At 43.4% G+C, this 125,531-nt stretch overlaps 1 protein-coding gene across 1 annotated transcript; it reads left to right on the top strand.

Moving 5' to 3' along the window:
• The first annotated feature begins 23,847 nt into the window (after positions 1 to 23,847).
• Positions 23,848 to 115,446, top strand: meis1b (Meis homeobox 1 b). The gene is made up of 13 exons (XM_049599984.1): positions 23,848 to 24,559; positions 26,305 to 26,525; positions 27,653 to 27,794; positions 28,070 to 28,120; positions 28,690 to 28,740; positions 30,044 to 30,190; positions 39,401 to 39,512; positions 64,292 to 64,437; positions 86,278 to 86,354; positions 99,722 to 99,780; positions 102,352 to 102,441; positions 103,759 to 103,856; positions 113,492 to 115,446. The coding sequence occupies exons 1-12, from the start codon at positions 24,548 to 24,550 to the stop codon at positions 103,815 to 103,817; spliced, it is 1,167 nt and encodes a 388-aa protein (XP_049455941.1). The 5' UTR covers positions 23,848 to 24,547; the 3' UTR covers positions 103,818 to 103,856; positions 113,492 to 115,446.
• The last annotated feature ends 10,085 nt before the right edge of the window (positions 115,447 to 125,531 follow it).

The following is a 125,531-nucleotide window of genomic DNA, read 5'->3' as shown; positions in this document are numbered from 1 at the left end:
CAGTGCTGGAGAGGCTTCAGAGAAAAGAGAAAGTGTGTGTGTGTGTGTGTGTCAGTGCATGGCCACAGTAGTCTGGCAACCTAACATGCATATGTGCACACAGGGACTTAGTGGTGGGAAAACTCCTCTAACGTGTGCACGCACGCACACACACACACACACACACACACACACAAACGCATGCTCGCACAGTCAGGAGTCAGCTGTCTACCCCTGCTTCTCAGCTCATTAAACCAAATCCCAGGGACTGGACTGAAGAATTTAAATGAGAACCCCCCCCTCCTCCTTTGAAGTTTTGCCCCCTTTCAGCTCACCGTAGCCGTAGTTGCACTTCTAGCCTCTAACAGGTACAACACGCCCACTTTGTCAATGCTCCGTGCCCCTTCATTCAGTACTGCGTGTGGCCTCTGCTGCACCTTTGGGCGTCACACTGGCAGCTTGAGCCGAAACTGGCGACACTGACGGCTCTGCTTTTGCCTGGGCTCCTTCCTCGGGGAGGGGGAACTTAGTTTTAAACCCTGAAATCGTATATATGTGTAAATCCGACAAAAATCCCCCGCCCGACACTTCAACCCAGCCCACGTTTGTCTGTGCCTTGTAGCTCCAGGTCCCCACGGAAACTGGATAACGGCAGTGTTTAGAGGAGCTCGAGACTCATTTGGGATAACAGGGCTTGCCTGACAGGCTGAGGGACCGTCCATGGTCTCTTGCAGCAGTAACCAGAGAGAGAGAGGGGTGAAAGAGAGAGCAGATTAGAGACTTTCAATAGAGGGACTGGAGGTAACTGTTTTGCAAAAGACATTGATCCTCTTGTTTACCTCACTGCCAGTAACCCTAACACTGAAACGCACACAACGGCAATGCTTAATTTTGTGTGTAGAGTGAATTTCATGACCCTCGGGTGACATAAACCTGTTCACACCCCTTTCTGTATCCTAAACTTTTCTCTGGGAACCAATTAGCTTCTCACTTGTTTTATATATGCTATAATGCATGTAGCTTCTGTTAAAAGGAAGATGAGGAAATAGGTCACAAGTGTTTATCTAGGTTTTCATCAATGAAAAAACATCCTTGAAGTTTTTGATGTGCTTACAGTTTTGACAGCTGTAGAAGTCATCGAAGAAAACACAAGTGAGCAGTTGTCGCCAGCAGAAGTATGAAAATCTTCTCTGTCAATGTGATTTTTGGATTTAGTCGTCTTAGCTTGACATTTCTTGTGCTGGCCTTTTACCGAGAACTCTTTTCTTCATCTGCACAACAATACTGTAAAACGTTTCTGGATACATTTGGAGAAGAGTCTCATATGAACCCACGGAAGCAGCTGTCTAAAAATCTGCATCTCTATTTGATTTTTTTTTTTCACCGTCTCATCTTCCTTCGCTGTGAACTTCACAAGACATCCCTTCCTCCTCCCTCACATGTGACCTCCGACCCAACCTTGATTCTTCCTTTTTCACCGTTTGCCAAAATTTTTTTTGGAAGAGGCCATCCCTGGCTGTTTCTCTATGGAACTATCCTGCCCCACCAACCCCCCTCAGCCAGGCATCATCCAGCGGCCCTCGCTCTCTGTATCAGCTTTTTGTCAGGGATTTGCCTCCTCAATCCCACAAATCAACAGAGGATAGATGCCTATTGTGCCTAATCAAAGCACTTCCTCCTGGGGTAATCCCTCAATTTGAGCAGGAAGAAAAGCCCAGTGAAGGGGGGAATGTTCTGGATCAATCCTATGAAGGGCCCATATTATACACTCTCATTTAGATTTCACCAAAGAGACACAGCCAGCCAGCGTTCTTAACCCCCCTCCCTTCCAACCACCTCCGACTGCTCTCCTTTTCTGTTTGTGTTTATCTTTATTTTACTCCCCTTTCTGTCTTTATTAATCTGTTTTTCCCTCCGTGTTATTGTCAGCGAGTGTCCTGGCGTGCTGGCTGGTTAGCACGTGGCAGCTCTTTCAGCGCTGCTTGTTTACCGGGGGAAGGTTGAGGATGATTGACTTGTTGGTGGCGAAAGCTTGTTCGTACAGTGGATGTAGGATGACAGGAGCATCAACCCAGATGTTTCAGTCAGCCTGCACACAAAGGAATAGCCAGCTTTCATCGAGGAGGTGGAGATGTAGAGACATTGGGAACTGAGCGTGTGTCATTTTGGTCATTCATGCTCAGATAAGTAGGAAATATTGCTGGATTGCTTCCGTTTTCGGTGCATGTTTACTCCCTTTCTCAACCTATTAAAGATTGGAGATCACATGAAGGATTTTTCACATTCATTATAAACCTGATATAGGGAAAATGTTGTAGCCTGAAATCCTTCAATCAATAATTCAAAACCTTAGATGATTCTTCTCCCAGTAGCACAATCAACAGGACGCAACAATCTCAAGATGACTCAAAGGATTTGCTGTTAACCAGATCTGTCAATCAAGTCTGGTGCCATCATTGGCATCTAGCAGAAAGCTATGCTGTAATAATTGCTGCGTACATAATACTAGAAACAACAAATCTGAAATAAAAATGAGTGTAGTGTGGATTTATATATCAATCCTGTGATGGTATTAGTAAAAGTGTAACACAATAAACTCTATAAAAGTTGTGTTATTGGGAAGACAAAAGTGGGCATAGCTGTGTTGACTTGCCTCACCATCACAGAGACGGGCTGGGCATGATAATCGTACAAATGGGATAACTGTGGATACTTTCTTACAGTTGGAATTCATAGTGTTGCACTTGGTTGTACTCACAAAAAGTTACAAATATAGTTGTGCAAAGTATGAAAAAGAGGGCTTGAGAAGGAAGTTCAAATCCTGCTTACTTCCTCATCCACGCACATCTGGCCAATCGCTGTTGTCACCAGTTGTTGGATGCAGCCTCCCCAATCCTGACCTCGGAAAGGTGTGTTTGTGTGTATGTGTTCAGGCGCCATTTAACCATCCAGCAGGCCCTTCATTTGAAGCATACTGACCCCTTCAGAGGGGATTCAGACCAAAAACAGCCCTTTGTTAAAACAAAGCAGGGGGTTGCATTATTGGAGCTGTGTTGTTGAAGTCACCGTTGAGACAGGAAGTGTGGAGTGCACTTTAAGCAACAGAATAATTCATTTAAAAGCTTCTCAGATGCCAAAACACTGCACGACTGTTTACAGTGCTCACAGACAGGATTTTACAACTGTGGGAAGTGATCATGGCAGCAACAGTAGAAATACAGCGTTCATGTTACAGAGTTATCCACCAGGAATGTGCTCTTGCATGTATGTGATTAGTTGATGTAGCGCCTTGCCAGGTGACACTGAGTTGTTTTGCCTGAGCCCTCTGTGTTGGCAACCCCGTCACTCTGATGGACAGCCCTGTTCAGATGAATGAAAGGGCAGCTTTTTTTCCAATCTGAGCGAAAGTCAGTCTGAATGTGGCTTTAGTCGTTAGCACTAGTCTTTGTTCCAGCAAACTCTGACTTTTAATTGTGGAGTCACCCCAATTAACCTCAGTTAACTGGAATTGTTGCACAACTGACAAACAAACAGGCAATTTAGGCCGTAAACAACGAACATCAGGGTTGATGAGATTTAGTGTCACGTTTGTGAATGTGTCATTTTGACATGAACTGGTGAAATGAGGCACTACACTTTAAGTGGGGACTTTATACACTGAATAAACTTTTTTTTCTTTATTGGAATGAAGCATTTCATACTGTACCATATTACTGGTTGGAAGTGCTGCCAACACTTCTATAATGAAGCACATAAAAATATGGCTATTTTCATTCTCCGAGTAGGCGTCGCAGCCTTGTCCTACTCTCAGGCGTTTTTTAATAAGTTGCTATGTCTACAGAACAACAGATGTTTCTGTTGTGTCTGTTAGATCTTTAAGTAGTTGTTGTGTTAAGTCTTTAAGGCAGCTGTCGTTTGTTTCTGTGCCATGTCTGTCTTGAGAAAAGATCCCTGCACTCAGTTGGACGAACCAGGAACATTTTTAAGAAGTTATAAAAATATAGTCCTTACACTCCACCTGCTCCTCTTCCTGCTCGGCTTATTAGTGTTTATATAATGACAAATTTCTCTCTATTTTTACGCCTTTGATGTTGAAGTCTCGTCTCAGTGGAGTATCTCTTTCCTCCACTGATTCATTGATGCCGTGTAACCCAAACTCAGGGTTTCGTACATGGGAGCTGCATCAATAGATGTCATTGAACAAAGCTGACAGAACATGACCTTTACCGGAGTTCTGAGGTTACTGTTCTCAAGCAGAGGAAGTCAAAATAGATGAGTGGATTAAGTGAGAGCCGGCGTCCCTGGAGACTCATTAGAATGGGAGAGGAATAAGGAGAAAGAGAGAAAAGGACCGATCCCAGCTGGACCGACTTGCCTTCACATCTGACCTCATCGCCAGAAAAGGCTTCATGGATGCATCTGGTCAGGTACCGAGACTAGACTGCAGAAGAAGCTGTGCTCCGTACATTCGACATTCTTAAATAGCTTGTTTTATGCAACAGCCCCCAAATGTAAAGATATTTAATCTACAATATTATACCAAAGAAAAGCTTCAAATCCTCACATTTGTGAAGCTAGAACCAGCTGCTTCATGAACAATTTAAACAGTTAATTGCTTATCAAAATTGTTGGCAGTTCATATTCTGTTGATTGATATGTTGCTAGTAATTTATTTTGGCAGACTTATTGTATAACCAGGACCCAATCAGAATCTTAACATTGCGGAATTTTTTAAGTCATAGGCTCAACAAACTCAGGCTGTAAGGCAGTTTTTCCTGAAAATTTTATATTATATTTAATTTCAGTTGTTCCTGAATGTGCTTGGTCTTCATACATTTACACATATGAGCTACTGTATACCAGTCTCTCCAGGATTTCACTGGCTTTTTTGGGATTGTTTTTGCCTAAAATGGCTCAAGGCAGTTTTTTTAAAATTGAAATGTGTGTTGTGATTATTTTAGGTTGTTAGTTGCAATTAAATTGCAGGAACAGTGAAAGTGAAAGTGAAAATTGTTGCAATTTTTTCTGTAAAATTTCTAAAAATTCAAAGGCAACTTGTTCTGGTGACAATTAAAGTCCACTGTTTTGAGATTGTGATACCACTAACCACGCATATTTAGTCGAACTCGCCGTGATTCTTTCAGCACTTGTAACAAATCTGGATGGAACACCCTCCGTCATGGTGATTTGTTTTGTCTCTTTTCCGCATTTCAGCTGTTTTCTGGGTTTGTTTTGCAGTAGGAAAGTGTATGTCAATCACTGTCGTTTGTATTCCACCACAGCGTTGCACATGGTGCTGAACAGTTTATGCTTTTGTGCAGAGCATCTGGGATTTATTTGGTAAATGTGAGACGTTTGTGTCAAACTTGCCTGCATCTTCACAACCAGGAACAAGGAAGTGAGTTTGGTGATGTTATGCTGGGAGCTGCTATGGTTGGCAGACTCATGGCAAACTAAGATTATTGGTCAACACTGTTCATGCAGAAATCACGGGGATTGGTTAAATTTGCATTAATTGTTACGATTGCGACATCGCAGCATCCTGGAGAGGCTGGTATACTGTGCAACCTCAGCCGTCTACTATCAGCCATTGCGCAGCTTTATTGTGGGTCTTGCTCAGGGGCACTTCAGCAGTGACTTTTCTGCTCTACATTCAAAGTTTAAGGACAACACTTCTGACAGACTGTAAGTACAGACTTGTATCTGAGGTCCAGTGTAAGATGGCAGCCATGTGTGGCCCAGATTGTGATGATGTGATGGATGATGTGAGTAATTCTCATTAACTGGGAAATGGCACATTAACATTTATTACTTTTGAAAGAGGAATGATTACCTGCGTGTGCACTGCTTGAACACAGCCCTGTGTGCAGGCACTTTAATTCCCAGATTACGCTATCCTCATATATATGCCTTGTGAAACAGAACACACGACTGCTTTATTTTCCCGCTTGCTGGCACTTCCAGTAACTGCTGTAAATTTTTAGTCCAACTCCTCTTCTTACTGCCACTTCCTTCATTTAGCAGTGTATTTTTTTTCCCCTGCATCGGTAACAGAACAAGTTCTGAGCCACCGTCTGCTTCCCCTCTGTCTGCCTCCACACACCATCCTCGCCTTTAGTGAGTACGGCTCTCTCTGCTCTCTGGGGCCCACAAGTGTCCCAATCCCTTCCTCTGGCCTCGGTTTCTAACCTAGATCAAATGTTAGGCTTTAAAAAGCTAAAGTTTGATGTGGATGAGCAACTGCCTATGAAACACTTTAATCCGCAATGCTGTAATGTATTTAATTTCACACCCTCTGATGGTGTTGCCCCTTTTTAGGATTACCCAAGGGAAGAAGGGGGTGGGGAGGGGGCAGAAGGGCATGGCGGGAGAGGAGGGGGGCAGTCACTGAAGCCCTTCGCACGAGAGAACAAGACTTAAGAAAGACAGAGGGAAGGAGGGAGGCAATCTAGAGCTGTACATGGAAAGGTGGGGAGTGAGTGTAAACAACAGGGAAGGATATACAATAAAGTGATGTATGTTTGCAGAGAAAAGAGAGAGTCGGGGGGGAAAGAGTGATAAGTAAGGGGGGGAAAAGCATTTCTTAAAGCAGGGAGAAATCTCGCCATGGAGCTGGCTTCACAGAGCAAAAGAAGAATGCCACTTTACAATTTGGAATGCTTGTATTCAAATAGGAAGTCGGAGCTTTGCAGCCCGAAGAATGCAGCTATATCTGCATTGTCACCCCCCCTCCCCCTCCCCCAGCTTGGATAAGGGGAAAAGACACCCTGGCAAATCCCATTGTAGAGCTTGGGAGCTTCATAAAAGTTAAGGAGCGATGGATATAGTCTTGGCCCCCTTATGAGATGAGGATCTATCTGGCCTGGCTTCGGAAGCCCTAGACGCATACGCAGGGATATTGGAGGCAATAATTCCCCGGGACGGGAGCACACACAGGCTCCTTTATATCGCCCCCTAATATCCAATTTACGGGCTCAGGCCCTCCGCCAGAGCAGCCCCCGAGAACTTAGAATGCACAAACGCCAGCGTGAGATGGAATTAGGGCCAAGTTCTCTTTTCTTCTGTTTGCCAAAAGTTTGAGGCTTACAGAAATATGAAACTGTTTTTCTCTCTCTCTCTCCCCCCTCTCCTTCTCCTCCCTTCCTCCCCCTCATCTGTCCGTTAACCCAATTCATCCATTAAATAGACAAGGAACTGAAAGCAATAAATAGTTTGGGCCTGGGATGGAAAATGACTTGATGTTGTGTGTTTTTGGTTAATATGTGGCGAGCTCTTCCAACACAGTGAGTAGGAAATGTTGTAAACAAGCATCACTGATTGGAATTAAGACACAGTCGTCAAATATGTTTGGTTTTCTTTGAAAATTTGTCAGGCTGAGGGTATTATGGTCATGCCAAAGTCTGTAAATAAGGGAAGTTTGATTATGTAGAGGGGGAAATACAGAAGGGTGAGGGGAGTCTATCATGCTTAGATGAGTGTGGATTTATTTAGGTTTTGGGTAAAAAAGTAAAAGTTAGAAAGTGTATACATGCTTAAGAGGCGTGATATTCCCCCTCTGCTGATCTCCTTATCCTCTCCTTAGCCTCCCTAAGCGGTATGTGGTCTGCACACACACACACACACACACACACAGACGCACACACACTGTGACTTTCCCTCCGCCATTGCTGGATGAATCTCCTGTGAACCTTGCCAGCCTCCCTTGCCTGTGGATGTATTTACTCATAACAAGGGCTTAGGCCAATAAGAATATATGGTGATTTATACTGTGACCAGCAGGGGATTGTGTTGCCCTGATGCTTTAAGTATTTTACACTTTGCTAAACTCTCTGACACCTCCGTGGATAAAATGCCCCCATTTGTACCAGCCCCATCTCCGCCTGATCACAACGCCACACAAAGCAACAACAAAACAAAACTGTGATTGAACCTCAAAGCAACAGGGAGGCAAGAGACAGCTCACAAACTACTTACACTGAACAACAGGATGTAACAAGAGACTGTCCCACCATGAAAAACAGCATTGTCGTGGCTATAGTAATTAAGACTCTTGTCCAATGGGAGGAATTCAGATGCCACTATTTTAAAGCAACAAAGCTTATAGAGGGAGGAGGTCTGGGTGGATGGATAGATCAGCAAAATGTTGGACTTTAGCACAGCAGACCACTGTGTGCTTCTTGTTTCAATGACATCTCATCCCTACTCATCATATTTTGATGCTTTAGCAGAAGCTGCAGGCGTCACAATAATCACACTGGGGGCAGCATTTTGTTTTGTATCTTGATGCAGAGGGGGTTGGTGGTTAGGTTCAGGGTCCTGACACAAAAAGCTGATGGTCAGTCATTGGTTAATGTCCGGCCATGGTTGAGCAACTGCTTCCCTAGTTTTTCTAGTGTGTCTCGCACCGTTGGCCCTTGTCGGCCCTTGTCGGCCCTTGTCGACTTACTTTCGGGTGATTCAGCATGTTGAGTCTGTATCAGAGATGGTGGAGCCCATTGGTGAATGAACCACGCTAATTGGCAGTTTAGCTCAGTGCACAAGGAGAGAAACTGGAGTGAGTAAACACTAAAGTCAAGAGGGCATGAGATCAAAACAGACTTGTTATATCAGGTAAGATTATTTAGACATTGAACTCTGTACTGTTGATTATTGTTCGCTAGTGGACGATAAATTTGCTTTGTCCTTTTAGCATCCCGTTGTGTAGTTAATGTGCTAACTGGCTAACTAGCATCTTGAATCCATCCTGTTGGTCTTCTGGTTTCCCTTTTTTAATGATGAATACAGACTACTGCCACCTGCTGGTATGGATATTATTTCCTCTCATGCAGGCACAGAACAATTGTTCTAGTTAGCAGTTGGCTGTAGTTTTTGTTGTGTGTTCATGTGCAACTTTTTTGCTGAGACACAGGTGACGTGAGGGGCTCCAAAAGTCAGCCATGTTGCCACTAGACTATTTGTCTTTGGTGTGTCTGGGCTAAACTACTTTGTCAGTAAAAGATCATGGTTGACGTTACGTCAGTCTTGACGACAAAACCCAACGCTGACTTTTAGTTTCACATGGGACAACACAGGTCTCCTGGGTCAAAATCCTGTGCCTGTTGGGTGCGTCCACCGCTGCTTCTGCTGCTTGCCCTAAATGGACTTTTGCACTCTTCATACTGTGTCCTTTGCTCTGACCTTCTAATAACATTGGAGTTTATTGAAAGTCCACTTTGTCTCACACAGATGCTAAGGGGTGTCCCTTGCATCATTATAGTGACACCAGTGATGTCATATTTTGACATCGTGGGAGTGAGACTAGGCTGCGTGTTTACTACTGTCAGTCAATGATGGCTCAAGGTCAGGGAATGATCATGATCATGGTTAAAGAAAGCAAGTGTTTATTATTGTAACCATGAAAATAAAGATCCCTTAATGTTAAAGACGACGTAACTTTAACCCAAACTTGTATTTTGGAAATTGTGATGGACTTGAATCAAAAACTAATTTGACAGATTAATGTTTAGAATAATCATGAAATCCCACTAAATATGAATGTATTTCCCTTACATCTTTGCACCTGAACTACAATAAGTTGTGCTTGATCAAATTTAATAATAATGTGGAATTAGATACACAAGCCGATTTTAAAAATATCATACGTATGACATAAATAATTATAACTTTTTTTTGACACTTACTGGTTTGCCAACCAAAGATAAGACTGATTTTCATTTTCTGATGTAATTTATTTTGTAAGACAAAGCTTTAAGCGATCTGTCTCCATGAGGCTGGTTATTAATTTTCTAACAAACTTGTCATATTTGATCTCTGACTTCAAACCGAGAAGTTACTTCAGGCAACCTCTCATTCTCGGCCATTCATCTCCATGGAAATCTGTCTCTGTCTTAATTTACCAGGTCATTCTGGCCAAACTCTCCAAATGGCATCCCATTTGAGAACCCGATGCTGATATCATCCATCTACCTTCCCCGAAAGGTCAAGCAGAGTGTGCCCGAGTCATAAAAATCCCCCATCTCATTATTTGAGCATTTTTCCGGCCGGTGGCAGGGGTGCAGTGCAGTGGAAATGGAATGATGTATCGGCGCTGGTCAATAGTCGATCTATAATGACTGTGTTGTTGGGCTTTCACTTTAGAATAATTTATATCCTCGCTGATCAATAACTAATCTTGGGCATAGTCAGCGCTGAAATAAAGAGGAGAATGATGATGGCAGGGGGAGAGGCTCTGCTGGAATGTGTGGGAAACTGATGCCCCCCACCTCCCATCTCACACACACACACACACACACACACACACACACACACACACACACACACACACACACACACACACATACACACACAGGCACATACACAGGTCTCTGATCCACCCAGGCATAAAGCAGATCATCACAAGGCCTGAAAAGTTTGAGCTGGCAGTGAACTTTGTGGAGTGAAATTATTGATTTTGTGTATGATAACTCAGATTTAATTAGTCTGATGAAAATGTGTGCTTTTGTTTGCAAGCATGTGTGCATGTTAAAGCATCTCTACATTTTCTATGTCTGCACACATGCAAATGCATGAATGTGCAAATCTCACAGCATTTGTGTGTTTACGTGTCTTTTACATTTATACGTGTACCTGTTTGTGTGTGCATGCATGAGTGAGTGTGTGTGTGTGTGTGTGTGTGTGTGTGTGTTGGCCTGTGGAGCTGAGGGGGCTGAACCCTCTGCCCTCAGATTAGCCCCTGGTTGATAGGATTAGGCTCTAATGACTGGGACTTGGAAGACAAAGGGAGTTTCTGCAAAGAGGCTTAGATATGGAAGAATTAGCAGCAACCTTCCATTGCTCTTTCTTTCTCTCTTTCTTGCTTTTCTCCTGCCTCGTTCACTCCTTCCATCCCTCTCCGTCTCTCTTTATGACCTTTCCTCTCATTGTCTCTTGCACACACACATTGTCTCTGGATCTCACTCTAATGCTTTCTTCCAACTGTTTCCCTCTGGTCATCGGAGAAATTTGTGGACTTACACACCTGTCAAAGTGTTAGAAATAGTGATACTCTCAATGTTTGTACATAAGAATAAGTAAGTAAGTAAAGAAAAAGTAAACATTCCCAAAAAGTGAGAAGACCTGGCTGTAAAGGTTCAGACTTTGACTTCATGTTTAAAGTTTAAAAGGAACTGGTAAGGTTTCAGGAGATAGCTGACCCTGCACCGCATCGCTGTGCCTGCTAGCAGTCCAGGTTTTATTGGCTTTTTTTTCAGTATTTTTTGAGTTTGCATAGAGATCTTATGTTAATGTCCAAGTTTATTACATGAAATGACAAAGGGAGGCTATAATGTGGCATTTATTTCTACAGCTGGTTCTATAGTGTTGTCTTCTAAAAATTGATTTGTACCTAACAAAGAGCCAATTTGGCCTCAAAACATTGGACTTCTTTTAATATATAATGGGAGCAGATGAGCGTTGTGAATCCTCAGAGGTAAAATTCCTCACATTCACTCCAGAAGAACTATCCAAATTTTAGCTCTTGCTGGGAGAATTAAACATCTTGAAGCTCTTTGATTCGATTCAGTGCCGTCAAATCACCTCCAATACAGAGCAGCGCTCAGTGCCAATAGGTCTGGGTTTTTACGATAGCCAGCCTTATTAGCCTCTATGCTAAATGGTCTGATGCCCAAAGGCCCTGCTCAGGTTCTAATTGCCCTGGTCTCAGATGCTCTCCGAGAAGGAGCACCAGCCGAGACGCAACACAACAACGGCAAAAGAGAGGGATTTAGGAGATTTTCTGCCAGCTTACGTAAGAAGAGAGGAGAGCAGCTCCTTTCGGTCGGAGCTGAGAGGCTGCGTGTGTGTTTATGTGCGCAAAGATAAAACCATTGGTGGATGAAACCATTAGAAGAGTATTGCTCAATAAGCCTTGGTATTTTAATTTGGAGCAGAGCATGTGTTGTATTTGGAGAGTCTTGTGTGAGTTGCAGTGCGAGGCTCGTGGTAGTGATGCCTGTGAGGAGGAAAAACAGCGAGGGGAGAACGACGCAGGAGCCCAAAATAAAGGAGGGCGGGGTGGACGTCGAGATTTGTTTGGGAAGTCATGTATGGTGGTGTGAGTCCGAGGGCCGAGTGTTGGTTTACTGAGCCCCAGCTGGGCTCTAATCCGTCTGACTTTCATAAACCTGACTGGGCAGAGCAGGCGAAAGCACTGGCATTAGCACGAAGGGAGCAGTGTGAGGTTGTCCACAAGCCAATCTCCTGTCAGTCTTAATCCAGTTATTGAGCTGTTTATTAAGTTTAGTTTCTTGCCAAAGTCATCGTTTTAAATTCATCATTTAGAAAACATAAAGGGCCCTATCTGTATAACTGTCACATCCAAGGATACAAGTGACCTACTATCCTTTAAAAAACATTGGAGGATGTTTAATTTAGCACTTTTAGTTACTCTGTAGTAGCCCCCTTTTTTAAAATCTCATTCTGAAGTAAAACTGTCCCAAATATCCCTGGAAAAGTAATAAAACACACAATAAGTGACTAATTATCTGACTAATTTGGCCTGATGTGTTAATACTTCACTTTGACTCTCAGTAAAAAGTTCAAAGTCGGGATGTGGCGGTGGGATCTGTGAACCAGCCTCGGCGCACATGTCTGCGGCTGCCGCACACAGAAATCCTCAAAGCCAAATCAACTGCGTTTACAGTGTAATAACGGTGACATCATGCAGTTTTCCTAACTATCCCCTGAGTTATGTTGAGTCCAATTTGCCCTAAAATGCTTACACACACACACACACACACACACACACACACACAACAGTCAAGTATATGAACAGACACACACACACACTTCTCCCCTGCGTTGTACACTCGCAGCCCGTTGGCTTTTATCTTGCGCTGGGCACTAGATGAGGACCATATGCAGCCTCAGTGCAATTATAGTGTGGTGAATTGGTAGAACAACAAGAGGGCGTTTTAACAGAGCAGTAAATGCAGGTAAGGGCCTTTATTAAGCTGGATCAGGTTGCAGCGATGTTGTCAGCTGGAGACTGACTCTCAGATGGGCCACGAGTATTCTTTGTAAGTGTGTGTGTTTGCATGCAGGCATACTTCATTTGCATTTCACGATAGATTCGAAGTCGCCGAAAAAATCAGAAGACATTAAGCTGTGTTAGTTTGAGGAGTTTTTGGGTTCACACTGACCGACAATGTGACTTTCAGCCAAAGTCTGTGTCACGCATGCACACAATTTACCTGTCTGGATGTCTGAGGGAAATTACATGTGATGTGTAATAGTTTTGGACATGTCCCCCCACCAGACTCCTTTTTTTAGTGCCTGATAGGTTAAAGGTCAATCTCTAAAATGTTTATGCGCAGCCCTGTGATGTTGACTCCCTCGGGAGACTCCGATTAACCCACACTGCTCCTAAATCACTCGTATGTTGTATTTCCACCAGTGGGAACAGAAAGACATTACGGGCACAGGTCAGAAAATATTTGCAAATAATTCTGGCACTTACTCGAACTAGATTTGTGTCACGGTGGTGAAGAAGTTCTCAGATCCTGTTTAAAAATTGTAAAACCGTTCTGCAAAAATACTAAAGCCCTGCATGCTAAGATTTATCTTAAAGTGAAAGTATTCATTATTCAGAATGGCCCTCCTTCAGAGTGTTTTATGCTTATATATTATATTATTGGATTGTTGTTATTGATGCATTAAAGTGTATGCTGCATTTTAATGTTGTAGCTGGTCAGAGTGGGGCTAATTTTGGCTAATTTATATGCTGTTGGGTGATTTAATCTATAGAGATGCATATTTTATTCATTTGATACATATTTGTGTCTAAAATCTGAAAGTGCAAAGTGACTTTAAAACTGAAGCTGTCAAATAAACGTAGCAGAATAAAAACTACAATATTTCCCAAAAACATGGATGTGTGTAAGTCAAAAGTGACAGTACTTGGTTAAAAGTGTTACATTACTTTGCACCACTGCAGATGGTTGGAGTTAATTGTGTTTAGAAAGTGAGTCTGATTTATTTTTATTTTTATTTTTAATCCCTTACTTTACTAGTAATACTGTACGTGACTAACAGTGTGTGTCGTCCTGATGCAGTAAACCCACTAACCTGATACTTGCCAAGATTTATTTGTCAATACTGGTCATGCACTGTTAACCTGCCAAATTTTATATAACTCTATGAGTCCTATGCTGTGAGATTATGACACTTTATATGTAGAGTAAATGAGATTTTAGGTTATATTCCAGGATTTGGTGAAAATAACAGGAAGTGGGAACTTAAACCCCCGCTGCAGTGGAAGTTCTGGTGGTTTGGTGGTGAGGAGCAAATCCAGGCACAATGTAATCACTGCTAACATGTCAATCCAGGCTGATTAACTCTGTCACTGCTTCTGGATGGAACTCATGTTTTTTCCCATTCGGAAAGCACAAGTGGTCAGCCGCAGCTGCTCTGCTTCTCTCTTTGTTGAATTACGGCGATCTTTAGAGTCTGCTTTCCAGTTCACTTATGTTTACTCAAAAACGACTAATCTAAACTAAATTGATGTTATATAACTTGTGCCGAGTGAAAACCTCAGATCGCCAGAATTTTTTTAGGGACAGAGAAAAACCATCTGCTTTTTTTCTTCCTTATTTGATGACTGCGTTTATGAGTTTACAGTTATTTTTCTTTTTTAATATTTAAAAATGTAGCAGCACCAGTCACATTTCTTTAATGGAGACCCCTTCCATCTCGAGAAGATTTTTTAAAAATTAGATTTTGTTCTTAAAATCAGTATTTATGTAGGTGTTTACTTGATGATGCTGTGTATGTGTGTAGAATTAAGAAAAAGAAATCACTCCACACGGACAAAAGATGCCATGCATTGATCATGCAAGTGTTTGTTTATCTGCCTGTAATGAGGGTGTGAAAGCGCAGGTAACATTTAAGTGTCACATTCTCTGAGTTAACTCCTCCAACTTCAACAGTTTTACCCTCTTAAAATCTTGTAAAAACACATGTCACTTGAGTTTCATTTCTGAATTAATTAAACAGCACATAAAGTAAAGTACACCTACTCCTGCAAATAAATTTTAGAAAACTGAACTATCTGTGGTGAAGCTAAAGCATGACAATGTAATGTCTTTATTTCCCTGCAGAGTTGGTGCAGCATACGGCTCTTTGGAAGAGATTTCTTCAAATTTACAGGTTCTGTCTGCGTTTAGAAATTCAAGGACGAAGCAAAAAAAGTGAGAGGGAAGAATAATTATGCGAGGCAGGTGTGGTATAATGTGTGACAAACAAAGCAGGGAAGAAAGAGCGGCAGAACAAAGGATATAAAGATAGAAGTGTCAAACATTAGTGCGCGCCAAGTCGTCTGTTGTTGTCTTTTGATGGTTATGACACTTGTGATAATTAACAAAAGCTAAGTGGAATAAATTTACAATAAACCACGGCACCTTGATTGTTTGACAGTTTGCGTGTGGGTTTAGAAGAACTTTTCACAGAAAACAAGTTTGTGTCTCATTGTTTAAGAAGCCTTGGTGGATTTATTTATTTATTTTTTTGTTCCGAAGGAGTAGAATAAGTGCTTCCATTTATTGCAGCAAGAACCAGTCTTTACTGTATCTCTGACATTTGTTGTCATGGCAGGAATTTATGCTTTGAAAGCTTCTTTATTGGGATCCTGCGGGGTCGTACAGTATACAAGGGATCTTAGATGAGATGATGTGACCACTGACCCCTTCATGAACTTCAGTAGAGATAACTTTGTTTAGGAGAGATGGCTGTAGGTTCACTAGCAACCGCTGCAGTCAATCAGTATGTTTGGTAATCTGATTCACTGCTGCCAGGATGGACGGGTGCCCCTTCGCTGAACTGGTGTTCAAGCATCTGACCTGATATGTGTGTATATAATGCCAAATATTTGCATTTTATCAATTTCATCTCAACATTTTCTAACTGACTCTAATTTATTTTGAGGTGCACGTTGTAGCTATCACCAGACCAGCCTTTAATCTTTGGCATATTGTCATGGTGTCTTATTTCTCTCGGAGGCAGACGCTGAAAGACAAAACCTAACCGAAGACATGTTTAGATGAACTGCAGATCATTCAAACTGATGGCCGGCAGAAAGGAAGGACTGTTATTGGTTTTCAAGTCAGTAGCAGACTCGTGCCTGAATATATGTCGAAGGGGGTGTCCGTCAGCAGTGGACTCTAAGTTACTTTAAAGGCAGTGTTAATGCATGGTCCTCGCTTCTGTGAGAGTCGACCAAGACACCCCAATCTCATGATATTTTCAAATAAAATCTTTTTATCCTGGCATTTATATAGATTACAGACATTTTTCTCTCTTTTTTAGTTTAGTCAAATCACATGCAAATACACAAATACCAAGTGCAACGAGATTAAGTCTGAGATTGTGGTCCCAAACTATGCACTACCTCTGTATGCATGTTATCTAATGTATTTCATTTCATTTTACCATGATTATTTTGGGTATCGTTGCTGTTATTAAAGTTTACATTACTGCTTAAATCCTATGTCAATTTTTGTGTCATTTCTGTTTTATTAGTTTGATGTTTTTAGCTTTTATATTAGAAAAACCTCTTGCAAAAAAACTGATTTGATACCTTGAATAGAATAATGTACAAAGCCTGTCAGAGTTTAAAATGAAACTGTTCACTTTGTTTAAGAAATTAATTAATTGGCTATTAATTTTTCATCACAGCGGGACTCAATCAGAGAGGCAACTGTAACGCGCTAGTTTTAATCACCTTCATTGACATCCTATTTCAGTACCGCTCAGTGGTTTGTGGTGTGTTACAAGTGCACTTTCATGGTGACCGTGTGTTTACTGCACGCTGGGAGATACAGATCAGCCACAAGCCAAATGCTGGTCGTGGTTGAGGCTTTCATGCTCTACCAGCCGCTCGGGCAAGAAACCCGTCATCATCTGGAAGAATGGTTTCACTCTGAAAATAAAAACAGAGTCAGAGTGGCACAGTTTGGCTGTAGAGCCTGAGAAAAACAGAGATAGTTTTCATTTTAATTAAAAAAACAGCCAAAAAAAAACCAGCACTCAGACAACATGTAGGAAGTTTGTTGGTTGTCAAAATGAAAGTTGTTCTGCTGCCTACAGTAGAGTATATTGAGCATCCATCTTTAGGAACACTTACTGTGTATTTATATTGTGAACAGTGTGTTAAAAATCTACATACATGACACTCAAATTTAAGAAAGAATTACCTCCACATATTATTAATTTTGGACATAATTTTGGCTTAATACGTTAAGGTTTCAATGTCATATGTGTTTTTTATTTGAAATAAATGATAAATAAAATAATCACAATCCTTCCATTACTTTAAAAACCAAAAACTGAGACACTGATTTTACACACAGAGACACACACTATGTGAGGTTGTAACAGCTGTATTATTGAATTATTGATCTATGATCTTCAGTAAACATGCCCCACACAGACTGAATATTACATTTTGAATCAAAGCTCCTTGTATGGTTCCCTTAAAGCTCACGTTGGCTGTGTCTATACCGGGGGTTTGCTGGTTTATTACCACTAGGCTATGCTGTGCTCCCAGGCCACTCTCCACTCCAGCCTAAACTCACACCCATCCAGGAAAAGATGAGTCTTCACACCTCCTCTGCAGCCTTCCCTCACTCCTCCCTTCCTATCGCTCTGTTTTCCCCCCTCCTGGTTTTATAGCTCGGCTCCAACACCCAGCTTTTTCCACTTGTTCTCTCCTCACCGTCATCCTTCATCTCTCTGCTTTGCTGCTCTCCTTTTTTTTCTCACTTTCCCTCCCTCTCTAAGGTGCTGATCAATTCACAGTCTCCCTGGGAGGTGTGAGAACCCCTCCCCATCCTCACCCACCCACCCGCTGCCACCCTTACCCCTCCACCCTGAACGGCACGAGTGGCCGACACATGACACCCCTTACCCTTCCTTCACCCAAATCCTTCACCCCTGGATTTTTTGAGGAAGAGAGGAGTCCATGTGATGATGATGACAATACTTTTTTCTCTGTTCTTACTTTTTTCCTCCTCTTTTCACTCCATCCTCTCTCAGCAAAAGTGTCTGCGACGCCATTAGCACACCTGAAATAATAGCGGTGGTGACAAATGCTGCTGGAAGGGGAGGGCGGGAGACATTGAGAGAGAAGGAGAGGGAGACAGAGAGGTGTGTGTGATAAAGTGATGAGCTCTCTATCTATCTGTGGGGTTAATTCAGACTCAGCAGCCTTTCAGAGGAAAAGTGGAGCTGCTGACCCGGTGGCCAGTGGCACAATGTGAAAATTGACTGGCAGCGTTCAGAAACAGCTATTATTACAGACCTCTGCCGTGTGTGTGTGTGTGTGCGCTTGAATGTATATGACTCGTTTCACACAGTTCTCACCATATAGGAAAGCAGCTGTTCATCACATATGTATCTATAGGTGTGATGCGGTGATATCAGAGTGACTGTCACATCCGAACAGCTCCTGTATCTGTTCAGGTTCAGTCGTTTGCAGTTCTTCATCATGACGCCACGTTCACATTAATGTCACACCTGTGTAGGATGTGTTAAGAGAGAAAGCAGCGGCAGTTTTCGTACTTTAAGGCTCTAAATAAAGCTTTAAATTGCTGTCTTTTTGTTTGTCTTGATTAACATATAGATACCAGTTATAGTTTTGTTACAGTTCTTTAAAAAGCTGGTGAGTGTTGTTTCATTTGTGCAACAAACTTAATCTAAGGTTTGAGTCCTTAAGGCCAGGGTGTCAATCTCATTTTAGTTCATGGGCCACATACAGTCAGATTTGATTGCAGTAAAACCAGTGGATAATATCCTATAAATAACAAACACCTCCTAATTTTCCTTTTTTTTTTAAGTTTAATTAAGTACATTTTAAAAATGCCCATCCATTTACATGACAGATGACAAACAGCCTCATATTTCTTTAAAAAGAATAAATGCAATTTCAACAATGTGTCTCAGAATTTCCACATTGAGGCGACTCCTCACTGTCATCACATGTGCATTTTTCTATACATTTCCACCCTGACATCACTGCACCGAACTAAAGTGAAAGCTATTGAGGAAGCAGGTTAAGTCGTCTCCTGCCTTACAAACCACTTCCAAGTCAAAAGCTTTGGCAGTGTCTCAGTGATAGGGTTCCACCCATATTGTTTTAAGATAGTGGTTTAATACAGATTCTTTTGCAGTATGTTCAGTATCTTTAAAACATGACCACAATAAGTATGCATTGCTTTTTGCATGTCGAAAGTTACTCACTGTGTAACTTGCTTCTAAAACCTGACATCTCTTAGCCTTCACTATTAGGTGTGCATAGTCATCCAGTGGGCCTGACTGGACCCTTCAGTGGGCCGGCTCTGGCCCCCAGACCATATGTTTGGCACCCCTGCCTTAAGGCTTCCATCTTTTAAGTTTATGACTTTATTGGAATTTATATTTGGAGCTCACAAGTCTTACTAAATCTTAATTCTGTCACTGTCACGGTGAACGCAGCGATACAGATCTCATGTTTCATGCAATAACAACAGTTTGAAGTTGATTTTTTTTGACTTTCTGGACGTTTGCAATAACAGTCAACACACCAAAAGACAACCAAGCACCATTATATATTTTATTAGCATGTTAAGATATTTACATGAACAAAGATCATGAGAAATATAACATTTTTTCCATATATATTCAAACAGAATACTCTATATTTAGTGCAGCATGCTGAAGGAGATACTGATGCTCACAGTCTTACACACACACACACACACACACACACACACACACACACAAAGTTTAACAGTGGATTTATTTTGCAAGATTTTTATCTCAATTACCTGAGCTGAGACTCTTCATCTGGCTCTCTGCACGTCGTGTAATTTCCAACAGCTCCGGTAGAAGGCGCAAATGATTAAGCATTAATGTGTGTGAGAGGCGAGAGCAGCTCAGATTAACATTTGGGCCAAACTGCAGGATCCAACAGAGAGGAGAAAACTCCCGGAGGAAAACGTTCCCCTTGATAAAAAATGTAACTGATTTCATGGGTCAAAATAAATACTGCAATAAAAACTAAATTGCCAATGTACCAGAGCTATGGTTTTACACCAGTAAACACAAGCCAGAGTATTTACAAGGATGTTTTTTGACATCATGTAATTACACTCTGGAGATATTAGAACCATTGTTTTAAAAAATCATCAGCTTTCATCAACATCTTTTTACAATAACATGAGACAAACAATAATTTCAATGTTTACTCCACTTAGTGACAGTTTGTAAATGATGATGGAGGATCAGAGTGGAGTATAATACATGTCTTCCTCGTGGATGTTACCTTATAGCTCATAACACTAACTTTTAAAATAAATCTCCAAAGTAAGAGAAATCATTTGCTCCTGCAAAGCCGAGCGTCTTTTTTCTGACTGAATAATTTTACCCCGGAGCTCACAGCGCCTAAATGCACCCTTAATGAATCCGGCTGTATGTTCTGACAGGCGATAATGTACTAGTAGTTTCATATAATTAGATGAGCTGTGAAAACTTTGCAGCAGGTCTCTCTGCCTGCCTGCCTGCCTGCCTGTGTGCTGCAGCAGTGACACAAAGCAGAGGGGCTCGGTGGCCTTTCTTTGCAGATCCCAACACGTTTTTGGGCGCGGAGCTGCGGGGCTGCAAAAAGTTTGACCTCAGTTTGACTCCTCGGGCTGCCAGTTGCTCCTCATGTCTTCAAACAGCCGCAGACGAGTAAAGACACAAAGGCTCGGATACTGAATCTCTCACCTGGAGTTTTAACTTTCCATTTGCTTTACTCAAAACTGCACGTGTTTAAATTTAAATTCCAATTTGCATTATTTATCTCAACTCTGTCTGAGCTAAAAATAACTGGGGGAGATTTTAAACAGTGATCTGCAACATGGAATACACGTCTGAGACTTTCTGCATGATGCGTGTGTTTTATAAACTAACAATAAAGGCTTGTACCTTGTCTTTGTCTCCAAAGAGCGCGCGTCACGGCGCACAGGCCGTCTAACAACACTTATATTTGTTTCGGGCGGTCACACATGCTGTCAATTTCCATTCAGCCGTTTGAAAGTAATACCTGCTGATTTTATTGAAACGACTCGGAGCATTACCGTCATCGCAAAGCGGATTAAACAGAAATGACGGTATTTGCCCCCCTGCTCTCTTTCAGGATGCCAAAACGCGCTGACCCTCACGAAAGAGCGACTCCAGGAGAGAAAGTGGAGCTCCACTTTGCTTTTATAGACGCTAATTGAAGTAGCTTAATTGCTTTATAATACCATTGTAGTTATTTTACAGTGGCCAGGCGCTGATGTGGTCTCCTTTCATGTAATTTAGCTTTGCTTTTTCTCAATGACCCTCTAAAATGCAGTGTGCCTTGTTGTGTAGTGAGCTATATAATCCTGTTTACGTTTCGCTAAACACACACATTTATCTGAAAGTGATTTTAAACAGCAGTTTTCCCCTTTATTTAAAAATAACTTCTCTTTGAGAAAATATCAGCGACAATAATAACCTTTCTAATGATTTAATATGCTGTTAAAATAAAACAGAATGAGAAAAGGAGAGCTTCTACTCACCAATTAATTATTGAATTAACAAACTCGACGCGCACAAGTCAACCCAGTTTATTATTTGATCCGGAATCTCTGTGCGTAAAAGTCCGTGCGTCCTGCGCGGCTTCGTGGATCCTCTGCTGTCCGCGCCCCGGAGCCTCGCTGGCCGGACTGCAGGAGGCTTTAATAGTAAATTTATGCCTGTAAAATTGTCCCATCGGATCCCACCGCTCGGGTTTTACCACAGGAATCACCGCCGAATGTGTGAAGCCGCATTATCATGTTATGACACCATTTCTGGCACCGGGGGCAGATGATCGATGACTGGACGCGCTGCACGGAGGAGAAAAAAAAAACTTCAAACAGGCTGTCACCGACCAGCAACACCTTATGAGCATAATCAGGAGATAATGTGGCTCTTTTACACACTCTCTGTTCACGTGTGATGGGCTGAAAAATAAATGAAAAGTTGGGTAAAGCTCTAGTCGGTGATCATCATGTGAGGAAACAACCACAAAAACACACAAAACTCTGGAAATCCTTCAGCGTCTTTCATTAAAACTCATCCTGTCCATTTAAATTCCCCCTTTTTTATATGACATCATATGCCATGAAATATATCATAAATATTTAATAAAGCTTTTCAGGCAGTTACATTCTCTTCTTAATTAAAAAAAAAACTTTGATAGACTAAATGAAATAAGATTTGTACCCCTTTATTTCCCAGTGACTAATGAAATATAACGAGTTAACCTCGTAAATTCAAACTATTTTGTTAATTTACATCCACACACCACTCAGTGATATCATTACTTTTCTTGAAATTACTCGAGAATCAAAGTTTCCCCCTCCATAAATTAAAGCTCATCAATATTTGACCAAACTTTTACAGCCTCCCTCCACACTGCAAACCGTGAAACTCCAGTGAAAGGTTCATTAGAGAAGAGACAGAAGTTGAGTGAGAGGAGAAAGTTGACAACATCTTCATCTGGGTGTCGAGTCTGTTTGGTTCTGAGAGGTTTAGTCAGAGTGTGAGTGCACGTTTTGAAGAAAGTAATGAAGTTGGAGATGAGAAAAGTGTGCGTGTGTGTGTGTGTGTGTGTGTGTGTGTGTGTGTGTGTGTGTGTGTGTGTGTGTGTCAGTCTCAGAGAGTGTAAGATAAAGAGAGGGATGTCTTGGTCTTTATACATAATATTCAGTGTTTTGGTAAGTGTACAGCCTGCAGAAGTTGTCAGAAAACAGAGTGTGTGTCTTTTCTATTCGCGGGACGATGTTTTGTTTTGCGCCTCCTCGCAAATGTGGCCTAAAACCGATCAATCAGCCCCGGATCGATCATGTGGGGAGCCAATAGGGGGCTCCCATCCCTGAGCCTCTCTGCCATTGGACAGCCCGGGCAGACTGGAGCGACCCATTCAGCGCTGCTGTGGGGGAGAGGGACGGACGACATGTGAACTGTTATTCAGACCTAAGAGATGCTTTGGAGAGCTTCTGCAACATTTTAATATCTTATTTCAAAATTCAGCACGAAGAGGACAGCACATGTTTACAATGTGGACTAATTACACTGATTTTGCACAGAAAAACAACTCTTTAAATTTCAAAATAAACAGTGCTTCCATATAACTTGATGAAAGTTGTGTTTATGGTGCCTTTTATGTGGAGATGACACTTACCCAAGCAGTATATAGGCTTTGCATCCCCATTAATGCAACCGTGAGAGGCAAATATACTGTATAGAAGTTCATAGTGAGCTATAAGAGGTCCAAAACCTGCAGGACTGAGTGTTTGGCTGCAGCCTGCACTGTGGATACCATGCAGACATGATGCTGAGAGCCTCCCAGAAGCTTTAGCTGACTATAAAACTATTAGAATGAGCTTATTTATAATGCATATGAAATCAGTGATATAAAGTTATATCTAGACTAAACTTAACATGCAGTTCAGACTTGATAACATACCTGACATTATCTCACACCAGAGGTGAAAGCTGCCTCAATTAGCCGTTAACAAACTGTTTACAAGCAGAGGAGTGGATGCTGGACGCGTCAGTCCCGACACACAGACGTTTAAACGGCTCCAGGCTGCAGATTAAAGTCAATTTCAGAGAATGAGACATGAAGCCGGAGTCATAGGTGCATATTCGGTGTTTATCCCCGTGTTGTTCCAGCTCGCGGTGCGGCTGGCTGGTCTCGCAGGGTCCTCCCACCCCCCCTCCTCTCCGCACGACTTGCTGCAGCCCGGTGCGTTGTGTAAGACGCGACCTGTTATGGCCACCACTACTTCCGGGTTTCAGCAGTCTGGTCCAGATCCTCCGCTCCTCCTCAGCTCAACACACACATCCATTGTACACAAACGGGCAGGCGGCTCACGCATACACACGCACTCACACACATACAGACACATACACACACATATATACGCACACACGCACAGCATCGATCGTGGCTCCTTTAAGAAAGCCTAAGCCAGAATTATCACCCCACCTCCTCTTGATCTCCTCTAGACGCTTTTGCATAAGAAAATCAAGCCGGGAGCCGAGAGTGATCAAAGAAAACGAGAGGAGAGCTGCTTCATTTTTTAACTGTGATTGTGACCATTAACATTTAGGTGGTGCCGATCCCGTGGAGACGCGCGTCGGACCATCATTCATCCGGTACTTTTGACAAGCCCTCGCGTTTTGACTGACAGGCGGAGTGGCAAAAAGCCATGAGAGTCGCCAGTTTTGTTTGAGGGGCTATTTTATTTTCATCCTGGTTTTGGAAAAGGAGCCTGGCGCCGCTGCCCCGAGGACAGCCGAGGACCTATTCACCGCGCCTGGGCTAAACTTGCGCAGAAAGCGGGGGCTGGCTTCACCGTTCCGTGGAAAAAGAGGCATACGGGATTTTGGCTGAAACATCTTCCCATTTATTTGGATTTTCTTTCTTCATTTCGTCTCCACCCTGGCCTCAGAGGGGATTTATCTAAACTGAAAGGACGACCAGGGAGTCAGGAGGGTTATGGCGCAACGGGTACGTAGGGCAATCCCCCCTAAAAAAGTTTCTCTAAGTCTGCTGTGCTTGAATGCAATCCTGCACTGTAACGTGGCTTAATGACACACATACCCGCACGGACACACACTCGCGGCGAAAGTTTCTGTCGTCTTCCTGACACATGGAGACACGATTTCATTTTTGGCGTCTTCTGGCACAGTATTACGCACGGCCGCACTCGTTTGCTCCACAAACCGGCCCACTGAGGGACATTGGAAGCGTGATCATATCTCACATCGGCTATGTTTTTTAGATTAGTTATGACAGGCCAGTTACTGGAAGCGAAATGGGGGAGGGCATAGAGGCAAAACAAATTTCTCCTCACACTGTTCCGTCAAGATTTCACATCGAGTGGAGCATTTGTGAGCAAAACTAAAAATCCTTATTTCAGAGTCAGTTCTGCTTCATCACTCTTTGCGCCGCAAAATGTGCTAAAACATGCGATATTAGCATAATGCCAGGGAGGCAGTTTTTAGCAATGAGGTGATGACAAACGCTTTGATTCATAACCTCCAGGACTGCCTCGGACACAGCGGCTGGGATCTTCACACGGATAGTAAACAGTGTAAAAGCAGAGATGTTAGGGACACACTGGACACATTTAGCTGCTTAGTTTGGCACTGGAGCTGCACCACGCTGGGGTTTGCACCTCTTTGCCTTTAGGGTCGAAATGCTCAGCTTTAAGTGATAATGCTTTTTACTCTTTCCCCGGCACTTGTTTGTCACTTCTGGAGAGCAACATCAATAATTCAAGCCTCTTTTTTAATCTGCTAAAGAAGCAAACCTCGAATAAAGCTTTTATTTAGTCTACTTTGAGACCTAGATCCACATTTGTGCTTTTAACACACCAGCAGAGTGTTTAATAACCAGCAAACAACAGTGTAAAGACGAGGCTACAGTATTTAACTCAAAACTGAGGCATGAAAAAGTTTGAATATCCACTTCTAGTTTAACATCGACTGGAAAGCACAACACGCGTTTTCTTGCGTTAGTTGCATGCACTAACCCCAGTGTGCTTGATGGGTAATAACAAGTTGCACAGTTATGAGCCTTTAAAATAAGAAAACACTGCAATTAACGCTTTTAAGACATTTGTTGTTGTGAACAGAGAAAACACAGGAAACCAGACTGGTGGTGTTAAAACCAAAGCATTGCCTGGTTAATGATAATTATAATGTTGCTGCAGTTTTACCTTTTTGTGCTCCCACTATTTTTCAACACATTGAATAATTCATATTTGTTTGAGCTACAAGGGTCACTGAGAACAAGTTAAAACTAAAACTAGTTTCACTTCAGAATAACTGCAGCAGTTTCCCCTCTGTAAATCCTTCTTAACAAGTCACTTGGACTTCAAACTTTTCTTAAACGATTAAAAAATAAATCACCGGGGTGGATTTATTTCTCTTGCTTTGCATGTGTCACAAGTGTCAGTAATTTGAAGCAAAGCAGAGAAAGGCAGCTCAGTGCACGGGGTCAGGACACCACTTTGAATTAAGAAAAATGTTGAAACATGTCGATTTGTTTTGGAAATTAAAGAAACTATTGGAAGATTTTTACTTTACTTTTTTGGAAGAAAAACAAGACTTTAAGTGTCTCTTCTCCTGCTTTACATAACTTTTATAATATATCCCTGACCTGTGGTTTTACAGCAAAGTTCTAAGCAGAGTTGGACATATTCCTGTGCATGTGTATTCACTGTGGACCCGCGTGTTTGTTGTGTGCAGTACGAAGACTTGCCCCACTACGGGATGGACGGGGTGGGCATCCCGACCACTATGTACGGAGACCCGCACGGCGCCCGGTCCATGCAGGCGGTGCACCTCAACCACGGGCCCCAGCTGCACTCTCACCAGTACCCGCACACCGCCCACACCAACACCATGCCTCCCAGTATGGGCTCCTCTGTTAACGACGCTCTCAAGAGAGATAAAGACGCTATATACGGGTAGGTGCAAGCCTCCGGTCCGCGGGGAAACTCGCACTCTGGCGGGCAGGCGTGCATCCAGGCCTGGAGGGGGCAGTCGGGGTGGGTTAGCGGGTGCAAAGTCAGTCCCGTAGGAGGAAAAACACCGGCTCCATGCCCGGGACGGCCGTGCGCCTCGGTGAAGTGTTTCAGCAAAACACTGGAGCCCAAACTGCTGCAGAGGCGCTGGGACACAGAGAGGCTGCAGCTTCCCTCCTTTTATTTTCTGTTCATTTCTGAATCTTAGCTTTTAAAGTCAGTCATGTTTATCACGCCTTTCTGCTCATAGAGAATTAAATAAATTCTAGAGGAGAAAAAAATAGTTTACACATGGAGTTTATCTCAAGATTGTCCTGCTATTAAATTCCCTGAAAAAATATTTTAACTCTAAAGAATAATTATAACACAAAGTCCACTTTAATTATAACTTCTATTATTTTTTGTAGAATTTAACTTGCTTATTTTTTTTTAAAGTTTCATCGTTTATCACGAGTAAAATAATTACCTTCTCTCTTGTAGCCATTTTAATTAATTGTGTGTAATGTGCCAGGCTTCAGCAAATTAAAAAATATATCATGTTTAAAGGAAATCCCACATATGCATGTCATTTATTAATTTACAGGAGTTAATTAAAAAATTCTAAGCATGATATCTTCACGGTGGCTAAACACTGCCAGGAACAGCTTCTCCATCTTACGCCACACTGACACAACTTTCACCACATTACCAGCGTGCACATATTTACTCTGGTGACTTTAACAATAAATAATCAACAAACGTGAGCACATTTAGTCGCCTGCAGCTTCAGAGGCTCTCGCCAAACACACACACACACACGCCTGGGATCCAAACGGAGACCTGTGCAAGAAATTGTTTGACTGACTCTAAAGCTTTTATGCTATTAGGCGCGCCTAGATTTAATCACAGAAGTCTGCCCGCTGTTTGCAGCCTTTCTCCGAGCCTCTGCATAATATAATAGCACGGGCTGCAGCAGCAGTCCCCATGGGCGAGTTGTTGAAGAGTAGCATGGCTGGCTAAATCTAGCCTGGAGTAGTCTTGACCCCGGCGCTGTTCTCTCTGGTGACATTTGCTATTGTGTGTGTTCCCAGGCACCCCCTGTTCCCCTTGCTTGCACTGATTTTTGAGAAATGTGAATTAGCGACTTGCACCCCCAGAGAGCCCGGGGTGGCGGGAGGAGACGTCTGTTCATCGGAATCTTTCAATGAAGACATAGCAGTGTTTGCAAAACAGGTCAGGAAAGTTTGACTTTTTTTTAATGTGCATGCTCGGGCTGGTTGAGCTTCTCACCTGCATGCATTAAGTGTGGAGCACAGAGTTAAATCTGCAGAGAGAAAATAAAGTTGTTTGAAAATGTTTTTATTTTATATAGTGTGTTTAATGCTTTGCGTAAAGTAGGAATTAATGCACCGTTATGCCAATACTTGCATGTTATATTTAATCTATATTATATATTATTTATAACTTTATAATATTCATATATTTTGTGAAAATGTTTTTGCTTTTAGATTCGGGCAGAAAAGCCTTTATTTTCATCAAATCCAGAGTTGGATAATCTGGTAAGATGCTTTATGTATATTTTCACATGACATATTACATTTGCTGTATTTGAACACACCAGCTGCTGTTTGCATGTTTATTAGCGGGCTGTATTTACAGTACAGTGTCAGAGAGCCATGTGGTGCTGAGAGGTTAAAGCAGGATTGGAGGTGATGTTCCTCTTTTTGGGGCCGTTTGATATCATGATGGCCCCCGGTTGTATCTGTAGATGAAGGGCCGCTGTTAGACAGCTGACACAAACCTTTGAACTCTGCCTGGAAAGTTATTCTCTGCATGCCTCTCACTTTGTACAGTTTGGTACTTTGAATGTGATGTGAGAGCAACGTTTTTCCTCACGACTAGTTGGTGGCTAATAGATCTCTGACTCTGAGGCTTATTGCAGCGCCAGGCTGTACTGTGTGCCTGCTCTCCATATTGCAATAACGTCCAAGTTTAATATCAGTTCCACATAAAATCCATTCATATGAATATTTTCCTCGTCTGCAGTTACTTGTATTGAGAAAAACGTGCCTGTTTAATATCAAGAGATGTGAGCAGCTCATTTTTTATTGTTATTTTAATTTTTCAGATGATTCAAGCCATTCAAGTTTTACGATTTCATCTTCTGGAGCTGGAGAAGGTAATATTCTCTCGCCATTCCTGTCCGCTGTGCCACTTCAGACCTATGGGCTGTATTTGCAAAAATGTATTTTTGCTAGTCGGTTATAATTAGCGTCAAAATCAATCATGGGGCCATTTCTCTTCCGCGTTTAATCACGACGCAAGCTGTTACAACTGGAACGGATATCTCTGTTCCCAAATCTCCCCGCACGTTTTAATGAAGTTTAATGCTGGCAGAAATTGCATGCAAGGTGAAACATATAGGCGAACTTTGCGGGTTTTAGAAATGATTCTTTGTGGAGGGCAAAAGGCCCCAGGCAGCCATCTGTGGATAGAGGGAGTAGTGGGTGTAAAACTGTGATTTGTCTGCGTATCAGATGGACTACAGTAGCCTGTACAGTCAACTTTAACCTCAACTCTAAGATTATGAGACATTATAAAAGCTGTTAAAAGTTTTACTTTTGAAAAGTTGTTTTTTTTTTAATGTATTTTGCTCCAACTATGCAACCTGTGCTGTAAATAAGAGTCTGCAAACTGCTGTGCAGCAAAATTAAAATGCAAATGAAGTTTAAAGGGGTTTTCACTTCTCTGTATGTCTCTGCCCATTTGACATTTGTGCCTCTCGGGCGGTGGGATGCGCCGCATTGGCAGCGATAATGTAATAAGTCGACGAAATTAAACAGTTTACCTTAAATGTCAGTCAAGCGGGTCACCCTCCTCTAATGGCCACTACCCGGGGCACCGATGATGAATTTAACACGGGTGTTGAGTGCGTTGTAGCCCCTGAGCCCTCTTGTCACTGTCAATTTTCGACGATATCTCTATTTTGAGAGGAGGAAAAATAAAGTTACTGCCACAGTCCGGATGGAGCGCGCTGCCATGGCGCGCCACGGCACGGCTACTGGACACACCTTGTAGCCTGAAGAAAGATTTCAGTTTTTACAATTGCAGAGCAAAGATTAAAAACTTTTTGGGGGGGAGGTAAGATAAATAAATAAATAATAGGTGACTATATTTAGCCTAATAATTTCTCACAGTGCCAAAGCAATAATATGCTGCCAGTGATCTGTCACGCTTCATGTTAACTCTTTTAAAATATTTAAATATTTCAGATGCAACAACTGTGCTGTGATCTTCGGCTCTGCCAAATTGCCTAAAAACTCTTCGGGGCTCTTTTGCATGTCAAAGGCTGTCGTGTGTGTGTGTGTGTGTGTGTGTGTGTGTATGTGTGTGTTGTGGTTGCACATGTCACTGTTGTGTGATGATGTCCCTTTTGGGGGGTGAGTGTGTGACGCCTCTGCCTCCCTCCTCTCTCTCTAAAGGTACACGAGCTGTGTGATAATTTCTGTCACCGGTACATCAGCTGCTTGAAAGGCAAGATGCCCATCGACTTGGTCATAGACGACAGAGAGGGCGGGTCCAAATCAGACAGCGAGGAAATCACGAGATCATCGGTGGCCCTTGATCAGGTACATCTCTCTCTCTGTTTCCCTGTCTGTGTGTGTGTGTGTGTGTGTGTGTGTGTGTGTGTGTGTGTGTGTGTGTGTGTGTGTTCTCCCTGCTGGCTATTCAGCTATTCTGGGTCACTACTCCGCTGCGCTGTTATTTGCATATGATTAAGGCCGTTTTACATTCCATCCATCGGAATGAAAAATTTTCTGAATAATGTTGCTATTATTGGCCCATTAAGACTTGAACCCGGAACCGACCTGGGAAGATTAGCTCGAAAAAGCATCGCCATAAACTTGACCTGTTTCATGTCGATTTTAATTTAGCGCCTCTCTCCATTTCTCCCTCCTCTCCTCTCGGTGTCTTCTTGAACCAAAGTGAAGCTTTCTCAGCTCCTGTGTGTTGTGGAGCCCAGGAGAGAGCAGCAGCAGCAGCAGCAGCAGCAGCGGGATGGGCTGCAGACTGTGGCTGAGGTGCCTTGGTTTCTCCACTGTGGAGTTCACGGTTCATTACGCGTCTTGTCAGTATTTTTCCTTAGACATGAGTGCACATTGCTTATCGAGACCCCTCTCCTCTTCCTCCTTTATTTCGCCCAGAGCGCACAGATTCAGCAGCAATAAGACGGTTTTTATTTTCGAGAAGCCACAGAAGCAGCGGGTATTAAAGGTAGATTAGGGAGTGTTTCCTTTTGTGCCGATATCAGAGATAACCACAGCCTTCATTATGTGCTCCACTGACTGTCGGGACTCCGGGGACATTGTAGTGTGCGCACAGGCATGACCCTAATGGTCCATACACTGCCGTTAAATAATGATAACAGCAACCGATGATTAGAATTATGCAAATCTGGATTTTCGGCCATTAATAGCTGGAGTCATTTGTGCAGGAGACATGGCTGCAGACTGCGAGCCCCAATGTTTCAATAAGTTTAACTATCGCAGAGTTTTAAGGGATGGCTCGGGAGAGCGGCGGCTATAGCCTATGGATACCGATGAGGGGAAAAAAATCAAGTGGCCAAATTAAAGGGATTAGTTGGATAGTCCGACATAAAAAGTAATGAAGCGATTAGGCTAAATAATTTAAATCCGCGGACTTCCATATGGTTGAGTGGCTGGTCTGAGTAGAGAGAGAGGCAGCCACCGGCTTTTATGTTCAGGGCTGAATGGCAGGACTGGGAGCGAACTGGGGCCCGACTGGGAAGCCCCCCCACCCCTCCTCCACCCCACCCTGCGCGCATGCACTCCTCCATTCCCGGCCCTTATGTCTGATTATGGAAATGAGAAAGATCACCCGGAAGATTATACTTCATTTAATCCAGGAACAGAATTAAATAACACAGACGCCACTTGTGCATTTAAGTGTCTCTTTGAATGGCTTGTTGTATTCACTGGGGATTCAGTTGTCAAAGTTTTTTCTTTTTTTTATAGATAGGTCAGGACATGGAATGAAGCCTTATGGTATATAGATATGGAAATAGAGTCTGTTAAAACCCTTGGGTTTCTAGGTATATGAAGAAAATTATGTTGTGCTTGAGGCACTGATGCGGATCTTTAATTGACTGTAAGATGAAGACATGGCCTATTTTAATATAATGATGGTCCCTACATATATAGCCAATTCAGGGCAAAACCACATAAGCTTATGTTTACGCTGATGTGACAGAATCATATAAATGACCTACAGGCACAGTTTGCAGTAAAACACAGAGAAAACTTTTTGACAGATGTGTAATATTGAGGGATGGGCTGATGTTCCAGTAGGATAACATGGAGACTGTCCACAGCAGCAGGCTGTGTGTAAATGGGCATATCCAAACAGGCAGAGGGTGCATGCCTCTCACTGCTGAATACTTATATTGTCAGTCTAATGGCACTGCACTTCATAACTTACTTGTGGCTGAATATATATTTTTTGAGGTTTTTTTTTTTTGTGTGCTATTTTTGTGTGACATCTTATCTGCAGTTGTAAGGCAGTGACATCCTTAACGAATTTGCGTTGTGTGTGCATTATCTCTTTCCATATGTATTTTTAATATATGCCCTCGGGCATAAAGTTGAAGTGGACTGGAAAAAAATGCTGAGAATTTGCACAAAAGAACAATGTTAACAAGACGGAGAAAGCAGGCTCATTTATTCATAAACCAATTTATTCCAGTGAGGCGACTGTAGCAGAGGAGAAAAAAAATGTCAGAGGAAAAAAAAAAATACTTTGAATTTATTAAACTCAACAATCCAACGACGCTGACTTTCTTGCTGCATTATGCACCCTTGCGTCATGACAGTAATTTTCTGAATATTCTTTACATGTCTTTACGTTGCTTTGTTAGCCTGCCTATGCATGCGAGTATGGAGGGACGCTGAGCGCCCCTTTCAAAAGAAAGCAGAGCATAGCTGAGAGGTGAAAAAGTCAGAGAGGCTCTGCGCTAGCTTGTGAATGCAGCCCAGCCAGTTTGGGCTCACCCTCCTGTGTTTGTGTGTGTCTCTTTGTGTAGGTGTGTGTGTGTGTGTGTGGGTGTGTGTAAATGTGCATGAGCTGCGTGCATGCATCTGTCTACAAGTGTTTACATATATGTGTGTGTTAGTGTGTATGCTGCTGTATGCATGTGTGTGTTCAGACTGGCCTGATAAATGCAGCACCCCCCTCAGGTGCTATGTGAGTGGAGTGACTGGTTAGCACCAGTTGGACTTTCTTAACCCTTTCCCTGCCACTCCCTGGAGAGCCTCCCATCACGTTTGCCTCATTTCTCCACTTGAGCAGCACATTTCCAGTTGCCCCATTGGACACATACGTCCCACTTTTAGCTCAGCTGTATATAAACATTAAAGCCACAATAAAATTCCATTATTCTGAGTGACTTTTGCAGAGGCCTTTAATGTGGAAAGACCCGTGTCCACACTGAATACGGCTGTCTCAGTTGTTGTTGTGGAAATGTGGCAGCAGTCGCTCTGCTGATTGCGTCCCTATTTGCCTGGCACACATGTTCACCTCAGACTAAAGAAGCGGGGAGGTATTTCCACGCTGCCGTACGTCATTTGCACAGTTGCCTTTAATTGCGCAGAGAGCACGGGGAGGGGCGCAGCAATTTGCTAATGAACTCCGAGGGCCCGGGCTCTCCGCTGTAGAGCAGAACACTACTAATAGTGCTGAGGACTCACTCCAATTCTCAAGAGCTCCTCTACTTGATTGAGCCATGCAGGCTGAAGTGGGGCTGGAAATAATTGAAATTTCCCTTAAAAATATTCTCCGCCTGCCTTTTTGTGGATGTGAGAGAGTCTTAAATGATTGTGAATGCTCAGCAGTTGATCTGTTGAGTTAATTTAGTGGAGAGGTATCTTTAAATTAGAGAGGCTTTGTGACTTTTTCAGAGTGTGTTTTTTTGTTGTTGAATTCATGTAAAAAGAATGTGGAATAGCCAACAGTCTGAAATAACATCTGTACATTTGGGATATGTTTTTCTTACGTCCCGCACAATCTTTCCTAAACAAACCCAGCCTGTGTGAGTTTAATGTTGTGGTCACTGTGTAAGAATTTATTCGTGATAGTGCTATCGCGGTATCTTTTCCCAACAATTGGCACTGTTATGCCATACAAGTGCTGGTTTCCAGGTCAGTGAGACCCAGCAGTGTTGGTTTAGGTAACTCTGGCGGTCAAAGAGTGACCCCTGGCCCCCTCCCCTCCTAACTCAATGGAAACCCTGACCGCTGGGGTCAGCCGCTATTTTCCTAATCAGTACACCGCTATCGCTAATCTATCCGCTTCTCGTTGAAGTATGGATCAAGTTACACCCGACTAAACAGGCACACACACACACTCTGCCTCTTTTTTTATTCCCCCTCTCTCCTACAGTGGCACGCTGCTGATCTTAATACAAACTTTTGAATCATCGTGGTGATTGTTGGTAATAGCAGCTTTTGTAGTTGAATGGAGGAGAGGTTTGACCCCCTCTCACCCCCTCCCTCCTCTACGCCCTCCCCTCCCTCCCCTCCCCTGAACTCCCCTTTTTTTCCATTGGGGAGTGAATGCAGGGCGGCTGTTAAGGATTCAACAAGTGATACAAAGAGGCGACCACGTGACTTGTGTGTTTCTTAGCCTCTTCATTATTGTGGTGGAATAGCAAGTAGGGGTGATTCTGATTAAGCAAATCAAGGCCAGAGTGACTTCAAAGAACGGGGACGTCAGGAGCTTCTTATATACTTTTATACATTTTTAGACATCAGCTTTTTTTGTGCTAGGTGCTGGATTTTTTCAGTTGATTTATTAGTTGTTTTTAAATCATGCAGTATTGCTGGAAACTAGTGCTTAGTGGAGCCGCGTTGTATCATAGTCATTCTCTTGTGATAGCCACAAAATCCCAATTGCAAATAAAGTTCTTGGCTTGTGTCTCGTGTTACTTGTGATGGGCGTCCATGTCTGTCCCCGAGGCCTGCTGTGGTTTCTTTGGCTAAGTAAACAATAACCTGGCTTAACACATGTGTACTTAGCTAATGGAAAGTTCCTCTCCCCCTTAACCCCCTGCATGCCTCTGACAATGGCCACCGTCACAAACAGCCCGTCTCCAAGGGATCCACCAAGAACATCCCAGCGCAGCGGGGCTGCGAGCCGAGCTAGGCTAGGCTAACGAAGAAACCACAGGAAAAACATGTCATTAAGAAATTACGACTGCCTTTTCATTCACAACTGGAAAAAAAAAGAAATATGCTTTGTTTGGGGTTAGATAGCGCAGAGGGGAGAGCACTCGAGTTAATGTTTTTGTTTGGATTTCAGCTCACAGAGAGTAAACAAGGAGTCTTTAGCAAGAGCTGAAGTGGAAGAGGCCACAGAGAAAGAAAATCAGTTTGTCAGTTTCCGCGAGTGTCATCTAAATGGACTTTGAAAGCTCTGGTAATTATCTCAAACATGTAATTATCTTTGGTTGTCTCTATGAGGTTAACCCACCAGTTTTAAAAAGCCGATTGAAGAGTACCTGACGGCTATTCAGAGTAGCATACTTTACTTACTCAAGAGACCAAATCCAGTTTTCTCCCTCACCCCCTTCAGCAATTATAAGGTTATTTCTTCTTTCTTTGTCTATTGTGAAGAGTTAGGGAGGAAGGGGAGTGCAGAACAGAAAGGGAGGGAGGAGGGTCTTATGCTCTCTCACTCTTTCTTTCTTTCTTTTTTTTTTTTTTTTTTTTTTGTATCACGCATACCATTATCAGCCCCCTCTTTTCATTTTGGAAGCACTAATATTGCAGCGAGGGGAGGAGAGGGGTGGAGAGCAGAGAAAGCGGAGGTAGTTGGGCAAGCACTTGCCTGGCCGGTTATCAGAGAGGCAGATCCTGCTTTATCTAGTCACAGTGGAAAGCAAAGTAAACAAGAGTTTACAATAGCTGGCCTTTCAGCCCCTTTCACTAACAGCTTCCCCACCAGCATTCAGCTGAGTGGGAGAATGTGTCCCGAGTTATTGCAGGCCATCTCGCTGCTGCAACACATGGCATTCTTGCAGATTTCAACTTGAGGAAGCAGTGCTGCTGCAAAGGTCAAAAATGGTGTTAAAGAAAACAACGGCAGAGAACATATGCACCAAGGCATTCTGGGGGATGGAGTAGCCCGACTGTCATCTTTGATTCAGATGTACCACCACTGAAGAATGTATGTGTGTGGGGTTATTTGGATATTTATGTCTGTGCCGTTAAGTATGCACATATGATTATTCCCGCACGCTCGCTGGCACGGAGTGAAAAGTAAATATCCATATCATCACAAAAGATATTTCAGAGTGAGGGAGGAGGGAAGGGTGGGGTGGGGGGCAAAGCACAACAACCTTAACCATTTTCTTTATTATTGCAAATGAATTGGCAAGGCAACATTTCTTGCATGAGCGCTTGTATGATATGGGGCCTGGCACAGCGAGAAAGGGAAGCCCCCCTCGCATCTTAGACGCGGCACAATGAGAATGCATTGGATTGGAATGCCTCACCGATCATAGCGGAATCAGAATTTCCAGCAAGGAAAATCTTTTCATGGCGAATTAGGGTGGTGGAAGGAAGAAAAATGGTAATGAAAAAGAAAGAAAAAAAAGGTATGCACGGCTCACAAACAGGGTTCCCTCGGCTTGGCGCGGCAGATTTAAGAACTTTAGCTAAAGCTAGGCAGAATAGAATGTGGAAAATTGAATTTACTAAACAATTAAGCATTGAATTAATCTACATCCCGCACAGGAGAGAGCAAGCGGGAGAGGAAGAAAGGGGGAGAGGGTGAGAGAGACCACAGTGGCTCATTAAGGGGACATAGAATAAATCAAGTGTGTAGCTATGTGTGCAGAGGGACAGCTCTCTCCTTCTCTCTGTTTCCTCCAGCTTTCTGTTTATGCATCTATTCATCTCGTGGATTTACATATCCCATATTTCCAAGGTGGACCTCTACATTGTGTGTGCAGTCGTGTTGGCACAGGGTGTGTGTTATTGTCGCTGTGTGTCTTGTGGTCAAGGTGTGTGCTTTGTTAAATAGGGACTGTGAGTATGGCGGTGCTGCGATGTGTTTGCATAAGGTAGATAAAGGTACTTGTGTGTGTAGGGGTGTGTGTGTGTGTGTGTGTGTGTGTGTGTGTGTGTGTGTGTGTGTGTGCGTGCGTACGAGCTTAGTGACCAAAAAAGTGTTTTAGTGTGCACACATGCTGTGCGACCTGTGTGTAGTGGCATGTGTGTGTTGTGTGATCTCAGCCGTGTGTGTATTAATTGAGTGTTAGATCAGTGCCGGGCCTGTTCCGTCCAAGGGCGGCCTGTGATTATAAATAAACTCCCCGTCCCCGTGGAGATGCCACCAGGCCCTGTCTCAGCCCCGCCCCCTCTCCCATGGGGCCTCAGCGGCCACCTCCCAGCAGGCAAAGCGCTCTTTTGTTCAATTACAGCTAATGCAGTAGTTTGCCATTTCCCCCTCCACTTTCTAATTATATTTTCAAGTGGAATTTGTTACAGAATTAAAACAAAAAGAAAAAAAAAACATATCCTCTTTGCGAGTTGAGGCTCTTGGGTTTTTTAATACTTGCCGTTCGACATCCCCGGGGTACTGTACTATTCTTTTTCACAGAGCTCTGAATAAACAAGTTCTGCTCATTTTTAAAAGCTGCACTTTTTGGAGGAGCTGGCAGAAGCCGGAGTTAACTGTTTGCGCTCTGAGCATGTGGTCTGGATTACCTCACTTCTGATGTTCTGCGGAGTTACTCGGCCATGCACGGGTGTTTCATTTTTCAGCGTTCTACGGTCAGCAAAAAAGAATTTGTAAGAAAAAAAAGAGCGTCTTGGTATCTTATCCCCGTTAAAATCAACGTTTATCTACACAATCACCAGCCCAGTCATGCCTTTGTGCAGCGACTTTCCTCTTTATTGCAAATCCTCAAAGCCTAATTTGGAAAACAACGATTATATCGTCCATGTAAGCACTGGATTATAATTTCATAGCCCAGGAACATCAAACGGGCTCTAATAGACCCCAAATGTGTTGAATTTGCTGACTTGTATATTCTCTTCTGTTATTTTATTCCTTCTACATTTTGTTTAAAACAAACCCTGTGTCATGAATTAATGTCTGCTCCTTTTTTCACAATTCTAAACTCGGCTCCAAATCCTCCTCACACAGGCAGCGCTGCTTGTAGTATCCCAATTGAAACCAGTTGTTCCCCAGTGTATTTCTCTCTTCTCCCTCCTCTCTTCCTCCATCTGGGTTTCTATCACTCATTTCGTCACGTAGCCCTAAAAGCGTCATGTGAACACCACATTGCCCCTTGATATCTGCTTCATTTGATTTGACAGAGCAAAGATAGGCTCACGCGGGCGACAGTGTAGGCTGGAGTAAGTGTTTGCGTGTGCGTGTTTTGTTTGTTGCATGTTTGCCTGTGAAAGCTAGCAGCGTGTGATAAGACATTAGATTCCATTTCCTTCTATTTTGAAGTCTCTTTTCTCTCCTGTCCTCAGTGCTAATGTTGCTTTACAGAGGCACTGGGAGATAAGAGGTAACATCTGGTTAAGTTTCAATAATGTGTAGCAGCAGTATGGGGAGTGTGATGTCAGGATGTGTGTGTATCCATGCCTCTGTAAATGTGAGTGGGTGAGGGAACTTAATATGTAAGTATCTGACCGTGTGTGTGTGTGTGTTTGTATGTGACGTCTACCTACCTGTGTGTGTCTGAGCACTATTTGGTGTATGTGTCATTCCTCTGTCCCTCTGTCTGGACCATTTGCTCCCGACAGTGCAGTGTGCAGCTGACACTCATCTGGCCTGTGACTGTCCTTTGCCCTTACACACACACACACACACACACACACACACACACTTTACTATATATAAACCCAGGTCTCCCGAGTCTCTTTTGTCTAGTCAGCTGCTTGCGTTCATCTGTTATTTTTCCTGAAGTCGTAGAGAAAGGAATGAACTTCCACCCTGTGGTAATACCTCCACATTTCATTTGTCTATATAAAGTTTTAAGCCAGCTTCAGTTCGGTCGGCCGTGCAGTAATTCTGTTTCATTTTTTGTTTGAGGAAAGGTTGTGGGAAAACTTCAGCTTATTTGGTTATGTCTCTGTCTTGGCTCTGCTTTGTGAAATGAAATTTAAATCTACATTAGTGGGATTGGTCATCCATTTTTTTGTTTAATTTTTGGACAAAACAGAGGATTTATACTTATGTAGCAATACTTTGAGTTATTTACCTCTCTCTCCCCCTCTCTCCCTGGTCTGCTCTGCTCGGATGACATCACTCCCTGGCGCTCGCTGCGGCCTATCTTAAGTTGTAGCTGTTTTGTATTTTCATCTGCTAGTGGTTTGAGCCAAATGGAGGCAGCCGTGGATTGCATGCCTCAGAAAGCTGGGAACTAATACAACATGTTCGCTCGCTATTCGTCTGGGCCCGTTCTCTTCATCGAGCCCCCATAATCCTCATTCCATAAGATTGTTGCGGGGGCTCACACACACTGCGTGACTGGGCGGAGAGTTGGCGAATTTTGTTTGGAGTGTGAGGTTGTGTTTTTGTCTGAGTGTGTGTGTGTGTGTGTGTGTGGACTTGCTGCCACATAATGTGCATTACATGAAGACAGAAGTTTTCAAAAGAAGATTAAATAAAATATGCATGCTTTAGAAATAAAAACCACAATTACTTTTGAAATCAACGCAAGAAATTATGGCAGAAAAACAAAAGAAGTTGACTTTAGATTAACTTGCTGGTCTCTCTGTCCTCTCTTTCCCTCTGTATGACAGACGTCCTGGAACAGAGATCATGATGACACGGCGTCCACACGCTCCGGAGGAACGCCGGGGCCATCCAGCGGCGGGCACACATCACACAGCGGCGACAACAGCAGTGAACAGGGTAAGAGACTTTTGTTGTCTGCATCTTTTTCTTATCAATCAGGTGGAGGAGAAGGGGAGGACAGGGGCACACAGTAGACCAAGATGCTGAGTGTATTACATCTGCTACATTATATTAAGTACATGAAAGACAACTTCAGTATGAGTTCGGATGAGGTTTGACGAGGGATTACATTTTTCAATTGCTCACAGCTGCTGCTAGTAACTCACAGAGAGGTCAGAGGTCATGGTCAGCCGTACAAGATCACTTCTGTGGTGGGCATTTGCTGTCTTGCTGGTAGATGTCTTGTACCCATCTAGAGAGCTGTTTCTGTGCTCCTGGTGTCACCCCGGCAATTGTTTGTCTCATGCTGCACTCCTTTAACGTTCAGTCTGCTTTACGTCTGATCACACTGGGTTGTGTTTGTGTGCTCCTGCTTTTATTACACCCCAGAGTTCATACTGTATGTACTGTTTGACTACTTAGTCAGACTCTTTCTGCTCTCCTTCTCTTATCTGTTGTCATATGATGAACCCCTTGTCATGAGATGATGATGTTGATTTTGAGGAAATTGAAGCCAAAAAGAGAGACGTTCTTTTTTGACATTAATGATCAGTCATATCTATTTTGAAGAAGCAGTGACTTTGAAGCTTGCGGCCGTTACTACAGGTCGCTTGCATCTTTGACAGTCCATACACGTGATTGTAGATTAAAATGCTCTGGGTAGGAATTGTTAATTAAATATGCACAGAATTTAATTTAGAGTCACTTGATTTTTTTTTATTGATAATATGTTTAGACTTAAATTTAAAGGATTTAACACATTCATCTCCACTCTGTCTTGGGACCAGACAGCTCTGCTGAAGCTGGATGTGTATGCATTCTAAGAATATGTGTGTGGTTGTGTGGTTGTGTGTGTGTGTGTGTGTGTGTGTGTGTGTGTGTGTGTGTGTGTGTATGTGTGTGAGCAAGAGGCAGTGGTGGGAGGATGGGTTGGAGGTGGAGGGGCAGCGTTGCAAACAAACTGTAGGCAAAAAAGCAACTTCATATATTATTGAAGGCAATGTCAAGGCGAGCAGTTTGCAGGGTTGCCAGTGCCAGGAGGCAGAGCCTGGGTGGGAGCAGAGAGCGCCGCCATGCCTTCCACTCCAATGAGCAGCCATTTATATAGTCAACACACACTCTGTGTCTCTCTTTGTCTCTCTGTCTGTCTCATCCTCTCTCTTTCTGTGTCTTTCACACACATTCTCTCTCTCTGTCTCGCATACAGTTTGTCTCTCTGTGTCACTCGTCATTAATGCTGGACAGAGGAGCTGAGGGACAGAGAGGTGAGACATGAGTGGAGATAAAAAGAAGAAATAGTTAGATGATGTAGAAGAGGAGAACAGAGTGATAAAAATGAGTGAAATTACAGTGAAATAGGAGAAGACTAAGCAAAATTGTGAGTGTGTGTGTACGCCTCTACCTCTGATGACTAATGGTCTGGGGCAGCCAGGCAAGATCTGATTGGTCGCTCTAATGAGCGTGCTCTGTGCCGAGTTTGGGCTCCTGCCTCCGTGACCCTTGGCCTCTATTGACCAAACTGACACTTCATTTTTCACATCTTTCCAATTATAGGCCCGCTCCTTATGTCGGCCCGCCCCCTCTCACTCTCTCTGTCTCTCCCTGTATCTCATCATCTCCCTCTCTCTACTTTCTCATATCCCCCCCTGCCCTATTGTAGGTTGTTGTTTGTTGTTGAAGTTCATTAGAGGGTGAAATGTGCAGTAGTGTGTGTATACATGTGCATGTTCTGCATGTGTATGTGTGTTGCTGTGTGTCAGCTCAGTGAATGAGTTGCTTTGATTTGTCCAGGTGTTACAGGAGAGTTGGGAGCCGTGCATGCTGGTGTCAGGGTGTCTCTAGGACCTCAGGTAGATTTAGGATGATACAAAGTAAAAAGAATTACTTAAAATCATCAGCTTCATTACCGTAAGCGTCCAGTATCAGTTTTTCTTTTTGACTTGAAAGTCAAGAACATCAAGATAGTATACTTAACTCACATATTGCAAGTGTGCACTTTATTAATTTCCGATCTTTGAATTGGCACACCGTTAATTAACTATCCTCAGCTATTAATAATATATTATTTCTACTTAAAGGAATCCTTCCCCCACAAAATGACCATTTGTACATCAGTTAGTAATGCCGTGTTACCTTGAATTCGTGGAGAAAACTTTGTATTTCTCGCATACCTCAACGGAAAACAACAAATATATTGATTAATTAATGGATTGTTGACTGTGTTTAACAACAGCAAAACTATATTAAAACGCCTGATTACAAAGTCTCACACAAGTGTGCAATGTAATCCAAGTCTCATCTATCCTGTCGTATGCTTGGTACTTCCTAAACACATGCATTTTTGCTGAGACCTTACTGTAGCGACTGCAGGAAACAAACTAAAAGTCACTGAGAGGCTGAGGCTTGGCCTGGTTAACTTGTCTGACATGCCAACAAAAGAGATCTAAAAATATGTCAAATAAATTTATTAACGAAAAGGAATCTTCTTATTATAACAAACACAAATGTATAATTAAGACGATCACAGTGAACAAATAAAAGTGGCGTCAACTAAAAAATATGGTGACCCACTCACCCTCTTTCTCCAACCAAACAAAAACACACAGGTGAAGATGAGATGCTCATATAGATAATGAGTGTCACTACCAATATCAGTGTGACCCGACTCTCCTAATAACTGCAGTCACCAAGTAATAATAGTATCCCAAAACACTAACCAAAAACATTTAACAATACAAAAATATAAATCATCCCAAAACGAATTAATCCTACCACTCTATGATCCCTTTAAAAACAGACTCCATTACTAAGGTTTATCAGTAAAAATACATGTGGGTGAAGTATTCCTTTAATGTTCAGGTGTCCACATACTTTTGGCCATGTAGTGTGTGTTGTTAATTTAGGCTTTAAACTCTGGCATTAAACAGCTCTTTCAGGCTCTTTCTGAAGCCTGCAGTCTCCCTGATTTCTGCATGTGTGTGTGTGTGATTGCTTTGTCTTTGTGGTGTTTATGTTGGGACACACACACACACACACACGCATGCACGCACGAGTGTTGAGCATCAGGACACAGTGACAACAGTAAATACCGGAGGACATCTTGGACTGGTTTCAGGTTTATATGGGTTAAGAGCTATCACTGCCACGTCATATTGGCTCTGGCAAATTGTGTGTCAGTCACTTGGTAATCCCAGTAAGCTGGTTATTTATCTGTTTGGCACTTTGCTCGCTCTCTCCCCGACAGCTTCACCCCGCTGTCTCTCCTCCCTCTCTCGCGCTCTTTCATCTTCGCATCCTCCCTCTCTTCTCCAGTTTTCCCTTGTCTCCCACCTACTCTCGCGTCTCCCTCTTTCATTTTGCTCTCAGTCGGTTTCTGTCTCCTTGTGAACCCCCGTGCTTTTCTGTCTCTCCTCCCCCTTTTTTTCTTCCCTGCCTCCCACTCGTTCTAAAACACTACCTTTGTTTATCCTTCTTCTTTCCCTTTCTCTCACCTCTTTGTTCCTTTTGCTCCTTCCTTCTTCCCCATTTTTCTCTCTTACATTTTCCACATCTCTGTTTTTCCTTTAATTTCTGTCATCTTTCTTCTTTGTGATGTTTCATTCTCACTCTGTTTTGCTCTTCCTCTATCTTCATCCCTCTTTCAGTCTCTTGTTTATCTTTTGCACTCTCCCTTTCAAACCTGGTCTCACTCTGAAATCATCGGAATCTGGTGCTTGGGAGGTGACTTGGGGCGTCAGCCACCAACAAAAGAAGGCATCCTTTAACGTCGACATGATAAGCGGCCGGTTGCTGTTATAGTTTAACGGCAGTATCAGTTGGGTCTCATGGAAATATATTTAAGTATAGAGAGCGAGAAAGGGGTGGAAGATGGGACAAAAAAACATGGACTTTAAACCAGGAGACAGCTGTTTGTGTCCTGAAACTAGAAGTCAGTATAGTTACATGATTTTATAGACTATGTATGTAACTGAAAAGCAGAGCATTGTCTTCAGTGATGCTTCCCTGTTCAATAAAGGTTCATATTAAAAACACAGAACATATATGGTTTTATCAGTCTGGTCTCATGGAAATATATCAAGTATAAAGAGCAAGAAAGTCCATGTAGGGCGGGTTGGAGGGGTGCTGGCAAAAAAACATGGACTTTCAACCAGGAGACAGCTGTTTGTGTCCTGAAACTAGAAGTCAGTATAGTTACATGATTTTATAGACTATGTATGTAACTGCGCAAAGTACGAAGTACAAAGTTTACATCACTACAATCCCAGTTATTTTTAACTGAAACCACAACCCGGTCTCACTCCAAAGTCGTCAAAATCTGGCACTTGGGCAGTGACTTGTGGCGCAACCGCAGAACAAAGCTGTCCTTTCACGTTGGCATGATATGCGGCCAGTTGCTGTTATAGTTTAACGGTGCTCTACCAATGTAGTGCCTTTATTTTGAAAGAAGACATGTAACAGGCAGAACTTGACACGGTGTCCTAGAATGTCAACAACCAACACACCCAGGGTACCTTGAATGTCGTATGTGGACGTGGAAAGTCCATGACCAAACGTCGATATGTGACGAGGTCGGAGTGAGAATGTGTTGCCCTTTCTCATTTTTTCCTCTTCCTTCTCATCTTTCATTCTCAGTTTCACTTCCTCCTTTGCCTCTCTTCTCTCCCCCTTTCCTTCTTTCCTCATTTCCTCGTCTCATTTCTTCATGTTTCATTCGTGTGTTTTCCCCCACCTCTGTCTCTCTTCTACCTTTTACAGATTGCTTTCTCACTGACCTTTCCCTCTCTGTCTCTCTCTTCCACTTTCTTTATTTTCCTCCCCTCTGCCTGTGTAGCTGCACAGCTAATGGCCATCTTTCCTTCCTTTACTCATTCTCCTCTTTTTCTCTCATCTATCCTTCAATCCACCCCCTTTACTCCTCCTTCTCCTCAATCTATCAAGCCACTCTCCTTCCACACCTCATTCTTTACTCAATCTTTCTCTTGCCTCTCCATCTTTTGCCCCCTTCTTCCTTCCTTCCATCCTCCTCCTCCAGCAGAGCGAAACAGCTCAGAGGAAGGATGCTGGATATTCGAGGGCCTTTAACTAGTGAACTCTGGTCTCCTCTCTCAGCCTTTTTTTCAGAGGCTATTCCTGAGACAAACACATGCTCTGCTCTGCCCTCTTCTCTTAACGGTTCACTGCCCACTGGTATAAAAATCCCCATCTCCACCCGGAAATGTAGCATTGACACTCTGAAATCCAAGAGCTGCAGGAACTGTGAGGATGTATCAGCGTTACATAAGATCAGAGGTCTCCCTGCGCATGTTGTTGAACTCAATTACAGGAGAAGAGAAATGCTCTGATGCAAAGTAAATGTGATTTTTTTTTAAAGATGAGACAATCGATGCTGACTCTTGGACCTTTTATTCATGAGCAGGTGTTTTGAAGTGATTTGTTTGAATGTCAGCAATAACGTACTTTTTATTTTTGCATGTGGTGACAATACTCACATGCTGAGTTCCTAGTTGTGGGTGTTTATGCTTTGACCACAATGCCAGTGGTATTTTTTAGCACTAAATTCCACTGGCAGTTAGAAAAAAAAAATGGAGGGAGGATCACATTTGCTTCACACATGTCATTAAAATCAGTCCTGGGTGTCTCCTCTCTCCCTAAAAGAGCAGACAAAGAAGAAAGCCTCTTATTTTTCTCCTCCCTTTCTCTGGGAGGTCTTTGTAAACATCCAGCAAGCTTCGACAGGGAGAGTCGAAGAGCGGCCCTGTAGTTAATTAGTCCCACTCTATTAGCCCAGCTGTTTGCTAGCTAGTTCCTACCAACAGGGCCCTTTGTTTAATACCCAGAAGCCCTCTGGAGAAGCCTCATTGTAGCTGTTGTTGCCTTGGATCATGCTTCTCTGTGAAGAGTAATGCTCGAAGGGCAGAGGAAAAGCCAACAGATCATATATGCCTGCAATGGAGGGGGGTCCCTCACGGACATGAGCGGGTCTTTTTCTCCCAGTATAAAGTACTCCTCTTTGCCTGTGTGAATTTGTAAGGACACCCCTTGGCTTCTCCGAGGGCCTGGCGTGCGAGGGAAACAGAATAACATTCAGGCAGTGAATCGGGCAGCTGCAGCGATGTTGAGCAGAGGAGCGGGGCAGAGTGTTTGCTCTGTTTTTGAAAGCTACAGGGTTTCCCTCTCCGCTTGTCAGAAACATCCAGGGAGAGAGGCGATGACTGGCGATATTAGATATGTATCACCAATTACCCAGACCGTTTGTAAAGAGTACAGTGTGCCGCGCCAAGGCAAATAGCTCCCTGTAAGGCAATGTGTTAGTGTCTGCATACATTTCTAGTGTCTGAGTAGTGGCCTGAGATTTCTGGTTGTTGGTCTGATATCTAGCTCTGAGGGGTTTTTTTTCTTTGGCTGGTGCAGTTGAAGCAATGCTTGAAAATTATGCTGATATTTGCTATTTGACCGACCTAAACTGTGTGTATGTCTTGTCTAATATGTGTAGATCATAGTTTAATGGAGTAGTTCATTTTTGCTGCACGAGGTGCTGTTACCTTAGAACTTGCAGTCTGTACAGTAAAATCTCTGCTATTTATTATACTTGATGACTAGTGTGAATACAGCTTTGAGGAATGAATTAATGACGGAAGCCCTGTAACACGTAGAAGAAAACACATACACTAAAGAATACTGTGAAGTGTCACGTAAATGAAAAGACACATGGTTCCCTAATGGCTTAAGAAGGAAACCTTTGTCTGAGCAGTTGCTAGTTGAAATCCCAGGTGTGAGATGTGGCACTTTGCCCGCCCTTTCTTCCAGATGTGGCCTTCAAAAAATGTGGATAGCTTTCTCTGTACTGCTAATACAGCCCTGAATCACTGTATATAACCTCCGCTGGCTGTGAATCCCCATCGACCAGGCTGGAATATTCCTGATGCTGTCATCTTTCCATCCACCCATCCGCACACCCTCCGACCTCTGTGCCCTCCAACAAGGTCAGGCCACACAGGAGCTGTTGCATTCTGCCTCCTCATTGGCTGGTCTCCAGGGCCGGGGCGAGCAAATGGGGACATGGACAGGGGTGCCAGGCAATCAGCAGTCAGATCCTGCTCATCCAATCACTTGGCTTCACGTGGCCCCCGCAAAGTCACCGATTAATTGGTCCGATTGTCCAGTAGACTGGAAGAGAGAGCTGTGTGGGTGTAGCTTTTCTCTTCCAGCTGCTCTTTAAACTTTCTGTTAATACTAATACGAGTGCGTTGGCACACATATAATGAGGACTTTGACAGTAGAAATATGACAGTTTGCCGTTTTAAAACTCTTACATACTTAAATATAGCAGTGTTGTAATGTTTATTTTAATGATGGGTAACCTGTCAGCTAATTAGTGATCATAGAGCAGCCAGACACTAATAGAAAAACATCTATTTAAAAGCATTAATTCGTGCACATATTAAAGTTAAGGTGTTAATTATTTTCCCAAGCTTTAAAGATGCAGAAATCTGCAGAGAAACAGTGCTTAGTCTGTCTGTTGGTTGTCTTAATGTTGTCTAGACGTTATCGAGGAAGATCCTGGGTCCGGTAATTGTCTTACTGGTGTCCAGCCTTCCTGGTAATCTGTTTAAATGCAAGGCTCTGTGGGTAGATAAAAGGTATGTGGTTCCCTTGATTAGTCTGCAGCCTGTATTACTGGAGGTGTGTGTGTAAGTACAGTTGCTGGCAGACACAAACAAGAATCTCTCTTTGATTTCCTCTGAGCGTGAACACGGGGAAAAGCAGAGAAGGAGAGGAGGAAGACAAAAGTGAAAGAAAAAGACAGAAAGAAACAGCATAATGAGAGGGTAGGATAAAGAGGAAGGAAGAAAATCTCAGAGTGAACGCTGTGAAAACATTTTGATGCTAACTGGAGCTGTGTGTGTGTGTGTGTGTGTGTGTGTGTGTGTGTGTGTGTGTGTGTGTGTGTGTGTGTGTGAAAATCCTATAGTGAGTGAGGAGAAGAGAGAGACAGCAGTTATCCCCGATGAGTGTGTTAAGTGCTGCTGAGTGTTGTTTGGGAGTCTATTGAGGCGTATGCACCGCTGCTAGCAAACAGCAGTATCTTCTGTGCCAGTTCAGAGGTGAGAGCGCTGTGGCCAGGCCACCTTCCGCTCACTGTGTGTCCCAAAAGTGTGTGTGAGCATGTGTTAAAAAACTGAACCTGCGTATAATATCTGCAGGGTCACAAGAGCCTTAAGTTTCAGTTCACATACTGTTTATGAAAATCAATATTTGAAAGGCATAAAGGGTAATTTCGTCTCAAAACAACTTGAGAAAACATCACATGACAACTCAGCATTGCCAGTAGGAATGTTTATACAACTTCAACTGGATTTACTGCATCTCAAACATTATTATCTGTGGTTACCTGGGAAAAGAGATGTTTGTCCTCTCAGTGTCCAATCACGACCTCCCTCTCTCAGATTCACTGAGATCTTTACGACCTTGCTCGATCGCAGCGGCCGACGCGTCAACCAACATGTAGTGACTCGCCTCAGAGAAAATGATAGCCCTCTATGACTTTTTATTGCCGTGTAGGCAATAAGCAAACTCGGAGTGGCCTGAGTTTGCCCCTCTCGAAAAAGAGGAAATTGTATCAGGTTCCCACAGCAAGGGGCCAGTTTGCTTTTAAGATTAAGGCTGGTGTCACCCGGCCACTGGGGTCGTGTGGAAGAAAGAATCAGAAATGCGAGTAAACAAAGTGACTTCCTCCACCCTCTGCGACCAACTCCTCTGCCTCTTTTCACACATGAAACTATCCTCTGCTTTGTCTCTCAGCCTCACTATCGTGTGTTTTATTGTCTGAGCGGATGAAAGTCTGTGAGAAGATAATAGTGATAAAACTGTTTGATAAGGTGTCACAGGCTATTTGAGTGTTTGATTTTGGGATTTATGTGCTGTTTGTAGCCGAGCATTTGTACACATCATCATCTGAGCCACGTATTTGCACATATTGTCTTTATTTTCTCTCCCAGCCTCTGTCTCTTTTCTCTGCGTGTGCCTTTTGCCCTCACTGCGTCCTTGTTCTTGACTCTCTGTAATAACATTCAGAGAAATACTGTGTACATTTTGAAGGTGAATAAAATGTCTCCCCCCGTCTCCCCTGCATTCACTCAGTCTGTCTCTCTCCGTCTGTTGGTTACATGTGGGCATGTTTGCATGACCAAAGAAATGCAAAGTCTAGCCCAGACCATTACAATATGCCTTGTGTGCACAATTTACATGAAATACATATTCATCTATGACATGCATGCACACGAAATAGCTTCTGTCTCTGTCTCTCCTTGTCTCTCTTATGCCTTCACTCAGTCTGTGCTCTCACTCAGGATGTGTTGTATTCAGAAACATTGGTATCATTTATGTGTTTTATTCAGACAAAGTTGCCTTATTTTACCCATAAATGCACCTGGATCACACCATTTCTGCTGCTCCAAGAAAGAGTTGCTTATTTACAACAAAAAGGGAAAGAGGTTCTACTTCATTTGCTTCGGTGAGGGAGTGCAAGCAGGAGGGAAATGTATCTTTAGCTCCAATGTTATAATTGTGGCACGCTAATGATGTAGACACATTCTCGCTGTCTGTTTACAGGAAGCGCTCTTCTTTAATTTGCGACTGGCGTGAATGCCAAATGCCTATATCTAATTACTGGTGTTTGCTAAAAGATACTATTTACACACACTTTTTGCCTTGTAGAGGTCTCTTGTGTGTCGGGGTGGGGAGATTATGACAAGAAAAGTTAAATGTGTAAATGTGGTTAAGGCTTTTTTTTTTCAGTTTTATCTGCAACATTTTGTCTTTCTGCTCGTGTGCAGGAAGTGGAAATTAGACTCTTCTCCGCATATGATTTGTACATTTAAATAAGTACACGTTTCAGTGCCTTTAAATTCAAGATCTTGTTTGAGAAGTGTCAACTGAGGACTCCGTTCAGGTTTATTTCTGTATGAAGCACCATAATTTGCATCATTCTCGTGTAATCATGGCCTAAAAGAAGATGCCACTTTTGTCAAATTACTGGATATCTCCTTTTGGAAGGGAATTCTTTAGCTTTGATTTGCAAATGTAAACAAGTCGAAATGTGGTAATGCACTTGTCATGCAAATGAAAAGGGCACAGAAAAAAAGTTGAAGCATGCTCATTCACTTGTGAAATTATTTGTGTGTTTGTGCGGAGGGTCTCGTGTTCTTGCCGTGGGAAAATTATCACAGCGAAGTATGGCGACAAATTCCAAATTTGTCGCCATTCTGCTCTCCTTATTTAGTCTGTTTCCAATTCAGCTCCAAATTGCCTGGGATCTCACGGGGACACACATACACGCACCAGACACCACACAGACACATGCGAGCTCTCACAGACAGAAAATGCCCTGGTTCTTAATCGTGGCCGGTACAGGTTCATAGGGAACCACAGCGACTCATCACTGATGTGTCACAACGCATTACATCTGGCCGATAAAACAACCTTAAACGCTCTCTCCTCTTTCTGTCTTTCTCGCAGCTGACTGTGCCCTCCTCCTCCTCCTCCTCCTCCTCGCTTGAAAAGTAGCTGAGCTCAGGGCCCAGGAGGCCTCTGATCAGATAGATGTTAACTTTTCAGGAAAAAACCCTGATAGCAGGCACCTCTGACAGAGAGAGTAAAGGACCAGATGAGCTTTCACATGAGCTCTCCTACTGTTTATGTAGAAAAAAGCAACAATTAATACTTTTTTAGAGTATTCATTTTAGATGGATACTAAAAGAGACATGCTGTAGATTTGGATGGAGGGAAAATGAGAGGAAAGAGAGGGAAAGAATGGAGGAGGGAGGGGGAGAGCAAAGAGACAGGGTATTAGCACTTTGTTCAGTGGAGAAGCATTGTTTGGCCCCTTGGCACACACAGGAACACACACACACAAATAAGCAACTCACACACACACACACACACACATGCACAGAGCACCAACGTTTATTTAAGCTTTTGATAAAGAGATTAGCCCCATCATCCTACGCTCTTAAGCTAGCCGAGGGGGTCCATGTTCAGGAAATCCTGGCTTTCCTGACACATGGGCTTATAGGGGAACCTGGCTCAAGCAACACTTATATGATATTAATACAATTCCTCATGGTCAGATTAACATGACTCGGTCTTGAGAGTGGAGGGCAGTGTGGTCAGAGTGGTATATTTTTAGTGATGAGGGGAAAAGAGGCAGCTAGAGATGGACAGAAAGTTGGTAAGAGGGTGAAAAGAGATGGAAACAGAAGAAGGAGGTGGAGAAGTTGTGCCAGCTGGGCTGTTTTTTTCTTTATTATTAGCCCTATCTGAGTGGTTGGAGTCCAGCTTAAAGCTACAAACAGCGGAGTGCTAATTTTAGCCTCCAAAGAGGATAAGGATAAATAGCTTGCTGCCAGTTTGCCATATGGTCCCCTGCCGATTATATTGTGTCAGGAATATTTCCACCCCACCCCCACCCTACCCGGGCATACACATATACACACAAACATGCTCCCATATCTGTTGTTTCAGCATTTGTGACGCACAGGGATGGATTTATCTCAGCTATGATTGAGGGGTTCATTTGGAAAAGGCATATTTTTTAAATATTATTGAACAGCCTGTAAAGGTGCTGCCGTCCTGAGGAAGACACTTAATTAATTTTTACTTTGTACAGTTAATCTCTTTGTCAGTCAGGAAGTTGTTGTTTGGGCGAAGGTGGCTGTTTTTTATATCCACCATAGCTTCCAGCTGCAAGGTAACATTTGGCCTCGTCTGTAATCTCCTGCAACTTGGTTTATATTCTCACTTGTAAATGTGAGCCCCGTAGAAGAATAAAAATGAGTCTCCCTCTTTCTCCCTCTCCATCAACACACATGCATATGTTCACATGTAAATGCAACACACACCCTCACACAGCCTCTCTCCATTATTCTCCCACTCTCACTCTCTCTCCCTCAAATTGAAATAATTCAATTTATGGACACAGTTCCAGACCTCCCTGGCTAAGACCATTATGCATGGAGCCCCCCCTTTTCGAACAAAAGAACGGGAGAATTTACCAGCCGGCTCTCCAAACGACACCCACACAAAGCCAATTTCATGCCAGGAAAACACCAGCAGAAGCGCCATTTTTGGTCAAAGCCAGCATCCCTGTGGATTTTTTTTTTCTATCATTGAATATGGGTCGATGCTACTTTAATTTCTGTTAGGGCTTATTTTGTAACCCTGATATGACACATGCAGCTCCCTTTGCTCCTGACATTCAAACCTGGCTCCTACACAGGTGTTCACTCATTTAAAAGTGACAGGGAAATATTGAAATATTCTGTTTCAGCGTAGGTGATAATGAGTTAAAGGCGTAAAGATGTAACGCACAACATTCAAGGTAGCCCATGTAGCCTGGGACGTGGGAGGCTGGAGGTAGAGGATGGATTTAATGTGTGTCAACTGGGCCAAAGCTTGACCCAGGGCTAACCCAGACCAAACATGCTGCCCCCTGAGGCCCCCTCCCCTCGCTCCGTTTGACATGGATACCTGCTATAGGGATCTGACTGAGAGATAAAGACCTCAGCAAGCTTTCCTAAGAGTTTAGAGAGGGAGAGGAAAGAGAGGGCTAGATAACAAATACCTGTAGATAAACACTAGAGCAGCAGGGTGGGCCGTAGGGCGGCTTTAGCGTTTACTTTGTGTGTTTGTAAAGCAACACAAGGCATGCCCCTTGCAATACACACTCTCATGAACACACACATTTGGATGTAACTCGATCGTCCCTTCTTTGCTCCGAGCCAGTGAAACTCAAAGAGATGAGCAGGGACCGGGGGCTGAGATTCTCAGTAGCGATAACCTTTGGAGTAAAGGCCTGAGTGGCGGTGTTAAAAACACACACACACATACACACTGCATATATTTGTATATTGTACACACCAGTTCCCGTGGGCAGTCCCGGGTCTTTGTTCCACTGAGATTCTCTTTAGGTAGAGAGGTCATACTTTTACAGGAAGTCACCCCCAGAGAGGGCTGCCTCTTTCAGGAAGTGACTTGGTGGGACTGTGTGGCGAGAGCGCCGGTGTCCACGGGGGGCATATCACTCCCATCCACATGGGCCCATGCTCCACAGGAAATAGGCCCTGCTGTAAGCCCACTCGCTTCCTCTTCCTCTGCCCCTGTCTCGCAAGCCTTATCGGGGCTGCGTATGGGGAGGCTGATAGGACTACAAATCCCCCACATCCACACAACACCACATCCTGTGCCTATCAAGGACACATTGACAAGGATGAGGAAGTGAAGACGCAGCATTACTTTGGATGGAGAGTTTATAGGGTTAATTTAATACCTCAGCTTGTTGTGGTGTTACCAGAGGTGTAGATATTCTTGATTCGAGCGACTGGAGCTCCACAGCAGCCCTGTTTACTCATTAATAATCACCTAAGTCCCTAAAATGTAAATGCAACAACCCAACAACCAGAAATATTTAAATAGAGTAGGTTGTTGCTCCGATAATGATTTATCCTGTTTTCCTAACCACCCCTCAGTAACCCGATCTTGTGGTTGCAGACCATATTATACTCCTCCATAGCACTAAACCTTCTGTTATTCCAAAAAAACTCACTGGAAGCTAATGCGCTATTATTAGCCCATGCCACCGCAGGGTTAGCGTGCCTGTATTATCTAACTACATGCTGCAGTTTGGCTGGTGCTGATAGGTTAGCATGAGTGGGAAAATCCTCGTGCATTAAAGTCGTTTATCAGAGGCTGTGTCATTCAGATAGTCACCACGTGGAAAAAATGCACACACACACAGAGGCGAGAGGTGTACACGCCAGCTCTGTGAAATAAACAGGGAAAGTAGAGTTTGGTTAATGGAGCTATACACCCCAAACATAAAGGCATGATTACAGACAGAGCAGGCTGATTGTTGGTGCTGAAATGATACATCTCCACTTAATTTTAGCTCATTAAACTGATGGCTTTGATAGGTTGGTTGAAGTTGAATAAGTCAGTGCTGCAAGATGTAATTTAGCTAAATTTAGCTCATCGGAAAAGATGCTTAGATCATTTTAAAGGATGTGTTTTCAGTAAATTCATGTTGGTTAAAAATGATACCTTGAGTCCAGGAAGTTTCTTTGTGCTGAGAAAGATGTGTTTACAGTTTAAGCTACTGAAAAGGATATTTTGGTGGTTTATTAAAGGGCTTCCATGAGTAAATCTTTGTTTTCTTGTGCGGTAAATGTATATTTTTAGTAAATGTTAGTTGTCAGAATGTGTTGTTAGTCCACAACAAAGTTTAAATGGGATGTTTTTCCTTTAGTTTAGCTGAAGGTTCCCTCTCTTTGTTCCATGTCTACATTGAAGGACTTTTGAACGCCCTTCAGCACATCAGCTGACTTTTGGAAAGGACCGCCGTGCCATTGTGCTGTTAAGTGCTCTTAGCTTTTGTTATAGTCCTTGTCCTCTCTGCCATCCCTTCCCCCCTTCCCCTCTTCTTCCATAGTCCATTTGACTCTGTCTCTCTCCCTCACTGTGCGCTCCTTGTGCGCTGAGTTTGACTGAAGCTTGGTGAGTCAAAGGTGTCAAAAGCCATCCGAGAGGCAGCCAAACAATTGAGAGAGTGAGAGTTAAGAGTGAGAGAGCAGCAAAAGAGGCACGATTTGAGGAATCCCACTATTTTGTGTGTCTGCGTTTGAGGGTGTGTGAGGACTTCCCTTCACTGAGGCGAAGAATCTGTGGGCCCCCCTCACAAGTGCTCCCATTTGAACCGAGTCTGGCCTTCTATCTTCAGGTTAGAAAAAAAAGAAAACGGCAACACAAAGGCAAGAGGGGAAAAAATCAATAGTTACACAGCAAAAGTGCTCAACATGAAAGGGTGAAGTCTTCGCCCTACACTTTCATTTTAGCTTGTACCGTCTGTCTCTTTCTCCCGTATTCTTTCTCTCTCGACTGATCTGGAAGTGGGAATAAAAGGCAGTCGCTCTGTTTGTGTGTGTGTGTGTGTGTGCGTGTGCGTGTGCGTGTGCGTGTGTGTTTGTGTGCGTGGAGGCGTACTGCAGTTTAATGTCGTGTCGGTGCCCCACGCTTGAGGCAGTTTCCAGCGTGTCAGGCAGCCTGTGGTGATGACCCTTTACGGGAAAATGGCACAGAGAGAGCAGTCACATTTACACTGACATTTTTGCCATCACCTATGGCTATGTCAACAGGCCTGACCCCCCTTCTCTCTCACAGACAACAGTGGATGGGCCTCAGCCGTAACACACAGAAGAATGGAAACATTTGCAGGGAAAATGACCATTAACACAGGCCTAATATTCAATATGTTATAAAAGGTTAATCATTTGGTATATAAATGTCATAAAACAATGACAAAAACGCTGCACAGTTTCCCAGAGCCCAATGGGATGTCTTCAAACTGCTCGTTACTTGTCCACAACTGAAAAATATTCACTTTACAACAGTATAAAACTGACAATCTCGATACTGTAGATTTTTTCAGTTTGATTTTGTAGAAACACATAAAAAAAGCATGCACAAATGTCCACTTACACTCAATACAAATAGAAGCAAAAATGCTCTCAGACCCCTTCATCAAACGCCACATAAATCTCACAGACCTGAAGCTTTGCAAACGCTTTTAATTAACTCAAAATACGACAACTGGCCTTGTGTTTTATTTTGTTTTTTCGTCTTTTGTTGTTAGCTAAACACATTCCCTGTCTCTGGCTTCCTGATCTTTTCCTCATCAGATCACCCCAAATGAAATAATTGCTCCAAACTTGGCTCGGATTCTCGCAACAAGAAGTCTCCAGTGTGCTTTAATTACAAATAACCCTTGTAAATGACTCACCAGTTACTGCCATTATTGAATCTGTCAGCGCCGATCCACAAAACTGTCATCATTCAAAGTAAGCAGCTTTGTTATTGCGAAGCACCCGTTATTTACTGTAATTACTTCAATGGAATTGTCTTTGATTACAGGAAGCAATTACTTAGCTCTCCCCTGATTGTTTACCTGGTAAGTCCCTTTCTTTCTTTTGTAATAACAACAACTTTCTCTACCTTTTTTACTCTTTATATTGTAGCCTGTGTGTTCTACGAAGATTAATATGTGCCTCAGAGTGACGTGATCCAAATGCGTTGGCTGAAGTTTTGAAAAAAGATCTGAAAATAGTGGTGTCTCTCTGGCAAAGGCAGGAAGGGAAGTCTAGACTGGCCATATTGTTTTGTCGACAGCGCATGTCATTATGCGCAGAGTAGCGGAGGGGATTTCTCTATGTCTCTCCTCCTCCGCGGGAATAAAAGGAAGGCGAAACAGCATTGGTCACAGAGGGTGTTTTGTATTGAAATAAGTGTGTGTGTGTGTGTTGCTTTAGAACACTTTGGTAGTCATTATTGGAAAGTTCCCTCGTGGAAGATCCTGTGAAATGGGTGCATGTGAGTGTTGCTCAAGTGTGTGTCTTGTTTTCGGCGTGGTGAAGGGAATGACGCTTTTGAAAATGTGCCCCTACTTGGGAATTGTGTTGCGAGGAATTCCTGCATGTTCAGAATTTTTGGAGGTGGGAGGGGCCTCCAGAGCCATGCAAAGGGAACCCCCCACTGCCTACTAACCCCCCTGTACTCCCCCTCCCCGAGTCTAGAGCTTATGAATGGCCTGAATACAATAAACACCACTTTTTTCTTCTCTCCCTCCCTCTTGTGAGCCCTTCTTTACCTCTCTGAGGATTTCTGGGAATGTAATGTATGTGTGTGTGTGTGTGTGTGTGTGTGTGTGTGTGTGTGTGCCACAGAGAAAAACAGTGAGAAGGAGAGCACTTAAGTGAATGTACATCAGCACATGTGTGTGCGCTTTATGTATCATGTTTTGAGTGTGCGTATGTATGAATTTCTCGCCTGCCAATATGAGATGTGTGTATCCCATGTGGAACAGGATAGCAGGTCCCTGAGGCCTGGGCCTTGCCTGGGCAGCCAACCCAGGGTCATGTGAGCTTTCTGGGGTGTGAAACTCTAGGAGTGGCCCATGAGGGATCAGCTCCAGGTCACTCGCACTCACAGTGAAAGACACACTCTCTCTTTCTCTCTTTTTTTTTTTGGCAACAAATAGCCCATAGAATAAATGCACTGTCATAAACCCAAAAGACCTGTCTCAGTTCCTCCCCCCCTCCGAGTCCATCCATGGCCTATAAAATCTTGCAAAAACATCTCACAGTATCCTCCAAAAAGCCATCTGTGAATGATTCCTCACACTCATGACATCTGGCACAAAGCTAATATTCATAACCCTTATTCCTCAGCTCGGCAGTGCCTCTATGAAGAAAAAATTATTAGAAAGCTAAATGTCATTATTCTCTCGCGTTGTGCTTGAAGCGACGTGTCTGACAAGATCGCTGTTCGCAGATGACTGACTGGTGAATCCGCGGCTGTTAATTTGCCAGGCAGCAGAAAAATGGCTGACACCTCGGAATGGCACGTGTGCCCGCGCAGAGGGGGCAGGTAGTACCAATCTCTGTCTTACGCTGAGAGATGGTTCATAATCAGATCATAACAGATTAGCCTAGATACTGCTTGATAATGTCAGGGTATGCCTTGAGACAGAGAGATGTAGAGAAGTGATGAAGACACAGGGAAGGGAGACGAAGAGACAGACGAAATGAAGCATCATTAGCGCAGACTAGTTCAAGAGGTAGAGTGAAAGCATCAAGACCGAGGACATCAAGAAATATTAACCCAGTTTATCTGAATTTTTTACCACATTTAATTAGTGAAACATCATTTACCGCTGTCTATTTGATTTACAAAGAAAGGAAACTTCAAACCTACAGTGAAGAAAGATGACAATACCTCATCTTACAGCCCCAACACTGCAAATACTCTCCATCCCAACCCCACACCCCAGCAGGCAGAGAGAAAGGGGAGAGAGAAAAGTAATGAAGTAGGAAGGAGGGGAAGGCAGGAATGAAACATGAAGTGGCGGAAAGGCTTAAATAAAAGCCACCGAAGCTGAATGAGCATAGAAGTAAGGGTCTGTTTAGCTAATGCTAACGAAGCTAGTGAAAATGCATGAAGAAAGCTAACCTAGTTTTTACGTCATTATCTGTTTGCTCACAGTGTGTGTGTGTATGTGTGTATACAGCGTGTGAGGGGACTGATAAAATATTCCTTCCCTTGGTTGGCCCCGGGGCATTTCAACTGCCCCTGGCTCCTTCCAGTCACTGGCCTGCTCCCTAATTGCCAGACACACACACACATGCGCACTCTCACACACACACCACACACACACACACACACACACACACACACACACGACATTCAGAGCTTCTGTGGCTGGAAACACACATGCATAAAGAAAGACAGAGATAGACACACACATACAGACGAATGCACATCCATGCATGCATGCATTCTTCACACACGAACATGCACCCCCATCGTCCTGCATTGATTCACCCCTCCACCCCCTCCCAGCCCCTCCTCTAACTAGTTGCAAAGATGTTGTCATGGCCGATCAGTGGGCCAGGCCCAGAGTTGTGCCTGTGGCTTTTCCTCGTGGGGAGACTGGAGCTTGCTAGCCTAGCTGCCCCACGCTGTATGTGTGCAGCCCAGGGTTACAGCCTGCTGATGCTCTTAATGAGCCTGGCAGCCTGTGTATGGAGAGTGACGGGCTGCTTCACTGGCTGACTGGCTTACTAGCTGCCTGGGTAGCTTTCTGACTGACTGGCTGACCGGCTGACTGAGAAGGCTGCTTTGTGACTGGCTGACTGAGTTGGTGGCTTCATAGACTGACTAGCTTACTGGCTGACTAGATAGTTTACTGGTTGACTGAGTGGACTTCAGAGTGGACGACTGACTGACTGACTAAAGGGCGTACTGGCTGAATGATAAACTGAGTGTGACGTCACTGAGCCCGTGCTTACACATTTGCAGATGCATTTGAAATTGCGGCTTACAAGTCAGAAGTTCTCTGTCCATTCAAACATACTGGTGATCCAGACTGAAGGTAGCCGCCAGCTTTAAAGGGATACAATTTTCAACCAGCTTTGTGTCACAACATTGTGGGTAGTATATGCAAACTTCCCTCCATCTTACCAGAGCCCAGATCTCCCTGTTCATCTCTCACATCTGCTGTATGATGCATTTTGCATCCTCTAGAGGATTTTCGCTGTGCTGGGCTGTTGCTCAAAGTACAGATTGTACTTCAGCACAGCGTATTTAAGCCAACTGAAAGCGACACCTGCCTTTCTCTTTCTTTCTTAAACTCAGATCACACTGTAAAACTAGGCAGTGCTGATCAAATATTAACTAAGATTCTGCCACTGTTTTGCCTATTTCTCACCTAAAAGGTCTTCAGAGACATTTTAGTGCACTGTTTGGCTGTAATGCGAGAATTTGTGAACAAGAAGTGGGCGCCATACTGTTTCCTGTATCATAAAAACAGAGGAAAATACTGAGATCAAACAGTAAATCTAAGCAATGCTGATCAATTATGAACCAAGATTCTGTAACCGTGTTGCCTGTGTCTCATCTCAAATCTTTTCAGAATCATATTTTAGCCATTGTCTTTTAACAATAAACTTCCCAGGGGTTGTCTCATTTGACAATCATCTGACAAAATAATTTACAATATGCTCTAACTGCAAAACAAACAAACAAAAAACATGCTACCCGTGGCATGTTTCCAGATGTATCTATATTGGAGGACCTTTTTCTGAAAAGTCCAGTTTTCATTGTTAGAAAATGTCAGCTTCAAAGGCCAAAATAGAAAAAAAAAAGATCTGCATTACAGTGGACATGGCCGGACTGACTGTCTTGCGTCTGATTTTTTCAATTGATTAACTCCAGTGTGCCACACAGCATCTCCTCCCTCTCCTATCCATTATTTTCTCTTCCTTCATTGCCTCCTTCAGTGGCTTGAGTTTTTTCATCCGATCTTCTCCACTCTCACAGAATATTCCACCTCCCTTCCTCCACTCCCTCTCCTCTTACCCTCCTTCACCATCTCTCATTCGCTTTCTTTTCCTGTTTTACCCTACTTCCCTCTCTCTCACAGGCTGAGGTAACACCACTGACATTTCCCCCAACATGGCTGCCAGACACAGCTTTAACACCTTTCCTGCTTCAACCTTCCTCACTCCCACAGTCTTTCTCTTTTCTCCGCTCCCACCTCCCGCTCTTCCCTCGCCGGTCGGAGTTAAAGCAAAGCAGAAATTAGCCCCAGACCTTGCAGAGGTGATTGGTATCAAATTGCAGTGAAAATGGAAATGCCAATAAAATTGACGGCCCTTCTCCTGCCATTCCTCCTTCCTTTTCGCCTCCTAGGTAAAGTAAGTGTCTATAGGTCAGACTTACTTAAAAGTATTGGGAAGAAAGGGGTTAGGGTTTCCCTGTCTGGCTCAGCTTGGCTTATGCGTGACTGAAATGTTCAAACTTTGCTTAAAATCTGTGAAACAAGGATCAATCCAATTTGTGCTTCCTTATCAATTTCTTTAAGGAGATTTTGTGCATGTTGGACGCCAACACAAGTAGTGTTTCTGTGTTCTTTTCACAAGGTTGAGTGATATGAGATAGATACGATATGGGTAGAGATGTAATGCAACCTACCTCTCTCACATTATGCATCATTTTAGGATGTGATTAATTAATTATTGATTAGCTAGAGATCCTTAGGGTTATTTTATATTCTATAGGGTTATGATTAAGAGTCTTAAAGATTGGAGTTGCTGCTTGCATACCTTTTTATTCACCATATATCAATAGATACGATGCAGTGCTGTAAAATATGACTGATAGTGCAGTATGATTTTGTACTATATGTGGCTGTGGCAGCCTAAAGGTTTGAGCAGGCTTGTGACTGGAAGGTCACCGGTTTGATCACTGGACTGGAAACAGCACCTGAAAAGCAGAGCATTGTCTTCAGTGATGCTTCCCTGTTCAATAAAGGTTCATATTAAAAACACAGAACATATATGGTTTTATCAGTCTGGTCTCATGGAAATATATCAAGTATAAAGAGCAAGAAAGTCCATGTAGGGCGGGTTGGAGGGGTGCTGGCAAAAAAACATGGACTTTCAACCAGGAGACAGCTGTTTGTGTCCTGAAACCAAAAGTCAGTATAGTTACATGATTTTTTTTACCTAAGTACTCTACATAGGTACCCAGTAATTTTAACTGAAACCACAACCCAGTCTCACTCCGAAGTCGTTGAAATCTGGTGCTTGGGCAGTGTTTGTGGCGTCAGACACCGACGAACAAAGCTGTCATTTCATGTCAGCATGATATGAGACTGGTTGCTGTTATAGTTTAACAGAGCTCAGTGCCATCAGGGGAAAATGCAGCAGGACAAAAACGAAAGTTAAGGCTTCAAAAGTCCGACTGGGGTGAGTGAAAGGGGTGGTGGATGGGTTCAAAAAACACTTACTTACACCCAAGACAGCGGTGTTCGTGTCCCGTAAGATTATTAAGCCATACCTTGTTCTTTTTTCCTAAACCCAGCCATGTGCGTTAGGAAGAATTTGTGGTGTTGTACCGACGTAGTGCGTTTAATTTGAAAGAAACCTTATGTAAATGGTAAATATCCCATGAAAACAGAAGTGTATTTTGAAAGTAGACAATGCATGTAACAGGCAGAACTTGACACAGCGTCCCAGAACATCAATGACCAATGCACCCAGGGTACCTTGCACGTCGTATCTGGATGTGGAAAGTCCATGACCATACGTCGATATGTGACGAGGTCGGAGTGAGAATGTGTTGCAAACAACAATCTTTTCTCAAACTTAACCAAGCATCTTTTGTTCCCTACATCTAACCAAATTGCAACTGTTTCACAACCAGACTACAGCTGTTTGTTATAGACTCTGCATTGGCATTGTTTGCCAACATGTAATTAACACATTTCATGCCCACCATCAAGTAATGCATTGTCAAGAGGTCATGTCCATTTCACTTATTTCTGGGAGACTGTGTATAATAAAGTACTACGTGATACAGTTGAGAAGAAGCCTTATGCAGGCAACACGCCCAGAATCATGCACTTTCTCGTGACCGTTTTATCGGAGCATCCACACTTTTATGACTTACTCTGAGCTTTCTCTGTCCCCTTTCTGTTTCCCCCCTCTGTCTTTCCCCTTCTCTCCATGCTTCTCACGATTTCTCACCTCTTCTTGAGCCTGCCTGAGCGCCCACTCTCTCCTACTTGCACATATTCACTCACTCACTCAGTCACACACTCACTTACACACTCATTCACTCACTCACTCACGCTCTGAGCTGGTACTCTGGCCGTTTGCTTCTGTTCTCCCAACTCACATGGGACAAGCCCCTAGGTTTGTTATTGTAGGCTTTGCTGAACATGAACCGGTCTTTACAACGGATTGAAAGCATTTGCTTCCAATGAAAATCTGGTCTTAGATTACAGGGCCTCGGCTCGGCTCACCCCTCTCTTCCAGCAGGCAGAGGGAGATGCAGAGAGGAAAAGAGAGAAAGAGAGAGGGGTGGGTGTATTTTAGCCCTGAAACAGTAGGCAGAAAAAACTCCCTTGTTAAGCTCAGGCTGCGTTTGTCCCGGGCTAATGATGTAACCGAAGCTTGCAATGTGAGTGTGTTTTTAGACAGAGAGAGGTCTAGGAGCTGTGTGTAAGGAGCACATTGTCCTGAGTGTTTGTGGGGGGTTGTATGTGTGTCTTGGTGAAATGGTTAGTCGATTTAATGGATTAGTGCATTGACAACAGTAATTGATTAATTGTTTATGAAGAAAAAGTGTCAAAGATTCCCTTGTTCTCGCTCTCAGATGTAATGATTTGCTGTTTTTTCTCTGTTTTACATCCTTGTAAACTGAATTTCTTTAGATTCTGTGCTGTTTGTTTAGGTCACCTCAGGCTGGAGCATTGTGATTGGCATTTTTCAAAATATTCTGATATTTTAAAAGGCTAAAAAATTAATGAACGGATTAAGCAGTGACTTGGAGTGAACTAGCAGAGGTTGCCGACTTGCTCGAATCGCCTGAATCCAACTTTTGACCTTTCGTTGGTTAAAGTGGCCCAGCCCTGCCACCAGCTTCACATGCATGTGTGCATTATTGATGTGTGCAGTGGGTGGTGTTTGCATCCGTATCTATGAAAATCAAGCTCTTGTTTTATCCCTCCCCCACCCTCCATGCCGTCACCTCCGCTTCCACAGGAGGTTCATTAAAAAGCCTTCAATATGTGTGCATATGTATCTCCTTCTGCCAGAACAGTCGGCGAGAGAGAGTGGGAGCTAGCCAAGAGTGTTGTTTCGTATGGATCGTTGAGAGCCTCTCTCTCCTAATGGTGTATATAATTCAGGTGCCCTCCAGGCATGCTTTCAGGAATTCTTTTGCCCGAGGTAATGGGGAGCAAAGGCCTGGGTTTTAGGCCCTTGATTATTCCATTGATGTGGCAGGCTGGAAAAAAGTCATCTCCAACCGGATTAGCGCCAACATCCCCATTAATTATCGATGAATCGGGGGCTTAGGGTTTAGCTAGGTGCTGGGTGTCGCCCTCTGCAAGTTAGCGGAGCGCGGGCCTGCTCAAATGCATTTATCTACTGCCGTCGCAGTGAATAGACCTAGAAGCTTTAGAAGTGCTTTGTGTGTAATCAATAAATAACTGGATCCAATTCTGTGCACTGCTTCAGCGTTTTTTTTTTCTTCTTCTTCTTTCCTTCCCCTCACTTCCAGTCGACAGAGGCAGTACGGGACAAAAGTCAAGTTATCAGCTGCTGAAATTTCTAGCAGTGAGGGTGCCACTTGTTTACCTCGCCTCATGTTTCTTTTATGATTATCATCTTCATTGAGGGTGGCTCGCATTTTTGAATAATGATAATAACAATTAGGCTTTTCACAGACAGATGGGAAGAGCCTCTTTCTCTCCACTGGAGCCGTATAGAATACGTACAGTAATTGGGTAGTTTTGAATATGTGTGTGTGTGTGTGTGTGTGTGTGTGTGTGTGTGTGTGTGTCAGTTCATGTTGTTGAGTCTGAATGCAGAGAAAAGGCCCATGGAGTGCCTTCCTTTCACTTTTCCTCAGTGCTCAAATACTCTAAGCTGTCTCAGTGTTCCCCTTAGGTGAGGTTAACTGGCCTTAATAGAGCCTTATCGAAGCCCTACAGGTTGCTGTAAGCAGCCATGACGCCATTGTTATGAAAAGCAGCTAGCTTTGTTAGCGCTGTTTGTGCCTCTGACTTCCCTTTTTTCCACCTATTTTCCTTTTATTTTCTGCCTTCCCCCTCCTCGCAACCTCCCCTTTTGTAGTGCCGTGTTACTCTTTCCACCTCAGGTAAAATGGCAGAATGCGCCGGGGCGACGCTTCAATAACTATTTTCCCCTCAGGATAATAAAGACTAAATCTCTCTGTCATTTTCAATTCTGCGCAGGCTTGGATGGGAGAGTGGGGAAATGCGACCTTACAAGTCCTTTGTGCTCCCCTTCTCCCTCTCTTTCTCACAGAAAGATGCGAGCGCTCGCTGTGTTTTCAAGTGGCGGGGGGAGAAAAATGAAAGGCAGGGTTATTTATAAATGTATTAAAAATGAATGCATTTATGAGGTGCTGTTTTCCAGCCATTCTCTGCTTGCCATTGTTGTGTCTCTATACCCCTCCGTCTGTGCATACAAAGCCCTCCAGAATTCCTTCGAAATCGTATTTATTCCCTTTGAACGCAGAGGCGCAGCGAATGCAGGAAGTAAACAAACTGTGTGTCTGATCTCCGCTGTCTCTTCCTGTTTCTTGTCATGTGACAGGTGATGGCCTGGACAACAGCGTGGCTTCACCGAGCACAGGGGATGATGATGACCCGGATAAAGAGAAGAAACGCAACAAGAAGAGAGGGATCTTCCCTAAGGTGGCCACCAACATTATGAGAGCATGGCTCTTTCAGCACCTAACAGTGAGTTGAATGAAACACCATTTGTTCTCAGTTTCATATCACGTGCTCACACTGAACTTCACTTTACAGCCACAGGCTTTCTTACTCTTCTGCGCACACACACACACACACACACACACACACACACACACACACACACACACACACATTTTCTATCTTTCCAGCCCTGCTTCTGTCTTATTTGACACAAATACACTCGCACACAAAGGAACACATATACGCACACACCCACAGACACTGACACACTCACTGACACTCACTACGCACCACCAGAGCCCCCCTCGTCTCCACAATGTATCCCGGTTCGTACGGTGAACACTTCAAAGACACAGGCCTGTGTAATCTGCCGGCGATCTCGGCAGCCTGCGCTCTCGCTCCTCATCTGCTGAAACTGAATAAGGTTGAAGCCAAGGATAGACGCCCCTGGCCATAGCTGCAGATACATAGATGAACCTTATTAAGAACAAATCTGTCATTATTTAACAGATGCCTGGGATGCTGCAAAAGCCTGTGGTTTGGCTTTATTTTTACTCAATTATAGCAGGGAATACCAATGTCGTTAGCACCAACTGACAGCATCCCAAATTGTTTGGGGAGGAATAGTGTGGGAAAACAAGTATTTTGACACTGAGACATACCAATGTGACAGTTAAAATGGAGCCAGCAGTAAACAGAGTGTTGTCTTGTTTAACAGCAACTTTCTATCATTTCAAACACGATCAATTCACCAGCCACAGTTAGCACTGATGGATGCCAGAATCTCTTAATACTTATCAATGGAACAAAGGAAGACAGTAAATAGAAACACATGTTCTTATGTTCAGTGAGATAACAAGTATACTGTAGTTTAGAGGGCCTCTCATTAGGGCAATGCAAAGTTTTCAATATTAATTAATGCAGAGTTTGCACCAGTGGTGTCACTCAAGAGACACTTGTGCCTTGTCTCAGCCGCTAAGGTTTACTGACTCAGAGTCGGGATATTCTCCTAAGTCCTTCACTGACATTTGGTAACCTGTAGGGATGAGCGAGTACACCATTATCTGTATCTGGTTAACCAACTAAATTATGTGTATCTGTATGTGTACTCAAGGTGTACTTAAGGTAGATGAGGGTGTGGCCTAACCAGAGGTTGATATTTTAAGCCTGAAACTAACGTGGATTGATCAAGAGTTGCTGTATTTATATTCTATTAGGAAACTATTTAGAGAACGATCTTAGGATTGAGCTTCAGATCATTTTCTAACAAGTTAGGGGAATGAACGCAGCTACCCAAATGTGGATTTTCCTTCATCATGAGTATGGACATTCACACATTTTTCTCAGCTTATACTAAGTAAAAAAAAGTACATTACCCGTACCGGATACTCGTTTCATCTGAGTATTTGGATTGGCCCCAGTAACCTGCATCTGAGAAAATGATCAGTTACTTTTTGCCCATGCTCAACCTTTTAGTTAAGCTTTGTCGCATGTTCTGTGCATTGACAGCACATAACAATTTTTTACAACAACTATATTGTTCTCTTTGGGGAAATTCTCTGGTTGAAAGAATTTACAAACAACCACAATAACTAAAAAAAAAAGTTTTATTGTATTTAGTAAATTAATTTGGTTTTGAGTTTCATGAAAAACATATTCCAGAGACTTGAAAGTGCCTGAAGTGTTACCTTATATTTTTATATTTTAAGTAAAACAGGTTTCAGACCTCTGAATGTACTGCTTGCATCATGATTATTTCAGTAATTTAAATAGTAAAATAAATAGAAAAAAAAAAATTATCAGGCTACTTTCATGTCAAAAGTTTACATTTAAAAAAATATTTAAAACAATCAAATCTAAAAACAACAAGTGACCAGGTTATGAGGGTAAACTTGAATTGCAGGAGGAGTAAGATGTTTTCAAAACAGCTTGAAATGGTGACATCTTTTCTGTGTTCATCATTGCGCTGAGTAAAACTCCTGATTACAATTTGAATTCAGTGTTATGACAAGGAAATATGTTTCAAAACTAACTTCAGCCAGCCTTGCGTCACACGCTTTCTGTCTATGTCAGGAATCTGGCGCTACGGTACAGTTTAGTGAGTGGGTGTTGGTTTGAATTGCACAAGCCAACAGGGAGGATGCTGGGAAAAGTAATTTAGTTTTTGGATTGTGAATATTGCATGGGCCCTACTCTTTATTTATTTATATGTAGCTTTGTACCATTGATGTTGATGGTGTGCATCGTACAGTGTCTTCTTCTGTTTCCGACAGTGTTAATGACAAATTGGAGGAACTTTTTTTATTGGTGGCATGTTGGCAGAGAAATACAGTGTGTGTATCTGAACACAGAATATACTCACACACACACACATCTCACAAGGCTTCTTATACTTTTTGCTTCTCTTTGTGCTCTCCCCTTTCCATCTGACCCTCCCCACCTCCTTCACAAACCACCAGCTCTCCATCACCCCGCACACACACATCATCACACATACACACTAACCTCTCCTCCAACTCCCTGACCTCAACCCATACACCCCCCGAAACCTTCGGGGCTACAGAGGAAAGGTGTTTGAAACATACACACATCCTGTCTGTGGAAATACAGTTCAGCACACACTTGCCTAGTGAAACACTCTCAAACACACACACACAGCAACACACCTACTGTGTCATATTACACCATGAGTTGGGCTTATGGGAGGCTTCTGCGCTGTTAGATCTCAAACAGTCGGAAGGATATAAGAGAGTGTCAAGGGAGAGGAGGAGAAGGCGAGGAGGTGAAGAGGGGGATAAGGAGGATCCATCCACCTTCTCCCAGGAAAAAAGAGAATGAGGAACTATAGCATGCACACATACAGGCACACAATGGCACATAGGGTATATTACTTTATGGCACAAAACAGGAGGAAGTTCTCACCGTGCAAACAGAGCTGTAGCGCTCAGAACTGAGGAGTAAACTGAAAGGTTGATGGAAAAATCACTTCCAATATGTCTGCCCTCTCCAGCAAGGCCAAACAGAAATGAAACCCAGGCGGAGAGGAGCAACATCTTCTTTGTTTACGGGAAATGTGGTCTTAATTTTGAGAAACACTGGCATTAACAATACCACTGGTGTCTGATAAATGCTCGCAGTGGTCTCATTTGTTTACACTAATCATTCTTCAGTGTCACCATTAATTCAATCACCATATGTCTGTGTTTATAAATGCTACACATAGCACCTCTAATGCAAAAACATTTACAGTATCTCTTACACCGGCAGTATGTCTCCCTGTCTCCGCTGGTACAAACATAAACATGGACAGCTGATCCAGGCTCATCCGCAGCATCATCAGCTGGGCTCCCTTTGTTCCATAGAGGGATGGAGGATGTGAGTCTGGCCTCTTAGAGATAGACACAATGCCAATTAGGCACACACAGACGCATGCACGCACACACGTACTGTGTACAGATTTATGGCAGAGTGCTGTGGCCCTACACAAACCTGAATAAGGGAGTCAGGAGCTGTTGTTTCTCAAGTATAAATATGTGCAGGATTTACCAGTGGAGAGACAGTGGAGGAGAACAGGGTAGAAGTTTGGATACCCACCTTGATGTGTTTTCTGTTATTCGCCCTCACACTTGGACCCTCAGGGGAGTTCCCATTGTACCGAAGCGGAAGGGGAAGGTGGGTGGCAAACTGAGGCTGCGAGTGCACCAGCAGGGTAGGTGGTAGGTGGCATTCATATGGCTGTTTTTTATTGTTGTTTTGAAGGCATTTTTGCATCTCGCTTACCCATCAAGGCTGCTAATTTCCAATGTCTTATTCGAGCAGGAAAAGGGAAAGATTGTGAAGCAGAGTGTGTGATGATTATTGTTAGCATGGACACCATCAGTAGAAATTTATTGAATAAAATGCTGGTCTTATCAGTGCCAGAGTCGAAGCCACAGTGCTTTGGGTGTAGTTAATATTCCCCTGTGCAAGGTGACAATGTAAAATGAAGAAACAACAAATGGGAATATGCTTCGATCTGCTGTGTGACAGGCAGAGTGACGGATAGAGCAGTGGGATTAAATTTGTGATGATGACGACAGTCGCAGCACGCTGAGTTCTCTCCAACACGCCCAATGAGCTCATATGTTGTCGACAGCGCTTGTGGGACAAGTCCATCGGAAGAATTTGGCTGCTCTGACTTGGAGCGACTACAAAACATTAGCGTTAACCGCCTGTCACCGATGGCCGGACCGCGCAGCCCGCTGCCAGCTTCACATGCAGCTGTAAACTTGGTGGGGAACCAAAATAAAGGGCAGGGGAGGGCTTTTCCACTTGTGTCCTCATCTTGTTTTGATCTTTGTTTTCCATTGACATTGTTAATTAAACATCTGTTGTGACTACTAGCAGTGATCTGGTTTCACTGACTACCTGGAGAGGACATTTGATAGAGAAAATGCTCTGCACCAATTGATAAACTCGCCTTGATATCTGCTTAACATCAGTGAGGATGTGTTTAAACTTGTAGATAGTGTTCGCCTGAAGTGTGTCAATGATTTTCTTCCTAAAAATATACAGTTTAACAAAATAATTAAAGTTGTGGATTGCATAATTGGCAGAGCTATCTCATTGCTTTGTGTTAAAGAGACAAGCACTGAGATGAAGAAATAGCGATAGTCAATCTTTGTTTCCTCCATTCCTCCTATGGTGCAGATGGAATCCACCCACCCCCCCACTCACCCACCCCTCCCTCCTCGCAAATGGTATTTTCTTGTTTAATTTAACAAGAAATGAGTAGTAAATGAAAGCTCAGGCCTCAAATCCCCAACGCGCCCTGTGCTCTGCTCTCCACTCCCCTATGAAAAGGCAATTTGTGAAATTATGTGATAGAGTAATTAGATGGAATTCACCCCCGCCTCCCCACTGCACACACACACCACCCCTATCCCCGTTTAGATTGTTGCCTTGCTAAACTGAAGTAGGTGTGTGTGTGTGTATGTGTGTGTCTAGGGCAGGGGGGTTTGGCATTCAGAGTGTTAGCATCGGTATATTAGCCTGGCAGACTGGGACACACACTCACATACACATTATCACTAACACTCTCTCATTCTGGCTCTCCTCCCCTCCTATTTGTACACAGACTCAGTGTAACGAGGGGCAGCCGTGATCGCAGCTCATAAAAGAAGCCAACCCGCAAACCCTCAATGAGCTGCTTTTTTTCCCTCCTCCTCCTTTCTCCTCTTAAAATGTGTAAAATGCACAGAGAGAGAGTATAAAAAATCCAACTGGAAGGCATAATCCCCCGTTAATACAATTAGAGTCTAATTTAACCGCTCGTGTACGCAGATGTAGCCGAGCTGGGGGAGCGCCGTTACCCCCCTTGGAAATGTTTTTTTTTTCTCTCCTCAACACAGCAGCGTGCAGCAGGCTTTTGAGCAGAAACAGGTGTGAAAGGCAATATAATTCATTTCTGCGCTGGCAGAGGAGGCCAGGAGCCTCGCTGTCGTGGGCCCTGGGTGGTGGAGGAATCCAGACTGGGTGTGTAGGGCGGGAGGGGGGTAAAAGGAGGTGATAGATGGATGGATGGGTGGATGGATAGGTGCACTTATCATTAAAGGCAATATGTTTTCCCTTATATCTTAATGGTTTAGGTTGGGACTGAACAGAAGATTGAAAAACAGGGGAAAGAACTCTCAGCTTTAATGTCGAGCCAGATTGCGAAACTTCTCTGTCTCGGTCGGTGTCTGCGATGGACAATAAAATGTTTTATTTTTGAGATTTTACTAACACACAACAAGGAAGTAAGCACCAGGAATCATTTAAAAGATAATTCAGATGTCCTTTTACTGATGTGTTTTATAATCAATACAAAAATGAATTGTTAATGCATCGTGGTGCAAACTCAAGGCCTATCACTTCCTCATCTTCTCAGCTAAGAGAACACAAACCAGATATGTAAAGCCTCATCTAAACAACAGAAGGGAGGGGAAAGAAAACGTTCAAGGTCAGAGTTCGCCATTGCCTCAGATGCCATTCATCTTCGTCTGTTTATTGCTGGAGCCTGGACGTGTCAGCACCCTGGTCACCCACGGTAACCCCGACCTGCCACGGCAACCCAGGCCTGGAAGGGTGTTATCCTCTTGGCGCGACCAATTTTGTACACGCAAAATTACAACAGTCAATGTTTATCAGATTTGAACTTTTGGACATTTTTATGACAAAGGTGCAAGAAGACAGAGATTCTTTTCATGTTTATGACCGTCTTCCTTTGATTGTTTTATGTCATAGTTATCCACGGCACAAATTAAGTTTCTTATGGAAAATTATTTCATTTGACCATCCTAGTCGCCGGGACGCCCCGTCAGGAAGCGATTTTTATAAGGAGAACATCAGCTGACTATGTGTTGTTACTCATTTATTCATCATCAGCAACAAAGGCACGATACTGTAAAGTAATATAATGGCCTGTGTGGCCTGGTGTCTCAGATTAAGTCTTAATTCAGCCTAAGTGGCAGTCAGAATCTTAGGCGCCACTGCATTAGGATTTCAAAGAGATCCTAAGAGACGACAGACAGACGGACAGATCTGCCAAAGGCCTGGCGTGACACTGTGATGAGCCTGAGCGGCAGAGGAAAACAAGAGAACAAGTTAGTCTTATTCTCAGCATTTTTTATTCAGTTTCAGATAGTTTATCTCGGGAATGGAAATGGCTTTGGGCTGTGTGTTTGTGTGTGTGCATTCATCTTTGAGGGCTAGTGTTTGTGTAAATGTGTGCGTGTGATTTCTTTACTAGGAGTGTGTGTGTGTTGGTACGAGGACATTTTAAAGCAAAAAGTTGTACGTACCAATCGCAGGAGAGGTTGGTGTCAAAGAGGAGGCAGCTGAGTCAACCTGCCTACCCCCACAACACACACATGCACACACACTCATACTGTGCCCCAACCCCCACATTACCCCACACCTTGTAATGAAAACATCATCAATTATCCCTCTTGACAGGCCCCAGGGACCAAAGGCAGACAGCGCTCTTTGGGGGCTTCTCTTTGTGGACTGACCCTCACAGACACACAGACTTGCTACTCACGCACTTTGAAACCATTTCATGTGCCTGCATGCTTTTTTAAGTGCATGTATTACAAGCTGATGAAACATTTTCCAAGCGGGTAGATAGTGGTCCATGCCAGTGGGTAGGAGTAAGATCAGTGCTATGTCTGTGTGTCCTGTGGGGTTCTGGGGTTGTTTGTTGGAGGGGGTTATGGTATGGCCGGGGCAGAGGGAAACCATCAGTACTGACACGGACTCCTGAAAGGCCATCTGTTTCATGATTGATGGATGGAATGATGGATGGATGAGTAGATGAATAGATGGATGGAGGGATACAGTAGATGGGTAGAAAGACTGACACATGGCAGATGGTGGCAGTTCGGAGGATACGTATTAATTTGCAGAAATATCAGGATAATACTCACATTTTGTTATCATTTATGGCATTGGTCCATCATATGCTGAGTGTGTAACTGCTTGGCGACCAGGCCAGGTGTCTAATTGAGACAGGCCTTGATTTGTCAAAATGTGTAGCCACAGCGGGCTAGTAAAAGGGACTGGGCGTTTAATCAGGACGAGGCTTTTAATTGAAGTTTTTTACAAAAAGGATGATGCCTTAAGGCTGTTTAGTGCGGATGACAAGAAGAGATTGGTACAACGTTGTGCTTGGAAGGTGACGTGAAGTCTGCGTAGGTTTTGGATCATAATACGTTTTTGACTGTTATGCAGTGTCATAAAAACAGTGAGAATATAGATGAATATGACGTTAATTTAGTCCTGGACCGGGTGAGATGTAATTTAGAGGGAGTTTACCTGCGGTTTTGGAATGTCAGATAAACCTTGTTCAGGTTTTACCCTGTCATGTGAGTCAAAATTAGGATACCTTGCAGACTAAGTGACCTAGGGACATACACATCTCATTTACAGAAAAGTCTAGATAAAATTGCGACAGATGAAGAATGTTCCCTGGCTTTTAGATGATATGAACATGTTACACCAAAGAAGAAAACAGTCCACCTTAAGGTCTGCTTGTATGTGCTTACTTGGGGATTTTTGCACATACAGTTTATATATGTGTATAGTCCTGATCAGGCCTTTTACAAAGTCCCTTTACATTTCAGTCAACCCTTTATTTCAGCCTTTTCTCCCACTTTCTGTTTCTTGTATCGTTTTACCTTTCTGTTTAAAAGCCCTCAAGGGCAGTTAACTTTTAATTCATGCCACCTTTGAACCTTTCCAAAATGTCTGCCATAGATCTAGACCAAAAGCAAGCATGCACGTGTGTGTGTGTGTGTGTGTGTGTCTGAGTGTGTGTGTGTGTGTGTGTGTGTGTGTGTGTGTGTGTGTGTGTGTGTTGATCTGGCCTTGGTCAAGGGGCGGGTTGGTGTGTTTCCTTGAGAACGTGAGAACTTTACAGACCCTCAAGGTCGGTCAGTAGCACTGGAGGGGATCACCAGTCACAAGAGATCTAACATGGCCCCCAAGAATACACACACACGCACACACACACACACACACACACACACACACACATTCACGTTCATGATCAGTTCATGTTTTAACTGTAGGAGCTTCTTTTAAGTTTCTGTTTATACAAATTGTTCTTAGACGTTACTGGCCCAGTGATTTGCTCCATAAAAGCTCAGTGGTGTTTATTTTTTAATGTTTTAAAAGTAACATGTTTAAATGAATAAACATCAAGGTGAGAGGATATTTAATCTCACTCTTTAATTTCTCAATTACCATCATCTCCGTCTTCCTCTTCTTTATGCTTTACCATCCGTCTTCTCTCCCGCTCCCCTCCCCCCAGCGCTCATATAATTTCATAGTTGGGAAACTATGAAACAGTTCAGTGTGTGGTTTCATTGTTGAACGTCTGAGTGATTGATGGCTTCATGCTGAAGCTGTGTTTCACACTAGTTCTATTTTTCATTATCAGCTGTGTGTTATAGTGTGTGTGTGTGAGTGTGAGTATGTACGTCTTCAGAGTGGACAAAGGCCCAATAACTTGGATGTGTGAAATCGTTCTTGGTTTGGTACCCACTAATCATTTTACAATGATTTGCAAATCCGAGGACACTCTCAGCCGTCAGACACACGCAGAGACACTCAGATGCAAACATACACACACACTCACATGGACGCTTCTGCATAGGCCCGCAGCAGTGATGTCAGTGCCTGGGTGGGGTGTGGAGTTCCCCACCATCACTGTGGTATTTATTGGAGAGTGAGTGGCAAGTTGACGTGTGGAAGAGTCAGGGAAAAATATTGTCATAAGTCTGTGGTTGGCTTGATGGAATGATTCTGTCCAACACTTTGAGATTAGCAATGCTAGCAGTTTAGCCTCTCATTCTCACTGTAAGCAAACACATTACCTCCACGATAGGCCACTTCCTTTTTTTGTTTAAAACTCCTTAAATAAAACTTTGGCAGTAAAATGTTCAGCACCCTTCAAGAAACAGAGTTTAGCATAGCTTCTGTGCGTAGCATGATTTTGTTCAGCCAGTGATATATTAAATCTGCTAAGTGTGAAATCACATTAGCGCTAGCTGTTAGCCGTTATCCATTAGGCTGTGTTTGGTGATCCAGAGGATTGTGGGATCTTTTCTGGCTGGAGTCAGCAGCTCAATACCTTTTACTTACAGCAACTGCAGCCGCCTGCCCTAGATACATTTGTGTGTGTGTGTGTGTGTGTGTGTGTGTGTGCGCGCATCTGTGTGTGATTGCATATGCAGTTGTGCTATTATTTGTATGTGTCAGCTTCATGTCTCTTTTGTACGTGCAGTGTATGGGTGTGTGCGTGCCTTTGTGTCTCATTCCATGCGTGTGCACGATGGATCCTGTGGCTTTGCCGTCGTGGTAATCAGTTTGCGCGTTGGCTGAACTAATTTATCAATTCAGTTCCTCCCACTTGTATTCTCTCCCAAGCGTGAACCCCGCTCTCTTTCCCCTACACCCTGTCTCTGGCTCCCTCTCAGACAAAACACTTCTTTCTGAAAAACCATAAGGGTTTCCTATCTTTTATGCATGCCTTCTGCCTCTCTGACTTCTCTTTCCCTCCACTCTTTTCTTCCATGACTCCCTCTCACTCAATTTTCCTCTAATGTACAGCTGCCTTACATTTTAATGGCCTTGAACCATGATATCATAGCAATATTGGTGCACTTGCGCAGTTTCAAAGGCATCGGGAGAGAGCTATGATTTATAGATGAGATATCTTGTGATATCTATCCATAACTCATCATTTTACACCTACTTGTCTCATAATGTTATGATTGAAGTTTTCTGCATGAAACAGCGTAAGGCTCATGTTGCACCAGAGGCAGGTGGCATGGAGGGTATAGCCATAGGCTGGTAGTGTGTGTTTACACTTGGACAACTGACCCAAGGTGCCCCTGTGGAGCACGGTGGTCAGGTGTGTGTGTTTGTATGCATCTGACACACACACACAAGTATGTATGTGGACGAATGTGTGTATTTGTGTGTCAGGATGTGTGCATTTGTGTGTGTGTCCAGTGGAGTGAGAGAAATCATAGCTAGTGAACCAGGTGGTGAATGCAGACAGGCAATAACTCATGGTAGAGGAGTCTGACAGAGCTGAGGGGTTGGTGAGGAGATGTGGTGCACGCCAACGCACACACACTTTAATTTTTCTCACTTTTCACAGTCATGTCTTCCTTCTACTTCTTCTCCCTCTTTAAAAAATGCTTATTTCTCCTAAATCCTCTTTCTTAATTCTTCTGTCTTCCAACACACTCTCTCCACTATCCGTATTTCACATTGCATATTTGTCAGCTTTCTTCCATTCTCTCTGAGGCGTGCTGCTGTAGCGTTAGCGATGGCGGGGGGAAGCGAACAGGGCTGAGGGTGCTGCTCACTTGTTTGTTACGACAGATTAAGTCATTGATTTGTAAAAGTGGTGCACTGATGGAGAAGGCCCTCCGCTGCTGAAGACGAGGTGGGAGAGAGGAAGCAGAGGAGGGCGATGGAGGGATGCATTTGGCTGTGAAGAAAGGGTGGCGAGGATATTAAAATGGAAGGAAAAGATGAGAGGTAATGGTAAGAGGGGAGTTAAGCGGAGGTGGGAGAAAAGAGGGGAGAAAAGGAGGCGGCATGAGATAGTTAAGCAAAATGCTAAATATAGAACAGAGGGATGGAGGGGGGCGGAGACGGGTGAGACAGATAGGGAGATACAGGAATGAGGAATGAGGGAGGAGGGAGGGGTGTAGCTGTACTTTGAATGACAGAGATGTCAAAGTAAGACAGAGGAGGAAGAGGGAGAAAGCTTCATCTTTCAATGGCACTGGCTGCGTCCTCCCTGCCTCTTATATTCGCCACTGGAAAGAGCATAAGGGAGCAATTGTGAAGTACCCTTACCTAGTTTCAGCATTCCCCCAACCCAGGTTCGTTTCACCCCCCTAGGGGCCAACGGTGAGTTTCTAATTAAAACGTCGGGGGCAAAAGGGTAATTATGATAATAACATAATAATATCGCCAGGGTTATTAGAATGTACTGTGGTCCCCAAATTGCTTCCTCTGAGAGATCAGATTTCAGTGGCATTACGTAAAGTCAAATTTCCTTGAAAGTCAGGTGAAATGAAATGGATTCCCCCATGGTCGAGGTGCAATCTGACAATCTGATTCCCACTTGTATGTCACAGGCACTGAGTCTAAAAAAAGCCTTTTAGTTTCTCATCACAATGACATACCCCCCTCCCCTCCTCCTCACTTACCTCCAAGCTCAATTTAGTTAGAAGAGTTTATGTGGTTAGGAAGTCTACTCTTTTAATAGTTTTTGTTTTGTTGCTCTGAACTCTCTCGTAATAGCACTTTGTTTCTCTGCCCCGTGTAACGAGCTCCTCTCACTGTGACTGTGTGCAACAAGAGAACATTTGTTTTTAAGCTTAGAGAACACTGCTAGAATGCTAGCTCCAAGCACTGTAGCTTGGAGCTAGCATGCTGTTGCTTGGAGGGGCATCCCGCTGCTTTCTCTCAGCCTTCCGTAGTACCTGACTGGGATGAGGCTTTGTGGATCCCTCCTACTCCCCATTTACACACCCCCTCCATCTCAGGCAGCCCTGAGGCGGCCCACCTCCAGCTGTGGCTGCCGTTCACTGCGCCGCTTGGTGCAAGTACCGATTGCTTTGGAGTGCCTCCCCTCGCTCAAATAGGCAGTAATTACGGGCTTAAAGAGGTTTAGTGGTCCAGCAAACTACATAATCACCCCCTGAATTAGCCCCAGCTCATCAGCCTCAGTCCAACGAGCAGCGCTTACCACTAGCACTAGCTAGCATGTTGCACCCCCTTCCCTTTATTGCACAGAGGGAAGCACAGCAGCAGGTGTTGTGCAACATCCGGCCCCCTTAATAAATTTAGCCTCCCCTGAGCTGGAATGGGGAGGACTAATGAAGCACGCCCTCGCTCTCAGTGAAAACAACCAGACAGCGCACATACAGCACACAATATAAGATGCTTTCCTTCAGAATCAACAGACCTCACCCTTTACATTCCATATGAAGCACTACAATACAGCACTTTGTTAAGACTTGAGACTTGGTCATGTGCATACATGCTATAAGCTTCAGTATACATATAGGCTAGAGACCCACCCAACTGTAAAGCAGTCGGATCATTGTTCACACCCTGCAGCGCAGCAGGGACAGCTACAGCACTGACTGCCGCCCTGCATTATGCTATGTGCCCTGAGAGTTTTAGAAAAGCGATGCATGATGCTAATCATCAATTATCATAGTGAAGAAGCTGGTAATGCTGTACATTGTCTAATCCACTTTGTACTAGAGCTTTAATGACATACTTTTCACCCTTTGCCTCACCAGCTAACTAGATTTATCTCATTCCCATAGGCAAGAGCGTTGTGAGATTTCCCTAAATCAACAAAAGCTGTTTTTTGAGAGGGAAAATGCTCATTAATAAATGAAAAGCCCAAGAACATCTGTTTTTTTTTACTCAATATTCTTTATCTTCAGAAGAGATGGAGAGATTTGATGACAAAAACAGTTTGAAAGGGGGCTTCTTTGCCCATCTTTGGTGCATATATCGGGGTTTCTAACAAAAACAAAAAAAAAAAGCGGTGGTGAATTATTCATGGTACAAGCTTTGAGTTGGTTTACCGTAGTCCATCGCCATAAAAGAGGCTGTTTCTGCTTTTTTTCTGGCTTTACAGCGCTAAGACGGGGGGGCGTTTATTTTGCGTAGACTTTGCAGAGGGCACTCTGAAACTCTCATCCTGTGGTTGGTTCATTTTGAGTCTCTCAAAAGACCTGTTTTTGCTCTGTTTTGTTTTTTTGCATCAGAGCAGCCCGAATCAGAGGAAATTAGGTTAGGGGTGCTTTGTTTTTTTTCTGTTGTTGTTTTGTTCACTCTCACTCTCTTTTCTTTTTTTCTTTAATCCCCCCTTTCTCCCAGAGCCAGCTTTGTTGCTGGGTCCCTACTCCCTAATGAAGTCAAAGGGATGTCAGTCGATGCCACCTACACAGAAAGGAATTTGAAATGGCGTAGCTCTCTCGGCGCAGCGTGAGCACACACACACAGGATGAAACTTCCCCTGAATGAGCAAGAAATTTTAGAAATTGGAAGCTTGCTGTATGAGATACAACAGGCTTACGGTTTGGAACGCTTGTTTTAAAGTCTGCTTGTGCTCAGGGTTCTGGGCATTTGTTGTTAGCATAACAATGTGCTTGCCTCCCCAAATATTTAAGGTAATCTCATACACGTCTGGCAGCAGCAAGGCTACACTTCCAGTAAACTGTGCTGGTGAATGTGTGTGTGTGTGTGTGTGTGTGAGAGAGAGAGAGAGAGACAGTTTGGTATGATACTCTGATGCCCTTCTAGCCAAAAAGGCCCCCGGATTAGCCGTCAGGCATTCCTGATGGGCAGCTCGGTTTCCACGGAGATTTGACCTGGGAACAGTGAAGGGAACAGACCTGGCCAAGTCAAGGCTTTTCACTTTTACCTCAACTGGCCCATGCAAGTCAATAACCATGCATAATGTTGTTGGTAGTTGCCGTAACCTGCTCAGTGTTTCAGGTTGTCGAGCTTCTTCAGCTGAAAAAAGTAGCTAAAAGTATCTGACTGATAACAGAGGAGGAGGACTCTAAAATAAATTGTTGCACATTGACAAGTTGTTTACTGTGATTCATTGCATTTTCTGGCATCCTTGTGCCTCGTGGCGAACCCCAACCATCTGGTGGTAAAGTAAGCTTACTCAAAATACCATTGACCCGCGTCTGTTATCCACAGATTGTGCAGTGTCATGGCCTCTTTTTGAGGCATGTCACATGACTGTGACAACATATGATTTTCCTCTCTCTTATTCCTCCCTCCATCCTGTTTCATGGTCGCAGTTTTATAAAGCTAATGTGGCGTGTCAAGCCTTTTTAATGGGATGCATGGAGGCTCAGGAAGCACGGCTTTAAATAGAAATATATGCAATGATAACATTAATGGCTAAAGAAGAAACAGGACTGAGAAGACGGTGGCTGCAGTGAACTGGTTAACAAAGATGGAATCACACACGTTAGGATGTAAAGGTTAAATGTAGGCTATCATTTAAAAAGCAGTTTATTTTAAGACCAAAACTATTTAAATTTACACAAAAATATTTGACATTTATAGGAAACAAATCCAGCATTCAGATGCCAAAACAGAAAATTGTGTTGAGGTTGAATTTTACTAGAGTTCTGTGAATGTGTATGCCATATTTAAAGAGCAGATGCCTTATTTTTGAGCCAAAGCCAAATTAAAAGGAGAAAGTCAAAGTATTTGCAGCAGCGAGGGTAAGAGTCAGCCGGAGAGGGAGAGAATAGGCAAGGAAATGCTGAGGAGGCGAGATGAAGGCAGAACAGCAGCAAGATAAAAGACATTTCTAAAATAGCCCTCCCCTCGTGATGAAGTGGAGTCATCCCCAACAAAAGAGTGACTCAGACTCTCTCTTTTCCTTCCCCCCTCTCATCGCTCCTAAGAGACTAAGGTGAGGCTTTATACAGTTTACAAGTCACAAAAATAAGAATTAGAGAGCCGTGACCTTTGGGAAGTCGGTACTTTTTCATGTCTGTAAATATTTTGGTGAGTTATTGCGCTGACAGATGAGACTGAGATATTGTTTGGACAGTTTGTTCTGTAAAGGTCAAAGGTTCAGTTGACACAATCGCCATGTGTCTTGTCAAAGTGTCCCTGTGCATGGCACCAAGTGAGCCATCCCAGCTTCAGGTTTCTCAGACAGAAAACAGACAAGCAGAACAGGAAGTCAGAAACATAACGGTGCGGATAGTGTGAGGCTCAGGTCAGGTACGATGGTGTCATTACTCAGCAATTTTTTCTTTGTATTGCAGTTTTATTTCTATAAGTCATGTTTGCATTTTCTCCCACCAAAATCCACACAAGATTAGATTAAATTGAAATGATCTCAACCACATATCATCTACTGTGTAAAGCTAATAAGAACCATCTCACTAAACTGATGCTCTCACACTGCTCAGAGCAACCCAGCTGCCAGGATGAATGTTGGCATTGTACATTTCTGCAAACCATTACATTTGCATGTCATTATTTAGTGGATACACTGAAACTTCATGTTTCTACAACGATGTGGTTAATGTGTGGTTAGGTTCAGGCACAAATTCACTTGGTTTCTGGTTAGGAAAAGATGTTAATACCCAGTTTGGTGGCTAAAAAGCTGCTGAAAATGCAGCAGTGTCTTGGTAAAAAAACAACTGCTTTTTGTGGCCCCATCTACGGAGGCAACACAGTGACGGGTCGCTGAGAAACACTTACATATGGTGGCTTAAAAAAACCACTGGAAGACTCAGCGATGAGTCACTGAAAAACAACTGGTTTGTTGTTTGTTGGTCTCGAACAGTGGTGTGCAGCTTGGCAGGTGTCTTGCCTATGTATGACGACATCTACCATCCCCTTCACCTCCCGATGACAAAGTCATATACTATGTCACTTTAAAAACTTTGATATGACACGTATGCTGGTTTGAAGAAACGTACAGTGCCAACATTTCTTCCTGGTGACTTGGCTGCTCAGAATGCAGCAGTTCTCACAGCTTCTCAGTGGTTTGAACAGACGAGATCACATCATCCCAATCCTGGCTTCTCTCCATCCGCTCCCTGTTCGATTTAGAATTTATTCTAAGATTTTACTGATCACTTTTTAAAGCACGTCTCAGTCTGGCCCCAAGCTATGGAGCAGAAATGTTGACCCCATATGAGCCGGTTCGCAGCCTTAGATCCTCAGGTGGGGCCTTCCTGGCTGCTCCAAAGTCGAGGCTTAAATCTAAAGGTGACCGTGCTTTTGTCATCGGGGCCCCTCGACTTTGGGCCGACCTGCTGGAGGAGAAGTGGGTTGCAGAATCAGTGACTTGCTTTTAAGTTATTTTGTCTTTTTATGGCCTTAATTTCTTGTATTTGTATTTATTTATACTCAATGTTGTCTTGTTTTGTTGGGCCTTATTGTTCGGCATCATTATTATTATCATTAATGTATAATTTATCAAGTAAGTAATCAAGTAATTTGGATCACTGGTAACTGTAATGGTGGACGTTTTTTACTGATCTGCCCAAAATAGTTTTCTCCTGGGTTAGACATGGGACAGGGGGAGTAAGTATTGCAGAATATTTATGCTCTTATCTCTTTGTTAAACCCCCGGGGCTCCAGATATCCATTTCCATGTCTCCTCCCCTGCCTCCTTCTTCCCTCTTCCTCTCCTTCCTTCTCCTCTCAGTCCATCTATCCCTCTCTTGTTCTTGTCTGAGGGGGTCAGAGAGGAAGACAGTCAGACAGGGAGGAGATGTTACTGATGCTCTGTTACTCACTCTCTCTCTCTCACACACACACACACACACACACACACACACACACACACGAGCAGGCACAGCTGAACTTGTAGGCCCAGCAAGCTCAGTGGCTCAAATGAGAGCACACATAGAAACACACAACCAAAATCTTTGACTCCACAACACCACAGACATGCACGCACACACCCACGCATACACACACACACACGGACTGATAAGACACACAGAAGAGAGGAGTGAAAACACACACACACCCCTCCTGGCACCCACATGCTCAGAGCCCAGCAGAGAGCGGCGAGCGGGGTGGAAATTCTCATGAAAGGAGTTGTATATTTGGAGAAGACATATCATTAAGATAGGCGGAGGGAAGAGGGAAGGGAGGGAAGGATGCGCCGAAACTTTCCATCTGCTCTTTTAAAGAACATGTTATTGCTTTACTCACTAAAGGTCTCTCTCTCGCTCTCTCCACCCGCTGAGCCACTGCCAAAGACCATTAAGACACCAGAATCACTCACAGACAATATTAAAACTGGGCGACTTGTTGCTGAGCGAGAAACTAAATCACAGTGTTTTGACAGATAGGAGCTAATTTGGTGGTTTCGGGGGGGGAGAAGGAGGACAAAAACAGTTTTGATGTACTGGATTTCAGTCCATCTCCTTCTGGTAACTCTTCCATTAAGTGTGTTATTTTGTATGGTAAAACTCTGGCACATGTTGCACATGTAGGAGGTTTGTATCAGGACAGAATGCAGTGGTGGATGATGTTTTCAGATCCTTCGGTATAAATAGCAGCGCCGCAATGTGAAAACACTCAATTACAAGTATAAGTCCTGCGCTCGCATTTTTATCTTAGTGAAAGTTATGCTCTCAGCAAAATGGAGTGGCGTTAAAGGAGCAGTGTGTTGGATTTAGTGGCATCTACCAGTGAGGATCGCAGATTGTAACCAGCTAAAACCTCCCCTGTGTGCCAAGTGCAAACTCCTGGTTAGAATCCTTTAGTGCTGATTGTTCAGGAGGTTTTTACTGGGAGCTGAATTATTGGCAGAGGTGTCCTCTTCAAAACAAACAGACCAGGTGATTGAAACCGGTAAAAACATTGAATAAAGCAGTTTTACATTAGAAATCAGTGCTGCTAATGTGTGCTCCCCTTTTGTCTCTGCTAACTTAAGAACCAGACGTTCAGGAGGTTTTTACTGGTAGCTGAATTATCCACAGAGGTCTCTTCCTGTTCTAAACAAATGAACCCAGTGATTTAAACATGTAAAAACACTGAATAAAGCAGTTTCACTTTAAAAATCAGTGTTTTACTGATGCTGTTCAGCTCATCCTAGACTCACAAGTCAGTCTTAAGACACTTTGCTTCACTAAAGACTGATGACTTTCTCCCTGATTTTGTGTTTAGATGGGCGGATACAATTTCAGAGTTTAAAAAAATTCCCTACGTTGCAGAACCAATAGTAAATCCTCAGGGCGGTCCTTCGGTGGCTCGCTGAACTCTTGATTGCGTTAAAAGTTTTAAACAAAGTCGCTGTAAGTCTTTCATTTCCACAATCTTGTGGACTGAGCACACACTTGATAAAACGGAGTTAAATCTCTCGGCATCCATTTTCAAGCTCTCTGTGTGTTTGTTTCCTTGCGGACGAGAAAAGGGGGAGCGCACATTTCCGGGAGGGTGTGTCCTTCTCAAAAATGCAAGAGGTGTTGCTTTGTTGCCGGCCGTTTTCTCTGGTGTGTTAAACACACTTTAGAAAGGAGTGTCCCCAGACTATCAGAAGGCGGAGATCACTGATTGTCTGGTGGCGAGACTAAGCTCATCCTGGAGGGGCTCGCTAACTATATGGCCTACGCAAAACCTCAGATGGCCTTATCTAGAGCCAGTGTTTAGTTTGTCCATTCTGGCTTTCTGTAGAAACATGGCAGAGCAATATCTCTGTGGACGAGGTCCCGCTTCCTATGTAGATATAAACGGCTCATTCTATAGCAACAAAAGCACAATGATTCTTATTTTCAGGTGATTATACACTAAAGAAAACTTACTGATTATATTCAGTTTCTGCCAATACATCCCCCTGAATCCTACACACTGGCCCTTTAATGTGTAAACTACATTTTCATATTGTACCAATTTATTTTGTTTTTTATGTAACTATTAATCATATTATAAATACAAGCACCTCAAAATTGTACTTGTTTCCCTACTTGAGTAAATCTACTCGGTTACATTCCACCCCTGGCAGGATGACTGTCGAACAGAGCACACTCATGCAGCCAAGCACATTTTTCTCCCAGTGCTGCTGTCTGAGATTGCGTGCGTGTCTGTGTGACTAGTTGTGTATATCAGTGTCAGTGTGTGTGCTGGGAAGCTAGAGGGAGGGAAGCGCTGAAACAGGGTGTATTTGTGCTGTACTGTGTCCCCTGGCGTGGCCACAGCCCCCCGATATCACGAGGCACACACTCCTGCCTCCACTGATCTATGACACGTAGAATGGACACATTGATGTTTTCATGTTCAATCAGTTTTGTTTGTTGAGGAGAAAGACTTAAAAGACATATTCACATGATTAGCTTCGGCATGTCCGCAGTGAGCGTGTGTGTGTGTGTGTGTGTGTGGTGTCTATATGTAAAGTGCTCAATGCGTCAAAACATCAGATGACACAAGCCCTAAAGAATATTTTCTCACTTTCTACACACGCGAGCAGGCGAGTGGCGCCCCAGATTTCCAGTTATTTTAAATCTTATATCTGATCAGTCTACAGTATGGAGGACGTCTTGTGCACACACACATACACAATATATGAATGGACAGACTGTTCACATGCATGTGCGCACACACACATACACATAAAGGAGCACAGAAATGGTTAGAGGAAAGAAGTGGACACAAATTTGGCCAGAGGCGACAATGCAATTATAACTTAGCGCATGAAATTAGCCTCCTTGTGTTCCCATTCACCACAACCAATCACATGGACAAGAGAAGGCTGAGAAAAATCACCCTCTCCTCTCTCTGCTGGCTTGTCCCGGCATTAAACACAATCCTGTTCATTATGCGCTGAAAAAACTGTGATGAAAAAATGAAAACACTGGCGCCACACTGATTTTGCACGTCTGATTGACTGTTGAGTGTGTGTGCATGTGTGTTCTTGTTAGACATACTCGATATATTAAACAGTAGCCATAAGTGTGGCGCCTACTGTTAGTCACTAGCACGAAAGGATAACTGAATAAAAGATGGATGTTACTATCATTTAAATATATAAACTCTAGTCCCCGAAAAATGATTTTGTGTTGGCGCTGAACAGCGAAAACACACACGCTGCCACTCCCTTATTTTGTTGTTGTTCTGCAAGTTTTATGTAAGAAAAACAGATGAAGGGGAATTTTGGGTATTGCTCGGGTTTAAATGTGTGTGTGCGGCTACTGCTACAAGATGAGTGGTGTCTTGGCGTGTTTTCAAGGAAGTAAAAGAAGCCTAAATTGTGTTTTTCTTTTACGATCAATTGTTTGAATTGATATGGAAATCATGGAGAAAGAAGCGAACAACATAGTTTTTTAATTTAACGGTGATGTGACAAAAATCCCTGCGCACTCCGTGATCGCAGCTCTGGTTGCCAACATGAGAACTCTTTGCAGAATAGATCATCCAGTGGTCTTTAATTGCTTATTTATGTACCTCTTCTTCCTTTCCTAAATGTATACATAGCATTTTTGGTACATGCATAGTTTCCAGTTTGTGCTTTGCTTTCAACATCTATTCTCTCCCCCGCTCCGCTGCTCCTCCCTCCTCTCCTCCTCTTTTATGGCCTGCCTATGGTGTTCAGCACAGTCCATGTCTTGTCCTGGTCATGAACAGCACATTGTCCTCCACGAACAAGGCTCTGTGCAACTGTGATACCCCCCCCACCCCAACTCTAATATAAATCAACACACTCCCGGAGTTCACATTTATCCAATTTATTCATTCTATATATTTAAACAGGTGGCTCGACTTTAACTGTTCTCAGCCGGCTTCGGGACGAGCGGGTGCAGTCGGTCGTTTGTATTTAAACACTGGGCTTAAAGTTTGTTTGGGTTATCATCCCCACAATTGAGCTGCTGTCCGTCGTGCATTCATGCGTCATATTTATGAGCCTTCAGATACATACAAAAAAATCTCAGAGTAAGGCGAAGTAATATATCCACATTTCCAAAACAGTGTCCACCTCTAATGTCAAGATAATGCTGATTAAAAAGAATTAAGAGAGTTCAGGCAATAGATAAATAAAAGTTTAATCGTCTGTGTGAAAACCTCTCACCGCCTGATGTGTTTAAGCTTTAAAGACTGAAAATCCTGTTCCTGTTTTGAGCTGCTGTTCAAAAGGATAAAACCTAGAAGGCTTCCCATACAGAAGATTTCTTACACTGAGTGCAGCAAAGTGGCAAACTTAACAGAGCCGTGTTACTGCACCAACTGCTATAAGGATAAAAGCAAACAGCAGCAATAAAGACAAGAGATTTTACATTCTCTTGTCTGTATTCCATCGGGTTAACGTTACATATTCCCCGCTCACTGATTACATATGCAGCAGGGTGAAAGGGGGGCCGTCGACGCGAATATATTTGTGTAAGAGGCTGCCTAATTACCAGAGCTGGTTCTCCACTTCACTTAACTTTCTAATTGGCTTGCCTTTTTGGCTGCCATTAATTACAAGATTTCATATTCCATTAATGATCGGGGGGAGAGAGGCACGTTAACGTGCACACACACACATACTTACAGTATACATCCAGATAGACACACACACACACGCGCAGGCACATACTGACACCTACGCACCAACGAGCATGAGCACACGTCTCATTTTCTACCTCTCATTATGCTGTGTGATTCTGTGTGTGTCTGTGTGTGTGCGTAACCTGTGCCCTACAAGAACTTTTCTTTTACTAAAAGGCACATCAGACCCTTTTTTCCCAACGACAAGAAGCTTCATTAAACAATTTGTGGTCAGCCTTTTCACATACGTGTTGTCCTCCTCTCCTGCAGCATCCCTACCCGTCAGAAGAACAGAAGAAACAGCTGGCGCAAGACACAGGCCTCACCATCCTACAAGTGAACAACTGGTAAGTCGTTTCAGAGTTTACATGCAGTCGATTTCAGGGGTTTGCACCCCGAGGCTATCCAAGTTCTTAATGATCGGAATTAATGCCTGCACTCCACCCCTATTTTCGTCCTACGCACACACAGAAACACACTCACACCACTTACCGAATCATCCTCACCTAGATCAATCCATCTAAAGAGATATGGCCTGGAGTGATTTTCCAAACCAACAGCCTAACTCAGCCCAAACATGAGCGTCCATGTTAATTAAGAGTCAAACTACCATCTGAAAACATCCAATAAAATCACCCAACATGCAAGTTGGATGATTTTATTGGATGTTTTTCCAGCCATACAAGAATGATTACCGAAAAAGTGGTAGCTCTGAGAGTAATTATATGGTTTACTTTGACTTATTTTGGTGTGTGTGGCTTTTTGTAGCACCTTGTACAGTGATTAACATTTGTTTTTATCCGTCGATGAACACCTCGTTTAGCATTTATCCCAGTTTATGCACCATATTGTCCTTGAAGCTAGCTTAAAGGTAATTTTGCCCTTTTCAGAGACGGTTAGTTGTGCACTTTCCACAGGTGACAATGACAGATTTGTACTCCAGATTCAGAGTTCAGTTACTTTGTGACAGCAGCAGTTGCTCATTATCTACTGCTCAGTATTCTGTTAAAAATTATTTTATCTGGTGTCCACAAACCATATATCCTTTAATACATAATTATTTAGCACTTTTTTCATTATGCATTTAGCATTTGAAGTTGTCCTTGTTAGCGAGGAGCGTAGATTAGAAGTGCTCAGCCTGATCACTATCCTGCCTTTGCAAATTAATGCTCCGTAAGTGCCAACTAGCTTGTTAATTGGGCACAAACGTGACCAGCCAGTGCCATAAAATAAGGTTGCTAACTAGCATTTTTAACCTTAGGTAGCACTGCAAAAGGTAGAAAGGGGCCCTGTGTCCTTGTGCGGCTAGTCTTATCAGAGAGATGGCTATCAGCACATGCTTAGTGTTATTAGCCATGTCTAATTAAAGGGGCTGGAGTCTGGCTAACTGAGGCAGGGTCCAGGCAGAGGGGCGTTTGATCTGAGCGGCCCTTAAAATAATCCTTGAAAGTATCAGTTAGTTGCTAGGTACGAGCATGAAAGTGGAGACTGCAGAGAGGCAAAGAGCAGCAGAAAGGAGAGAGAGAGCGAGTTAAAGAGCCAGACGGAGTGAAAAATAGATGAAGAGAAAGAGAGGATGATAAGGAGAGAGGGAGAGAAAGAGATGAGACATGATAAATCCCCATTACCAGCAGTCTAATGATGTTAACATTATTCCCAGCCATTGTTCAATCTGAGACCTCGGAGACAGACAGACGTTAGATTAGAGTATGGTGTATCAGTCTATGGAGAATTCATTTTATACCGGGCCAAAAATAATGTGCGCACGCACACACACACACACACACACACTCACACACTCTGGCAGAAAAAGGCCTCCTGACCAGAGGGAATCCTGTAGAGGTTATCAAATCACGTGACCCCTCTGAAATCCATGGGGGATCAATTCTTACAGCTGAGATAAAGCCAAGCTGTGTGTGTTTCTGTGTGTGTGTGTGTATGTGTGTGTGTGAGTCAGACAGATAGTCACATGAACAGTAGCTTGGTCACTTAAGGCTGACTGTGCTCTCATTCTGTTTGTCATTTTTATTGGTAGGGGGATAGCAACACACCCTGAAGGTGTGCGTGCGTGTGTGTATTTGTGCATGACCAACACACACTGTGTAAATCGTGGGAGGTTAATCTTGGTTTGTGGAAGATGTTCTATGTGTGTGCGTGTGTGTGTGTAAGAGAGGGGAACCGGGGGTGGTTAATCTAAGGGGTATTAGCTGTTAAACCCTGCATGCTGGGATCCCGCTGCCCCCTCACATTTTGTTGTATACGAGTGTGTGTTTGTTTGTGTGTGCGTGTGAGTGTATGTGTGTGTGTGTGTGTGCACGCTTGTCCAGAGGCATATTTCCATGCACGGTTGTTCGAGCAAGTGAGCAGTACATTGAAGCATGGAGGGGTGATTGAGAAGGAAAACAATAAAGTTAAAAGATGAGGTGACGGAGAGATGAAGGAAAAGAAAGGGAGAGAAAGAAAGACGGAAGAAAGGACGAAGAAAGAAGAGAGATGGAGATAGAGAGGAAAAGAAAGATGACAGAAGAGAGAAAGATAGATGGAGAGACAATCAGAGACAGAGAGAGGTTACGTTAGGGGAACTGCCATTTCGCAGGCGTGTTGTTGTGCTGGTTGGGAAGCCCTGTCATTGGGTGTCTCCATAGCAACCCCCGGTGATGTTACCTCCTGACCCACTGATTTGGTGAAGTCAATTTCCCTAGCTGTGATCCTGTTTGTCAGCGCTGTTGATGAACACGCGCTCGCTCACACACACACAAATGGGTGCATGTCTAAAGTCTCTCCAAGTTACACACACACACACACACACACACACACACACACACACACACTTTCTCATGCGTTCACTTGCACCAAATCAGGTCTACAACTGTGACATCAAGCCAAAGAGGACTTCAGAAAGCATAAAACACTTAGTGGGAGCGCATTTCACGGTCATACGCCGGCCATCGGCCCTGGATTCATGTCAAGTGGCCGCAGATGAACCCCGGGTCATTCGCGTTTGTTGTCCCGATGGGGGAAGACCCAACAACGAAACATATGTACAACTGACAAATAAAACACACAGCACAATCCTGTTACATGTTCAAGCACAGAACAGTATGAACACACACCCTCCCTTCCTCTCTCCAACACACACACACCCAAATCTTTTTATTTACATGTGTGCAGTGTGCTTCCCTTCACATATACACACTCTCTCACACACCCACACACTCTTACTCTCTGTTGCGCACTCACACACGCCATAGATGTGTTAACACACATGTCGGTGTGTATTATTGATGAGTGAGCACGCGGTAGGGCTCAGCAGATTAAATAAAAATGCTAAAGGCCAGCAAGGGGCGCAGATCACTCATGAATTATTGGCAGAAATACGCCGCACCAGGGAATCTCAATTTGAATGGAGAAAGTGCTCGTATGTGTGTGTGTGTGTGTGTGTGTGTGGGGACGGACGGACGGACGCATGTGCACATTTACACAGCAGAATTATATACTGAGAATGCACACACACACACACACACACACACCCAAATGCAAATACATCACCACATCCCTGCACAGTAGCCTATACAGCACATTCACACACAGACTTCGTAGACAGGTGAGGTCTGTACACACAGGCTATAAGAGTGTATTGTTTCACACCCATACAGGAGACTCAAACGAACTCAAACACATGCTCAACAACGTCCTTTTAATGTCTAAACACAGGCGTACAGATACACCTACAACAAACGTGTTCACGTTCATTAAACATACTGAGATGGAGGCAAAATGATTCTGTAAAATCCTGAGTAATAAATTAAACACACAAAGAGAAGCCAGTATTTAACTTTGTATTTCACGTTTGTATTTCTGAATACATTCTGAAGACATGAAGGATTATATCATGCAGTAGATTTAATTAACATCTCATTATGGTTTGCAGCCAAAAAAGAAAAAAAAAATCCTGTTTTAAATCAAACCAGTACTGTCAGATTCACACACAGGAGCTGAAGACGCCTCAGAAAGATCAGTTTATTCCACCAGTGTCCTTCAACAGTTCAACCCGTTACCTGCCCACACATTGTCAACGAGTGAATCGGGCAGCAGCTCAAAGCACAACATGTAAAATGTCTTTCTCCATCTTCTTTCTCTTTCTCCGGCTACAGTCAGTATCTCTCTGCTAAGTTCTCCTAACGCTCTGGTGATGTAAAAATCGATGGCGAGGTCATCAGGTTTCCCTTGTTGGCCGCCCCTCCCCTTCCTGCCTGCAATTTAATAATGCCCCTTTAAAGGCAGTGTTTAAGCCTCGCCGAGCGATTGTTTTGTCAATAAGACCTCCTTTTACGAACGTCTTAAAAGCATAGACAGGCAGAGAGCGAGGGAGGGAGAAGAAGGGAGGGAGATGGAGAGAGGTAGTATTTAAGAGGGCAGAGTGGACGGACGCTGAGGCTACTTAGGAAGGAGCGGCGTGGTGCGTACATATATGCCGCTTATCGGGTTTCCGTGAGGACGAGCTGAGGGAGAACAGAGGGGAGGAGAGAGAAGTGGGACAGGGTGGGAGGAATGAAGAACACAGGGACATGTATGGAGTAGTGACACGTACTAGTTATGTGGGGGTTACAATGTTAAAGACAGTTTGGTAAATTTGTACATGCAGTTTTCAGGCTAATAAAACATACTGGAATCAACAATAAGGGATCATTTGAATCTTATCTTATTTTCTGCGGCTTAGCCATTGTTTTGTGGCAGTTACATTAACGACACACTGTTCTGGGAATGCCTAATAAAGCTACGAAGAAGTTAAGCAGGACAAGAATAACAGTCAGATCATCAGGCAGGTTTTAAACGGACGCCTGGGTCAGCCAAATACTTTGAATAGACAATAAAAGCAAACGGTGAAATCATTCTCCAAACGGTCCGTAATAAATATTCCTTACAGTTTATAGACCAAAACTGCCTCATTCAACTGACCTACTGTACTTGTTTTATTTGCACGTGTGCACAGTTTGCCAGTGCAATGAGGAGTCGTTACCAACATCTTGTGAGCACTCACGCCTGGTTTTACCTCTGGTTAATTAATATTTGTTAGGAAATCTGGTGAAACTGTGAGCTTGCTTCCAACCAGCATCTGACAAAGCTGTGATAAATTGTCGTAAAATATCCCCAGATCTCAGAAATGACTTGTGAATCCGACCCAAGTTGTGATAAACCACAATGATCCTTTAAATAATATGAGAGAGGGACAAACAGGTAGAGTGAGATGATTTGCATGATTCGGTATGTTGACATGTTACAGAGAGAGAGATGCTGGAACTTGTTCGCGGAAAGCCGTCTGAGGTGTGTGTGGGTGTGGGTGTAGGTGTGTGTGTATGTGTTTTGGAATTAGCAGGCCCAGTTTCAGTCCATGCCCTAGAGCCTGTTTCATACACTGCAGCTCTGTCAGGTTGCTTCAGCCTGAAACTCCCTGACATTACAGCAAATACCACATACACACACATGAACACACACGTCTCACTCGATATGACCTCACCCTCAGATTTCAACACGGAGTTAAAACATGAAAATCATTTCAAAAACAATATTTTGGTCTCGCAGTTTGAAGTCTGTTGCTACCGATAGCCTCTTACAGGAATCTTCAGCCTGTGTAGACACGACCCCGTCTTTACAGTATTGTGTCAATAGAGATGTGTGCAGACGTGTGCGTGTGTGCTTATACATATATAGGTGTCCATGTGCAAAGACACACTGTGAACCGAACACCGCCTCTCCTCCCCCCTTCCTCTCTTACTCTTCCTCTCACTCTCTCTGTTTCTCTTACATCACAGCACGCCGCCCGAGGCCAAACCTGCATTTCTCTTCATTCGCCTCTCTCTCTCTCTCTGCCTTTTTTTATTCCCTCCTCTTTTCTCCACACTCCTCTCCCTCGCTTTTCAACCTTCTTTTGTAGTAGTGGAGGGGGGTCCAAAACATGAAAGGCAGCAGAATGTGAATGCCAGGGTCTGTGTTGAAGCACACACGTGGCCACTGTCGTACTTGCCGCCATCAGTCAGTCGTTCTCACGCTGGTGTTGATCAAACGCGCTGTTGTGACGTGAATCAGCGGGGACACGGAGCGAGTGTTTTGTGCCAAAATTAAATATCTAGGAAAAATAGGACACCTACTCCTGCAATTAACGGGCACAAGACTGACATTGACTTCACGCAATTAAGATAAGTGATGGTTCTGTGTAAAGGATTTGTGGACAAAGCATGAAACGATGAAGCTAACAGACACATGCGGCGACTGTCAGCCGCCGTTGATGATATAAACTAAATCAGGTGCTTCAAATTTTAGAGACAAACAACTGATTTATCGCCATAAAATAAAATATAGTTGTATATAAAGATAAATTGAAATTATTTTGCTTATTATAACAAGTAAATGTTCAAATATAAGCATGTAAATCTGTAAGAAAAATGTTTTTCTTCTTTCTGACAGCAGATATTATCCCATCAGTTTTGTTTTTTCTGAAACTGCTCCATACTTCCACTTCTTTGGTGTTTGCTGACTATAGATGTTAACTGTCCTAAAACTGCCTTCGCTAGTTTCTGGGCAGTCAGAGCAATCCCCACAGCGATGGCTGCTGTGAGCCAGCGGGGGGAAGTGACACGCGCAGAGACAGGATATGACACGGGCAGTATGGGGGGATTTAGGTCAACCACTGTGTGTTTGCAGCAGTCCCCACTGCAAGCCCTGTCAGCAATACTGGCTCTGTGTGACACTGGTCATCTGTGTGTGTGTGTGTGTGTGTGTGTGTGTGTGTGTGTGTGTGTAAACTGAGATTTTTTTCTTCGTGGTTAGGTTTGTGTATTTATTTGTGCATATGGTGAACAGACACACACACTGTATGTATTTACATGCAGATACATTATGCAAAAACATGCACACTGCTAGCAGAGCTCCCTGAGAGTTGCACACACACATAAAGCATTGCACATAGACGCACATACATTTCGATCCATGCCCAAAGGCTAAAGGACACAGACTCTGTCCAATGTTGTGTTTGTGGAGTGGGCAGCACAGGACAGCCATGTTGTTTCTGGGTAAAGCCAGGCTTGAAGCCATACCCTCTCTCTGGCATTGATGGATGACTGGCTGACTGAGTCCAAGACTGTGTGAATGTGTGTGAAGGGAAGCAGGAACAGAGATAAAGAGAGCGGCGGAGGTCACATGTGACAGCTACACGCTCCCATCTGATGTCTTATTCTTGCTCCCTGCCTTTTATTCCGTTGTTTTTTTTCCTCGTCTTTGTCTTTTGTATTCAGAACTTGTTTTTTCTCGCCCCTTTCTTGCCCCTCTTTCGCCCCAGTCTTTCTCAACTCTCTCTCCCACCCTCTGTTTATATTTTGCCTTTTGGCAAGTCCTATTTAGAAGTCAGTGAAATTTGCAAAGCCAGCCCAGTCCGAGCCAATGAGTTCATGTATGTTTTTCAAGTGGCCAACATTTCCTCTCTATAACTCTGAGAGGCACCTGGTTGTCATGGACACACACATACACACTAAACACACTGAGCTCTTCTCCAGTTTGTGAGTGAGTGTGTGTGTGTGTGTGTGTGTGTGTGTGTGTATGTGTGTGTGTGTGTGTGTGTGTGGTTACCCAGCCTGTCGCTCCACTCTGTAAAACCAGCTTTAGTGGTAGATTCATGGCTCTCTTAATGGACACTGGGCTCTTGGGTAGTGGAGCAACAGGGACTGTGTGTGTGTGTGTGTGTGCTTACATACTTGTATTTTATGTGTGTGCAGTAATGGGGATTAAGTGACCCCGTGGCTGCTCTCAGTCTAAAGCTCCTTTTAAATTTCACACTGTTTTCTTATGTTTCCCTCCATATGTGGCGCTGGATCCAGCTAATCCACCTCATGTTATTAGGAGCTGGATCAGCAGAGCAGTGTGCACTGATCAGTGGGTGTGTCCGTGCGTAGCTATGCATGTTTTTGGAGATGGTTCAGGAGCTGTTTGCTTGCCAATTAAGATTCATGTGCATTGCTGACTCAAAACACAGGCCTCCTGTCTGAAAACAACCTGCAGCGCTCAGACTGGTCACGTGACTCCCACATGACCTAACTTCAACCTTACTTGTCAGATGTATGTGTTTCATATTGTTTTAATGCGAATCTGCGTGTGTGAACATGCATGTGTGTTTATGTCTGTCACAGCGCGACAGCTAACCCCAAGGTAATAAGGTACCACACCTTCTCCGCAGACCAAATGCACAAAGCATTTTCTATAAAAGGAAACTGGCAGACAGAAAGCATCATGGGAAGGTTGCATGTTTGTGTGGGAGAGCACCGTGGACCTGCAGCATATAGCTATTTGCAGACGTTTGGTTGGTCTGGGCAGCTTTGGGGGAAAGAGCGAAAACTATGCTACTCATTGACAAGCTAGCGCATGTAGCAGAATGAGTGCTGAAGTATGTTTGTAACGCTGTGTACGCATGTAGGTGTTTGTACGTGTTGAAAGCTGCACAGACGAATTAAGGGCAATACAGCCTCTTTGCACAATATTAGGTACGGCTTACTCATAGTTACGTTTTGCACAATTCATGTCTCAGCTCAAAGCTGAAAATACCCCAAAATCAGTGTTTCCCAACCTGTGTTCACAATCCGGAAACACTGGGAACCACTCCTCGTTTCTGTCTACATCTCCATCATAGCCAAGAATTTGAAACATAAATTTAAAGAAAGATAAGAGATAATTTCCCCTGATAAAGACCTGTAAATATAAACTCACTCCTCAGTGCTGTTGCAGCCGCACTGGCCCAAATACGAACCACACAAACACTATAAATGCAGTGCAACACAGTAAAAGCCAGTTGGAAAACTAGTGACGTTTGCGGATTTGTGTGTGTGTGTTTGATGCAAATAGAGCTCTGCAAGCAGCTGCATTAGTTTATTTAAACTAATCTGAAGCATCTGACCTGAGAACGACACTGAGGAGGAGAGGAGAGAGGGAACGAGGGAGGATGGGAAGGAGGGAGATACATGGGGAGGAAAGGAGAAGGAGGTGATTTATGAGTTAACTCGTCAACTGAGGAGAACAAGGGGAGAAACTCATAACTGTAATTCCCTCACACACCCACATGTAGAACGCTCACGTACATATATACACACATGCAGCGTGCAGGAACATGCGCACAAATGCGCTGCCACCCCCTGCTGTGCATAAGAGAACGTGTGAGCTCTAATAAAATAACTAATTACTTAGGAAGATGGAGATGCGCTGGGACAGCTGATAATAAAGTTGTACAGGGATACGAGGTGTGACATAAGAATGGGGTGTATAGTGTGTGTGTGTTATCTCATACAAGCTGTATGACGGCTTATCTTGTGATTTATGGCTGGTAACTGTGTTTCCGTGGGGACACACCAACTGATTCTGTGTCCTATTTGTTTTTAAGTATTATACTGTGTAGGGTGAAGTTGTGTGGAAATTACAAAAACAGAAACAGGACTAGTCAGGAAGTTATTTCCAAAGAAACAATTCAGATAAACAACAGAACAGTGTTTTAGTTTGCATGAGTGTGTGTGCATGTGTGTGTGTGTGTGTGTGTGTGTGTGTGTGTGTGTGTGTGTGTGTGTTCACCAGTAAGTAGGAAGGATATATGGGCTAGGCGTTAATTGTGGTTGAGCAGCAGACAATCGATGCTCGCCGCGCAGTGACAACCTGATGATAAGCTACAAGATTCTACCCGTCAGAGCTCCCTTTCTTTTTAGTGCTTTTAAATCACATTGATTGGCAGGCAGGAGGAGTGTGTGGTTACACAGTTATTTTAAGCGGCTCTCAGATTTGAATATGCATGTAAACCTCTGTCGGCGTGCGCTGAAATCCACCACCGGGTCCTGATGCTGGAACATCCAGCTGTGTATAAATGTGAGGTGTGTGCAGGCCTGTGCATGTGTGTGAACATTCTCTCAGATTACTAATGTAATATTGGTAGTGAGTGCAGAGGACGTGTATATATACACACGTGTGTATGTGCACATTTGTGTGTTTCTGTGTGTCTCATATTACTAATATAATATTGGTGGTAGGCTCAGGAGATGTGTGTGTGAGTATGTGTGCCACAGAAATTGAGAACTCCACATGAATTTAAATCAACGAGCTCGCAGAGTAACCTTTTGTATATCCAATCTGCATCTTTCCACTGCTCGTTATTAAATTATCCCCTAATTGGTCACGCAACAAAGGCAGCTGATGAAAAAGACAATTTCTTGCTTTTAATTGGGCATTTCACGTGTGCTTCGTGTACACCTGTGTGCGGCTGCCTTGGCTCAGTGTGTCGGTGTATGTGTGTGTGTGTCTCGGGTGTAATGAGAATAGGACATTAGCAAGGGCTTGGCAGACGCCGTCGCAATCAGTTCCACTCTTTCCAGGGAAGGAGGGAGAGGGGCGGGAGGATTAATCCAGACATTAGCAATCTCACAAGGAGAAATGGATTGGAGGCAGAACAACAAAGAATAAAATTCACCCAGTTTCCTCATATGACTTTTAAGAGCCTTTGGTCCTGGTGGAACACATGGCCGACATGTTGTTTGATCCAGTGTACCGTGGGTGCATGCTTCTGTCAAGCATGTGTGCCCACAGTGGAAATCAAACCCGCAGCAGTTTTCACACCACGCTGGATTCTCTGACCTACACAAGGCCAAATCTAATTTCAAGTCTTTTTCCTTCCTTCCGCTTGTCTTTTGGTGTTTTCTGCCCAACTTTAGGCGTACCACCAGTGGTGTGTCACGCCAAAATAGCCCAGCTATTGTTGCACTGAGCGGAGCTGAATAGTGCAGCTCATTGTGTTGTGATGGGAGGCAGGGGAATGAACAGGCCATAAACACTGGCCCTATAGCACCCAGGGGTCGTGCAAAGGTGAAGCCTCACTCCCCCTAATAGAGGAGCTCCGCTTTTCTCTTCTCTCTCTCTCCTCTCTGTCTCTCCATCACTCTTTATCTCTGAGTCTTTTCCCTGTCTTATTTCCTCTCTCTTGATTCCCCCCTTTCTTTCCCTCACCCCTACCTCTCCCTCTCTCACAGTCTTTCTCTCTGTCAGCTTATTAACGGTCACAGCAAGAGTGTCTGGTTTGCAGACCAGAGCCCCTTGCCTTTTTTTTTTCTTTCTCCCACTCTCTCACTCCTCCCGCTCTCCATCGCTCCGTTCCCCTGGCTGCTATTATGAGAGGCATTTTATCCTTTGTTCCAGCCCCCATGGTGCATCTGGCCTCAGATATGGGGACGACGGGGACAGGAAACCGGCGAGAGTTTTTGCGAGTAGGAGGGGTGTGTGGTGGGTTAGAGTGTGGGTTCGTTGCTGGGAGGTGGACCGCCAGTTTCCACCATACAGGGAAGGAATGATAAGGAGGGAGCGAGCAGGAGAAGGAAACAGATACAGAGGGGGACAGAAGGGGAGGTATGAGAGGCAGAGTCAGTTCTGTTAGGAGCGGCACTTGTGGGTCTAGTAGCAGCAGTAGCGGTGATAGTAGGATTATTACTTCATTGATACATAGTCTCTTTAATCCTCAGAGTAAATAAGCACTGGTGCCATATTTCCGGGAGGTCACATCAAGTTCCAAGTCTATTACATTCCTCCCTGGGTCCCATTGTACCAGGAACAAATGCCTGACTTCCTAACAAGTGCACACCTATTGCCAAAACAGCCTCCTTTGTTGCATCAGTGAATTTTTGAGGGAGGTAGAGGGAGCCACGTTATGCAGGAGAGAAATAAGGAAGAATGGAAAAGAAGTGCGAGGGTGGAAGTACAGAACAGAGGGAGAGGAGATGGCAATGAGGGACAAGAGGAAGGAGGTGAAGAGAAGGAGAGGTCAACAGTTAGCCAGCGTTGGCCTCGAGATGACCTCGTCCTTCTATAAAGGGCCTAGAGAGGAGAGGAGAGGAGAGTTGAAGGAATGCTCAGGCCTCCTCAACCCTCCTTGCCCTCTCTCCCTCGCTCCTCCTTCCATATCTCCCCCAGCAAAACAGGGTAGCGAGGGAGGAAGGGAGGGAGGGGGTGTTGGTGATAAAACTCCAGACGTTCCCTCATTTGATGGTGCTCTGCCATGTCAGTGCATTCTTGCATTCCTCCCTGGCTTTTTCTGTCCGTCTCTCCCCTCAGATTCCACCTCCACATATTGTAACCAATAGACAACAAAACTGCCAAAGCATGGAGCTCAAAAGTTGATAAGATCCCCGTCGCTTTTTGTTTTTTTCTGAGATCATTTCACCTCACAGAAAGCTCCTCCCGCACCCCTGTCAAATATTAACAATTTTTCTAAAGCAGCTTACAAGATGTAACGGAGCAATTATACAAAAACAATGCAGGGGAACAATTAGGCTGCAAATCACTCTCCCTTTCTGTCGCTATCTGTCTCTGACACTGTGTCTCCTTATTACCCCGCAGCTCTGTCTGTAGAAGGTGATACAGGATAGATAGCGGGCAGACAAAAAGGGTGGAGCCCCATAAAGCAGTTAGAGAAGGAATATTAAAGAGATATAAAGCCATTCACTTATTAGAGGTCAAACAGATGCACCAGCTAGTGTCCTTTTGTTTCTGCTCCTCCTCCTTTCCCTTTCTTTGGACCTCTTAAATGCTCCTTTTTTTTTTCCAGCTTCAGAAGTGTTGCACAACTATTGTTTCGCTAAAGTTCGGCTAATGCTCCACCTTTTAGAGATGAAATAGAAGTGTCCGGTGGGGCAACAGCAGGAACACATAAATCAAGTCAGAAGCCCCAAGAGCCCTCTCTCCTTGGGGTCATTACAGGTCAAAGGGTCATTTCACAAGGGGTTAGGCTGAGCAAGACCAGAACGCTGCCTATGTGTGTGTGTGTGTGTGTGTGTGTGTGTGTGTGGGCGTGAATCTGTGTGAATGGACAGAGGAGTGGGAGAGAGATTAAGAGTGAGTGTGTGTGCAGTTGAGAATGAGTGAGATTTAAATATGAGTAACGCTGTGTGTGTGTGTGCACAATAAATGGTCCGACCGTGTGCTTTTATTGGAGGTCACGGGGTAAAGGGGTTTGTCCAAGCCTGTGTGTACCAAATCCTGCTCCTGTGAAAACACACACGCACACACGGTGACTAAAAAAAGCTCCTGCTGTCACAAAGTAACACATGGTCACCTGTCTTAACAGGGTATCACCCAAAACAATGCCTCTCACCAGTGGCAACGTGACATGTTTCTGTCAGCAACACTTCCCACACCGCCGCCGCTCAAAACCAAGTGTGTTAAACAGTCAGCAATCTCAGCTCGTTGTGAGGTGGAACGTCCCCAACAAAGCGAGATGGGTCGACATGTTTCAAACAGGCAGGGAAAAAATCCCGGTTAAGCCTCGCCCCACAAAGACCCCAGTGTTCAGGCCGATGTGTATAGGCTGAGGCTGTGCAAGTTTATACAAGTCGTGGACTTCTGCATTTTGAAAGACAACTGCGTCGGTTTGTAAGGCTGTTAAGATGTGACTTTTGCTGTGACTCTATTTGGGGCATTAGTGGGGGCTCAGGGTTGCTTAGGGGAGAATCATTTCTCCATATCACTGTTATGGTTAGCAACGAGAAAGAGACTGGTTTGGCAATGTTTTTGTTTTCATGCTGTGTGCCAAGATTTTCAAGGTCTTAGTCAGCAATTTTTGCCTGATCTTGTTTTGAGAAATACTCTGACTGTGTTTCTGTTTCTTTCTCCCTTTTCCTTCCTCCTCCCTCCTTCTGTTCCTCAGGTTCATTAACGCCAGGAGGAGAATAGTCCAGCCCATGATTGACCAGTCAAACCGTGCAGGCAAGTCTCCTATAGTTACTGTATTCAAGTCACGCAGGCGAAAGCCGTCCACACTCCATGCACCCAGAGGCCTCTCAGCTGGTAAATACAGGACTGATGCCCCCCATCCTGGAATGTCCAAAACCTCCAGGGGCTTCCCCCTTCAGTGTCGTGACTGACCACTAAAATTAAGAACCAAAACATTACAACATTAACAGCACCCATTAATCAACTTTGACGTGTCCTTTGGGGTGAGAAACTCTTTATTAATGATAAAATATAATAATTTGGCTGAAAATGAGTTAACGACGAGTGGATTTATTTCCTTAGCCTGTAAACAAAACTAGCTGTGTTCTCAGTAAAGTTTGCTCTTAACCCTTCCTCCCCCCTTTGGCCAGCCAGCCCTTCCTCCCTGGCTCAAACCAAAACATAAAGAGAACTACACCCTACACCCGTTTCTTTTTTTGGGTGACCGTTGTTTGGCTTTTTGGCTCCAGACCTGTTTTTACCCCCCCGCCCCCTCTCGCTCCTTTAAACTCCCCCCCTCAACCCTATTTGCGGCTGTTTCAGGGAGCGAGGGGAGTGAGCGGTCCCCCTGGTGCATGGCTTGGTTTGGACTGCCGTAAACTTTATTACCTGTAATAGGGGTCAGAGGTCAGGGTGGCATTAGGGGCGCAGTAAAGTTCAAAGGCATTCAGTGGGGCCGAGTTCTTGCTTTTGCTTGACTGACCCCCAAACAGCCTGAATCGAAGGTAAGTGGATTTCTATGAGAGCAGAACAATGGAGGCAAGCAAAAAAATAGGAACCCTATCAGGTTTCACTTATCGTTGCTGCTCAGTTATAGGCAGTATTTATTAGATAAAGCATTTAGGGTAGGAGCAGATTCAGAGGCCGCTCAGCAGCTTCAGCCTGGAACTCATTTTGCTCTTTTGATCGTGTGTATAATCAGACATTGATAGAAGCAGCAATTATGTTAAAGGTCACAAACATATCAGTGTTAAGTGCTAAAGTGTCCTTTTCTTTCATAACAAGTCATGATAAGTATTTTCTAAATAGAAAGAGTTTGGTTTCTTAACCTTTGCATTATATGGCAACAATGATTTGGATTTAAACTTATAGACTGAATCACAATGTTTATTCACAATAACTTCTGGGTAGAAACCCCCATGTGGGAAAAAAGAGATCAGGATCAAAGACACCACAGTTTCCCTTGTAGACAAACTTGCCTCAGTTGGTTAATTTTAATTTTTAGCCACCTAAAATAAGACCCACCAAAATAAATCAGTATCAGTTTAAGTGTACGCTGTATTTTTAATATTTTCACAGCTTCACCTTGCTGTCACACAGCCTTTATTATATCAAATTCACCAGACTCCATTGACAAAAACAGCAACTTTTCTCAGCAGAACACTGGAGTTGCTGGTCTACCACAGCCTTGATTGTTTCCCGTGTAAGTTAAAGCACATTAAATATTCAAATATAGTGTACACTTAGACTGATACAGATTTTTTATGATGTTTTGCTATGGCCCCGTCCACAGCAGAATATTACTTAGCTTCAGTGATAACTTCAGCAAAGTAAATAAAACAGGCATAGAAACATCAGCTAGATTGGACCAAAGAGTTTAATTACATATCTTTAAATGTTACTGTTACAGCTGATAATGACAAAACTTCACTATAGGAATAAATTGCCAGTTGTCTACCTGGTAGTGACTGTTGTTAGCGTGACATCATAGTTAAAGGTTTATTGTGTTTTTAAGCACAACATTACAGGATATAGTGACAAACACAATGACCTAAACACAAAAACAACAAAACAAAAGGGGATGTCAGGGTGGTAGCTGAGGTTAAAGCATTTAAGTGTATAGATCATCAAGGCCAATTATGATATCTGTGTTTGCCCTTATTGTTTTAGGGCGTGCTCTATTTATCTCAGCTGATGTACAATCCAAATTTGGTCTTTTATTCAAGGCCAGAATCCAATATGGACGCAATGTGTATCAAATTTGATTGTCTTCTTTGGGTCAGAAAAAGAATTGTTACCATAAATGCTTTGTTACCATAAAAGTCTCGGGTTTGAATATTTCACTCAGCAAATGAAGAGCTGAAACAAGCTGATACACAACATACAGAGTTGAATGCGTGGTGTATATAATAAATGATGATAACAACCTTAAGAAAAAACTGTTAAGTAGTACAGTAAAAATAATTTCATCAACACAGAACTCAGTCTTGTAAAAACGTTTTATTGGCTTTCCATCAGTCGTTGTGTTAACAGTTGTCACGTCATCCAGATGGTTCAGATCTCACCTTGGTGAACCGTAGTGTGTGTTGAACTCTCTCAGTCCGATCCCTATTAGAGCATTTAGACGCATTAAAAGTCTACCGGGGGCTTACAGTGCAGAGCCGGCTGGACAGACACGGAGCAGAATGACGCTGAAACGCAACGGCGGCTCCCTGTGCGTGCACCGGCCAACAGATGATCCCGCTTCGGCCACTGAGCCTTAATTAAAAGCACTAATTGACCACTCCGTCCCCTCCCTCCAATCCCTCTATCCCTCCCTCCCTCTGTCTCCTTCTCCATCCACAGTAAGTCAAGGAGCTCCCTACAATCCAGATGGCCAGCCGATGGGGGGCTTCGTCATGGACGGCCAGCAGCACATGGGAATCAGACCACCTGGTAAGGCTTTCTCTCTGCGTGTCTGTCCCTTTCTTCCCTCATCTTCCTCCTGTCTTTCTTTGCTGTCGTCAGCTCATTTTCGTGCCTTTGCCCTCCTTTTCCTCGCCCTCTTTGCTCCCCGACTCTGTGTGTCTCATACAGTATCTGCCATGTTGCTGGTTTATTCCACCAGCACACTCCATGTCTTTTCTCACACACAAGCACTTAGTGGAAGCTATACGGTCGCTGTGTGGTGGTTTAAGTGTAAGCCGGGCAGTATGTGCACCCTCAAACACAGCGACACACACACACACACACACACACACACACACACACACACTGTATACTCTGCTGCCTCCCCCTCCTTCGACACACAAACCAGAACAGGTGTGGTCAATCACATTACACAACCATCTCCTTCCTCACTCCCACTCCCTTGCTCTCAGTCCCTCTCTCTCACGCCATCAGGTCTAATCCCAGAGTTTGTCCTTAAGCTCCTCTCCTCCTCCTCTATCCCCTGTTTTCTGGGATTCTCTCAAGTCTCTAACCCTATCTCACCCTCCACTCAAAGTCAGCAGGTTTGGATAAACTGTCAGGCTACTTAACCCCCCCCGGCCACCACCACCACCACCCTTCTCCTTCACCACAACTTGCCCTGCCAGATTTAAGCCATCGCGCTCCTCTGCTATGTCGTCTGTCGAGTTAGTTTCACAGAAAAACCATCTCTGGTATTTACCTCAGTGTTTTCCCTTTCAGTCTGCAAACATTTTCCTGGTTACACTCAGTCGCAATAACTTAAAGAAAGCATAACCATTTGTGGTATCTTTAAAGTGGAAACAGACATGCTTTAACTTATATTTGTGAAGTAAACATTGATTGCAAAATGTAACGGCTGTAGGATAGTGACACCATCATCACTTAGACTTGCTTTCACTCTGCAAGTCTGTCTGCCACTGGGTACAATCTCCCGGGAAAATGAAAGCTTAATTTAAGGCAGAAAGGAAGTGCGTAAACCATTGTGCAACCAAAACAGAAAGAGGTAGCACTTTTGTTTTCCCAGCTACCAAAGAGTATCACTATAAGGTCTTTGCAGTTACCAACCCAGAAGCCGAACAACTGAAGTAACCAGGGAAAACAAAATGCTGTATGTCCTGTGTTGCTGGTAGTTGCTAGGCTCTGAGGAAGGCGATCCGGTTGTCTTTGTGACAGCGGCGCCAACAGTAATACCACAAAAAGTTGTCTGTTACCACTTTAAATAAACTGTGACTTCACTTTAAAATGCTTTGACATCTTTTACCATGGTTTTGTGTTTTAATTCACTCCCTGTGTGTTTCTCAGGACCAATGGGTGGAATGGGCATGAACATGGGCATGGAAGGTCAGTGGCACTACATGTAGCCCCGCCCCAGTCCGACCAATCGCAACACAAAGGGGGATGTAAGTACACATGGACACAGATTTATTGAATTCAGTGCAGTAGAGGCATGTTTACAACATTCTGAATGGGGGTCTCAGAGTTAGATATACAGAACAATATTCATGGACAAATTTACAGCAGATCAGTAGGTGCCGATCTGTTTTTGGATTGCGATTTAACGTGTTTCAAAAATGTAATCTCTATTTTGCAAAATAATTATGAAAATATTTACGTTATGGGAGTTTTAATTAGCACAAGTTCTTGTTTTTGCAAACGGCTACAGTCCACACTGATATTGGGAATACTTCTGTACTTTTTTGTGTTTGAATAGTTTTTCCCAGGCGGATTTTTCTCTGTTAGTCTCTCTGTAACTGTTCCACCCTCGGTCTAGTGATAAGAGCCTTTGATCACAACCTTGTAATTCTTTGTGTATGTAATGTGTGTGTGAGTGTGTGTGTAGCTGTTTCGCTGTCTCACATATCCAATAGCTACAGGACGAAACATCCTTCATATCAGGGAGGAGAGGAAAGAAGAGAAGGTTGTCAGGATAAAAAACAAGGCAAAGTGAGGAAGAAAGGCAGAGGGGAGAGATAAAACTACATAGTTTGAACACGTGTGGGTGCATACGATACACAAATAACAGTACTTGATGGTAATCAATGACGCGAACACATTTTGAATGTTTGAGTGACTGAAAATCAAACAATTGTGTAATGTTAAAAGTATATTTTTATGAAACATATTCTTTGTGTGTGTGTGTGTGTGTGTGTGCCAAACAGATAGGAGGAGAAAGAAGGTGAATGGGGCAGAGAGGAAAGAGGAGGAGAGGAGTGATGAGAAGGAAAGAAGGCGGGGACGGGTTGGGACAGGGGAGGTGGGGATGAGATAGGGTGGAGTAGGGGAGTAGGAGGGTGGGGTGGCGTTGGGGGGGGGGGCAGGTAGGACGTTGCCATGGCAACAGACTGATTGGCAAAAATGTAAGCAGTCGTCGCTGGTGCAAGGAGAGGGAGAGAAGTGAGCGCCCCTTAAGTGTCATAAATCTGCTGGGTTGCTGTTGATGCATGAGCCACATTAATACACACACTAACCAGCTAGAGGCCCCCCCACCAACTCCCCCCCTCCTCTCTCTGTCTTTCTAATGCTCGCTCTGTCTCACTCCCTCTTTGTGGTTTTTCTCACTGTCAATTTTCCTCCTATCTCTTTCACACAAACACCTTTTTTCTTCTTCTCTTTAATTCTCTGCCTCTCTCTCTTTCTCTCACCTCCTCTCCTCCCCCCTCTCCCTCCCTCCCTCTCGCCCCAGGGCCAAATAGACTCCCACATAATTCTGGATGTATACAGGCTTGGTGTTGTCACAGTGCACAGTGTGTAGAAAGTGGCTACGGGTCCAATTGTTGTGAGAAAAATCATTGTTTAGTGTGTGTGTCTGTGTTCGTATACCTGTGTGGGTGCATGTATCTCACATACAAACATTCATATGTGAAATACATGCATTTGCACATGTGTGGGTGTGTGCACGCGTACAAACGTGCATGTCTGTCTAACTGTGTATGTGTGTGTACGTATGTGCATGTGTGTGTATGGTAATAGGATTACTCCTGGCACAGGGAGGGGACACAAACTAGTGCAAAATGGAGGAGGTAGCCAGCAGGGTATGGAGCTTAGCTGGGCCTAATTGACTAGATCCAAATTAAATATGCCATCACCAGAGGTGTGACCAATGGATTTGACTTATTCAGTTTACAAAAATAGAGACCATTAACCCTCCACAGAATGCGCGTGCGTGCACGTGCGTGCGGCGATGATAATATTCCGCCCTTGTTTCTGTCACAAATGTCCACGACCAAAGCAAAGACAGAAAATCTCACATCGAATGGCATCTTTCAGGTTTGAAATGCAGGGAGACATGGTAATAGAAAGGCTGTGCTTTCAGAATGAGTCGTGTGTGTGTGTGTGTCTGTGTTTATGTGTGTGAGTGTGTAAACATGAGGGCTGGTTCGCCATGTCCAAGCTGCCTCTTTCCAGCAGCTGCTAGCCTTCCCAGCAGACCTTGCTTTAAACAGCCTCAATTTGCCTGCTGAATCTCGTAATTGGGCCACCAGAGGAATCCTCTGCGAGACGGGCAAAGCACAGAGAGGACGAGTAGACAGCGGAAGAAAAAAGACAGAGAGGGAGAGAGGGGTAGACAGAAAGAGGGAGGGGCGGATGAAGAGATGGCGAGCGAGAGAAGCGTAAACGACAAGAGGGAGGGGGAAGAGGGAGTAAAAGGAGGGAGGAAGGAAGGAAAGAGGAGGAGGGAGGGAAAAAGATAGAAGCTGGGAGAGAGATGGTGACAGAAATATGTCGACTCTTCCTCACCACTAGTCAGTTTTTTACAGCTTCATTAGCTAGCCGTTGCTAGCTGCTAGCTTGCCTCCGTCAAATATTGCTACTTTCCTTTCTAGGTCAATTAAATGTAAGTGATGTCTTATATTCTTTCATGACCAATTAAATTAATAGGTTATTACGGGAGGGGGGGGAACGGTTATCTTATTTGATTACGCGAGCACAGGTTCATTATATTTTATAAGCAATTTTCATTAGCAGAGTTGAGGTTTTGTTACCGCGGGGCTAAATTGAGCGGTTATTGTGCTGGGGAGTGCTGAGCCTTGATACAGAAGGTGTGTCTAGCAGTCACACTGAAACATTAGTTAAAACTAAAGCCAATTAGTCCTGCTTAGTGAAGAGCATTATGCTTTCCACCCAATGATGATTACAGAGCTTATATCCCCTTGCGAAACAATACACCTGTCAGCCGAGATGAAGCCCAGCAAGTGAAGCAGAAGCGAGCTGAGCCTTTGATAGCGACGAGAATGACTCTCGGATGACCCTTACCCCCTTTCCCTTCTTCCTCTCCCCTGCTTTCCCTTTTCCACGAAATTAGCCGGGGGTGGCCCCTGAAAACTGTAATTTTCAGTTTCAGGACAATAGTTATCACAGGGTGGAAGAATTAATTATGGCGCAGAGCGTATGGAATTTTTTCTGGCCCTCCCCGCTCTCAGCTTTTCCCAAAATGTCGGGCAGAACGCTTGAGTGAGCGCTGCCTGTAACCCCTTTGCTGCCAGTCTCGGCTGGAGACCCTTTGTCCCAGGATTCATTGCTCCAATCATTAAGCACAAATTTGTTAACCTTCTGCTGGGGGGTCAAGATCCCTCCTCCACCCCCCCACCCTCTACTTCTCTTTCTGGTGGATGAACTTTTACTATTAACGAACATTGGGGAAAAAACAGGTCCCGATGGGGATTTTGTGCCCCTCGTATTGTCCATGTGAATGTGTGTCCCTGTTGATTTGGCCCCTCTGGAATCCCCCTCGGAGTCTAAGAAAGGAGGCATCCAGCTCAATGTATTGATTGGCTTATTAAGTGAAAAACCTTATTAGCAATGTGTGCTCTTTCAAGCACGCATAGCGTTTATTAGAAACTTGACATGGATTTACACCAGTCATCAGGATGCTCTCGTTAACCAGGGGCACATATGCAAGCAGCAACTTCAAGTAGCAATCCAGCAGATTCGTGATTGTTCTGATTTAACTTTTTTGTAGTAAATGGTCATAGCTGTGGTGTTTAGTCATGTGTTAATCAAAGAGTGACTTGTGCTCTGTGGGTTTGCTGCTGAAGTTTTCTTTCTGTAACTGCAGGAAACATACAACATAATAATTTTCAGAAATTTACATTTCCATACAACTTATTCAGTTGTAATGGATCGCTGCTTTAAGCATGAATCTGGTCTGAGATGCATTAAAGGAACACTCCACACACAAATTGAACATTTGTATATCAATTACTCATTGTGTGTTACTCAAAATTTGGGAGGAAAACTTTGTTTTTCTTGCATACTACCATGGTGAACAGAGAATCCAAAAATGTTTAACTTTCATTCATGAGTTGAAGCAATCATGGTCGGCATTTAACAACAGCAAAACTGTATCAAAACATCCATTTCTGTCACAAACTGTTGTATGCTCAGTAGGGTTGGGTATTGTTAAGATTTTATCGATACTACTACTACTTTTATCGGTACTCTTATCGGTTCTTTTTCATTTCTAAATAATTGCTTTTTAGAAAAATATTAATTCTAAATGAATACATTCAGAACAGGATCACTGAATATTTTAAATAAAACAAATTGATGTTTCTAGAGCAGCAACCGTAATTTTTACAACAGCAGAGTCACTGTGTAAATAATATTCCTGACATCACAATACTGAGAGAAGTCTAGTATTTATCAGTCAGTCCTTCTGTCCTGTGATTCACTGTGTGCAGGTAACATTAGTGCTGGTGTAGAGAGTTGGGGCTGTTTGTCTCAGCCAGCAGCTAAGTTTAAAAGTATTTTAAGATAAGTGTCAAACTAAGTTAGTCTACATACAGACAGCTGTCATTTGAGCTTATTAGTAACAATGTGCTATCAGCCGAACAAGCGTGCTGTCGTTGTGTAAGACATAACGTTAGTGTCGGTGGATGAGAGACTGTGGACGGAGCATATTGAATATCACTGTCTACATGTATTGATAAATTATTGGCTTCTTACTCGCTAAGGTTTAATGTCACTTATAGTAACGAGTGTAGCTGCTGTCAACTTGAGGCATTTTTGAGTAATCTTCACTTTGTTTCCACCACGGCCGCTCGGCTGTTCACCGATTACCGTGTCGGTACTGTTGTTAAATGCGGACCCTGATTACTTCAATTCATGAAGAATGTTCGCCTTTTTTTTAATTCTCCGTTCACAGTGGAGGAATGCATTAAAGAGAGAACGTTTTCCTAAAAAATTTAAGGTAACACACGGTGAGTAATTGAGATATAAATGGTCCTTTTGTGGGTGAAGTATTCCTTTAAAGCCAGCATCGCTAATGGCTCAGCATGTCCTGCCACAGGTTATGTTCCACAATATAAAGGTCACGGGTTTGATGCCATTAGGCGCAGAAAGATATGTAACCATTACCACCTCACTCATTGAAAGGAAGCTAATTGAAACCTGCACAGTTCACATAATAGCTCACCCTTCTCTTCCGCAAGCCGCACCTATTCTCCTCAGTAACCCAGGTGAAAACTGATGGATGAGGGAAATAACAAATGAGGGCCCTTACGTTCACTCCTCTGTTGTCCTCCCGCTGCACCTCATTGTCCTTTTCCCCGCCTGCCTTTGTGTCAACTGTAGTGGCCCTCTTGTGTGTGTGGCAAACGCGTGGACGGGCCCCGGGCGCTCTCAGGTGACGGGCGGCCGCGAGCCTCACTTCTCCTCTTTGGTTTTGACAACAATGGCTGTGGTTCGTCAGCGGTGACTTCCCACCAGCGGAGATGGATGGCAGCTATTGTTGGCTGTAAAGAGAGGAATGTAGGGAGGGAAGAGGGTGAAGATGGATTTCTTTACTTCATATTTCATTGTATGAGGTGGTTTGAGGGCAAATGGCAGGCTACATCAGTTCAAGGGGTTTCAGTTGATACGTAACGTGATGTTAAGATTTTGTGATTAAAGCTTTAAAACAACATTGAATTGTATTTCACATTAATACTAACCTGAAGTAGTTCAACTTGTGCAGTCAGACGCTGACTGTAATCAATCAAATGATAAATCAAAGGCTAATTTTAAGTTTCCTTGTTGTCCAGTTAAACAGATTATCCAGGAAATGTTAAGCGCAGGGCCTCGGTATCACTTCAAGTCGATCATGTGTGTTTGGTCTCTAAGTCCTCTCCTACTGTTAAAGTAGCATTACTGAGGGTGTAGGATTAACTCACTAAACCCTCCAATGCTCTCTCTCCCTCTCTCATACATCCACACAGTCTTAGTGAAGGGCAGGCTCGGGTCTGTATTCTGACCCAGATTAGCACTTTGTTGGGTTTGCAGCAGTTGCCACATACTATACCGCTCCTGCAGGGTCTTATCAGCAGGTCCTGCCATGTTCATGTGCTATCGGCCTGAAAGTGTAACACGAGAGTCTGCTTTCAGAAGTCTGGTGTGATCTATTGTCGTATTTAATGAATGATTAATGACACCTAACTCATTCAACAGTTTTCTTTTGCAGTTAAATGCTCATTGTCTCAGCGGTGGAGACAACATGCCGACTTGCTCAGAGCTTAATAACATTTGCATTACTTTGCACCGGAGTTTTTAATTTGTTCAACTTAATACATTAAGCAAATGTACATATCACTAAGAGAACGCTCGTCAACTCCAAAACATCAGCAATTATCAGCTGACTTTAAATGGGTTTCAACCAGTGGTTCCAACTGATGTGAAGCAGTCCAAAAGTGGGTCACAGGTCCATTCTGAACGGACCTCAAGTGACTCGCAAAAGTGTCAACTATTTTGAATTTCTGTCACAGAGCTTTTATTATGAATAGGGATGCGTGCAATTCAACATCCACCACCTCCCTAGTTGGCACCAGAAATATTAGTCAGCTAAACGATTAAATGTCTGCTTCCACGCTATTTGGCTAAACCAATTCCTGTTTTATTAATTCACGCTTAACTGTCACGCAGCGGCCCGCCACTAGTGGGGGATAATCTGCAAGGTTCAATATGCCCCACATTTGAGAGGCAACTTATTCATTTTAGATGTTATTTTAGAGGCTAACTTTTGACTGAGTTGCCGTCATGTTCACATTCATACAACGCAAAGTGTCTCGTACTTCAGCAGCATTTAAAATCAGACATGTTTAATGCACACAATTTTTTTTGGGACAATGTTTCAAATACTTAACAATAAAGTGTGCTAAATTTTGACTCTTTTCTGAATGTTTTCCTTTTTTTAGACTAGTCTTAATTAAAATCTTAACGAAAATTTTAATTACACAATTTTTTGTTAAGCATTTAAAACACTGTCCCAAAAAATATTGTGTGCATTAAGAGCCCTTTATCACAATCTTCAACAACCATGGCAGATTTTAAATGCCACTGAAGTACGAGACACTTTGTGCTGTGTGGTATGAATGTGAACATGAACTTTCAGGCTCAACATATTGCATTAACTTCCTGAAGCTTTTACCTTCAACAAAGTTAAGTGGAAGCATATCTTGCGAGGTCTTGCGTTATCTTCTCAGACCTGGCGGGATCACAGCGTCTCTGGGTAAACAATGTCAATTTGGGCTATGTGTGGCTAGCACCGCTAGCAGCAGCAGTCGTCATTCCATGCAGGTTAACATCCAAATGCTGGGGTTGAATGTGGTCTCTCCTATTTCCCACTGTGCTGTTTTGAAACTACTCAAGCATTACCGTGGGGAGGGGGGCTGCTGTCTGACGGCTCTGTAGCCCCCATTAGTGGCGGGAGGCTGCATGACAGCTAAGCAGCCTCGTACACGAACACTAATTGGTTTAACCGACTAATATTTCTGGTGTCTACTAGCAAGGGGGCGGATGTTTAATAGTTGAAACGTCTAATCGCGCGCATCCCTAATTATGAAGTGCTGTTTATTGCTGTAGAGTGAGTGAATAACAGACAGCTACTTGACAGAGACAGCAAACTAGCTCGACGACATGGCCAAACACAAGTTTGACATTTGATATACTAAACTGTGTGGACTTTGAACTAATGACTGAGGAGAAATCTGGACCCTGTGAATGGACCAGTTGGAAACCACTGCCATAGAGGACAAAACTGACTGTGTTTATGTACACAAGTTATTCTGGTTTATGCCCTTATTCCAAAACATACAATAGTCCTGTAAGCTGCACATTACAGGACATACATTGAAGTTTTTTGCCGTGATAATTTGACTACTACAAAAAAGGTGATTGTTGTTATTTATGGTGAAATACGTCTGTGGGAAGTTTGGAATTATTCATAAAAAGCAACAGCTCTGACTTGTTCTTCAGAGGCAGCTACAGTACATCATGTTTCATGCTATTTCTATGCATACATCCTGCGGCTATGATGTGTATGAATATCCAAAACCCTGTTGATATCCAAGTCTTTTTTATAATGATTAAAAGTAGGTGTTTTTCTCCTTCCGACCAGAATTGTGTGCTTTTCTTTTGGGCGTGTATTGTTACCCCAGCCTTTCAAACTGTTGGTGAGGTGGTTGGTATAGGCTACAACCATGGATGCATAATCAGAACTCACAGAGCTGGATGTAAACAGGTAAGAGGTCATGTGTAGCAAACTGTGATGAAAACCCTGACTGAGACGCATATTCCCAGTGCCCTGTATACATCTTAAAGGAATGCTCCTAAAAACAGAATAAGACCGGCATATCCTACGTCTTAATCGGAAAATGCTACATTCAGAATAAGGTGCAATTTCTAATATCCAAACAGTTTTCTGAATTTGATACAGGTCACATAAATAGCATACTCCCTTTAGGTATTCTGAAATAGACCTTACTCCAAATGTTGCTTTTTCAGATTGACAAATGTGGGATATGTCATTGTTATTTAGGCTTTAGAAGCATCGGAAGCATTCGGAATATGCATCTCAACTGGGAGTTTTCCCGTAGTTTGCGACACATGGCGTCTTGCATGTTCAAGCGGGATTTATAGTTGTGCGGCAGACCCTAAGCCGTAGCGTACACATGACGCAGATGCCGTTGTGAGCATTTACACTTGTGTGGTGGTGTGTCTAAGTCACTCTGCAGTTACACCTCCAAAACACTAGTCAGCGGTGCAGGTTTCTGTGAAGTGCTGTGAAGTTCAGTTGATTCTACTCACACTTTAAACATGACTTAATAGCGACAATATCAAACACAAGAACACAAATCAGCTTCACTATAACTCGTAGCATTCACAGACAAACACTTGTGTTTATCTGGACACATTTTCCCACAAATACAACCTGCTAACGTTATTAGTACAAGCCTATGGCATTTTACATTGTATAAATTAGCCTAGCGACAAGCGGAGACTTCCTCTGCTCACATGAAGCCAAGATAAATCACACACAAGACCTAAAATGCTTCAGCTTACAAAAATATACAGGAGGTCTGCGTCGCTACAAAGTGTAGTTACATTTCTGGGGAGGTGCACGTCAGGCTAAGCGGGCAGGCAGCTACTTAACAGACTAGCTCAATGACATGGACAAACACAAGTATGATGCTGAACTGATTCAACTCTGTGGACCTTGAACTAGTGACTAAGGAGAAATCTGGACTCCGTGGCTGGACCTGTTGGGTAGAGATGCATGCCCAAAATAAAAGCCCATATTCCCAGTTGGAAGGAGAACCCTACTTTTAAATATTATGAAAGACTTGGATGTCACCAGGCTTTTGGATTTGTGCAGATACGGCAACACTTACCTGTTGAAGAAGGTGACTGAAGGAATTGAAGAAGGAGGCTGTGTTCACACGGTCCAACAATTCCGCCACTGCTTGAAAGCTTTAAACTAAACTGTAAAGAAAAATGAGATACAGTATGTTAGGGCACGTTAATTGGAGTATGCATGGCTGCAAGTAAACAGGAATATTAGTGGAATGTTCATTTAGTTTAGTAGGAATATTACCCTTTTGGAATAAGAATATTTGGAGTATGTAAACGCGGTCAGTGATACTGTCTGGGTAGAAACTTTAAAATGAATGCTCTCTCTGATCAGCCATCGCAGACTCTAAAGTCTGTTGGCCAAAGGCAAACTCTCATTTACGTGATGCAAGCCTGACCATTGATTAACCATTTTGATCTTCTCTTTCCTCAGAACTGCAGGGCAATCCAGGGGATCACCTGTCTCACAGAAGCCTACGGAGCATGGGAACGGGACTCCTTGAATTCCTGACGAAGACAACCAACAGCAACCCTTCTGTCCACCTCCAAGACCCCACGACATTTTATTTGGCTGATATCTGCAACATGGAAATCCTCCATGACTGCCTACAACCCTTATCTATGTATTCAGCAACGGTGATGCACAGAAGATCAAACTATGTCCTACCCAGATGACCCCTCCCTGTCCCGACAGACCCCTGCTTCCTCTCTGGTGGACACTAGACTTCGCCCCCTTGCCACTGCCCACTAGGTTCTCATGGATTCCTCCATTACAAGTGATTGTGATTGCGATTGCGAGCATAGACGACACACGAGAGAGACACACTGTGTCCTTTGACTGTACCTTCGGTGAATGCAGCACCTGGTGATATATTCTAGACTCTTTGGCAAACAAGAGACTTCCTGTGAAGAGCACTCCACTCTTTGGGACGATGGAATTGGACCAAGGAGAAGCCAATGTCTGTATCTGACAGGACACTAACAAAGCAAAAGAGGTGCCCTTTAAAAAATATAGTGGATTGAAACATGGAAGGAGGGAAAGCAAGAGAAAAGAAATTAAAAGTATAACTATATCAACCCCTAGCTTGGGAAGCAAGTGGAGAAAGAAAATATACTGTATACTGTTGTAAAATTACGCTGGACTCTCACAAGAACTGGGAATTTAAGTATTGTAAATGCTATTGTATTGTTCTGCATATTATGTTGTTTCTAATAGATTTTTTAAAAAAAGGATGTGAACTTTTTTCTCTTTTTTTCTGATTTCTTTCCACACTATGTGTGTGCCGTCTCTCCATCAAATTTGACCTCCTGCCCCCTTCCTCCCTCCATTGAATCACAATGCATTTTTAAAAGAAAAAAAAAGTGAATAAATGGACAATTCGATCAGTTTGTCATTTCTCAAAGGCCTTTCTTTTTTTAAACATACAGTGCACACAGCCCATCCACGTACACGGAGGGAGCAACTAACTTGTGTTACTGTTGCTGTATCTACATCCTGTACACTCTAATTTGGATTTTTAGAAAACATTTTCATAACAGCTGACTATATGCTCCTCTACATGAAAAGCTCTTATTGGTATAAATAATTCTCTGCACATTTGGGGGTCGTGAAACTCTTAACTCATTGGATCTACTCCAAACACAACGACACAGAGCTAAACACAGTTTCTGAGAAGCTAACAGTTTTGGACATACAAATGCCATTGTCCAATTCATCATTTTATCCATTTTACACTCTGTTCACATGAGGACAGATACGTTATGTTGGGGCTAACATCATGACAGGCTAACAAACATGCTGCAGAACCTCTGCTAATTCCCACAAACAATCTAAAAAAGTCACGGCGGGTGGGAAACTACAAGTGTGTGTCCCGCAAACATGCTGTTTCCTGTTTTGCTCCATGTGTGTCTGTGATTGAGGGCCTCTGAACGTCTATTCCAGTGTCCTATTGATGTGTTTTATGTCACAAGGCCGTGCACTTGCCTAGCCAATGGATTCTCTCCCCCCCCTCAATGTTTGATGCAGCCTGATAACAGGGAGAGGCAGAAGCTATGGGAAAACACCATTTATACCACAGTCAATTCATTTTGATTTAACCCAATGATGTAATGCTGATCAGCAGACAGGAGAGAATGTAAAAGTCACTGTGTGTGTGTGTGTGTGTGTGGCGGTACATATGTGAGGACGAACATGTGTGTGTGTGTGTGTGTGTGTGCATAAGTGCTTGTGTGGGTTATCAATGCATCCATTATCCATTGCTTCAAACATGTATTACGCACATCTTTAAGATTCCTTTGAAGACAAGTCATGTTTCTTATGCTTTTACTTTGAAGGGTATATATGTACATCTGTGTTGTAAATAAATACTTTTTGTTCAAATAACAGAACTCATAACTAGTCACATTATATTCCTACACGCAGATATGACATATAAGAACATATATGACAAATAATTTAAGGAAAAACCCTGCAAGTGAACTAGGCACAAACATGTTTTCATGTCCATTGAGGGAAAAAAAAGCAGCGGTCCATTTATACTTAAAGAAACATGCACTTAAGTCAACCTTCCTCCCATTGCTGTGGATAATGTGCAGCTAATGCATGCGTTCTGCTGTAATTTTCTCACACATGGAGAAGGGAAGCGAGGAGAGAGGGTCTCAGCGAGAAAGCGAATTATCCTTCATTTAGCATTAAAATTCATTTAGGTAAAATTGCTACAAACATGTAAATGGGGAGATTAGTTCTCCCTCACGCCTTGTTGCCCGCAGTCAAAGGGCTCCGCTTGAAGCCCAGCGCTCTGCAGCCGACGCTGTCTCCGGGAAACACTGCACTTCAGGAGGCAGAGGCAGAGCCGACAGAGGAGAAGAGACGAGAGGAGCCGAGCGAGTTTTGTCTAATTGATACATTTCGGAGAGCAGCCCTGAATCCCAAAGTCAGTGTCTTGGTTTTTTTTTTTTTTCCAGCCCGAACAAGAGAGAGTCTGTTTTATCCATAACAATATGCGCGTGTAAATCAATACTCCTCTATGCCCCCTCTCTATCTTTCCTCCGCGCAACTATTGTGTTTTTACTGCCTTTGCCGAAGTGAATGCTATTTACACTAAAGAAGAAGAAGAAGAAGAACGGGGCGAAAAAAAGACACGCTCTTAAAAAACCCAGGCGACGTTTTAATTGCTTCGCCTCTCCACCATGGCTGGAAAATCCGAGGCTGTGAAATGTGAATTCCTGAGCCTGTGGCCGCTGGGAGCTGTGGAGACAGAGCAGAAAGCCCATGCTTGACTGCCCTCTTTAGGGAGGCCTGGTAACTGTCCGGGGCACAGGCGCTTGGAGATGGCGCACATGCAGCACCAGCTCTCCTTTTACGCACGGACGTGCAAAGCACAAAAAACGCTTGTGGAAGTTTAGTAAAAGTGGAAACACTAAAGCGAGATGCAAAGAGAGTGTAGCAGCAACAAGAGCGCACTGCAAAGATAAATTCAAAACAAACGCACTATTGCATATTGTTCGGTCTTATATTTAATATAAAATGCAGATTTTTCTTTAATATTTTTTTGGAAAATATGCCAGTCAGGTGAAATAATTTCTTGCCTTTTTATTTCAGAAATTTTCTTTATAGGACAGTAAAATTTGTTTTAAAAAATAAAAGGCAAGTCACTAATGCCTACTAGATTTTTTAAAGGCATCTGATTTGATTAAATTCTTGAAATAATTTCATTTAATTAATTTTATTTCAGTGACGTTTTAACATTTTTTTAATAAACATTTTTCAGAGTCAACTCCTTGTTTATTAATTAATTATTATATGCATGCATTAATATATAAAGACAGTTTTCATCACGAGCACTGGTGCAACTTGTCTTCTATTTTATCAGCTGTAAAAACTTTATCATGATTGTGTTTTTGCATGTTCAGGGACATTTTTCTCACAGCTGACCTATATATTTCTGCTGAGATGTGAATGCAAATTGCCTTCTGTTTGTGTCTTCTACAGTTTTACACATTTTTTTCTCCTCATGCACGGACCTATATGAAGTTTGACTTGTGTTAATTTCAAAAGCTGAGAGTCAAAACCTAACTTGAAGTTATGATATTGCAGGCCTGCCCACCCCTCTCTGTCTTCCACACACAGTGACCGCGGAGTGAACTGTCAGAGTAATGAATGGAGCAGAAATGTGTTCCAGAGCAGTGGAGGTGCCCGGACAGGCCTGTCTTCCTCCCACAACAACGCACATATTTATGCGCCTTTATGGTTGAAACGGGGAACTTGGACAAGTAAGCGTGCGCCTCATGTTCTCTGTTACACTACAAGCCATGACAAAGCTCGGCGGCAGTAATGTGTGGAGGCTTATTAATTCTAATCACTGCTTTGTCACCGGCTGCTGAACGCAGGGGCCTGTTTGTTTCTCTCACTGTGTGCTGAGTGGAAATTTTATTTGAATTTTACCTTTATTTCTTGTTAAATTTAAAACGCATGCAGCATTTTGCGTCAAATATTTTTGTCTTTTTTTATTCATGCGGATATTTTATTTCTAAAAAACAAAAATGCTTCACAACAGCTGCAGCACCGGAGGTTTTACTTCAGAGTTTATTGGCTTTTTAAAAATTAAATCAAATTAAAATGGCAGGTTATGCGTTAATTTTACATGACTAAATCATGAGCACAAATCGAAGTGCTACATATTTTTTTATTTTCCTTTATTTCCCTCCAGAGAGCCAGGTGTTAAATGTTCGTCATAAAATGTGCAGATTATGTAGATGAACCACCCCGGCCTCTCCAGGCTTCAACGAGGCCGCTTCACAACCACAAAATGAAGCAAGAAATAGTCCAAGATTTGGCACGAGCGCGCCACAAAACAATACTCAACCAATCGATTTCCTACAGCCTCCAAAGCGGAAATCATTACACAGGAAATACACGCACGGCCGGGATGACATGCCAATATCTGAGCTACTTTATGAAATCAATACAGACAGGAATTAAACAGAAGCCACACAAACGCCTCACAGGACAAACTTCCCTAACCCCCCAAAAACTCCACCTTCAAAGGTCGCGCGGCAGCTGGTTTGGAAACAAAAGGAGGAGGAAAGAAAGGAGGGAGAGAAAAACAAAAATCTGTTGGTGGGGAGAAGGAGAAGAGAGGAGGACTGTTGAGCGGGGGCCATTTTGGATGTCATCTGTCTCCTTGGCGACGGGGCCCCGGCCCTCAAAAGCCCCTTGGGCGCACGGATTGTTTGAGAGGAGCCCGCTATTTTCTGCAGCATCATTTATCACTGTCACCACATAATGATTCCCCTCGCAGCTCCTTATTGATGTTTGTAATTGCATTATCTCATAAGGGGGGATGATCAATGGAGCCGAGAGGAGCATCGAGGGGTCAGGAGATGCCGGATTGCTGTTTGTCCATTTAATGCAACCAGGCTCTCATTATCTGCAGCCTCTCTGCGTTCAGGCTAAGTAACGTTTGGTCTGCTCTCCTCTGAGGTTTCACAGAGAGGAGAGGAAGAAGAGGAGGAGGAGGAGGGGAACTGCTCGTTTCATTTGTTTAACCCCAAGCCACTGCAGATAAAAAATTAGAAATGCAAAGGAGAGAGGAGAGTGAAAGTAACGTGATTAAGTGTTATGTTATTAGTTCCATTAAGTCTGAAAAACGAGATTCTGAATTAAAGCGCACAGCTTTAGGCTCTTGGGCATCCGTCTTGCAGTGGTCATATAACTTGTGATGATTAAACATATCTATAACAATACGCCCTCGTGCTTTAAGCGTTCAAATTGACCTTATGCATGTGGAGAGAGGGAAACAACAGGAGATTGTGCCGGGAAAATATTTCTAACTTTATGAATTGGGTGATTTTTTTGTTGCGCCAAAGATAGTGAGATTTGGATTTTAAAGTTTTGGAGCATCCGGGCCACACGATGCTGTTTGCAGAGGCTCGTGTTGGGGGATGAAGTCATGAGATCCAGTTTCAGAGCCCGACTTACTGAGGCCCCCGCGTCAAACTGAATGCGATACTCTCCCTTTCCAAACGACCATAAGGAATACCGACGTAATTACTGTGACGTGAGTAACTTCAAGTGCCCCCCTACCTTCACACACACACACACACACACACACACACACACACACACACACACACACACACACACACACACACACACACCAAACAAATCTGCTATCACAAGGATTTCTCTGTCATACTCAATAAAGAGGACACACGGCGTCTTTTGGGAAGGACGGACAATTAAATTACAATATCAAAAAGTCATCTTTGAAATAAACTGAGTTATTTTTATTTGAGCCGACAGAGCAGATTTAAAAGGTTTTAGCCCAAAAAAGTAAAAGCACAAAAGAAAGCACTGATGCAACATTATTTCCATGTTAAAATTAAGGTAGTGGATCTTAAAGATGACCATATTTTCTGCTGTTTCTGGATAAATAAATAAATCAAATTAAAAAGTTATCCGGAGAAAAAGTAAAATAACGCAATTATAGATTTATTTGCTACTTTGGAATATTTTAAAAACTTCTTTACAGCGTTAAAATTGTTCTGTAACAGAAAAAAAGTCATCCCCTGGCGCCGTGTAAACCTTATTTAGTTTAGAGGCGACGGCTGCGGCTGCTGGGTGACGCTCTGCAATCTTGCAGTGAGCGCGCTGCGCGTCATGGCGCACAAGGGGGGCCTGTCAGCAGGTATGAGTGTGGATATGAGGGCCAGGGATTGGAGACATGCGTACTAGTGTGTGCCAGACACGGGCAGTGACAGAGAGCCTGGCTCAGAGAGACGCAGGCGGGTAACAGGTAAACACCGCGGCGAATGGTTTGTGGAGAAATTACGCACGGCTTATTCAGAGCGGGGATGTTGAGCTCGGGGATGTTTTGTGGGCGCGCGGTGTGTTTTCTCCACTCTCCAGCTTATGACCAGAGACATCCGGTGCTTGGGATAACATGTTTTTGGCCTCGGTGTTTTCCCTGGTAGCTGCTCCTGCTGCGGGGAGGGAGACGCGGCTGGCAGCGCACCTTTCCAGAGGAGCGAAGCAAACCGCGGCTGGTTCATAACCAGAGATGTTTCTGTCAGCACCTTCCTGAATATCCGCCTCCCTCTCCTGCCTCTGTGGAAGGTCACCTTGGTAGCGCCAGGCAGGGCAGGAGGGCCAGAGGAGCAGGGGGGGATGTCGGCTCCTCAGCTCACCTGGTGAGGCCGGATCCAATAATAGCAACCCCCCTCCTCCTCCTCCTCCTCCTAAACGCACGCACCACACATACCCCCCTTCTATACTCGCCCTCCACCTGCTAATGGATATGATAATAAAGACAGCTTTGGCACAGAGTAGAAAACCTCCTCCACACTTTGCTTATGAAGTGTCTACCTTTAAGTAAACACTTATTTACAATCACCACCCCCTCCTTCCTCCTTCCTTCCTTCCTCCCTTCCTCCTCCAATACTCCTCAATTTCTCCCAGAGCTTTGATGCACTGGAGCCTGAAACAGTGACTCAGCTGTTCTGGTGGCGGTTCGAGTCCCAGAAGAAGAGCTGTGGACACTAATAACCTTCATCCTCACTGCCGGGACATGAGACTGCTGACAGAAGAATGGCGCTATTGTTTGCTTCTACAAGAGACGTCACCAATACCAACCATTTAATCTGAATATGTGAAAATAATATTTTACTGTCATATTTTTTTTAGGAAGTTTAGGGAAATTATTCAGTCGCTGGTTTTACAGTAAAACGAATTTTGGGGCATTATGTTGCTGTAATAATTAGCATTATTAAAATTAATATTACTGTGTAGCCCTATCCTGCATGTTTGCATGTACGCATGCAAAATCTGATTAAAATTAAGACCCATGCTTTGAGACGTCATCATGTGCGTCCGCATCCTGCCCTTATCAATTAGCTCGTGAGTTTTAATTCTGCCGACTCAAAGTGCCGCCCTCGCTGCGCGCACAGACGCACCATTGAGCGGCTGCAGGGACTGACTGCCTGGCCTCCGAAAGTAAACAGAGAGGAAGCAAGTCGAGACAGGACAGAGAGGCTGAATTCCAGCCACGGCACAATACTGATAAAGTATTGGCCTCGAGCCACGTCTTTCATTAGTTTATTTATATGTTGAGGCTACTTCACCATTCATCATACAATCCAATCTGTACTGCAATCTCAAGATGTGTTTTGGGTGGTGGGGGTGCTTTTCAGATACTGTTGGCTTGTAAGAAAAAGAAAAAGTAAGTTACATAGTAGCTTTATTATTTAGAGAAAGGGGTGGTCACTGTAAGATGAAGTTACTGTAGCAGCTGCTTGAATGATAAGCAACTAAATGCAGCATTTAAAACTATATCACAAGATAAGTTCAAATGAGTAAGAGAAATATTTGCCATATCAAAAAGAGGAATATTATCATTACATTAGAGTCATATTTTTATACACTGAGCAACATCTGCATTTGGGATTTAGTCAAACAAAGCTGGAAATGGAAACAGTTTGTAAAATATTCTCTGCTGCATGCTCTCGCTGTAGTAGTAGTAGTAATTGATAGAAGCGAGGCTGTGAATGTGCCACCATCTCGCATATTCATCAGCCTCACATCAGTGATGGGTAAAGGAAAATGTCAGCTCCTCGCCCTCTCACCCTGTCAGCCGGTTTCCACCCTCTGACCGTGACAATGTGCGTCTTCATCGCGGCTGTTGTTTTGTCTCTGTTTCTCTGTGCCTGCTGGAAATGCAGCTTCAAATCTCTGTGTGTGTGTGTGTGTGTGTGTGTGTGTGTGTGTGTGTGTGTGTGTGTGTGTGTGTGTGTGTGTGTGTGCAGAGCCAACTTTAACAATGAAAGCAGCTCTGACCACGTCATTTAAGCGTGGCCTCAGTTCAGATTTATTTAGTGGAGGTGGACACAGTAATAGGACTAATCAGTATATTCAGTGAAAACATGCAGTGTTCTGCAGCAGGCTATTTTCTGTCCATCCCCTGTGATTCAACTTTCTTTACACTTTTCTCTAATTAAGTAAAAGTTTGATTACTGTGAGAGTTTCAGCTCCTTCACACACTCTCTGAGTACAGTTTCCTCTCTCTGTGGTTGCTTTTTATTCACTAAGCGTCTCTTGAGCAACTTTTTCTTCTGTACAGTTTGTGTCTAATTGTTGATTTGGTTGGGATTAATCTGTCTGCTCTGTTTTCTCCCGTTTAAACCCAGTTTTGTCGCTTCTGTCTGCATGTTGATCTTTGTGGATCTGAGGGATTTGCCTCTGTGCTGCAGCTCTGCCAGTTACTTAAACTGTTCAGCATAACGCAGATGTTGATTTTGGTATCAGATGTGTTGTTTATTGCCCTGTGTGCATTCTGTTTTTCTCTTTTAAAGAGACATTTAGTCATAAATCTTTCTGATGGTCATTAGTGACACTACAGTATTACAGCACTATAATAATTCCCCTTCTAGAGTCATTTTATTTCTTGCCAATTGTGCCCAAAATCATGCGTCCAAAATTAATTATAGACCACATTTTTTACTGATAGTAAAGACAGTCATTTCTAAAATGCACATTACATGTCATGCTTTAAATCTATGTTTCCTACTGTGTAAAATCTTTACACATTTATAGCATGTTTAAAATTAAGTCAACAAATTAAGCAATCCTCTAACAGCTGATGCAGGCTATGTGTTGTGTTTAACATGTCAATCTAAATGTCTGACAGTTGGATGCGAGGGGGAAGTGTCTTTTTATTCTACCACAAGAAGCTGCCAAAGTTTAAAATATTTAAATCCTATATGTAGGGCTTTATTAACATAATTTATTCCATAGTATGACAGGATGTGAATGAGCAGATTCCCAGATTGACAAAACGGTGGCCATGTTGCATTTCAACTTCACGAGTCACGAGCCACTTGTCACATTAATGCAATGGCATATATTTAATCTAACATTTACATAATACGCAGTATGGGACTGCTGTGAATGTAACCTCTTTAAAATTATGAGGGTGTTTATTCAAAACACCTGAAAGTAAAAATAAGGAGCTGCACACCTGAGTACGTGGCCGGACTTGGGGCTTGTTAGTGGTGCATTTTAAAGTAAGTACTGTTAACTCAGCACAACTACTGCACGCTATAGTTCTAAGGCAAGTACTTATCTTTTCTAACATTATAGATATGTTTTTCATATATAAAGCATATAAATGTGACATCTGCTCTCTGCACAGCTGTATGATAAGCTGACTCACTCACTCACAGAGGAGTGACAGGTTTAACTTTTCTTCACGCCAATTCTATCCCTGTCTTTTCTCTAAACCCGGGGAACTCATCGCACAATTTACTAAGCAAATCTCAGCCAGGGCAGAGAGAGAAGAGGCGGGGGCTCTGAATATGCGTGTCCCTGCAGGCCAACACTGTGCAGTGTTATGCTCGGCGCTGCACAATTTATGGACCATGGACAGTTTATAAGAAGCAATGTAGTCTATCAGAGAGGCAGGCGAATTGAGGACGGGGGGTGGGGGGGGTCGTTTCCATGCAGGAAGCTGTGTTTTGGAATAATATACGCCGTGATAAAGATGTTTCCCCTGTGACGTAAAACAGCAGGGAGCACCAACGGCCACTTACTATTCCAACCAAATATGAAGGAGAGTCTTTGAGCTGCCATACTTTTTTTTTCTTCCTCATGAGCCTTGTGTGAGATGTTGAGATGTGGAGACGGTGGTGCTTAGGGCTGATTTATCCCTCAATTCAGTTTCTAAAAGCAATGTTTGGTGGCATTTGAGTCAGGATGTAAAGGATAATTACTGCAAAGAGCAAGGCAGAGATAGTATAGTTCTCACAGAAAAAAGAAACAGTACTGCTTCCTGCCACGATTAAATACCACGACCACATCTGCTACAACTTTAAGCTGTATTGTAACAAATGCAACGTTTACAACAATATAGCACAACTTAATTTGCCACTACAACACTGCAAAATTATCCAATTGAGTCACTTTGTCAGGAACTGAGTCCACAAAACCAAGGCCACAAGTTTCACTTCAACATGCCAGAGCACATATATCAAGCAGGGCAAAATTTTTGAGCATCACACACTTAATATTCTGCATTCTGGTGAATTTTTATGCACCACTTTGTGCATTATCTGCATCAATTTATGGTGTAAATGTCTTTAATTTTGTTAAAAATAAAAGTCTTCTGCTACTTTGATGTTTTTATTTTTATTGGGAGGGAAACGTGTCCCCTGTCCTCCTTAAAACCTACACCTTTGCACAAAATGTTAAATTCTGAGAGCTTGTTTCAAATGCAAATCTACTTTTGTTATCTAAAATTAATTTAATTCTTCCACATTTTGTAGTGGAGCAATCTGTCCGATTAAACCTTGTTAGGATAGACATTAATTTCTCTAAAAATTTTGAAGCAAGATGATTTCTGCTGGAAACAGGTTAGAAATTTGTGCTTAACCAGATGATTTTTGTCTGAACTTGCATCTAAGATAAAGATTGTCTGCACTGATGGTCCAAGAAGAAGCTTTACAAAACACTTTTTCACAGACAGTAAAAAGAAAATAGTTACTGCAGTTCATAATGTGTCGTATATACAGTTTATAATACCCCCAATGACTTGTTAGCTGGAACCAAAATAAAATAGTTCTTTCATTCCAATAAAATCGAGTATGAAACTTTACACATTCCCCCTGAAAAATGACCCGCTTTTATGATGTCCTCACATGATGTTTACGACTGTCAAGTGACTCCTCAAACACTGTGATGACTCCAGCAAGGCCTTGATGAGACGTGACTCACCTCGAAAATAACAACGGCGATTGTAAAGGCAGAGAAAGAGCCAGAGAACAAAGCACCAGAGAAGCTCAGAAATTATGGACGGACATGACAAACTTGCCTCACTGGGCTGACATCTGTCGAGGCGTTTGGTGTCACGGGGACGGCTTGTTATGCAAATGCATGATTCAGCCCCCTGAGACACTGATAGGCCAAAGTGCCGGCTAGCTTGACATCAATGAAGACGTCACTCGAGCCGGGCAGTGCGTTGCTGCTCACACACTCCCTTGCTTTAAATAAACCAGCGCTGGTGTCAGTGATGGAGAAAAATGGAATATGAGGCCATTTTTCATCAACTGGGTTTATGTTGTTAACAGGTTATGGGAAAGACTGAACTGGAAAGTGGGTGACGTGAGACCACTGAAACAGAACTCCTAAACATGTAAGAGTTTCATCGACGTGCCTCTGTCGGTGCAACCTGCCAGTGGATCAGCGGCTGTTTATGTATATGTGGGAAATCCTTGGCAGCCGAGATATCAAACATATCCATCTGATAAGAGGTTTGAGAGAGAGCTGCAGGCCCCAGGACACACACACATACAAACACACACACACAACCACTAACACACACCCAGCAGCAGGTCTGTAGGTTTTACATGAAAAGCTTTTAGCAGTGCAGAAGCAGCTGAAGACATGGCTATTGTTAAGCTCCATGATGGATGAAGCAGAGGTC

This window comes from Epinephelus fuscoguttatus, linkage group LG16, assembly GCF_011397635.1.
Source record: "Epinephelus fuscoguttatus linkage group LG16, E.fuscoguttatus.final_Chr_v1".
Classification (NCBI taxonomy): Eukaryota; Metazoa; Chordata; class Actinopteri; order Perciformes; family Serranidae; genus Epinephelus; species Epinephelus fuscoguttatus.
This window is presented reverse-complemented; position numbering and strand designations above follow the sequence as displayed.

Coding starts and splice junctions, on each gene's coding strand:
- meis1b (XM_049599984.1), top strand. Junction 28,121..28,689: donor ATCCAGAGTTGGATAATCTG/GTAAGATGCTTT, acceptor TTAATTTTTCAG/ATGATTCAAGCCATTCAAGT. Junction 30,191..39,400: donor CATCGGTGGCCCTTGATCAG/GTACATCTCTCT, acceptor TCTGTATGACAG/ACGTCCTGGAACAGAGATCA.